The 140,413-nt window shown below is 49.5% G+C and overlaps 3 protein-coding genes across 6 annotated transcripts; 2 read left to right on the top strand and 1 right to left on the bottom strand.

Annotated features, from left to right (window-relative positions):
* The first annotated feature begins 46,016 nt into the window (after positions 1-46,016).
* Positions 46,017-50,221, top strand: Ptma (prothymosin alpha). Its single transcript, XM_042679042.1, has 5 exons — positions 46,017-46,405; positions 48,601-48,672; positions 48,853-48,946; positions 49,249-49,322; positions 49,504-50,221. The coding sequence occupies exons 1-5, from the start codon at positions 46,361-46,363 to the stop codon at positions 49,549-49,551; spliced, it is 333 nt and encodes a 110-aa protein (XP_042534976.1). The 5' UTR covers positions 46,017-46,360; the 3' UTR covers positions 49,552-50,221.
* A 12,722-nt stretch (positions 50,222-62,943) lies between these two features.
* Positions 62,944-111,569, bottom strand: Pde6d (phosphodiesterase 6D). 2 transcript variants are annotated; one of them, XM_042679046.1, is made up of 5 exons: positions 111,333-111,569; positions 67,171-67,259; positions 66,489-66,614; positions 65,550-65,655; positions 62,944-63,521 (listed from the first exon to the last, which is right to left on the bottom strand). In XM_042679046.1, exons 1-5 carry the CDS (start codon positions 111,380-111,382, stop codon positions 63,440-63,442), a joined length of 453 nt encoding a protein of 150 aa, XP_042534980.1. In that variant the 5' UTR covers positions 111,383-111,569; the 3' UTR covers positions 62,944-63,439. The 2 variants fall into 2 exon arrangements, with proteins under 2 accessions (XP_042534980.1, XP_042534981.1); XM_042679047.1 differs by lacking the exon at positions 111,333-111,569 and adding an exon at positions 69,847-69,851.
* Positions 111,570-111,982: 413 nt separating this feature from the next.
* On the top strand, positions 111,983-138,064 carry Cops7b (COP9 signalosome subunit 7B). 3 transcript variants are annotated; one of them, XM_042679306.1, is made up of 7 exons: positions 111,983-112,144; positions 122,537-122,714; positions 126,480-126,555; positions 128,819-128,907; positions 131,082-131,284; positions 134,023-134,128; positions 136,812-138,064. In XM_042679306.1, exons 2-7 carry the CDS (start codon positions 122,553-122,555, stop codon positions 136,968-136,970), a joined length of 795 nt encoding a protein of 264 aa, XP_042535240.1. In that variant the 5' UTR covers positions 111,983-112,144; positions 122,537-122,552; the 3' UTR covers positions 136,971-138,064. The 3 variants fall into 3 exon arrangements, with proteins under 3 accessions (XP_042535240.1, XP_042535242.1, XP_042535241.1); XM_042679308.1 differs by lacking the exon at positions 111,983-112,144 and adding an exon at positions 118,773-118,888; XM_042679307.1 differs by lacking the exon at positions 111,983-112,144 and adding an exon at positions 118,775-118,884 and having other exon boundaries at positions 122,534-122,714.
* Positions 138,065-140,413: the final 2,349 nt, after the last annotated feature.

Raw genomic sequence — 140,413 nt, 5'->3', positions numbered from 1 at the left:
CGGTAGAGCACTAGCCTTGAGCAGAGCAGCTCAGGGCAGTGCCCAGGCCCTGAGTTTAAGCCCCAGGACTGGCAAAAAAAGAGTTTAAAAATGTTTAATATGCGCAGCCGGAATGGGCAGCGTCCCCGGCGTCTGGCCCTCCCTGGGCCAATTCCCTGGCTGTATGTTTCTAGAAGTGAGTGTCTGCTGGGCTTTAGGCATGCCCTGGCTCAGGGGTGCCCAGATCACACATTCCTGGCTAGGCTCAGGCGTGCCTGGCTCAGGCGTGCCCAGATCACACGTGCCCGACTCAGGAGTGCCCAAATTACCCGTGCCCGGCTAGGCTCAGGCGTGCCCAGCTCAGGGGTGCCCAGATCACATGTGCCCGGCTCAGGCGTGCTCAGCTCAAGCGTGCCGGGCTAGGCTCAGGGTGACTGGCTCAAGCGTGCCGGGCTAGGCTCAGGGTGCCTGGCTCAAGTGTGCCGGGCTAGGCTCAGCGTGCCCGGCTCAAGCGTGCCGGGCTAGGCTCAGGCCGTGCCCGGCTCAGGCGTGCCCAGCTCAAGCGTGCCGGGCTAGGCTCAGGCCGTGCCCGGCTTAGGCGTGCCCAGCTCAAGCGTGCCGGGCTAGGCTCAGCGTGCCCGGCTCAAGCGTGCCTGGCTCAAGCGTGCCGGGCTAGGCTCAGGCGTGCCCGGCTCAGGCGTGCTCCTGCTCCCGCAGCTCCGCAGCTGCTCGGCGGGAAATTCCAGGACGGCTGGCCACGCGGAGCGGCGATTTCCCGGGAGGAAGTGGGGCGGGGCCGCGCTGGGCTCCTCGCCAGCCCAGGCTAAATTTAGCCCCGGCTGCAGGCCGCCCCCCCCCCCCCCCCCCCCCCCCCCCCCGCCTGGGCCTCCGCCCCACTGCGGGCTGGGCCGGGCGCACTCCTCGCTCTCAAGGAGAGAGGAGGGGTGGGGAGGGCAGGGGAGGGGGCAGGGGAGGACTCAGCGACCAGCCTCGTCCTCCGGGGAATGGAAGGGGGAAGACCCCTGTGTCCGAAGCAGAGTCCCCGCGCCCTGCTAGCTTCACGGGCGGAAAGGATCTGCCCCGCGGTTGTCTCCGGAGCCGCGGGGCTCGCAGCCCTGAGCCATCCCGACGCGGCTCACCCGGCTCACCTGGCTCCGACCAGCGGCCGCTGCTCTCCCGCTCCCGGCGGCGCGGCCACCCGCAGCGGTGCGAAGGCCTGGCCGGCCGTGCGCAGCTTCGCTCCCGCTGTGCCCTGGCGCCCGAGCCCCTAGGGCTGCACGGGGGTGATCTCATGTCTCCCAGGGCAGTGATGTGAAGGTCTTTCTTATTTTTTTGGTCAGTCGTAGGGCTGGAACTCTGGGCCTGGGCGCTGTCCCTCAGCTCAAGGCTAGAACTCTACCACTTGAGCCACAGTACCACTTCCGGTTTTCTGAGTGGCTTATTGGAGATAAGAGTCTCACAGCCTTTCCTGCCCAGGCTGGCTTTGAACCGTGATCCTCAGATCTCAGCCTCCTGAGTAGCTAGGATGACAGGGTGAGCCACCGGCACCCAACTTAATGTAAAGGTTTTGACCCCTAAGTAGAAAACCCAAGCCCGGCACTGGTGGCTCACGCCTGTCATCCTAGCTACTCAGGAGGCAGAGATCTGAAGATCTGAGGATCACAGTTCAAAGCCAGCCCGGGCAGGAAAGTCTGTGAGACTCTTATCTCCAATAAACCACTAGAAAACTGGAAGTGGTGCTGTGGCTCAAGCAGTGGAGTACTCGCCTTGAGCTGAAGAGCACAGGGACAGCGCCCAGGCCCAGAGTTCAGGCCCCATGACTGACAAAAAAAAAAAAAGTGAAACCCAGAGAAGTGGAGAGTATCCTGGCATTAGCCTCCTGCCCTGGGATGTGTTTGTCTTGATGGCTCCAAGTGAGGTCCTGATCTAGCCATCAGAGGGGACACTGGAGCCAGCCCCTGTGGCTCTAGCTACTCAGGAGACTGAGATCTTAGAATCAAAGCCAACCTGGGCAGGCTGATATAAGTCCATGCGACCCTTGTTCCCAATTAGCCACCAAAGAGCTGGAAGAGAGGGGGAGGGACAGTGGCTCATGCCTGTTAATCCTAGCTACTCAAGAGGCTGAGGTCTGAGGATCATGGTTCAAAGCCAGCCCGGGCAGCAAAGTCCCCTTGAGGCTCTTATCTCCAATAAACCATTCAAAAACCAGAAGCAGAGCTGTGGCTCTTAAGTGCCAGAGCGCTAGCCTTGAGCCAAGAGAGCTCAGGGACAGCACCCAGGCCTTGGGTTCAAGCCCCAGTACTGGCACCAAAAAAAAAGACAAAATGGTGTATGTTAAAGGCCCGGCAGATATGAACACTGTTAGGAGACAGCCAGCACTCTTCCAGCCCAGAGCTTATTTAAGAGCATGGTGCTGGGGTTGCTTAGTGCTCAGTGTAGAGGAGACCCACCGGTCTTCACTCCCCTGATCCAGCTCTGGAGAGTTCCAATCTCCTGCTGCCCCTTTAGCATCTTCCTGAGGTGTCCCTGGCCAGGGCCTGACCACTGCTGACTGCCGAGGGACCCTGGGGCTGGACTGGCTGGCTGCAGGAGATCTCATACTATTATGAAAATGCCATTTTTAAACATAATGAGCCCAAGATTGATGAGGAAGATCAGGCTAATCTGTGAAAATGGCTGAATCAGGGGCTGGGAAGGTGGCTCAGTGGTAGAGCGCTTGCCTTGCATGCATGAGGCTCTGGGTTCGATTCCTCAGCACCACATAAGCAAAAAGGAAAAAGCTGGAAGTGGCACTGTGGCTCAAGTGGTAGAGCACTAGCCTTGAGCTGAAGAGCTGAGGGACAGCGCCCAGGCCCAGAGTTCAGGCCCCATGATCGAACCCGAAAATGGCTGAATCATGATGGCACCCCAATGCAGGATGTCAAATAAAGCCCTGGACTCAAATATCAACCTCCATCTGCCCAAAATGTGTTTATTTTCTAGGGTAAAATGGCCCAACTTTACAAAGCCTCTCCACTCGAGAGACTGGAGCTCCAAACATAGCAGCCCACAGACCAAGAACTCTCAAGAGGGCAGGGATTATGGGTGAGCATCATACCCTCTGCTGAAAAACTCCCTTTGAAATACAAAATTACCCATGGAGTGATTCCCAGATGTTTAATTCCAATTCCTTTATTTTGTTGGGAGTAAAAAGACTTCTACAGGACCACTTTCGGTTTTCTGGTGGTTTATTGGAGATAAGAGTCTCACAGACTTTCCTACCCAGGCTGACTGAATCACAATCCTCAGATCTCAGCCTCCTGAGTAGGCAGGATTCCAGGCATAAGCCACCGTGCCCAGCTAAGCCAAGTAATTCTTTAGAAATGCTTTAGTCGGATTTGGTAGGCCTGATAACTGCCTCCGATTTCAGTAATGATTGGCATGTACAATATTCTGAATGTCTTTAATGATACATGGAATGAGAAAACACCAGTATCAGGCTGGGAATGTGGCTCAGTGGTAGAGTGCTTGTCAAGCATGCATGAAGCCCTAGGGTTCCATTCCTCAGTAGTACCACACGAACAGAAAAGGCCATAAGTAGTACTGTGGCTCAAGTGGTAGAATGTTAGCCTTGCACAAAAGAAGCTCAGGGACACAGTGCCTAGGCCCTGAGTTCAAGCCCCAGGACTGGCAAAAAGAAAAAGAAAACACCAGTATCACTGTGTACCAGTGGCTCATGCCTTTAATCCTAGCCATACAAGCGGCTGACATCTGAGGATCATGGTTCAAGACAGCCTAGGCAGGAAAGTCCATGAGACTCTTATCTCCAATTAATTACAGAAAAGGCTGGAAGTGGTGCTGTGGCTCAAGTGGTACAATGTGAGTGTGAACTTTGAGCAAAAGGAGCCCAGGGTCAGTGCCCAGGCCCAGAGTTCAAGTCCCAGGATGGGCAAAAAGAAAAACACACCTGTGCCTTCTGTTGGTGACAGTGTCCTCGGCATTGCTTGTGCTACTGAGGAGTGAGGCCATGTGCACAAGGGAGAAAGTAAGGAAATGCTAGACATTAGCCAAAGATTATGCAAACCACCAAAAAGCTGGAAGTGACACTGTGGCTCAAGTGGTAGAGCACTAGCCTTGAGCAAAAAAAAAGCTCAGGGACAGTGCCCAGTCCCTGAGTTCAAGCCCTAGGACCAGCACCAAAGAAAGAAAGAAAGAAAAAAAAAGGTTTCAGATATGTCTGCCCAGGCTGGCTTCAAACCAGATTCCTCAAATCTCAGCCTCCTGAGTAGCTAGTATTACACGCAGAACTAACTTATGACTATCTTTTTTTTTTGGGGGGGGGGGGGGGTTTCGGTCATGGGGCCTGAACTCTGGGCCTGGGCACTGTTCCTCAGCTCTTCAGCTCAAGGCTAGCGCTCTACCACTTGAGCCACAGTTCCACTTCTGGCTTTTTTCTTTTTTCTTACGTGGTGCTGAGGAATCGAACCCAGGGTCTCATGCGTGCAAGGCAAGCGCTCTACCACTGAGCCACCTTCCCAGCCCATGACTATCTTTAAAACTGCTGAATGAGAGACTTAATGAAGACTTAATCATAAGAGTACACCTAAGCCTGGCTAAATGTTTACTTTTCCTTTCTATTGTTTTTGTACTGGTTCTGGACAGCGTAGGCTCTGTCCCTAAATTTTATGGCTCAAGGCTGGCACTCTACCACTTGAGCCACAACTTTACTTCTGGCTTTTTGATGGTTAATTAGAGATGAGACTCACTGATTCTTCTGGTGTTAAAAAACATGCTTGTAAGGAATTGGAGGTTCAGTGCAGGAAATAGAATATCCCTATGTGAAAACTGAAATCACATTGTGGCTCCATTTCCCACGTTTTCTACTTCTAAAAATGAAAAGAACATTTGGGTTTCCTTATGTTAAAGAAGAAACGATGAATAAAGACCTACTTGGGAAGAAGAAAAATCAAATTAATATTGCAACAAACTAATCAAATAGGCTGTAAGTGGACTAGGAAGTGGTTTCTGTTTGCTTCATTTTTGTCCCAGGCTTGATTCTAAGCCTTTCTCTCTCACTTGACTTTTTCCCTCACAGTCTTACTTCCTGCTTTTTGCTAGTTAAATAGAGATAAGGATCTCACAGACTTTTCTGCCTGGGCTGGCATCAAACTGGGATCCTTAGAGCTCAGCCTCCTGAGTAGCTAGAATTATAGGCAGGAGCCACTGGCAACAGACTGTTTTTGTTCCTTTAGTACTGGGCATTGAGCCCAGGGTCTTGCACATGCTAGGCAGGCACTTCTACGGTTAAGCCATATCCCCGGGTCCTTGGAAGTGTTTTGATAACTGAGTCATAGTGAATCATAGTGGTATTAATAGAAAGACCCAGCAGGATGAAAGAATCTCACTGAGTAACAGAAGCACCTACCCACCACTCCCACACTGTAGCAGTAAGCCAGGTCTTGGGATCCTCTCGTGATACTGGGATTTTTGTGTGTTTTGATACTGGCAGCTTGAACTCAGAGCCTCGTGTTCTCACTTATTTTTCTTTTTGCTCAAGGCTGGTACTCTACCCGTGGAGCCACACCTGTTCTTCCAGTTTTTTGCTGGTTAACTGGAGATAAGATTCTGGGATGGGGCTGCAAAGATGGCTCAGTGGTAGAGCGCTTGCCTTGCATGCATGAGGCCCTGGGTTCGATTCCTCAGCACCACATAAGAAAAAAGAAAAAAGCCAGAAGTGGAACTGTGGCTCAAGTGGTAGAGCGCTAGCCTTGAGCTGAAGAGCTGAGGGACAGTGCCCAGGCCCAGAGTTCAGGCCCTATGACTGGACGGGGGAAAAAAAAAAAAACTCTGGGATTGGCCTGCTTAGGCTGGCTTTGAACTGCAGTCCTTAGATCTCAGCTTCTTGAACAGATAGGATTACAGGCAGAAGCCTCCAGTGCCTGGTCTGATTCTTTTTTGGGGGGTGGGGAGGTGGGGGGAGAGTTATAGGACTTGAACTCAGGGTCTAGGCTATATCCCATAGTTTTTTCTACTCAGGGCTCGCTAGTGCCACAGCTTTACTTCTGGTTTTCTGGTAGCTAATTGTAGGTAAGAAGCTCATGGACTTTCCTGCCTTCTCTAGCTTCAAACTGTGATCCTCAGATCTTAGCTTTCTGAGTAGCTAGGATTGTAACAGGGTACTGGTGGTCTCTATCTGTACTACTCCTACTCAGAAGCCTAATCTGAGGATTATGGTTTGAAGTCAGCCTCGTCAAGAAAATCCATGAAACTCTTTTTTTTTGTTGGTCGTGGGGTTTGAACTCTGGGCCTGGGCACTGTCCCTGCGCTCTTCAGCTCAAGGTGAGCGCTCTACCGCTTGAGTCACAGCTCCACTTCTGGTTTTCTAGTGGTTTATTGGAGATAAGAGTCTCACAGACTTTCCTGCCCGGGCTGGCTTTGAACCATGATCCTCAGATCTCAGCCTCCTCAGTAGCTAGGATTACAGGTGTGAGCCACCACCGGCGCCCGGTATCCATGAGACTCTTGTGTCCAATTAACTACAAAAAAGCCAAAAGTGGAACTCTAGCTTAAATGACAAAGCACCTAGCCTTAAGAAAGAAAGAAAAAATCCTCAGGGACAGAACCAAATGGGGGAGGGAGAGAGGGAGAGGGAAAGAGAAAGGGGGAGAGAAAGAGAAAGCATATCATGGGTATCATTAGCTAACTGTGTGAAAGCTTGAGGAGTTGGAGACTGTGTTGCGAGCGGGATGCTACACCTGGATGAAGAACTGTAACCAGGAGGCTGTTCTGCTACAAACTCCTGACTCCTCATTGGGGCCTGCAAATGTCCAAAAGGAAATCGCTGAACGGGGATGGATGGTATTTCTGACTCCATTCTACACATCAAAATGTGCCCTTTGTTTCGAGTCATTCTCTTCTACAATCACCTTGATTCCAGGAATAACAGGCAGGTATGACAGATAAATATATGGTGACAAAAGTGAAACCTGTCCTCAGACAGCAAAGACATACTTGTCAGGACAAGGTCCACCTCCGATCCCCCAGCCAAATCCCAAGATAATCAGCTAGGCCACCATTTGAACAAGACTGATTAACAGTATCCCTTTTTCTCTCTTCCCTGTGTAATCTAGGAGTTCCTGTCAGCACCCCCAAAGGCAGCGCTCAGGGGACTAGCCCCCTTTATCTTCTCAGTATAGTTGTGTTCATTAAACTTCCTCACAAGTCCAGAGCTGGTGGCTCATGTCTTTAATCCTAGTTACACAGAAGGCTGAAATCTGAGGTTTCAGTTTGAAGCCAGCATGGACAGGAAAGTCTGTGAGATTCTATTTCTAATTAACTAGCAAAATGCTAGCAAAGAGCTAGCTCTGAGCAAAAAAGCCAAGAGAACTCAAAACTCTGAGCTCAAGCCCCAGTGCTGAAAAAGAGGGAAAGGACTATTTCTCATCTATCTGTCTGTTTTCTTACCTACTTATCTGTCTGTCCTAGTAGCAGGGCTTGAGCTATGGGCCTCATGCTGAACTAAGGGCCTTAAGTTCTCATTGATTTTTCTCCTCTGTAGCTGGTGCTCAACCACTTGAGCTACACTTCTAGTCAGGCTTTTCTGCTGGTTAATAGATGAGTCTCTTGGATTTGCCTGCCTGGGCTGGCTTCAAATCTCAATCCTCAGATCCCAGCCTTCTGAGTTGCTAGGGTTACAGGTGTGAACCACCATTTGATTTTGTGGTAAAGGGATTAACCTGATTTGTTGGTGCCACTCTGTAGTCTAGGATTCTGAAAACAGGATCTGAATAGTTGTTGAACTTGGGCAAGACCCCTTTTTTCTTTTTCTTTCTTTTTTGCTGCTGGTATTGAGGCTTTGAACTTAAGGCCTGGGTGCTATTTCTGAGCTTTTTTTTTTGGTCAATTGTGGGGCTTGAACTCTGGGCCTAGGTGCTGTCCCTGTGCTCTTCAGCTCAAGGTGAGTGCTCTACCTCTTGAGCCACAGCACTTCTGGTTTTCTAGTGGTTTATTAAAGAGTCTCATGGACTTTCCTGCCTGGGCTGGCTTTGAACTATGATTCTCAGATCTCAGCCTCCTGAGTAATTAGGATTATAGGCGTGAGCCACTCATGCCCGGATGAGCTTTTTTGTTCAAGACTGGCAGTCTATCACTTGAGCTACTTTGTGCTTTTTGGTGGTTAATTGGAGATAAAAGAGTCTCACAGACTTTTCCTGCTTGGTTGGCATTGAACCACCATCCTCAGAACTCAGCCTCTTAAATAGCTAGGATTTTAGGCATGAGCCACCAGTTCTGTCTCAAGACTCGTATATTTGAATTTAAGCTGCTTTAGGTGGAAGTGAGGAATCATCCCTGCCTTACTCTTGTCCCCATTCTAACCAGTCCTGATTGCCACAAATGAGTCTGGTAAACTCATTATGACCTGAGAATGTAATACAGGCTCCTGGAACTGGAGAGGGGGAGCAGGAGAGAAGAGAATGAGACTTGCCTTCCAATCTAGAACTAGTTCACTTGCTCTATGAATCTTACTGGATCAGTACATGCTAACTTTTTGTTCTTGTTATTACCAGTCCTAGGGCTTTAACTCTGGGTCTGGGCGCCATCCCTGGGCTCTTTTTCCTCAAGGCTAACACTCTACCACTCCGAGCCACAGCACCACTTCAACTTTTTCTGTGATTAATTGGAGATGAGTATCACAGACTTTCCTGTTCGGGCTGACTTCGAACCCTGATCCTCAGATCTCAGCCTCTTTCGTAGCTAGGATTACGGGCATGAACCACTGGTGAACGGCTCATGTTAATGTTTTAGAGCAGGGACACCTGGACATCTTCATCTGGTACAGGCTCCTAATTGCCCCAGACAGCAGAAACCGGCAGTTCCCTGAATCCTTCAGGGAAGCTTTTTCCTTACATCCACTACAGCTCATCTGTGAATCAAATTATGCCATAATTGACATATGAAACACTGACCAAACATCCTAACGAACCGAAATACTCACATGCCAAGAGCCAAGAGAGTTAAGTAGTTGGTGGAGGTACATTTAATACTTTTCCTTTTTATGTCTACTTGTTATTATCTGAGACAAGGTTTTGGCTGCCTAGCCCAGACTAGCCGTCAACTGCAAATCCTATAGCCTCAGCCTAAGTGGCTGGATTACAAGGAATACAAAAATGAGCCACCAGTCCAGATTACTTTTTTGGGGGTGTGTGGGTGGGGGCAGTACTGAGGTTTGAAATCTGAGACTCAAGGCTAGGCTTGCTTTTTTTCCTTCAGGATAGATTTTTGCTGATTATTTTGGAATCTCAGACTTTTTTGCCCTGAGTGGTTTCAAATGTATAACCTCCAAGTCTCAGCCTCCTGAGTAATTAAGGTAAACAGTACAAGCTGGGCCACCAGGGCCTGGCTTACTTACTCCCATGTACTTTTAAGTACTTCACATTTCTGGTTTATTTCTCCATCTGTTTCCAGTTATAAGCAGCACTTAAACTGGGCCTGGTTTCTTTTAAACTGCTATCTCACTTCAACGTTTTGTACTAGCAACATGTACACTTCCCCAATCCCGCACCACCTTTGTGGGGCTTGAACTCGGCCTGGGCGCTGTCCCTCAGCTCTTCAGCTTAAGGCTAGCACTCTACCACTTGAGCCACAGTGCCACTTCCGGTTTCTGGTGGTTTATTGGAGATAAGAGTCTCAGGGACTTTCCTGCCTGGGCTGACTTTGAACCGTGATCCTCAGATCTCAGCCTCTTGAGTAGCTAGGATTACAGGTGTGAGCACCGGCACCCAGCTACATGTACTGTCTTTTTTATCCTTAAAGCTTTTATGTGTGTGTTTGTCCTGGGGCTTGAACTCAGGGCCCGTGGGCTGTCCCTGAGCCTTTTTTTCTTGGCTGTGGGGCCTCAACTCTGGGCCTAGATGCTGTCCCTCAGCTCTTCAGCTCAAGGCTAACGCTCTACCACTTGAGCCACAGCGCCACTTCCAGCTTTTTTCTGTGCTGAGGAATGGAACCCAGGGCCTCATACATTCAAGGCAAGAACTCTACCACTTGAGCCACAGCACCACTTCTGCCTTTTTCTGAGTAGTTTATTGGAAGGCCTTTCCTCCCCTGGCTGGCTTCGAACTGTGATCCTCAGATCTCAGCCTCCTGAGCCACCTCCGCCTGGCTAAAGCATTTTCTATATGCTTTAGTGATCATTGCATTCAATGGAGGCCTTAATGTAGAACAAACGAAAACAAAAAACACCATTATTGTGGTCTGCCCCCCCCCCCAGCTGCATTTCCCTATTTGAAATAACAACTTGCGAAGCACTGCGTCCGCCTGGGAGGGCAAGGTCTGTCTTTTTCCATGGAAACATCTCCCAAGCCGGACGCTGGTGGCTGGGCCCCGGCTTCCCGCCGCGATCTGGGTCTGAGGCCGGCCGGGGCTGGGGAGTCCGCGAGCCGCTCGTCCCCGACCGGCCAGCAAAAAGCCGGAAGTGGAGCTGTGGCTCAAGGGGCAAAAAGGGCCCAGGACCTGCATCCAAACAGTAACAGCAGCCGGAAAAACCAGACCAGGAGGAAACAAAATGCCAACAAGCTCGCCTCCCCGGCAAGGGAACGCGCCCAGGCCCGCCATTAGGGAGCGCAAGGGAAGATGGAGGCGCCGCGCCCGCCCCATCCGGCCCGGCTCACCAGGCGGTTTCGGCCGTTAAGCGGAAGGAGGGGAGAAGGGAGGGCGCGTCACGCAGGACCCCGCCCCGCGGTTCCGGCGAGCCCGGCTCCGGCGCCGATAATCCGCTCCAGGCTGCTCCAGACCACGAGCCGCTCCGCAGGCTTCGGCCGCACTCCGTGCTTTCTCTCCAGCCCTTTGTGTCCTGGCGCGCGTAGGAGGAACGCGGGAACGCGCGCTGCGTCATGCGCCTGCGCAAAGAGGCGGGCGCGCCCCGCCCCACGCCGGGTATGGGCGTGGCTCCTGGCCGCCCCGCCCCTTTTACCCCCGCCCCTGCCCGCCATTTCGCGCTCGGGCGCCTGGCTGGGGCCGGCGCGCGCGGCCTCCACGTGATGGACGCCCGGAAGCCGGCACAACAAAGGCCGGAGAGCCGGGGCCGCGCGAGGCTGTGGGTCTTTTCCGCAGAGGGAAGATGGCGGCCGGGGGGACCGCAACTGTGTCCGAACACCTGGGGAAATGATCAGCCCCGGTGCGCCCGGCCTCGTGTGTGCGGGGCCTGGGGCGCCCCTTTCCCGCGTGCACGGCCCCGGGCGTGCACCCGGCGGGCGGGTCCCGCGGGCTGGCCCGGCCCGGCGGTTCACACCGGCTGCGAGCGCCGCGCGAGCCTGCGGCCTGCACGCACGTGTGCACTCGTGCGCGCGGCGCCGAGCACGGCCCCGCCCCGAACAGTCCTTCACCTTTCCCGGGTTCTGATCACGACGTTTGGGCTTTTAGTGTGGACACAGGACTTTCGCAGTGGGATGTGGCCGGTGAAACAGACCGAGCGCTGAGCGGCGGTTACAGGCGTCCGCGTGCAGCTCGGCCAGGTCTAGGTCAGGACGAGTGTCCTGGAGGAGGCCCACAGAAGCTGCCGGGAGGGATGGGGTCGAGGCCCGAAAGGCCGGAGGACTTTGTTCTCCGAGGCATTTAATTGCATTTCAGGCCGAGCGGGTCAAGGGGGAGGGGAGGGTGTGTGGGAAAGCAGAGCCCGCTTTGGGGCCCTAGAGGCACCAGACTTAAGAGAACAATTGAAACTGGCCTCTCCTGGGAGGAGTGAACTGGAGAAGCAGCTCTTGGGATTTGAGGTGAGATCTGCTTCCTGTTTTCTCTGCGCACTGGCCAGTTCCACAGAGTTTATTTTAGGGGCCACTTGACGGCCAGCTCCGGAGCTGAGGTGCAGTGACTGATGCGAAGTCCACTCTCGAGCGTCTGGACATTGTCTTACGCTAGCCAATCCCAGGTCCTCCCCCCCCCCCCCCCGCCCCCTTTTCTCATTTTCTTGAAACAAAGTCTGGCTGTGTAGCCCTGGCTAGCCTGGAACTGAGTATTAGGCCCGCCTCAGCCTCCTGAGTGCTAGGATTACAGGCATTTGACACCTTGCTTGGCTGGCTTTAGGTAGGTTTTAAGGCAAAAAAAAAAAGCCCCATTCCATCAGCTCAACATCCTTTGGGCTGGCTACCCAGGACAGGGGACACTGGGCTGGGTGTTGGTGGCTCCATGTAACCCCAGCCTAGATCCATGGATCATGATTCGAAGCCAACCTGGGCAAGAAAGTCCATGAGACCCTTACTGCCAATTAACCAGCAAAAAGCCAGTGGTGGAAGTGTGGCACAAGTGGTAGATTGCCAATCTTGAGCAAAACTCCCAAGAGGGAGCACAAGGCGCAGAGTTCCAGCCCCAGAACCAGCACCAACACAAAAAACAACTGGGTGCCGGTGGCTCATGCTTGTAGCTCACACGTATAATCCTAGCTACTCAGGAGGCTGAGCTGAGATCGGAGGATCACAGTTCAAAGCTAGCTGTGGCATGAAAGTCCCAGAAACTCTTTATCTCCAATAAACCACCAGAAAACTGGAAGTAGCACTGTGGTTCAAGTGGTAGAGCGCTAGCTGAAGAGCTCAGGGACAGCACCCAGGCTAGAATTCAAGCCCTACCACTGACCACAAAACAAAACCCTGTGTAAGGACATAGGGCATGAGGCACCTTTGAACCCAGGAGTTTGAGGCCAGTGGGGGCAACAAAGCAAAAGCTTGCTTTCCTCCCCTCCAAGCAAATCGATCTCCTCCCAGGTACCTCTCCCTTCTCATTGAGACCCCTTCGCTCTACAATGTCTCCAGTATGTCATGGAGTCCCAGTTTGCACTCATCTCATTTTGGGGAACTGCCCACTTCATGACAGCCTCCGGTGCAGGTCACCACATTTCCATCCAGAATGAAAGCTCATTTTCTGTTGCCCAAGGTTTTGTTTTCACATGGGGTGTGGCTACGTGGCCCACGATGGTCTGAGAGGCCTGGGCTCAAGGATCTGCCCGCCTCAGCACAACCAGAAAGGTGATTGTTCCGACTTTTGGCATCCTGAATTAAATGGGGAGGGGTGGAGCCCGGGTAGGCAGCGTGCCCTCTTCTTGTAAGAGGAGTGACCTTGTGGGGCACAGCCTTTCTCCCTCTACAGGAGGCTCCCTGGCACACTCCAGAGCCCATGCTGTATGGATGTGGAGACTGACCATACTCCCTGGGCTGAAGCAGGGCCGGTCCTTAGAATGGGGCGTGGGCATGGAGGGGTCAGTCCAGCTGTCCATCAGGGTAAGAGACTACTGAGCCCCCACCCCACCTGGGAGGCAGGATGAGGCGGGCAGCTTCCTGCCAGCTGGCTGTGGTCCCTTGTGTCACTCAAGCATGGCATCAGACAGGTTTTGCTATCCCTTTAATCCACCAGCAGGGCAAAGGCTAGAGCCCCAGGAAGCGCAGCCTAAATCAAGTTCAACCTGAAAGTAGGTTGAGGTGGTCTCACTTCCTTTTCTGCTGGGCAAGCAGGCTTCACATTGTTCCAAAAGGCTCTGGAAGCTGGGTGATGTCATCCTCTCTTGGGGCCCTTCTTGCAGCTCCCTTGCCTGTCCTTCCAGCAGGGGCCAGAGCTGCCCCCCCTCCCCCCCCCAGCTGCCCTTCCTTACAGCTGCCTGGGCATAAGGTTGGCACCTGAGAACCCTCTAGAAGGAAGGGAATTTTTCTGGTTTCCAAGAGTAAAGTAGAGGGACCTAGAATGTGCCACTGTGGCGGCTTCTGATCTTTAATGGAGCCACACTGAAGGGAAGAGGGGGGGAGCCTCCAGCCATGACACTGTGTGCTGAAGAATAAATGCCACCTTGTGCCTGCAGATGCCGACTTCCTGCAAGGTCGGTGCCTGTGTAAATAATTTAATGGAAGACTCCGGAAGGAAGGGAGCCTGAGGGAGCCTGAGCTCACCCAGCAGAAGGCCGGTTATGAACCGCATCCCCTTAGCACTGCCTGGGAATCAGGATGCCCTGATAGCAATCCCAAGAAATAAGTAGGCCATTGCTCTGCCTCCTGGGGAGGAACTGCGCATGTCTGGCCAGGCTAGGTAGTGGAGCAAGCCAGCCCTCCGGGGCGACCTGCTACTCCTGGGTGCAGGAGCTACGAGATCACTATGCTCAGAGGCAGATCCAAGGCAGGCTCTTGGGTCCAGCAGCTCCCTATCCAGGCCTGGAAGGTCTCAAGTGGTTCTTCCCCTGCCAGGTTATTACTAGAAGGCCCCTACACCATACCCCACTGTCTAGGGCTAGGCTTGATCTTTCCCAGCTGGAGCCTCAGGGCCTTCTTTCAGGGTCCAGCGGCCCAGCCAGCCCTGCCTGTCTGGGAAGAGGCTGGGGCAGGGAAAGAGCAGAGAGGGAGGGAGGGATCAGAGCCACGGCCCAAAGGCTGCGCACTGGAGACACAAACATTTCCTTATGTGGTGCCTCTGAGGGCTGGGAGCAGCACCCAGAGGCTGCTGGGGACTGCTGGACCTGCCTGGGGGACTGTGGTGACCCTGGCTGCAGAAGCAGCCCTCCCCGCCCCAACTAGCCTCTCCCCCTCATCTTGTGCACAGGAAAAGAACCTTACTCTGCCTGCTCCTGTCCTTGGGGGGCCCTCCCAGACCCCCTCCTCCCCAGGAGGAAATGGTCACTGCTTAGCCCCAACTTCTCCCATGTTTGTGGGAATGTCACTAAGGTCAGGGGTTCAGGCAGAGACCCCAGGCCAGTAAGAAGGGGGCCAGGAGTGGGTCACCAGGCCCCCTTGTCCCACAAGGCATCGTGTGATACCCTCCTTTCTGAAAGCCTAGGGAGCTGTATTTGGCCCTGCTTGGGGGGAGGGGGGAGGGTGACTTGAGAGAGACAGCCCTGGATGGGAGGTGGAGGAGCTGCATGGCCGGAAATGGCAGTTGTTCCGGTTCTCAGGCCTGCTGCAGGCACTGAAGTCAGGGGCAAGCAGAGCTGTTGCCCAGGACAACACACACACACACACACAGAGGTACTCTGCACTCGTTGGGGATAAAGGAAAAAGGACAGTGACCTCGTGGGCCCCAAGCAAGCCTCTTGCTCAGGTCCTCTGTGGCCCCGCTCTGTGACGTTTCTCTGGCTTTTCTTCTCCTCTGAACTCAGGGTTCTGGGCCAGTGTCTCCAGTCTCAGGATTACAGCCATCCTTGAAACACGGATGACTCCCTCACAGCCCAGGTTATGAGGGGGGGGGTGTTTATTTAGAGGTATCTAGGTTTCAACTCAGCCTTCAGATTGCTCTGCTTGCTTGCTTGACAGGTGCTAGACCATGTGAGTCATACCTCCAGCCCTGCTTTTTTTTTTTTGCCAGTCTTGGGGTTTAAACTCAGAGCCTGGGCACTGTCCCTGAGCTGCTTTTGCTCAAGGCTAGCACTCTACCACTTAAGCCACAGTGCCAGTTCTAGCCTTTTCTGTGTATGTGGTACTGAGGAATTGAACCCAGGGCTTCATACTTCAAGGCAAGCACTCTTAATACAAAGCCACATTCCCAGCCCTACTTTTTGCTAATTTTTTTTTTTTTTTTGTCAGCTGTGGGGCTTGAACTCTAGACCTGGGCACTGTCCCTGAGCTCTTCAGCTCAAAGTGGAATGCTCTACCACTTGAGCCACGGCACCACTTCCAGTTTTCTGGTGGTCAGTTGGAGATAAGAGTCTCACAGACTTTCCTGTCCCAACTGTCTTTGAACTATGATCCTCAGATCTCAGCCTCCTGAGTAACTAGGATTACAGGCGTGAGCTACCAGCACCTGGCTGAGATTTTTTTTTCCTGTTTTTGTTTTTTTGTTTTTTTTTTTTGGTCAGTGGTAGGGCTTGATCTTAGGGTGGGGCTTGAACTCAGGGCCTGGGTACTGTTATCTGACCTTTTACTGAAGGCTAGTACTTTACCATTTGAGCCACAGCTCCACTTCTGGTTTTCTGGTGGTTAATTGGAGATAAGAGTCTCATGGAACCTGGCGCTGGTGAAGGTGGAGGGGTGGGTACTGTTCATGGCTAAGACCTTGGTTGTGGTCAAAGAAGTCACTAGAGTGCGTTTTTGCTAGATTTCCTCAGTGAACAAGATGCCTTGGGCTCACCCCAGGCCCTAATCCAAGACCTATAATTGAATAATGATTAAGTACCTGGACCTGGTTTCTGGAGCTTTTAGGGCCCTAGGGCTGGTGGAACCTGTGGCTCAATGTTGCCATCCTACCTGGCTGCACAGGTGCAGGGTAGCTAACCCAGGGCTGTGCATTTCTGCTTGTCTGCTTGTTGATTGGTTCCTGATGGTTCTCCTGATGGGAGAGGGGAAGCAACATACATACACACACACACACACACACACACACACACACACACACACACACGGTGGCTGCAGACCTGGGTCACCTGCCTCCCTCCATGCCTTCTGTAGCTTGGGACTAAGCCAAGGCTCACACTTACTACCTTTCCTCACAGGTTGGAGTTCAGATCTGAAGATGCTCTGAGTGGACTCCGAGTCTCCCTGGGCGCAGACCCCACCCGAACTCACAGGACAGAGGCAGGTGGAGGGTGAGGTCCCCAAAATCCTTCCAGGAAGGCCTAGAGGTCTCTGCACAGAGTGGAGGCTCTGAAGGAGGCTCCTGCCACTCCACACAACTTCTTCCTTGAAGAGCAGGAAGCCAGGGACCCTGTGGACACAGGCATGGGCCTGGAGGATGGTGGGAGGCTTGGGCGGGAGCTGGGGGAGGTGGGGGGCGGCCAGGCCAGAACCAACCATTTCTCTCTTCTAAATCCCACTGCAGTAGCATCATGACAGACATCTTCAAGGACAGTGCAGAACCCCAAGGGGATCTGATTTTGCCTGGCTCAGTGCAGAGCGCCAGCCTCGCATGTGTGAGCCACTCTTTTATTTTTGGTTTTATTATTTATTTATTTACTTCTTGTTGGTCATGGGCTTGAATTCTGGGCCTGGGCGCTCTGGGTCCCTCAGCTCTTCAGCTGAAGGTGAGTGATTTACCACTTGAGCCACAGCACTAGTTCTGGTTTTCTGAGTGGTTTATTGGAGGTAATAGTCTCACTGACTTTTCTGCCCGGGCTCACTTTGAACCACAATCCTCAGATCTCAGCCTTCTGAGTAGCTAGGATTACAGGCGTGAGCCTCCAGCACTCGGCTCACCCTAATTTTTGTGCTGGTCCTGAGGCTGGAACTCAGGGCCTAGGTACTGCCCCTGAGCTTCCCCCCCCCCAAGTCTAGTTCTCTACCATTTGAGCCAAAGTTCTACTTCTACATTTTTGATTTTTTGTTTGTTTGTCTTTGTTTTTCCAAATTGTTGGTAAGAGTTTTATGAACTTTCCTGCCCAGGCTGGCTTCTAACTGTAATCCTCAGATCTCAGCCTCCTAGGCTGCTAGGATTACAGGCACAAGTTACCAGTGCCCAGCTGAGGCCCTCCTTTTGATTCCCAATATTAAAAAACAAAAGAGTTGGGGGCTGGTGGCACACACCTGTAATCCTAGCAACTCAAGAGGCTGAGATCTGAGGTTACAGTTAGAAGCCAGCCTGGGCAGGTAAGTCTGTTCCAATTAACCACCAAAAAAGAAGCCAGAAATGGAGGTGTGGCTTCAGGGGTAGGGCAATAAAGCTAAGGGACAGCACCGAGGCTCTTAGTTCAAGTCCTAGTACCAGCCACATACACAAAGATCAAGGCTAGCTGGGCACCCGTGGCTCATGCCTGTAATCCTAGCTACTCAGGAAGCTGAGATATGAGGATCCAGGTTCAAAGCCAGCCTGGGCAAGGAATTCTGAGACTCTTCGTTCCAAATTCATCACAGAAAAATCCAGAAGTGGAGCTGTGGCTCAAGTGGTAGAGTGAGTACTGGCCTTGAGCAAAAGAAGGTCAGTGCCTACATCCTGAGTTCAAGCCCCAGGACCAGCACACACACACAAGCACACAAAAGCCAGGGTTGAGGCTCGGATCCTGACCCCCTTGCTGGCTGGGTGATTTCAGGCAGCTCACTGGGCTGATGGCCTTTCTTCCTGGTCCCAGCTTTGTCCTACATGAGTGGTTTTATGGGGCCTGAGAGAGCAGGCCATCTGAGCTCAGAAGGGAGGAGGTCAGATCAAGCCTGGGTGTGAAATGCAAATGGAGCTAAAACAGCAGTGTGTGTTCCTTCTCTCTGACAAGGCCTCACCACACCCAGGTGCCACACTGAGTGCCCAGGGACTGGCACCAGGGTGTCCTCAGATGACAAAGCAGTAAGACTGGTGAGGGACCTAGCTAGAAGCCAGCTCTCCTCATCTGAGCCCGGACCATGGTCCCGGGAACTCCATGTAACCCCACTCTGCTTCCCTGCACTCACGTGGGTCCCCTGTCATCTGCCAGCCGCTGTCCCCAGCCCAGACAGGAATGCTTGCAGGCTGAGGCTGGACGGGTTCTGTGGGTCAGGTGCTGGCAGGGCCACACCTGTGAGGAGCTGGCTGGCACTCCGTCTAACAGGGCCAAGGTGGATGGGGGAAGGCATTGTGGGCCATGAAGAACCCCTGCGTGGAAGGGAGCTATGCCGCAAAGGACGCTGGGCATGGTGGCAGGAGGAGGGGGAAGGGCGGCTGTTCCCCAGGGCTGCTGGGTGGGCAGCAGCTGCACCTCTGGGGCCCTGGGGAGACCCAGATGTGTCTCGTTCAGCTCACTGCTTCCTAAAGTAGGAGCATGCGGGAGCCAGGGGCGGCCTTGAGGAGGAGCCAGGGGCCTCCAGGGGTTTGCTGTAGGGCAGGCAGGCAGGGGGAGCGGCCATCTGTTCCCCAGGCTGCAGGCAGCGGGCATGGGGGGAGGGGCGGCGCCAAGGGGGGCCTCACAGGACCAGTAAGCAGGGCCACCCTTGGCCTGCACCCCCCTACAAATGGACTTTCACCTCCCACAGGGTGGTCCTGGGTGAGTGGATGCAGAAGAGATGGTTTCTGAGCCCTTCCTCCTCCTCTTCCACAGAGATCACCTCAGAGGAACAGTGTAAATCTGGAGGGCCTGCCAGGAAAGGTCCACTCCTGGTGGCAGATGGGGGAGGGAACTTCCACCCTAAGTTCCTGCCTGCCTGGTGAGGGAACCCCAAACACCAGCATTGGGCACACTCCAAAGTTTCTAAAGATACCGGTTGTGGAGCTTAAACTCAGGGTCTGGGGTATTTTTACTCAAGGCTAGCACTTTACCACTCTCAACCACAGTTCCACTTCCAGTTTTCTGGTGGTTAAGTCTTATAGACTTTCCTGCCTACTCTGGCTTTGAACTGTGATCCTCAGATCTCAGCCTCCTGAGTAGCTAGGATGACAGGCACGAGCCACCAGCTCCTGGCTATTTATTTTAAAGATAGCTGTTAATTTATTTGACCGGTTCTCACTACGTAACCCAAGCTAGTCTCAAAATCCTGCTTTCTGCCTCCCCTTCCTAAGGTTCAAAGCTTAGCTGAGTGCTGTTGGCTCACGTCTGTAATCCTAGCTACTCAGGAGGTTGAGATCTGAGGATCATGGTTCAGCCCAGGCAGGAAAGTCCATGAGAGTCTTTTGTGTGTGTGTGTGTCAGTCTTGGGGCTTGAACTCTGGGCTTAGGCACTGTCCCTCAGCTCTTCAGCTCAAGGCTAGCCCTCTACCACTGAGCCACAATGCCACTTCTGGTTTTCTGGTGGTTTTACTGGAGATAAGTTTCACAGACTTTCCTGCCCAGCCTGGCTTTGAACCATGATCCTCAGATCTCAGCCTCCTGGTAGATAGAATTACAGGCGTGAGCCACCTTCCCAGCCCATCCATGGGACTCTTATCTCCAATGAACCACCAGAAAACTAGAAGTGGCACTGTGGCTCAAGTGGTAGAGCCAAAGCTTGACCACCAAGGTGGTCCCTTCTCCCCTGGGCAGTCCACCTCCTCCTGCTCTGCACCTGCAGATGGCCAGGCTGGAGTGCTGCTGAGCTTGGCTCCGCCCTCGTCCATCTCTCAGGGGCCCTTCCCTCTGCCTTGCTCGCTGGGCAAGTCTCTGATGCTAACACAAGGTGCTCAGCCCCGCTGCCTGGCGCCTTTCTTCTAGCCACCATCACCATGTCTCCCTTCCCACGCGGCACCCCACAGCCTGACAGCTCTGCTCACGTGTGTGTCGGCTGTGCCCACCGTCCTCCAGTCCGCCTCGTCTCTGCCAATGATGGCCTGTTCCCAGCACCTCCTCACTGCAGGCCCCTCTGTCCACCTGTCTTTAATGTTTGTTTGATTTTGTTCAGGTACTAGAGCTTGAACTCAGGGCCTTGCACTGTTAGGTGGCTTTTTTGCTCAAGGCTGGCACTCTAGCACTTTAGCCAGGCCTCCACTTCCAGCCTTTTGCTGGTTAATTGGAGATAAAAATCTCATGGACGTTCCTGCTTTGAACCAACATCATTACCGTTGTGAGCCACTGGTGCCCAGCTCCACCTGTCTTTACACACACACACACACACACACACACACACACACAGACACACACACAAGTCTCGTGTCCTCATAACATCGGCATGTCTGATGCACAGACACAGGGCAAGTGCTACACACACAAGCCTACAGGAGCTCTGCCTGGTGAGCCCGAAGCTCTATCGACAGTAAAGGTCCAGAGAACAGGGAACTAAGGCTGCAGCTCGCCAGGTTCTGGGCTGATTTGCGAATAATCCCCTCAATGGCAAAGTTGCACATGCACTCACGCCCCAGCAGGTGACTCTTTCCCAGTATGCAAACAATTTGCATGCCTTGAGTGGCTTGTGACTAAACGCCTTGTTATCTCTATGACACTTGTGCTCCCAAGGGGGTCAATGGCCCCTCCAGCCTAGTCCACCCCAGAGCCCTGGGACCTAAGCACTGAGGGGCTGGTACCAGACTCAGCCTAGCTTCACACCCATCTTCCCACCCACAACTCCACGGACAGAAGGGGGACAGAGAGCTCCCCCAGGTGGCCAAATGTGCCAAGGCCAGAAGCTGAGGTGTTCCGCAAGAACGTGCTTCAAACATCTGGCCCCTTTGTACCTCGGTTTGGCCAGGCCAGGTGTTCTGATTTGGCATCTGGAAAATCAGGTCACCTGTATGTGCCTTTGTACCTGCATGATCCAGGAGAGCTGTGCAGTGCAGGAGGTTAGAGCCATCTGAGCAGGCTAGGGAAATTGCTCATTGTCAGGTTGAATGTTGTAGGGCCTAGAATTAAAGGGCTCATGGGCCACAGGGACAGGATGCACTGGGCAGGGCCAAGCTAGAAGTCAGAAGCACTCCATCAACGGCCTTTGTTGACCAAGAGTGATCTGTGTGCAGTTACGGTATTCCAGGCTTCCCATCCACCAGCCCATTAACTTCTCACAACAAGGGCAGGAGCTCCCCTCTCCCCACTTAGCACAAGAGGCCACAGCCTCCTGCTTTACTGAGAGCTGAGAGGACTTAAATTGTTTACCTAACATTACACCGCTAGGGGAAATTGAGCTTGAACTCAGATATGCCTGACTCCCACTTCCTTGCTCTAGCGCCAGCTGTCCAGGCCCAAGAAGACAACCCGGTAGAAGGAGACACAGGTAGACTCGTGGGATTCATGATTCTGATGTCTTACCCCAGGAGCATGCGCAGAAAGTGCTCAGTAAGAGCGAGGCCAATGATGGCAGGCCAGTCAGACCAGCACAGTGCACACGCCCCCCAAGGGAAAGGGAGAAACCAGACTTCCTACCAGGTATACCTAGGCAGCCAGGTGGCCTGCCATCTGCCATCAGCAGATGTGCAGGGGGACTTTAGGGCTTGGGTATGGCTATGCAGCCCTCTAGATTTCAGCCACCTAGAACCACTGGATACCATAGGATTTAGGAAGTTCCAATAACTGCCTGCCACCGACAATGGGTTCACTGGCAGCCTGAGCCCCAGTACTGTCAGACCTAGGCTTTCAGATTCCTCTTAGTTGTCACATCCAAGCAGGAGACAAATACATGAATGTGGGCCCAATTGTACCCAGCCTCACCCACACAAACATCTTCCCAAGGCAGAACTTGCTACACCATCTGTTCTGTACACACACAGAGAGGTGATCACACACAGAAGAAAGATGGAGCTGGATGAGGAGCTGAAAACTCCTGTGACACCTGAGCCCTAGGACCCAGACCTGCTGAGTTACATACAGACTAAGTCCTTGGCCTCCCACCTTCCCAGGCCCTGGAAGCCTTCTCCTGCTCTCTGATCTTGACAACTGGCCAAGGCCTGATATGCCCACAGTGGCCACCAGGGGGCATATGAACACTGGCTATTCCCTTCAGCTCAGCCTCCTTTGAAAAACCTTATTCATTCATTTCTAAATATGTATCAGGCACCCACTTTGTGCCAGGTGCTAGGATACAGAGAAGAAAGGTTGGGGAGGTAAGGAGAGGTGTTTAGGGCAGAGAAAAGGCATGTGACTACAGTTTGGTGGGGTTAGCAGTTACAGTTGGGAAGATGCTGGCAGAAGGGGCACTTGGAGCATTGATCAGTTTTATTTGTTGTTGTTTTTACTGTCATCCTATTTCACAGATAGGGGAACTGAGGCACAGTTAATAAGGAATAGGAGTCAATTATAAGCAGACTGGTCCCAGAATTTAGGCTTACCCAGTGCTGGTGGATCTGACTTGGGGCTCCTGGGGGCTGTAAGGCGGGCAGTCTCAAGAATTTGAGCAAAGAAGGAGCAAGATCTAGTTTTGCTGGCTTTGGGGTGGGCCGCTGGCTGGCTGAGGAGCAGTCAATGGAAGCCCTCTCCCCAGTCTAATAGGGATCAGCTTAGCCATAGAGGGGTGAAGACAGTTGAGCAACATTGAGGCAAACTAGAGGTTCTTGGGGATCAGTTTTCTGCCAGAGATTGGGGAGGGGAGAGGCAGAAGGCAGAGAATGGGAAATCAGGTTGAGGAGAGGAAGAAGCATTGGAGTTAAGAATTTAAGTCCCAGATCTGCCTCTGGCCTCTACCTGAAAAAGGGGGTTTGTACCTACAGGGCCAAAGACAGAGTGCTCTGACCCAGTCCTACAGAGTATGGGACCTAAACTCCTCCTCCACTCTGTTTAGGGCTGTGGGCTCAGGGATCCTCTGGGCTATACACTGTACTAGGTTTTTTTTTTTTTTTTTTTGTCAGTCGTGAGGCCTGAACTCTGGGCCTGGACGCTGTCCCTCAGCTCTTTAGCTCAAGGCTAGCGCTCTACCACTTTGAGCCACAGCTCCACTTCTGGCTTTTTCTGCTTATGTGGCGCTGAGGAATTGAACCCAGGGCCTCATGCATGCAAGGCAAGCGCTCTACCACTGAGCCACCTTTCCAGCTCCAGCCCTCACCCATGGGGCAGGACCAAGGGACCCGCCATCCTCAGTGGCTGTGTCTCTCAGCCTCTGGGCATGGATAACATCCTCTCCCCCCCCCACACACACATAGGTAGAGCTTTACTCTTAAAATCCTACACTGACTGCGTGTTAGAACTCACACCTATTCCTAGCGACTCAGGAGGCTGAGATCTGAGGATCCTGGGTTCAAAGACAGCAGGGGCAGAAAGGTCCAGGAGACAAAAAGGCAAAGTGGAGGTGTGGCTCAAGTGGTAGAGCACTAGCTTGAGCAAAAAATAAAAAGCCAAGTGAAAGCGAGCAACCCCGAGTTCCAGCCCCAGTAAGCGGCAAACAAAAGAAAACAAGAGCCTACTTCATCCAGCGGGGACAGGCCCCGGCACCCCATTATCTGACTCCACCGCACTGGCCCGCAGGCAGGTAAGGGGCCCCGGCCTCACTACGCAGCTACCAACCGTGACTTCCAGCCCTCTCCTCCTAAGATTTTTGACTTCAAACCGCGGGCTCTTCCTCCCTGTCCCCCCTTCCCCCATCCTTTGGTGGGGGGGGAGACATGTGCCTGCGGCGGATTGGAACCTCGGAGCAGAGCTGGGGGAGGGACTGCGCCGGGGGCCTCGAGGCTGGCTCCGTCCCACCGGGAGGCACCGGGACGGGAGCGGAGCCAGCGGTGGGGCCCAGGGTCCAGAGGGTGGGGGCGAGGGGGACGTGCCCGGGCGGAGAAGTGGGGACAAAGGGAGACAGCACACCTGGCAGCGCCCGGCCCGCGCCCGCCAGCCCCGATTCAAAGCGGAGCGGAGGCTGTGATTGGCGGCCCGGCCCGAGCCCCGCCCCCGCGCCCTCACCTCCCAGGCGGGCGCCGCGGAGCGGGGATGCCCCGGCCCCTGGGCTCGGGGGTGGCGGCGGCCCGGCCACTGAGCCCCTGGGAACTTCACCCCCGGGCCCTGCCGGGTCCCCGGCACACAGCCCCGTGACTGTCCGAGCTGCCCGGCGCCGGCCCCCCAGCCATCCCTCCCCGGGGCCGACCCCCCCCAGCCTGGGGTGCCCCCCACCTCGTCCTCTCGGCTCGTCCTGAACCCTCAGACCCCACGCCAGGCGCAGCCCCCGCTTCCCCCCCCCCCCGGCAGCCTCCCGGGCTCCAGCCTTCCTCCACGTGGGCACCCGGGCCCTCCACTGCCCGTCGGGGCGGCCGAAGCCTCGGCACCGGCTCCGCGTACCCCACGCGCACCGGGGCGGGCGAGGCTGGGGGTGAGCTCGGCGAACGAGTTGCGGGGGTTCCCAAAGGGGGAGGGGGCGAGCGCAGAGGGCCCCGGCGCACACACGTCGGGCGCCGGGACTGGGGGCTCGGGTTTCAGCCGCGAGGGGGCGTGGCGGGCGCCAGGTTGAGGTCCTGGCCAATCACCGTCCGGCCCGGCACTCGGCCGCCAATCACCGCGCGGCCGGGTCGCCCCCGCCCGCCGCGTCCTTTGTTCCCGCTGGCCCGGAGGCCGCGGGAGGTCTCAGCCCAGCGGCTTCCGGCCCGCGTGGACCGGGACGTGGGCGCGTGTGCGCGCGGGGGCCGCCCGGGGGTCTCCGGGGACCCCCTCCGGGCACGGCCGGCTGGCCTTGGCGCACTCCTGTGCCAGCTCCTGCTCCCTAGGGTCCCAGGCGGGTCGTGCCGGAGCCCGAAAGTACTTTGAAGAGGCCCAGCTGTGACCCTGTGCGGGGGTGTGGGGGACACCACCGGTGCATATCCGGGCTGCGGTCCTGCTGGGGCTCCCCTTCCCCTTCCTGGGTCCTGTTCTCACCCTCTGACCTCCCTCCCTGCCTTTGGTTACTTCCCTGGCTGCTTCCCGCCTACCCAGCCTGAGCTGCCCTGGATGGCCCCGTGCCCAGCACTGAGCTGCTGAGTGACTCAGTGAACCCGGACCATGCTGTGGAGCTCATCACCTGTTTACGCAGGGGGCAGCGACCAGCTCTCATCTCTGAGAGCCCCTCCCAGGGGGTCACAGAACACCTTCAGGTCCAGGTCTGGTGCCACCTGAGACTGAGTAGAAGCTCCATCTCTGAATGGAGCCTCAGTTTCTCATCGGTGAGATGGGTACAACACCCTAAGTGTGCACAATTTATCCCAGTACCGATGAAAAGAGCCGCGCACCACTGGCTCACCTCTATAACCCTAGCTACTCGGGAGGCTGAGGTCTGAGGATCGAGGCTTGAAACTAGCCTTGCAAATAGGAGACACTTAACTCTAGTTAACCAACAGAAAGCCAGAAGTGGAGATACTACCCACCACCCTTGAACAAAAGAAGCAAGAATGCAAGACCCCCCCTCCCCCCCCCCCCCAGCTGGTGGCTCACACCTGTAATCCTGGCTCCTCAGGAAACAACTGAAGGTCATGGTTTGAAGCCAGCTTGAGCAGGAAAGGCTGTGAGACTTTTTTTGTCGGTCGTGGGGCTTGAACTCTGGGCCTGGGGGCTGTCCCTCAGCTCTTCAGCTCAAGGCGAGCGCTCTATCACTTGAGCTACAGCGCCACTTCCGGTTTTCTGGTGGTTTATTGGAGATAGGAGTCTCACGTCTCTCCTGCCCGGGCTGGCTTTGAACTGCCATCCTCAGATCTCAGCCTCCTGAGTAGCTAGGATTACAGGCGGGCGCTGGCGCCCGGCTGGCTGTGAGACTCTTTACCTCCAATGAACTACTCAAAAAAAAAGCTGGAAGTAGTGCTGTGGCTCAAGTGGTACAGTACTAGTCTTGAACACAAAGAGGCTCAGGGACAGCACCTAGGCCCTGAGTTCAAGCCCCAGGACTGGCAAAAAAATAAAAATAAAACAAGAATGTAAGGCCTTGAGTTCAAGCCTCAGTAGTAGTTCAAATATAAATAAACAGCTTCCTGTCCGTTGGCCTTAAATGTGCAATCCTTGCACCTGGGCATTACCCACAAGACTTTGCCATCTGGACCAGCTCTCTTGCCTGTCCCACCCTGTGCAAAAGAATTATTCCAGTTGAAGTCTTTGATGAAGAATAAGAGGCTCCAGGGTGACCCCTAACAACAGTACCTGGCACTTGGAGCTGTCAGAAGAGCAGATGGGCTCTAGGAACAGTCTGCGAACAGACCCTGCCAGTGGGCGCTTGGGTAAGGCCCGGAGGGATGCTCGCCTGCTTTGTGACTTTGGTTTGGTTGTTCACCCTCTCTGATTCATCATCCCAGATGATGAATATCACCAGCTGGAAGAGAATGTAAGGCCACGAATGGGCAGGAGCTGCTGGGCCCCAAGCGTCTACAGCACCTGGGGAGGAGGAGGGGCAGGGCAGAGGGAGAGGTGGAGGAGACATTGAGAGACATGGGGGGGGGGGAGGGAGGCTGACAAAAGAGACCAGCTGCTGTTTGCACACAAACCCCAAGTTAATAATGAGTGGAGGGCAGAGCAGGGGCTGGGGAATGGCCTGGCAGGGCCTCTGCCAGCTGAACAGGCTGCTCAGAGCTGTGCTTCACTTTCCGGTGCCACCCCCTCCCATTGCCCAGTGCATAAATCAGCCCCAGGATGGCAGTAGGAGGGCTAGAGGGCCCATTATCACCCAACCCCCCCCCCCCAGCTTCTTTTTGTTGTGGGTCATGGGGCTGAACTCTGGGCCTGGGCACTGTCCCTCAGCTCTTCAGCTCAAGGCTAGCTCTCTACCACTTGAGCCACAGTGCCACTTCCAGTTTTCTGGTAGTTAACTGGAGATAAGAGAGTCTCATGGACTTTCCTGCCTAGGCTGGCTTTGAACTGTGATCCTCAGATCTCAGCCTCCTGAATTGCTAGGACTATAGCCACTCGCGCCCGGCTTCACCAGCCTTCTTAGACAGAGTGCAGATTCATCCCTGAACTCCCACCTAGACTAGGGGTCCCTAGAGGGGCTCTGAGGATGAGGGAGGCCCCAGAGAAAAGGCCTGGGAGGTCTTGGGCCCAGCGTCTATCCCCAGGGGCAGAGGGGAGGAGCAGGGCTGAGGAAGGCCAGGCGCTCCTGCCAAGGGCTTATACCCCCAGTAACCCCAGGAGAAACTCCAGGGGGCATTGGACAGGACACAAAAGAACCAAGGAAGACCAGGGGATGGTGGGGGTGCAAGGAATGGGAACCCACCATCATTCAGGAAGGGCTGCCATGCTGAAGCCCTGGCACCCTGCTTGGTTCCTTAGCCCCCAGTTGCACCTCTCCCCCACCCTTACTCCCAGACCCAGTGTACAGACATTCCTGCCACGTGGCTCGAAGGCCCAGCCGACAGGCTGTGCAAATACACGAGCCCAGGCTCCCACGGGCTGTGCATGTGCAGGAGTGTGCACACTCGCTAGCCTGGCACAGCCCCTGGGAGCTGGGAGCGGCGCCAGGAGGGGCTGGCAGCTCCCCTCGCCCTCCCCTCCCCCACCTGTTTCCCTGGATGCTGGGGGGAGGGGTAACCCCGGGGCTGGGCTCCCAGGGCAGTGGGCAGCACCGAGGCAATCTGTGCAACTCTGCGGCCTTGGCTTCTGTCCCTGTCCCTGTGTCCTAGGGGGGAAATCCTGCTGAGTGGCCCAGAACCCCACAGGCAGAGGCCGGGGGACCAGCAGGACAGACCCCTCCCAAGGCTGCTATAAGATAGGGTGCAGCAGGGCTCTGACAAAGGCTTCAAGGAGGTAATGGGGTCACATAGGCCAGCCCTGACCTTTACCCTTCCTGGGTCTCAGCTCTGCCATCTGCGTCTCTAGTTTGTTGGCAGGGTTGGGTAGCCAAATGCGGGAGGACACTGTCCTCGAGGGGACACTTCCCCTCCTAGGAATGGGGAGCAGGGGTGTGGACATGAGAACAGTCTCCCCACCACAGCCCTACAGCCAGGGCTGGGGATGGGCTTAGATGGGAAATGGTCTTCAGCCTGGGAGGACAGGGACATTGGCAGGCAGAGGCAGACCACCTGAAAGACCCTCAGAGTCCCTTGAAACACCTGAGGATCCCCGGGGGGGTGGTGGTGGAGGGAAGCAGGGGGGGCAGGAGCTGGCATCCTTGCAGGTGAGAAGAATCGAGTCCTACCTCCCTGGTATTAGGATACATGTGCACCAACATTCATTTTCTTTAGCCCCCCCCCCCAAGTGTGTACTTAAGGACACTTTTGGGGGGTTGATTTTGCAAGAAGGGGGGTGGTCCTTAGGGGGAGGGGGGCACAGGGCCTCAAGGATGGAAAATAACCACTAAGGTCCTGAGGCTGGTGCAGAGGAGGTCAGCCCGGTGCCAGCCGGCGAGGGGACCAGGCTGGCTGAGGCTCAAGGCCTTCCCCAGCCTACCCGCCCAGGCCACAGAAGAGGCATTGATGGCACAAGGGGTGCCTAGAGACTGGGGCAGCTGGCGTGGCACGGGCACTGGCGGGCCTGCGCATGGGGAGTCAGGATGACTCGTGGCCTTCCAGAGCATCACGGGACAGACTTCAGGAGCCACGGATGCTCATCTGTGCCCAGCACCAATGCCCTGGGTATCCTGGCCCTCGGGTGCTTTTGTGCACCAGGCAGGGTGCTGAGTTGGTGCCCGCACGCCTCTGAAAGGGAACCATGATCTCCTTCTCAGTTGCTGACAGGAGGCAGAAGGCGCAGGTCACCCTGACCCCACACAATGGAAATCTCCATCCTGCCTAGCCTTCTTTAGTGATGCTTCTGGCACCAGGCAGAATTGGGACACCTGGGCCCAGCCCCCTTCTGTGAGCCTGCTGCCTACCGCTGCTTGGTCCCCAGGGGGCCCAGGACTCCTGCCTCCATCTCCAGTGCTGTGCTCTCCCTGCCCCAAGCCGCGCGAGTCATCCCTCATTGCTTCATCCAGCTTTGCTTGCTGGTGCAAGGCTTTGCCTGGCCTTCAGGTCTCAGCTCAGGCTCACCTCCACCAGGAAGCCTTTGGGGCTTGTCCAAGGCTGCCTTAGCACCTCCCCCACCCCCACCCCAGGCTCCCCTTGCATTTTGCAGCATTCACAGTGGAGTCTCTAAGGATTATTGCCAGGTGAAAGTGGTTTATACCTGTCATCCTAGCTACCCAGGAGGCTGAGATCTGAGGATCGAGGTTCGAAACCATCTGGGGCAGGAAAGTCTATGAGCCTCTTACCTCCAATTAACCAGGAAAAAAAAGCTAGAAATGGAGCTGGGACTCAAGTGATAAGGGGTTGGGCCCAGGCTCAGAGTTCAGGTCCCAGAACCCACAGGCCAATGAAACACAACCAAACCATGTGGGTTATCATGCTAGACTGGGACTGTGCACATTGGAGCCCGTCAGGAGATGGAAGGCAGCTCAGCAGTTCCCTCCCTGACTCTCTAAGGCACTGGCTAAACATCAGCGTGCCCATGGCCGGCTCTCCCCTCTCTGTCACCTCCTGTGTCCATGTGCATTGTCCCCCGTAGGCTCCGTACAGAGCTCCTGCACCCTCCTCAACAAGCAGTGGACACTCACCATCCCCCGCCCGAGCCCAGGTGGACAGATGGCTGCATGGACACCCACACTCACATGCGCAAGACATGTGCCTGCTCTAAGCGCAATGCACACACACACACACACACACACACACACACACCCCAATGCACCCTGGTCCATGCATGCATGATCATATATAGCAGCAGATGTGCACAAGCAGATACACACACAGATACATGCACAGACACACACATACTACATTAGACACAGACTTCACTAGACACACACACAAGTCCACTCACATGCAGGCACACGCTGCAAGTGCAGACACAAGTATCCACTGGTGAACTGTCCACCTCCCTGCAGAAGGAGAAATGACTGGGCCAGCCTCACCGCGGCCCCCTAGGAGCCCCCGGGCCAGCAGAGGGCACCCGAGGGCCCTTCCCGCCAGACCCAGCCAAGGGGTGGGGAGGGAGAACACGTGGTTGCCACCTGCCCTCCAAAATCAGTTCCCTTTTGTTCCCCAGGTCCTGGGAGGAGGCTACTGTGCTAGGGACTTCCTGGCCAGGGAGTTCTGCAGTCCTCCTATATCACTCGTCTGGGGCCAGGAGATGGCCTAGGGAAGCCATGGGGCTGTGAGTGGACTTAGGCTTCAGGCAGGTGCCCAAGGCGGAAGACTTATTCTCAGCAGGGCCACACAGCCCTTCAATCCCCACCTTTCACAAGCCCAAAGCCGTGGGCACCCTGGGCTCACCCTTCCCTGCTCTTCCTGTCCTGCTAATAACTTGTGCATGTGCAGTCCCCTTCTACCCCAGGGAAAAGCTAAGATAAACCCCTCAGGACTTTCTGCCTGGCCACTGCCCAGATATTTTGGCCCTGCCAAGCTGAGAGTCTTAAGTTCCTGAAGGCCAGGAAACCATACACCCCCCTTCCCTTGCCTGCAAACCTATAGAGGCTCACCACTTGGAAGAACCTTTGATAGACATTAAATTGTGTTCTCTACCCCCCTCTCTCTCATGCTGGTACTGGGGTTTGAATTCAAGGCTTCACACTCTCATTTGGCTTTTTGCTGACAATTGAGTTCTGCCATTTGAACCATGACTTCCCTTGCAGCTTTTTGCTAATTAAGTGCAGATAAGAAACCTGAGGCCGCAGCTGGGAAGGTGGCTCAGTGGTAGAGCGCTTGCCTTGCATGCATGAGGCCCTGGGTTTGATTCCTCAGCACCACATAAGCAAAAAAGAAAAAAAGCCGGAAGTAGTGCTGGGCTCAAGTGGTAGAGCACTAGCCTTGAACTGAAGAGCTGAGGGACAGAGCCCAGGCCCAGAGTTCAGGCCTCACGACTGGACCCAAAAACAAACAAACAAAGAAACCTGAGGCCAGTTGCTAGTGGCTCTTGCCTGCATTCCTAGCTGCCCTGGCTGGCTTTGAACCATGATCCTCAGATCTCAGCCTCCTGAGTAGCTAGGATTACAGGTGTGAGCCACTGGCACCTGGCTCCTGAGCTTCTTTTGCTCAAGGCTAGCACTCTACCACTTGAACCATAGCACCACTTCTGGCTTTTTCTCTGATACTAAGGAATCAAACCCAGGGCTTCAGGTATGTAAAGCAAGCACTCTTCCACTAAGCCATATTTCCCGCCCTCCAGGACACTCTTATCTCCAATTCACCACCAGAAAGCCAGAAGTGGCGCTGTGGCTCAAAGTGATAGAGGATTAGCCTTGAGCAAAAAGCTCAGGGACAGAGCCCAGACCCTGAGTTTAAGTCCTATGTCCAAGTAAAGAAAAAAGAAAAGGCTAGGAAGGTGGCTCAGTGGTAGAGTGCTTGCCTCCCATGCATGAGGCACTGGGTTCAATTCCTCAGCACCACATAAGCAGAAAAAGCCAAAAGTGGTGCTGTGATCAAGTGGTAGAGCACTAGCCTTGAGCTGAAGAGCTGTGGGACAGAGTTCAGCCCCCACAACCACCACCACCAACAGCAACAAAAAAGATGGAAAGAAAAAACAAAAACAAAATAAACAAAAACCTTGAGGATTCGTCTGCCCAGGCTGGCTTCAAGCTCTGATTCTCAGCTCTTAGTCTCCTGAGTAGCTGGGATTATAGACATGAGCTACTGGTGCCCAGCTGAGCCTCAGTTTTCTCATCTGTGAAGTGGGCATCACTGACAGCGCCTGCCTTTTGGGAGAGCAACCAGGGCAGCGCATGTGGAATCCCCAGGAGATGGAAATTGGCTCCATCTCCTGAGTGATTCCTGGGCCAGCCCCTCAGTCCAAAGCTCAGGCTCTGGGGCCTGGTTTAGATCTAGTAGACAGGCAGTACTTGTTCACTAAACCCTGGCATGTGAATGGGGTGGGGGAGGAGGCAGCTCAGGGAATGCCACACCTGTGACATCAGAGCCAGCCTGGCCAGACACTGGCCTTGTTTTCCAACTGATTTGTTTCTATTCCTGGTAAAGCCAAGTTCTGGAGTGCTCAGCTAGGCCACACACCCTAGCTGCTCAAGGCCTGCCCTTCCTCATCTGCCAGGAGAAGATGGGTACCCCTAAGCTCCCTTCCCAGCTGTCCCCCCAGTGACAAGGCCCTTAGCACCAGTGAGGGTGTCTGCGTTCTTCTGTCTAGCTTGATCAGATCAGGGTGGGGCCAGGCCGATGGCAGGGGGCTGCCCACTCCTGCTCCGGCTCCTGGCTCAGTGGTCTGCAGCGTGTGGGGCTCATTGGCTGCTGGCTGTTCCTCATTAGCTGCCCGGCCTCACTCCGAGTGAATTAGCTGGCCCTCAGGGAGTGAGCACTGAGGCCTGCAGGCTCCTGGCACTGCCAGTGATTCATTTGCCCCAACCTCACCCCTGCCAGAGACAGAGGCAGCCCCACCCCCCAGCCCACAGGCTTGCCTGGCAGCTGGTTGGCCAGAGGCTGGCTCAGGGAAGGGCTCTGGCGATCTATCCACCTGCCTAAGCATCCTATTAATCAAGTTGCCCACTTCCGCCTGGCAGTCCTTGCGTGCGCCAACCTTACCACCCTCATCTCTGCCTGGCTGTGTCTGTTGTGCCTATAGTCCCTTGGTACCTGCAGCCATTCAAGGGAGGCCGCACATGGGGTACCCATGGCTCACGTGTTTCTTCCTAGCCAATGAGGAAGTTGAGATCTGAGGAGCACAATGGTTTAGGAGCAGCCAGAGCAGGAAAGTCTCCGAGACTCTTATCTCCAGTTAACCACCAAAATAGTCAGAAGTAGCCGGACACTGGTGGCGCACACCTGTAATCCTAGCTACTCAGGAGGCTGAGATCTGAGAATTGTGGTTCAAAGCCAACCCAGGAAGGAAAGTCTGTGAGACTTATCTCCAATAAACTACTGAGAAAAAGCTGGAAGTGGTGCTGTGGCTCAAATGGTAGAGCACTAGCCTTGAACACAGGCTCAGAGACAGCGCCCAGACCCTGAGTTCAAGCCCCAGGACTGGCAAAAAAACCTCAAACAACCCCTCCTCCCAAACAAGCAATCCCCCTCTACTCCATGGCTCAAGTGGTAGAGCTCCCGCCTTGAGTGGAAAAGCTCAGAAACAGTTTCCAGGCACAGAGTTCAAACCCCAGAAACACACACACACACACAAATAGAAGCCCCTTCCTCTTCCTTCACTCTGTCTTCCTGTCAGTTAAACCCCAGCCCCTGGGATCCACTAACCATTCTCAATGAGAAACGAGGAGGCTGGGACAAGGCAGCCTCTGACTGGGGCCTGTCAGCCTCCAGCCTCCAGCCTCCAGCTTGGATGAGGGAGGCAGTCCCTTGGTTTCTGCACAGAAAGCTCTTAGGAACCTGCCGCCACACCCTGCTCTGCTCCTCATTTTCATTTGCTGGGCAGGAGGCAGGTGCTCCGTAGACAATGAATGGGTGCTCACACATCCCCACAACGAGTCCTGGTGACTCACAGCTCAGATCTCAGACTTGAAAGCTGGTTCCCGCTGGAACTGCAGAGTGGAAAACGCCCACATTTTGAGGCTGGAAGACTTGAATTCCAAACCTGGGCCTTTGCCTAGGCGCTGCTGTCTCTAAGCCTCATGGTCCTGGTCCTATGGTCTTGGTGCAGATGCGTCTCCCCAGGCTGGCTCTGAGAACTCAGGGTGTGGATTTTGTGCAGGGCACCCAGCCATGTCTGGCGGAGGGGGAGAGGGGCCTCCTCACACATATGCATGCGATTTCCAGTGCATTGTTCTGTAATCCTTGATGTGTTGTTCTGTAATTGGTCTCAAATGGTCTCATCCTAATAAACAGAATGTGCAGAGCAGTTGAGTCTGCAAAGGCTTCTTTCCTGCTCTATCCTCACCTCGGTGAAAAGAAAACAAACCTGCACCACTGGCTCAAGCCTAGCTACTCAGGAGGCTGAGAGCTGAGGACCGTAGTTCAAAACCAGCCCAGGCAGGAAAATTTGTGACTCTTATTCTTAATGAACCACCAAAAAGCCAGAAGTGGAGCTGTGGCTCAAGTGGTAGAGATACCCCCAGCAGGAACCCCAGGCTCCCAGGTGACTTTCACGTGGGACATATGGTTCCCCAGGGAGAGAGATAAAGATGTGAATCTGCCAAGGGCCGGTGGTAGCTCAGATTTGTAATTCTAACGACTCAGGAGGCTGTGATCTGAGGGTGGCCATTTGAAGCCAGCCCAGATAGGAAAGTCCATGAGACTCTTATCTCCAATGAACCACCAAAAAGCCTGGAGTAGAGGGGCTGGGAAGGTGGCTCAGTGGTAGAGTGCTTGCCTTGCTTGCCTGAGGCCCTGGGTTCGATTCCTCAGCACCACATAAGCAAAAAGAAAAAAGCCGGAAGTGGCACTGTGGCTCAAGTGGTAGAGCGCTAGCCTTGAGCTGAAGAGCTGAGGGACAGCGCCTAGGCCCAGAGTTCAGGCCCCACGACTGGACCCCCCCCCCCCAAAAAAAAAAGCCTGGAGTAGAGCTGTGGCTCACATGGTCATGAGCCATCCTTGAGCAAAAACAAAACAAAGCAAAAACCAATGCCCAGGCCAGGTGCTGGTAGCTCATACCTGTAATCCTAGTTACTCAGGAGGCTGAGATCTGAGGATCGTGGTTCAAAGCCAGCCTGGGCAGGAAAGTCCATGAGACTCTTATCACCAATTAACCACCAGAAATCCAGAGAAGTGGTGCTGTGGCTCAAATGGTAGAGTGCTTGCCTTGAGCTGAAGAGCTCAGGGGTAGCAGGCAGGCCCAGAGTTTAAGCCCCATGACCAACAAAACAAAACAAAAACAGTGCCCAAGCCCTGAGTGCCCCAGGACACACACACACACACACACACACAATGTGAGTCCACAGAGAAAAGAGGGGCTAGCATCCTTGCTCTCCCACAAACCCATGCTCCAATATTAGAAAGTCTGTTTGGGGTGTGGGAGCTCAGAGCTCAGAGCTTAGGAGGCCTGGCCTGAGAGCTGGAGATAACTGAGAACCCATGGCAGGGGATCAAATCAGAGGCAAAGGCTTCAGGGCAGAACTGGTGGCTTCAGAGTTCATAGCACCAACTACATGGCCACTGTTTCTTAAAAAGCCACACTCATGAGCTCTGAATGCCACGCAGGGGCCTTACCACCAAGTCATAAATTGTGGGCTGCTTTGTCCTGAAGAGGTGACAGGTTTCCTGGAAAAGCTCCAAAGCTCCCCATTCAGTTCTGAGAGCAGTTCTGGCTTTCTCTCACCCTGCCCCAACTCAGTCCTGGGCCTACCTTGCCAACCTGGCTTTAGGGGCTCAGTGGAATGAGCAGGCCTCAGAGGGCCTCTGAGCTTTAAAGGGAGGGGTCCCCTTTTCTGCATGCCATTGGAGATTTGAGAGTCCCCTAGGCTCTTGGCCTTCCCTGGAGAGCTGCTTCTGGAAGCTAGGTGTTGCTTGGCTAGGTGGGAAATCTTCCCAGCTTACCTTGAATGTTGCTAAGGCTCTAGCCAGGGCCTGGCCATGGGACTTCCGGTCAGTTGTCCCAGGAAAGGGTCCAGAAGACTGTTGGTACCCCAGGGCCCCAAACTGCTGTGGCTTGTTTTTTTTTTTTGGTCTGGTCGTGGGGCCTGAACTCTGGGTCTGGGCGCTGTCCCTCAGCTCTTCAGCTCAAAGCTAGCACTCTACCACTTGAGCCACAGCGCCACTTCCGGCTTTTTTTTTTCTGCTTATGTGGTGCTGAGGAAGCGAACCCAGGGCCTCAAGCGTGCAAGGAAAGCGCTCTACCACTGAGCCACTTTCCCAGCCCGTGGCTTGTTCTGGAAGGTATGGGGCCACTCTTCCGTGAGCGGAGCAGCAAGTTGGATCTCCAGGGACATTCCTGTCTGCCCTTCAAGGAAAGAGCCACATCTAAATTATTTGCTATCAATGCCATGGCCAGCAGGAGATGGCACTCATCCTTAAATAAGGCAGTGTCTGAGCACGTGCCCCCAAGTGCAGGGGATTGACCAGCCAGGCACTGGTGGCTCCCGCCTGTAATCCTAGCTACTTAGAAAGCTGAGATCTAAGGATCATGGTTCAAATTCAGCCCAGGAAGGAAAGTCTGTGAGACTCTTATGTCCAATTAACCACCAAAATGTTGGAAGTGGAGATGTGGCTCAAATGGTAGAGTGTTAGCCTGGAACAAAAAAGCTTAGGGACAGTACCAAGGCTCTGAGTTCAAGCCCCAGGATTGCCACCAAAAAAAAGAAAAGAAAAACTAAAGAATGATAATGGAAGTTAGAGGCAAGGCTCAGTGTAGAATGTTTAGCTAGTATGCACCAAGCCCTGGGTCCAAGGCCTAGCACAAATATAAAGAAAATGCAAGAAGAGAAATTGAGAGGTAGGATAGGAAGGGGTGGAATCACCAAGTTGTTCCAGGGCAGGGGATGCTGGGAAGGGCTCTGAGAATGAGCCAACCACTTACGAAGCTGGGCCAAGGTCAGGAACTGACGTCATTCCCCCAGTACCCTCTGGTAGTGTTAGTTTCCTTTATAGGAAACTTCAATAACATGGCCTGTGAGAAAGTGCTTCAGGTATAAAGAGCTCCGGTTTAATAGCCACTTAAATTAATCTAGGCCTCAGTTCTAAAGTTTATAGAAATGCATAGAAGACAATAGGGAAGAGAAACTACTGAAGAAGTAAGGTGGCAGGAGAAGACAGCATAGGACATGGGAGGAGAGGTTGACCCCAGTCAACCCTGGGGTATCCTTGGGGCCTGAAGTTGCAACCCAAAGCTGAGTTCTTAGCAGCTAAGATAATTGTGTGCAAGTAAATACCCAACCCAAAGGATGGATAGAGAAAACAGGAGAGGCAGGGATGGGGAAGCCCTCCATTAGAGGTCAGCCCAGACTCATAGTTGAGACCCTATCTCCTGTTGGGCATGGTAATGTGTGCCTGGCTTCCCAACTGTATGAGGCTTCTGGTCCAGCCCTGACTTTGCAAAATCTTGAGACTTTTTTTTTTTTGTTTTGCCAGTTGTTGGGCTTGAACTGGGTGCTGACCCTGAGCTTTTTGCTCAAGGCTAGCGCTGGACCACTTTGAGCCATAGCTACTTCTGGCCTTCTGGTGGTTAACTGGAGCTAAGAGTCACACAGGCTTTCCTGCCCGAGCTGGCTTTGAATCACAATCCTCAGATCTCAGCCTTCTGAGTATCTAGGATTACAGGTATGGGCCACCGGCGTCCAGCTTGAGATTCTATTAAAAAAAAAAAAAAAGGGTCTCAAAGCATGGCTCCAGTGGGAAATCTCTGGCCTGGGGAGCACAGATTCTGGTTTGATTACGAGAGAGAGACGGGCATCAGTGGCTCATGGCTGTCAGCCTAGCTACTCAGGAGGCTGAGATCTGAGGGTCAAGGGTCAAAGCCAGCCCAGGCAGGAAAATCCATAAGACTCTTTTTTTTTTTTTTTTGTCGGTCGTGGGGCTTGAACTCTGGGCCTGGGCGCTGTCCCTCAGCTCTTCAGCTCAAGGCTAGTGCTCTACCACTTGAGCCACAGCACCACTTCCGGCTTTTTAGTTTTTGCTTATGTGGTGCTAAGGAATCAAACCCAGGGCCTCAGGCATGCAAGGCAAGCACTCTACCACTGAGCCACCTTCCCAGCCCCAATCCATAAGACTCTTATCTCCAATTAACCACCAGAAGACCAGAGGTGGCACTGTGGCTTAAAGTGGTAGAGCGCTTGCCTTGAACTGAAGAGCTCAGGGACAGCTCCCAGGCCCAGGGTTCAAGCCCCACAACCGACCAAAACAAAGCAAAACAAAAAAGCAAGCTATTCAGAAGAAATCCAAATTTTCCTAGTAGCAATAAACAATTATTAAGAGACTTGCTGAGCTGGGTGCCAGTAGCTCACACCTGTAATCCTAGCTACTCAGGCGACCGAGATCTAAGGATCAGGGTTCAAAGCCAGCCCAGGCAGGAAAGTCTGTGAGCCTCTTATCTCCAATTAACCACCAGAAAACCAGCAGTGGTTCTATGTCTCAAGTGGTGGATCACTAGCCTTGAGCTTCAGAGCTGAGGGGCAGTACCCAGGCCCAGAGTTCAAGCTCCAGGACTACCACTGCCACCAACAACAACAACAAAGAGAGAGAAAAAAAGAGAGGGCTGGGAAGGTGGCTCAGTGGTAGAGTGCTTGCCTCCCATGCATGAGGTCTTGGGTTCGATTCCTCAGCACCACATAAGCAGAAAAAGGTGGAAGTGGTGCTGTGACTCAAGTGGTAAAGCGTTAGCTTTGAGCTGAAGAGCTGAGGAACAGCGCCCAGGCCCAGAGTTCAGGCCCCACAACCCACCAAAAAAAAAAAAAGAGAGAGAGAGAGATTTGTTGAACCTTCTTTATTTTAAGCTCAGGAGGCTGATACTAGTCCATTTTTGGTGAGAAAATGTGGGCTCATATGAGATTCTTCTTTTTGGGGGGAGGGCAGTAGTGGAGGTTTTTTGTTTTTGTGCCAGTCCTGGGGCTTGAACTCAGGCCTGGGCACTGTTCCTGAGCTTTTTTTTTTTTTTTTGCTCAAGGATAGTGCTCTACCACTTGAGCCATAGCTCCACTTCCAGCTTTTTAGTGGTTAATTGGAGATAAGAGCGTTATGAACTTTCCTGCCCAGGCTGGCTTCAAACTGAGATCCACAGATCTCACCTCCTGAGTAGCTAAGATAGGATTACAGGTGAGAGCCACTGGTGCCCAGCTTGAGGTTTCTGTGTGTGTGTGTGTGTGTGTGTGTGTGTGTGTCCCTCCTCTGCCCGGCAGGATATGTGTGTGGGGTGTGTGTGTGTGTGTGTCTGTCTGTCTGTCTGTCTGCTGGTACTAGGACTTGAACTCAAGGTCTAGTCTAGGTGCTGTCCTTTTTTGCTCAAAGCTGGTGCTCCACTACTTGAGCCATGCTCCCAGCCTTATGGAGATGAGAGATGAGAGGTTTTTTTTTTTTCTTCTTCTTCTCTCCTCCTCCTCCTCCTTCCTCTTCTTCTTCTTCGGTGCTATTCCCTGGGCTTGAACTCAGGATGCTGTCTCTGTCCCTATGGTGGTTAACTGGAATTACATAAGAGTCTTGGGGACTTTCCCCACCCAGGCTGACCTTGAATCATGATCCTCAGATCTCAGCCCCCTGGTAAGCAAGGATTACGTGCCTGGCAGGAGGTAAGATTCTTGTTCTCAGCTCTTAGTCTCCAAGGCAGGTGAAGACCAGGTCTGAGGAGCACCTGGAGCTGGGCTCCCTCCCACCCTGCTGGTGCTGAGCTCCAGAGAACTTGTCCTGTGGTTCTCCTTAAAGGGACAGTGCACAATATCCTTCTGGGCCCACAACAGAGACAGAGGCCGGAAAATATTAGCCTGGAGCATGGCACAAGCTTTCTATTGTCTTCCGATGCCCTGGGAAACACCAAGGGAAGACCCTGCCTGCATTAATTTTTGTAGGCTTTCTGGGGACACACAGTTGCAAAATGCCCTTCCCTCAGATCACCAGGTCCTACCAGAAAAATCTGACTCAGCTAAAGAGCACTCATGTGAGAACTCCCCCCGCCCCCCCCCCGCCCCCCCCCCCCCCCCGCATTTGTTGGGGGTAAGGAGCCCTGTGTAAATAAAACTCCTTAGCACGGAATGGAGGAACCCTGAGATTCCATCTATTATGGGGGCTGGAGGGACACAGTTCTGAAGCTCATGGTGGTGACTCTTTCCCCTAGCCCCAGAGGGCTGGGCCTCAATCTGCATGCAACATGGGTCTGTGGAGCCAGGCTGCCTAGGTTCAAGTCCCGGTCTGTCACTTACTGCTTGTGGGAGTTTGAACAACGCATATGCTTAAGCTTCCCTCTCTGCTCTCTGTAAGGTGTGTGTGTGTGTGTGTGTGTGTGTGTGTGTGTGTGTGTGTGTGTGTGTGTGTGTGTGTGACAGGCATCCTAGAATTGAAAGTCAGAGTTGATGGAGTTGGGTGCTGGTGGCTCATACCTGTCATTCTAGCTACTCAGGAGGCTGAGATCTTAGGATCGCAGTTTGAAGCCAGCCCAGGTAGGAAAATTCCTGTAAGACTCTTATCTCCAATTAACTACTTAAAAACCAGAAATGGAGTTGTGGCTCCAAGTGGTAGAGTACTAGCCTGAAGCAAAAAAAACTCATTGACAGTTCAAGCCCCATGACCGAAAGAAGAATGAAGAAAGAAGAAGAAGAAGAGGAGGAGGAAGAGGAGAATTGTCTCAGACTTTCCTGCCCAGGCTGGCTTTGAGCTATGGTCCTCAGATCTTAGCCTCCTGAGTAGCTAGAATTACAGGTATCAGCCATTGTTGAACAGCTTGTAGCTCTACATTTTAGCTGTGCAGAAAAACAAACTGGAAATGTGTTTGCTTAGATTCTGCACCTCCTTCAACTTATTTGTTTTTTGTTTATTTGGGTACCAGTCCTGGGCTTGAATTCAGATCCTGCACTCTGTTCCTGAGCTCTTTATTAACTCAAGGTTAAAGCTCTGTACTTGACCAGAGCTCCACTTCCAGCTTTTTGGGTGGTTCATTGGAGATCAGAGTCTCAGGAACTTTTCTGCCTGGCCTGGCTTGGAACCATGATCCTCAGATTTCAACCTCTTGAGTAATATTACAGGCTGGTACTCAGCAATCCCTGAGTTTTCACAACTGGGTTCTGCTAGTCACACAAAAAAAGGCGTGTATATGTGTGTGCGCATGTGTGCGCGTGTGCATGTTATTCATAGTTGGCTTTGCCTTTCTTGGCGAGGTTTTAGTTTTGAGAGAGGGTATATTTTGCTTTGAGATTTTCCTGTTGAAAGTTCAAAAGAACATCTTAATTTGCCCCTCTGAGATCCTATGGAAGAATCTGGAAGAAGAGACTCTGTGTATGTGTGTGTGTGTGTGTCCTGGGGCTTCAACTCAGGACCTGAGCTTTTTTTGCTCTACCACTTGAGTCACAGCTCCATTTCTGGCCTCTTAAATTTTTTTTTTTTTTTTTTGGTCGGTTGTGGGGCTTGAACTCTGGGTTTGGGTGCCACAGCGCCACTTCCGGTTTTTTAGAGGTTTATTGGAGATAAGAATCTCACGTGGACAGCTTGGATGGCTTTGAACTGTGATCTTCAGATCTCAGCCTCCTGAGTAGCTAGGATTACAGGTGTGAGCAACCGGTGCTTGGCAAAAAGAAAAAAAAAAATTTTTAACAGTTAATTGGAGATAAGAGTCTCACAGACTTTTCTGCCCAGGCTGGCTCGATCCTCAGCTCTTAGCCTCCGGAGTAGCAGGGATTACAGCATGAGCCACTGGTGCCCTGCTAACTAGGAGACTTCTTCAGAGGAGCCAGAGAATTCTCCTCCAAGCTTCCAGAAAAGCTTGTATTGAGAAACAGGCAAATCATGCAGAGACAGTGATAGCTCTCCAATAAGGCCGGGCCCTTATGCCATCCCTGGGGCCCTGGCGGTGTCTTTCTGTGACTTCCCTAAGCTTCTCCTTGGGGCTACTGGTCCTTCTTGCAGGAAGGAGCAGGTGAGGGAATCCTCAGGTAAATACCTGTTCAAGTGTCTACCTACTTCTCAGGTGCAGCTCCCTTTTGGCCTTTGCAGGGTGTGTGTGTATGTGTGTGTGTGTGTGTGTAGGCTCGCTCACGTGCTCCCCCAAGCCAGCTCCTTCCCTGTCTCCATCATGCTGGGCCCACCCACTTGCCAACATAACCAGAGCTTAGGCAAAACACCCACGGAGCTCAGCTATGCAAATAGGTGCGCACACATGGAAGGATACAGAGAAGCCAGGAAAAGAGCCAGGCACGAATAGGATTCCTGGAACCGCATCACAGCTTGGCATGATCGCACTCTTCTACCCAGCGAGGGTGACCACGTCCATGGGGCCCTCTCCTCCCCCAGCCTCCTTGCCTCGGCTCACACCCAGGCTCTTACCAGCCTTGGCAACATTTTGGGGGGCAGGTCTCAAAATGTGAAGCGCATTCCCCACCCTCTCCCTGCCAGGCGGGGCCTCCTGAGGCAGCTAGACCTGTGTGGGTACCAGGGGCTGGGGCTCTGGCACGGGCTCCTGGGGGAGGCTAGGCAGGCCCGGGCGTGCTGTGAGCAGGAGCAGCCCTGTGTGTGTGTGTGAGTGTGTGTGTGTGTGTGTGTGAGTGTGTGTTGGGAGGGAGGAGGAATGGTAGCTCTTGCACAATCTTGGCTTGCTAGCAAGGCGGGAGGATTGAAAGGCGCCTGGCAGCTCCCCAGGCCCTGACGCCCCAGCAAGGAAACCACAACCTGAAACTCTTAGGGCTCTGAAGGGCGGGAAGGCGGGAGTTTTTGAGGCCTGCTCTTCTGTGGCTGCCTCCCAAACTCCATCATTCCTCTGAGGCCAGCGGGACTGCCTAGCACGCTGGGTATCCGATCACAGGCCAGCATCCACATGGACCACTGAAGACAGGGAAAATCTGCTGAAGATGATCCTTTGTCCAGAATCCTGCAAACACCCTCAACCCAAACTGCTGAAAAAGGGGGTCTGAGAACATGTGTTCCAGGGTGCCGGATGGTACTTTCAGCTCTTTCCAAATAGAAAGTCATTCATTTCCCACCTTATCCCTGGCACAATGGGAAAAAAATCAGGCCATCTCCAGCTTTAGAGGGAAGTAGCTCTTCTGATTTTATACAACTAGCATGTGGCACAGATGGAGTTTGAATGCAGGGAGCTTTAACCCCAAATATGTATTTTGTTTTATGTTTTGGACATCAAATAGAAGCATGAGATAACCCATTAGGAATACATTGGAAATGGCGTATGAGCAGCTTAGGCTGCAACTGTAGTGCCAATAAACAGGACCAGGTGGATGAAAAGAAATGCGAGCCAGGCTGGACAGGGAGAGGACTGTGGGCTTTTGGGAGTGTAGCAACTCCGAGGTGCCCCGTAGGAAAATACCCTAAGGGCCAACTTGCCCGCAGGCCATTTGGGGCTCCTGATGCTGAGAAGATCTAATGTAAATTTAGCACAGATGGGGAGCAGGAAATTCAGCCTTCCAGGATCCACTAGCTTGTCCTGGGGACTTGAAGGACAAAGCCAAGGAAGCTCCAGATTTCCTGCCTCTAGGGCAGCTAAGGGCATTCACGAGTGTATAGGGCATAGAAAGAACCACCCAGTCAGCAACAACCAAAGACCCAGAGTTAGTTACCTGTCACTGGGACAAGGGGCTCTCAGTCTGGAGATATGGTCTGTCAGATACCACATTTCCATAGAGACAACTTTTGCTCCAGGGCTCCTCTTAACAATTCAAGTTTCTGCATCTTAGGAGTTTAACTCAGCTAAACTCTGATCTGGATTCCCTTGGTAAGTCCAAACCCCTTGCTCTGTAACCTTGTTGGTTTATTATTTATGTATTGCCAGTCCTGGAGCTTGAATTCAGGGCATGGGCATTGTCCCTGAGCTTCTTTTTTGCTTAAGGCTGAGCACTCCACCATTTGAGCCACAGCACTACTTCTGGCTTTTTCTGTGTATGTGGTATTGAGGAATGGAACCATGGCTTCATGCATGTGAAGCAAGCACTCTACCACTAAGCCACCTTCCCAGCCCGACTTTTTTGATTTCTTAAAAGGGCGTGGATGTGATATAATATTGATTTTTCTTCAATCATGACCTAAATACATTAGCTTTATGAAGTTCAACTCCATAATTCTTCTGCCCACCTTCTAAGAATGGAGATGTTGTAAGGCTCACTACCCGGTCCACAATAGGCACTGAGTACTTGGTGAACGTTAAGTGGTGGTTCTGGAAGGAATGGACTTGAGCCTTTTGCACCCACTTCTAGTTATCTCCTTGGGAAGATCAGCCAGGCAAAGCAGTTCTTCGAGGGAAATTCACATCCATCCAGCTCCTCCCTATCCTTTCCTCCAGTCCCAGGCTAGAACCCAGATCGGTGGACACAGAGGTGACTTCCAGAGGCCACCCCCAGCCTGGGAAGAAGCCTGGACCGCGTAGCTCCAGCACTCAGGCCAGGGACTTTGCGGACAAATAACCAACCTGCGGGAGGAAGGATCACTGAGCTTAATGGCCGCGCCCCAGGTAGCCGGCCTCTCTCGGCAGTAATCCCCTTCTCGGAGAAAGGCACAAAGGAGGGGCGCAGCCCCTCCTCCCGGCCGGCAGCCCCAGGGCCGAGGCTCCACCGCGACTGGCCAGGGGGGCGGGGAGAGGACAAAGAGTTGGGACACGTGGTCCCCCACTTTTGTGAGCTCCTGGGGCGCAGGGCGCCTGCGGGGGGGAGACCGCCACCTCCGGCCTCTGGGGCGCAGCGAGACCTCGCGGGCGCGGCCCCCAGGACCCGCGAGACGGCGGCGGGCGCCCGGGCGCGGGAGGGGGCGCCCCGGCCCAGGCGCGGGTCTCTTCAGGAGAATGGAGGCCACGTGCTTCTCCACACAGGCAGTGGCTCTGGAAAGCCCGACCCGCGTGTGTGCAGGGGATGCGGGGGACCAGCGCGTGCGGGGCTCCATGTCGGTGGCGCCCCACCCGCTCCCGCCGAGCAAGCAGGGAGCAAACACACCAAAAGGGGGTCTCGATCCCAAGATCCGTGGGCCAAGTTCGCCCAGGATCCCAGGGAACCGAGGAGTCCGAGTTTCTCGCCTCGCCTTCAAACTGCCGGACTTGGCATCCTTCCGCCCTCCTCAATTCCCAGCTCCGGGTTTTCCCCATTCCCAGACCCGAGGCCCCTGGAGACAGACAGCGGGAGCGGCCAATGGGAAGACGCAAAGCGTCAACTTTGTGTTCGCCCGCCACTCTTAGCCAATGCGCGCGCGTATCTCCGAAGTCCCGCCTTCCGTGTCGGGCGCCCCCTTCTGGCCACATAGGAATGGGCACAATCTGCCGCCATCTTGTGTGTGGCGAAGGTATTTTTCTAGAATCCCTTCCCACCTCCTTTAGTCTTTCATCCCAGAAAGCAATTTTCTTAGTTCAACAGCCAACTACCCTGGTGATAAGGAAGCTTGGCCTACGGTTTTCGGACCGCTGGCGTGGGTCGGGCCGCCACGTCACGCCAGGCTTGCTGAGCCGACGCCATCTTGAGTGTGGCGTCTTCGCGGTTCTCTCCTCCGGGCTCCGCGTGGTTCCTTAAATGGCTCCCCATATTTGAAGAAGCCTCCCAAGAATTACTCTTGTTGGCCTAGGGGACGAGTATTTCCCTCGATTAGGCGCGGTGCTCATCGGGGCCCAAGGAGGATGGGAGAGGGGAACGCTCGAGGGCGGGCGTCCAGGCCCGGGGCGGCTGGCCTGAGGCCGTCGCGACGGCCGGGCCGCGGCGGCTCCGGGTGCAGTGACCGAAGCCCGGGGGCGCGGACGCCGCTAGCGGTGCGAGCCCCGCGGGCTGCTCCGCGGCAGGGCAGGATCCCGCGCCCGGCATCGAGTCCCCGCGGCGCACGCGTTTCCGAGTGCGGGCGCGGCGTGGCGCCCGCTCGTCGGTGACTCGGGCGGAGGCCGCCGGGACAGGTGGAGGGTAGCGGGTCACCTCCCGGCGGACCCGGGCGTCTGGAAGAGGACGCGGGAGGACGGGGCGGCCCAAGTGCGGGGGACCCTAGCAACCTTGTCACTCGTCGTGGGGTTTTATGTTCACTCGTGCCGGGAAAACTTGTTTCGGGAGGGGCCAGTGCGGGCCGGGCATTAGCGCGGGCACTACGCAGGACACCGCCCGGGGCGAGCGCCGCCCCGCACCCGCCTTCCCCTCCCCCTCCCTCGCGGGCAGCCGTCGTGCGCCCGCCGCCCCCACTTCCCCCCTCCCTCTCCCCCCTCCCTCCTCCCCCCTCCCCCCGGCAGCGGCGGGGAGGGGCTGGACGCGCGGGCTGGGCGGGCGGCTTTGCCGCGCTTTGGCTTTCTGCGTCAGCAGCCCCAGCAAAACAGCGGCGGGGGCGCGCGTTAGAGCGCGCGCGCGCGCCGCCTCTAACTCGGCCCCAGCCGCGCGGAGACCCCGCAAACTCAGACCCTGAATGACACTGAGACTAGCGACTGCGCACCGCGCGCCGCGCCGAGGCACTGCCGCTTTAAGCTCGCTTGCCCATTGTTCGGAATTGAGCCAATGAGCGAACGCCCGCTCCCTGCGCCCAGCCAATAGCGTTCGGGCAAGGGAGTCCAAGCTCCGCCCACTAATCTATATTAAAGGTTCTGGCGCCGCGTGAGTCCCCCACTGGCTGCTCTGAAAAGCCATCTTTGCATTGTTCCTGGGTCCAGCTCGCCGCAGCCTCCTCCGCCGCGCGCCTCCTCCGCCACCGCGGACTCCGGTAGCTCTCACGCCCGAGTCCCCGAACTCCAGCTTTCTTTTTTTCTCCTCGCTGCTGCGGATCACCGGCGTGCCCCACCATGTCAGACGCGGCTGTGGATACCAGCTCCGAGATCACTACCAAGGTGAGGCTGGACGCCGCCCGCCCCCTCGGGGTCCGCGCGCCGCCGCCGCCGCCGCCGCCGCCGCCCGGGCGGTGTGTGGCGCCGCGCCCCCGGGCTGCGCGGAGCGGGCTGAGGCGGCGGCCCGCGGAGACTCCCCGCCGCTCCCGCAGCGCGGGGACCCGCGGAGCCCACTCTTTGTGTGCGGGGGAGGGGGCGTGTGGAGCGCCGCGGGACGACGTCCCGGCGCGGGCCGGGGGGACCGCGGCGGCGTCGGGGCTTGCGGGGGACGCTCGCTCGCGGCCCGCGAAACTTGTTTGTGCAGGGCCTGGGGCGCCGGGAGTGGCGGGCGCCGAGGCCGGGGGTCGTCGGCCCGCCCGCGGCACGGAAATAACTTTGGACGCGGGGCGCGTCTGGAGTCGGAAGTGCCGGGCGCGTGTGCGGGCCGGCCGCGGGCGCGGGGCCGGCCGCGCTGCTCTTTGTTCGGCGGCGAGGTTTCGCGCCCTGCCGCGGGCGGGCGGGCGGGCGGGCGGCGGGGTCGCGGTGACCGAGGGGGGTCTCCGCCCGGAGGGGGGTCCTCCGCCCGGGGCCCGCTCGGCAGCGCCCCGCGGGGCCGGCCGCGCTCGGCGGCGAGCTCACGCGCTCGAGGGGGAGGAAGCGGAAAGCGAGGCGGCAGCGGGCGGCCGCCGTGCGGGGCCTGTGCGGGCGGGCGGCCGCCGGGCCCCGCGGAGCGGCGACCTGAGCTGCGCGGGCCGCCGCCGCCGGCGGCTCGGGAGGCGTCTCCGCCCCCGGAGGGAGCGCGGCGCCCCGGGCACGCGGCCCCCGCGCCCGCTCGCCCCTCGTGCCCCAGCGGGCCCGCGCGAGTCACCTTGGCGTCTCCTTAACCATGGCCCCTGGCGTCGCCGGCCCCGCGCTCCCTGGGGCGGCCGCCCCGGCGGGCGGACCTCGAGGCCGGGTCTCTGGGGGCGCCCGCCACCGCCGGCGGGCCCGGCCGGGCCGGAAGCCGAGGCGGGACCTCCCCGGCCGACCTCCGCGCCGCCGCGCCTCCAAGCTGAGCTCCCTCGAGGCGAGGCGCCGGGCCCCCGGGCGCGCCCCCGACGGCTCCGGGCGGCCTCCCGCGGGGCTTTGCCCGCCAAGTGCGGGGCCGACACGGGCCGGCGCGTCCCGCTCCCCGGCCGGCGGCAGGGGGCGTCCGGCCGCCCGGAATTGGCGCGTTAGCGGCGGGGCTCGACCGAACGAGCGCTGCCCGCGGTCGCCAGTCTCCAGGGCTCCGGGCTTGCTCCGAGGCCCCGGGCCACGTGCTCCGTGCGCGGTGCGTGCGGAGGCCCGCGCGCGTAGTCGGCCGGGCGGGGGTTGCGCGCCTGCGCGCCGCGGCTCCCCGCCCCCACCCGCTCCCCGGGGCTCCGGCCGCCAGGGGGCGGGAGCGAGCCCGCCGGCAGGTGCCCTGGGCCGCCCCCGCCGGCCGCGGCCCGACGGCTCCGCGCCCGCGCCGCGTCGCTGGAGCAGAGGCAGGCCTGGGGAGGTGGAAAAACTGAGCACGGCGGCGCGGCCCTCGGAAAGCCGCGAGTCGCCTCCCCCGTGGGCGGCACCACGGGAACCCAGCCGCGGTGCGGGGAGACTTGGCACGAGCGTGGGGGTGGAGGCCCGCAGGCGCTCGCCTCCAGCAACCGTCCGCGCTTCCTGGGGCCCGCTGGTTGGCGGGGCGGCTCGGGGGCCTATGGAGACCCCGCTTTCCCTGGTTGGAGAGCTTTGCGCCGGCCCGCAGTGCGGCTCGAGTTCGCGGGCCAGGCCCCCACCCCGCGGCGGCGGCGGCGGGAGCCCCTCCCTCCGCTCCTCATTTATTTATGGCACATACCTGCTGCCATCCACCCCCCGAGGGGCGGAGCTCCCGGAGCTGGAAACAGTCCGTGCTGGGCGGGAGTGAAGGAGGGCTTCCCGCCTGGTCCACCCGGCCCGACGGGTTTCGGGTAGTGCCACAAGGCTTAAGTAGAGAGATGGGACGTGGTGGGCTGCTGCCTTCGGTGTTTGTGTGAGGGCCGGCAGTTTACAGGAAGTCGGCTCACAGGCGCTGATGTCTCCTATGAAGCTCCCTCCCCCACAAGTGCCTCCTCCACCCCACACCCCTCAAATGAAAGGGAAACTTCAGATATGGAGCTCTCAGCCCTCTTATCTGCTCCCGTCCTCTCAAGCCTGATTGATTTTTTTCTCTGCTTTTGAAGGACTTGAAGGAGAAGAAGGAAGTTGTGGAGGAGGCAGAGAATGGAAGAGACGCCCCTGCCAACGGGAATGCTGTGAGTTTCCACCCGGCTTGGACGACTTAGGCAGCAACCTTTGGGCTCTTCCCACGATGGGGAAGGAGGCCCGGTCATCCCCGGTTTCAGTCATGCTTTCCCCGGAGAAGCTTCAGATTTCCCGGGTGGCTGGATATTCTGCCATCGGCCCGTTTGAATAATAATTGCATTCTGTTGTAGAATGAGGAAAATGGGGAGCAGGAGGCTGATAATGAGGTAGATGAAGAAGAAGAAGAAGGTGGGGAGGAAGAGGAGGAGGAGGAAGAAGGTGATGGTGAGTAGCAGTCACATTTTCGTGTTAAGTTTTTGGCCTTTCTGAAAAGGGACACCATAATTGGGACTCAGACCAGTGGCACTGGGCTGACAGCAGGATGTGAGGGCATGGTGTGTGGCTGTAGCCACGCCTCTCCATTACAAAGCCAGCCCTTGCGCATTAAAAGCCACCGGGCACTGATTGTTTTTTTAGCCCCAGGGTACGACTAACTACAGCTCCGGTGACAGATACATGATCTGTTCACTGCAACACACTTAGGGATCCCAGTGGTTTACTTAATTATCTGATCCTTGATTTTCCAGGTGAGGAGGAGGATGGAGATGAAGATGAGGAGGCAGAGGCAGGCACAGGCAAACGGGCAGCTGAGGATGATGAGGTAAAGCAGAAAGGGAAAGAGGAGGGCAGGGTGGGCGGGCCCATCTATGTCCCAGTCCCTGGAGGGCGGTGGGGCCTCTGGGCCCCGGGTAGAGGTGTGGTAGAGGGGGAGGGCTGCGGTGGAGCCCCTGTGCCCTGTGCGGTGGAGAGGCAGCAGGCTTGTGACACTGTTCTCTGCTCAGGATGATGATGTCGATACCAAGAAGCAGAAGACTGACGAGGATGACTAGACAGCAAAAAAGGAAAAGTTAACTAAAAAAAAGGCCGCCGTGACCTATTCACCCTCCACTTCCCGTCTCAGAATCTAAACGTGGTCACCTTCGAGTAGAGAGGCCCGCCGCCCTCTGCGGGCAGCGCCACCAAGCTCTCCACCACCCCACCAAAACCACAACGAGAATTTGCAACAGGGGAGGAAAATACCAAAACTTCCAAGGCCCTGCTTTTTTTCTTAAAAGTACTTTAAAAAGGAAAATTTGTTTGTATTTTTTATTTACATTTTATATTTTTGTACATATTGTTAGGGGTCAGCCATTTTTAATGATCTCGGATGACCAAACCAGCCTTCAGAGCATTCTGTCCTTCTGCCTACTTGTGGTGTGACCATGTTCATTATAATCTCAAAGGAGAAAAAAAACCTTGTAAAAAAAGCAAAAACAACAACAAAAAAACAATCTTATTCCGAGCATTCCAGTAACTTTTTTTGTGTATGTACTTAGCTGTACTATAAAGTAGTTGGTTTGTATGAGATGGTTAAAAAGGCCAAAGATAAAAAGGTTTCTTTTTTTTCCTTTTTTTGTCTATGAAGTTGCTGTTTATTTTTTTTGGCCTGTTTGATGTATGTGTGAAACAATGTTGTCCAACAATAAACCGGAATTTTATTTTGCTGAGTTGTTCTAACAATGCTGTCTCAAGCCTGGTTTTTGTGTTCCCATTTCTTCAAGGTTTCTGGGGAGACCCTCGCTTGGCTCTGGTGGGTAAATTGGGTCTAAACTGCAGTTGGCTCTTGGGGTGCATGTGTGGGCCCTACAGCTGGATAGCCTGACAGTAGGCCACAAAGCCACAGGAGAGACTATGGGGCAACTGATGGGAGTTCTCAGGCGTGTTCTTCATGAACTCCTCCCTCCATGGTTGTACTAAACGCTGCTCAGAATTGGAGCTATTGTCACTGGGTGCTACAAATGAGTTATACCTTGAAAGGAGTCTTACTCACTTAAGATGAGTAAACCTGGTTGGTTTGGCCACTTGGCTCCCCCTAGTGGTGGTGCATAGGACTTGCCCCAGTCATCTGCAATAAACCTTAAAAAAATGGTTGAGCACACTGGAGGATCTGGAATACCTGGCCTTCGTTCAGCAGGTTGGGCCAAGAGCAGATGAGAGAGAGCCTGCGTTGGTCTTGATGGTTGTATCCTTGGGGGGAAGAGAGGTCCAGATATTTTTTGGTGTGGGTCCTGGGGCTTTGAACTAGTCTTTTTCTTTGGGGGGGGGGAACAATTGGCCCAGGTTTTTTTTTTTTTTTTTAAAGAAGCTAGTACTCTAAAACCGGGTGCCAGTGGCTCACACCTGTAATCCTACTCAAGAGGCCGACATGAGGATTGAGGTTCAAAGCCAGCCCGGGCAGGAAAGTGAAACATCCAACAAACAGCCAGAAAATGAAGTGGCACTGTAGCTCAGTGCTAGAGCACTTGCCTTGAGCTGAAGAGCTCAGGGATAGTGCTCAGGCCCAGAGTTCAAGCCCCATGACCGACCAGAAAAAAAGTACTTTGGACTTTTTTTTCTGTTCATGGAGCCCCTGGGCACCATCCCCCAGCTCTTAAGCTCAAGGCAAGCACTCTACCACTTGAGCCACAGTGCCCACTTTTGGCCTTTTCGGTTTAGTTCCACATAAACAAAAGGCCAGAAGTGGGCTCTGGTGGCTGAAGTGGTAGAATGCTAGCCCTGAGCAAAAAAAGCTCAGGGATAGTGCCCAGTTCAATCCCTGTGACTGGTGGAAACAAAAAAAATCTCAACTTTCCTGCCTGGACTGGATTCAAACCAAAACCTCAAGAGTAGCTAGGATTAACAGGGGTGAGCTACCAGTTCCTGAAAAAGATGGGATTGGATGCCCTGGGCAGGGTCCCTGGACAGTGCCCAGCAGACACAGGCAGTTCATGGATGGGTTGGGGTGGGGAGGATGGGATCCGAGTCCTTGCAGGAAGACTACTGTCCTGCCCTCAAGGCTGGCCTTCGATTTGGGCACAGTTCCTGGTGGGAAGAGAGACTGGGTGGTTTATTCACCCATCTTGCCCTTCCACCTCCAGTGTTGATTTAAGACTAAGGTATCTGTCCACTAGCACTTGTTGGGAAGGACAGGTGTCAACTGCATGACCTACAGCTCCTTAGCCATCCATCCTGGACACTCACTGCCACAGTTGAGATAGGGAAAGGTGGCGTTCAAGCTGGGGAGGACTGGATACCCCTGTGGAAGGCCATGGAAGGTCACAGAAAGCCGTGGAAAGCTGTAAGCTGGAAAACTCCCTGGGGAAGTCCTCAAGCGCTACCGGAAGAGTCTGGGGGTAATTGAAGGGGTGATGCTTGGGAGAAATGGGTGCTTTGGCCAGGTTTGAGGGCATACACCTGTAATTCCAGCAATAAGAGGGGCTCTGTCCAAGGTTGTCAGGCAAAAGCATCCAAACCCCATCTGAAAAATTAAAAGGACGGACATGTCTCATGGAAGAGTGTCTAGCAAGATGGAGGCCCGGTTTTCAAACTTCCAAGTGAAAGACACGGATGCATCAAAGCCAGGGCACGATCCCCGCCCAGCACACACTGCTCTATGCCCAGCCCTTTTCCACACCTCTCCATTTTAGGCTTCACGGGAGATGGGAGTTCTGGGAGGACTTTGCCCTTTGCCGTATTCACTAGGCCACTCAGCTGCCAGGCCACTAGTTCCACATGGAGCTGTCTGGATCAGAGACCGGGTCTGGTAGGAGGGAACCCCTTTGATTAGCACAACCCCCAGCCCTTGTAGCCCCGGCCTCCATCCAGCCTCCTGGAAAGAAAAGGAATTGCCCAGGACAGCTCAGTTCTGAGATGTTTCTGAGCCCCAAGCCTAGGAAGGCAATTCTCTGAAGTGTATGCATGAAGCCTAGACCAAGTCTAACCCTCTGGCTACAGTCCTGCTGGGAGACTACATCCCAGAAATGAAGGGAGGGGTTCAGTCTAGGTCCAGACATAGGCATGGATGACTTGTTAAAGTGGGGCAAGTAAGTGAGCCTTTCTAGGACCTCAACTTCCTCTGCTAAATAGGGATTAAAGGATGAGGCCTGAGCTGGGGCCCAGGGCTAGCTTGCCTTGGTCTCTTGAACCTGCACTGAGCTCCTGGTGTCCTGTTCTCTCCTAGCTGCCAACCCTCATTCCACTTATCATTGGTAGGCCTTGCTGCCTTCCATGGAAACTTTCCCCTAGTCCTGGGCACATGATTAGCCACCACTGCCTAGGGACCCGTCCAGAGAGACCAGTGTCACCTTGATCCTACTTTGCAAGTCCCTTCCAATAGCTAGGCCATGCCTTCCCAGAGAGCTAGTTGGAAGATTTGCGAGGGATGGGCGCCCTCTGGTGGGCACAGAGGAACTGTAGTAGATTCCCCAGATTATCTTCAGGAACAGAGCCTTTCAAAGTCTAGGGGAAGCAGCCTCAGCCATCCTCCATGAGATCCTCCTCCTTCTCTGTTTGCTGCAACTACAGTTAGACTTGAGAATCATCTCCATTGCCTTCCCTCTGGACAGCTGATACCCCAGGCCAGGGATCTGATTCTTTTGATGTAGAAGTTGGGCAAGGAGTTAGGAAATCTGATGGCCGGGAAATGGCTTGGGTGTTGATAGGGAATGGCATCTTAGACCGCTGCTGTTTGTGATACACAGCAGAGTCTTGCTGACCTGCAGCCTCCACAGCCCATGAAAAATGACAGCCTTGAACTGACCCTGCAAGGCCGTGAACTCCCCAGCCTGACATGTGGAGCTGAAGTTTATGATGCATAACCTAGTTTTCCAGGATCCTCCTCCACCCCAACCCCATGTCCACACACCCCAACAAAAGTTTGAGGCGTTAGGATCCCTGATGCAGTGCTCCCTGAGTCTGCCCACTGTCCTGTCTGCAGCACCCGTTTGCTCTGCTTTGCACCAATAAACCAGCCTCTGCTTAAGCCTCCTTGTGCATCATCTTCAAGTTCCTTCTCTGAAGAGACCACAAACTTGCTGCTCCCTGGTGACCTGAATCTAGTGACACTTTTCCCAGGGGGAGATCCGGGGACTCCCCAACGGTGGAGCTGGAGTCGGGTTGGTTTCTCCAGAATCACAGTTTTCTTTAGCTTCTGGATCCTAGGCTCCCTTGGTGCCCAGAATTGCAGCCACATATCTCATTGCTCAGGTCAGTGAAAGTGGTCTGCGCGCACGTCTTCCCCCCACCCCTCCCACCTCCCCCATGTCAGACCCAGCTCTGGGTCATCCCTGGAGAAAGCAGCACACGGTGGATGGTTTACTGGCTGCTGCACCAAGTCTAGACCTGGGATGCTAAGCTACTGGAGGCTGGGAGGCTGAGCCTCCCCCCTTCTCCCCAGCTTCATTTCCTAGCTCTGAGAGGCTGCTACCACCGTCCCAGGCCTGAGGGCAGGATCTGGGACAACCTCTCCTGCCCTCCTATCAGGTCTTGCTTTGTGCTCCGATCATAATCTTCCTATTTGTCCACAGGCATATACCACCATGCCCAGCCATTATTTGAGATGGAGTCTTTCAAGTTTTTATGCCCAAGCTGGCCTCGAACCACAGTCCTCTGTTTTCTTTCAGGTCCCTACTGCCCAGCCTGCTTCTGCCAGGCTTTTGCAGGCTGATGTCTGCGGCTTGGATGTGGGCCAGCCCTGTCTCACTCAGGCCTGTGGAAACTGCTTTGTGAAGACAGAAAGCCCTGGTCTAGCTCTATTGGGGGCCATCTGCCCCTGAGCTGCACACCCAACAACCCAAGTCCTGTTATCGGTGAGCTCCAGTTTTTAGCACGATTGCTAGTCTTTTCCATGCCCCCAGCTAGAGTAGAGAAGGGTAAGGCCAGCTGGGGAAAGGCGCAGGGTGGTTCCCTTAGGCCAGCCTCTCTGAAGAGAGCCTGTGCTCCAAGGCCTGGGCCGGAACTCAGGGAGGTGATAGACGCTCAACTTAGGAAACAGCTGAAACATTTAAAGGCCAGCTGGCCCACAGCGCGTGCGCAGACTGGGTGACCGTCATGTGCGTTAGCTACAGAAAAGACCTGACAGCTGGTGGCTGGGGTGGATTCCATGAAGTCCTGAGCATAGCCAAGGGACCCAGCTTGCTCGGCGGGTGCATGCCCCATGGCTCTCCATCAAAGCTGTTCCCATAGCAACAAGAAGTGCCAGGTGGTCACTTGAAACAGGCTCATTTCCTATGCACCAGTATGGGGACCCAGCTGCGAGGCGCTTGGCGGGGAGAAGATCTTATGAGAAGAAGCTGCTGCTGAGTTTAGGATTCCAGAAGGTACGAGGGGACATCTGTTGTTTTTACTGCCAGCATCTCCCGCTGGTGATCATCACCCAGAGTAACGTCCACTTTTCCTGCTGCAGAAGGGCCCAGGCAACCTGGCAGTAGAATCATGACTTGGGGGCCTGGCCACACACTGCTTGAGGCCCTTGGCCACACTGATTGGTTCAGAATTGACACGTGTCATCCAAGCCACCCAATCAGAATGAGTCCTAGGATTAAAAAAGAAATGTGCTGCTACTGGGGCTTGAAAGACTGGGGCTGTGCCTTGGCTTCTCACTCCAGGCTGGTGCCCTAACACTCAAGCCACAGCTTCATTTCCACTGTTTGGGTGGATAGTTGGAGATAAGAATCTCATGGTCTTTTCTGCTTGGGCTGGCTTTGAACTATGATTCTCAGAGCTCAGCCTCCCGAGTAAGTAGGCTTTTTAAAAAAAAATTGATTTATTGGAAAAGGAAAGAACTTTGTGTTTAAACAGAGGCTGAAACTGCAGCCCAACAGAGGTGCAAGGCTGTGCCTCGAGTAGAGGAGCCTCGAGTTCCGATCACACTACCTGAGCCTTTGAACCCACTGGCTGGACCTGAACGAACTTTCTTCTTCTTTCTCTTTCTTTCTTTCTTTTCTTCCTTCCTTTTCTTCCTTCCTTTCTTTCTCTCTCTTTCCTTCTTTCTTCCCTCCCTCCCTCCCTCCCTCCCTCCCTCCCTCCTTCCTTCCTGCCAGTCCTGGGCTTGAACTCAGCTGTATGCTGTCCTTGAGCTTTGTTTTTTTTTTTTTTTTTTTTTTTTTTTTAGGTCCGGTTATCAGGCCTGAACTCTGGGTCTGGGTGCTGTCCCTCAGCTCTTCAGCTCAAGGCTAGCGCTCTACCACTTGAGCTACAGTGCCACTTCCGGCTTTTTTCTTATGTGGTGCTGAGGAATCGAACCCAGGGCCTCAGGCATGCAAGGCAAGCGCTCTACCACTGAGCCACCTTCCCAGCCCCTTGAGCTTTGTATTCAAGAATAGCACTCTACCACTTGAGCCACAGCTCCATCTCAGGCTTTTTGAGGATGACTAATTGGAGTCTCAAGCAGGCTTCAAACTGTGACCATCAGGTTCCAGCCTCCAGAATAGCTGGAACTACAGGTATGAGCAACCAGCACCTGGCTCCTTTTCTAGGTCTTTATTTGTCAGTCATGGGGCTTGAACTCAGGGCCTGGGCGCTGTCCTTGAGCTTCATCTCTCAAGGTGAGCACTCTACCACTTGAGCCACAGTGCCACTTCCAATTTTCTGGTGGTTTATTGGCAATAAGAGTCTCATGGAGGGGCTGGGAAGGTGGCTCAGTGGTAGAGCACTTGCCTTGCATGCCTGAAGTCTTGGGATCGATTCCTCAGTACCACATAAGCAAAAAGAAAAAAAGCTGGAAGTGGCGCTGTGGCTCAAGTGGTAGAGCGCTAGCCTTGAGCTGAAGAGCTAAGGGACAGTGCCCAGGCCCAGAGTTCAGGCCCCACGACTGGAGCCTCCCCCCACCCAAAAAAAAAAAAGAGTCTCATGGACTTTCCTGCCTGGGCTGGCTTTGAACTGTGATCTTCAGATCTCAGCCTCCTGAATAGCTAGGATGACAGGCATGAGTCACCAGCTCCCAGCCCATTTGTAAGCTTTTTTAATGCTCAAGTCAGTGCACTTCCTTCTGGTTTAGGCTGGTTTGGACTGGATTTTCTGCTGTGGCAATTGAGAGTTAGCATCCGTGGAGGATGGAGAGCTGATCTTCAGGGCACACCAGTTGTCCAAAAGCAGAGGGAGCCTGGAGGAGGGCGAGCCCGCCGTGTGGGCCCCCTCTTCGGGAGTGGTTACAGACCCAGGGAACGGAGTGGGCTGAGCGAACTCAGAGGAAGCTGGAGCGTGCACCTGCCTGTGCCAGCCCGGCACCCCCCCCCCCCGGGGGCCTCCCCACCGCTGCCTCCTGCCGTCCCCCCTGGGGACGCCTGGTGCCCGTGCCCAGGGTGAGGGATAGGAAAGGGGCGTTTCCCACCCGGGACTCCTGGGGCCTCCAGGCCTCTCTGCAAATGTATCTGACCTGGACGTTTTTCTCCCCAGAGCAGATGAGCACAGTGAAGACGTGCAGGCTGGAAAGGCCGAGGGTGCGATCGAGGAGCGGCCGGGCTCCCCGGGAAGCCCGGCTGCACGAGGCGGGTCCTCCGCGTTTCCTCGGGGCGGCTTCCAGGCCTGGGCCCGGCGGCCTCCTCCGGGCTGCGGGCCGTGTGCAGCCCTGCTCGGCACAGAGCGGACCGGAGCCCTTGGCCAGAGACAGAACTGGCATTGGCAGATGGGTGCGGGGAGCAGCAAAGAGTAGAAACGGGCCTAGAACTTTCTGTGAAAGCACTGACACTGTTTGCTCACAGGCCCGGTGCCTGTGGCTCACACCTTTAATCCTCGCTCCTCAGGATCCAGGTTCAAAGCCAGCTCTGGCAGGAAAGTTTATGAGACTCTTTTTTGTCAGTCGTGGGCCTGAACTCTGGGCCTGGGTGCTGTCCCTCAGCTCTTCAGCTCAAGGCTAGCGCTCTACCACCTGAGCCACAGAGCCACTTCTGGTTTTCTGGTGGTTCATGGGAGATAAAAGAGTCTCATGAACTTTCCTGCCCAAGCTGGCTTTAAACCTCGATCCTCAGATCTCAGCCTCCTGAGTAGCTAGGATTACAAGCGTGAGCCACCAGGGCCTGGCTTATGAGATTCGGTGCATCCAGCAGGACGTCAGAGCTGGGGTGTGGCTCATGCGCTGGTCATGAGAGGCCCTCAGGTAGTGGTTTGTAAATGCCCCTCCCCCTATTTTGGTGCCAGTACTGGGGCTGGAATTCCAGGGTCCTCTTCGCTTTTTCTACCACTTGAGGAACAATTCTCTGTCTAGCTTTTTGCTGGTTAACTGGAGTCTCTTGGATTTTTCTGTCCTGCCTGGCTTCAAACCTCTATCCTTGGATCTCAGCTTCCTGAGTAGCTAGGATTACTGGCGTGAGCCACTGGTGTGGCTGGATTTTGTAAACTTTCACAGTGAGTCTATGAAATTAGAGGGGGCTGAGGGAGGGAGAGAGAAGGAAGAAGAGGAGGAAGAAGAAGGGGAGGAAGAAGAAAGTGGAAGCCGGTGTTGGTGGCTAATGCCTGTAATCCTAGCTACTCAGGAGGCTGAGATTTGAGGATTGCAGTTCAAAGCCAGCCCAGGCAGCAAAGTATGTGAGACTCTTATCTCCAATAAACCACCAGAAAACCAGAAGTGGTGCTATGGTGCTGTGGCTCAAGTGGTAGAGCTCTAGCCTTGAGCTGAAGAGTTCAGAGACAGTGCCCAGGCCCAGAGTTCAAGCCCCACTATCAGAAAAGAAGAAGAAGAAGAAAAGGAGGAGGAGGAGGAAGAGAAGGGGGGGGAGGAGGGGGGAGGAGGAGGGGGGAGAAGGAAGAGGGAGAGGGAAGGCAAGCAAAGAAAGAAAAGGCAAGGCCACAATGCACAACGCGCACATGCAGGTCTCCTTCAGTTGCAAACTAGCTTATGAAGAAAGGGAATTTACTTTGGCTGGAATGTTCTGACATGTCTGTCACTGCTTCGGGTGCAGCAGGATCCGGGTGCTCCGGCTTGTCAGGAACTGCTCTCCATCATCAGCTCTGCATTTCTTGTTTTGCTCTCTGGCAGCTTCAGCTACTGCTGACCCCGTGACTATTTCCACAGCGTGTTCACAGCCTTTGTGGCACAGGGACACAGTCAAGTTCAGTTCTGGCTGCTTGTGGGGCCGGGAGGACCCTGTGGGTCTGGGGCCCTGGGGGAGCGAAGGGAAGGAAGTCTGCGGAATGACCACGGTGTGAGGAGAGAATGAGGGAGGAGGGGCTGCAGGTGGCACAGGGGTGTCTGAGCTTGAGCTTCTGTAACAAAGCATCTTAAAGTGGGTGGTTCATAAGGAACAGACATTCATAGTATTTTTTTTTTTTTATCCATTGGGGTTTGAACTCTGGGCCTGGGCGCTGTCCCTCAGCTCTTCAGCTTAAGGCTAGCGCTCTACCACTTGAGCCACAGCGCCACTTCTGGTTTTCTGGTGGTTTATTGTAGATAAAAGTCTCACGGGGCTGGGAAGGTGGCTCAGTGGTAGAGTGCTTGCTTCCCATGCATGAGGCCCTGGGTTTGATTCCTCAGCACCACAAAAGCAGAAAAAGCCGGAAGTGGCACTGTGGCTCAAGTGGTAGAGCGCTAGTCTTGAGCTGAAGAGCTGAGGGACAGCACTAAGGCTCAATTCAGGCTCCACAACTGACAAAAAACAACAGCAACAACAAAACAACAACAAAAACAAAGAGTCTCATGGACTTTCTTGCTCAGGCTGGCTTTGAACCATGACCCTCAGATCTCAGCCTCCTTAGTAGCTAGAATTACAGGCGTGAGCCACCAATGCCCAGACCCCTCTTGATAGTGCAGGAGTCAGGGATACAGCCATGATGGTGGCTAGTACCTTCTGTGTGTGTGTGTGTGTGTGTGTGTGTGTGTGTGTGTGTGTGTGTAGTGTGTGTGTGTATGTGATCAATGTGTTGTCAAACTATGGAATTGTCTTAAGTCCCAACCTTTCCCCATCTAAAGTAATCTTAGTGTCTCAGTAACTTTTTCATGGTATACCTAGACTCAGAGATACAGGGTAAGCCGGTTGCTGGTAGCTCATGCCTGTAATCCTAGCTATTGAGGAGGCTGAGACCTGAGGATAGTGGTTCAAAGCCAGCATGGGCAGGAAAATCCATGAGACTCTTATCTCCAATTAGCTACCAGAAAAACCGGAAGTTGTGCTCTGGCTTAAGTGGTGGAGCGCTAGCCTTGAGCTGAAGAGCTAAGGGATAGTGCCCAGGCTCAGAGTTCAAGCCTCACAACTTACGGGAGAAAAAAAAACAAAACACACACACACACACACACACACACACACACACACACAAACACACACACACACAGGGTAATTGGGTCCAAACAACTTATAAGATTGTGTCTGTGCATGCACACACGTGTGCACACACTATTCTAGTGTTTGAACTCAGGGCTCTGTTCCTTAGCTTTTTTTTTCTGTTGTTGGTCCTGAGTCTTGAACTCAGAGTCCTGAGCTTTTTGCTCAAAGTTAGCGCTTTATCATTTTGAGCCACAGCTTCACTTAGTGTTTTTGAATGTTTAATTGGAGATAAGAGTCTCATGGGGACTTTTCTGCCTGGGCTGGCTTTGAACCATGATCCTCAGATCTCAGTCTCCCAAGTAGCTAGATGAGCCACCAGCACCGGGCTCTTCAATTTTTTTTGCCCTAGGTTAATGCTCTATTACTTGAGCTACAGCTCTACTGGCTTTTTGGTGGTTTACTAGAGATAAGAGTTTTTTGGAGGGGCTGGGAAGGTGGCTCAGTGGTAGAGTGCTTGCCTTGCATGCCTGAGGCCCTGGGTTCAATTCCTCAGTACCACATAAGCAAAAAGAAAAAAGCCAGAAGTGGTGTTGTGGTTCAAGTGGTAGAGTGCTAGCCTTGAGCTGAAGAGCTGAGGGACAGCGCCCAGGCCCAGAGTTCAGACCCCACGACTGGACCCCCCCCACAAAAAAAAAAAAAAGAGTTTTTTGGATTTGTCTGTCTAGGCTGGCTTTGAACCACGATCGTCAGACCTTAGCCTCCGGAGTAGCCAGGATTACAGGAGCAAGTCATCAGTATCCAGCTGTAATTCTTTTTTTCTTAAGGCAGGTAGGCAAGGTTGGCTGCGTGGAGACATGAAGCATTTTTTAGGAATTTCTTTCAGTACTGCAAAGTGTCCAGTCCCCAAAGAGGGTTCCCTCGGGGAACTGGGGGAGATACAGCTCAGGAAAAGGAGGAGATTGTTCCTCTCTAAGAAGTAAGATGAGGAAGGGGTAACAATACTCAACAAGAAATGTACTCATTGCTTGACTCAAGTAACTGTAACCCCTCTGTATAGCATCTTTACAATAAAATAAAATTTAAAAAAAGAAGGTAATATTTCAAGAGAGCAAGAGTAAACTGATTTTCACCCTTTTTTTTTTTTTTTTTTAATTCAAGCTAAGGGACTGGGAAGGTGGCTCAGTGGTAGAGTGCTTGCCTTGCATGCATGAGGCCAGGGTTTGATTCCTCAGCACTACATATACAGAAAAAACTGGAAGTTGTGCTATTGCTTAAGTGGTAGAGCACTAGCCTTGAGCTGAAATACTGAGAGACAGTGCCCAGACCCAGAGTTCAAGCCCACAACCGACAAATAAATAAATAAATAAAAATAAAAATAAATCAAGCTGGGTGCTGGTGGTTCACACCTGTAATCCTAGCTTCTCTGGAGGCTGAGATCTGTGGATTGAAGTTCAAAGCCAGCCTGGGCAGGGAAGTCTGTGAGATTCTTTTTTTGTCAGTTGTGGGGCCTGCGCTCTTCAGCTCAAGGTGAGCGCTCTAACACTGGAGCTACAGCACCACTTCCGCTTTTCTAGTGGTTTATTGGAGATAAGAGTCTCACGGACTTTCCTGCCCAGGCTAGCTTGGAACCATGATCCTCGGATCTCAGCCTCCTGAGTAGCTAGGATTACAGACAGGAACCACCCGTGCCCAGCTATCTGTGAGTCTTATCTCCAATAAACCACCAGAAAAATGGAAGTGGTGCTGTGGTTCAAGTGGTAGAGCGCTAGTCTTGAGCTGAAGAGTGCAGAGTTTAAGCCCTGTGACCAATAACAACAACAACAAATTTCAAATTTTGACCATTCATTCATTCATTCATTCGGTGCTATTCCTCTCTCTGAATTTTTGTACACAAGGCTAGCACTCTAATATTTGAGCCACAGCTCCACTTCTGGCTCTTTGGTGGTTAACTGAAGATAAGTATCTCACTGATTTTCCTGTCCAGGATGGCTTCGAACCTTTATCTCAGATCTCAGTCTCCTGAGTAGCACAGATGTTAGCCACCAGGGCCTGGCTAATTTTTTATACTTAAAAAGTAGTTTCGTTCTCAGTTGAGAGGATTTCCATCCTGGCTAGACTCAAACTGTGATCTTTCCAACCTCAGCCTCTCCAGGTTCGAGGATTACCAGTGCTCTGAACTGCTCTTGCGTGGCTTTAAAACGCTTTTGGAAGCCAGCACTGGTGGCTCACACCTGTGTTCCTAGCTAACCAGGAGGCTGAGATTTGAGTGTCAGGATTCAAAGCTAGGTAGGACAGGAAGAGTCTCACAGGGACTTTTCTTCCCTGGGCTGGTTTTGCACTGGATCCTCAGATCTCAGCCTCCTGAGTAGCTAGGATGACAGGCTTGTGTGTCCAGCAGGACCTTATGCTTTCTAAGCAAGCTAAGCAAATGCTCTACCACTTGAACCACGCCCTACTCCTTTTACTTTCATTTCTTAAATTTCAGATAGGATCTCCCACTTTGCCAGAACTGGTATTGGTCTGAAATCCTTCTACTTCTACCACTTGAGTGGAATTACAGGCATGAGTCATGACACTGGTTCTCAGAGGACTTGTAATTGTTGGCATTGAATGAAGGACCATGAAAGCTACAGCAGCCCAGAGGTTAGGGTCCTAAGCATTTGATATTCTCTGATATTTGAAATCCACTTGATGCTCTCTGACAGGCCTGAGAGTGCTACAGATGGATTCGTGTCACCCACCCTGGCTTCCTCTGACCACGGCCTAAAAGCTGTCTAGCCTGCCCCGGCCTGGTGCTTCCCCATCGTTCTTTCTCATAAAGTACATTTCTGGGAAGCAGCAACCAAGCCACTCAGGAAGAAGAGATATTGGTCCTTCTCTGGAGTAAAATGGAGTTGAAGTCTTACTATGTGACAAATGTGTTTTTTTTGTTTTTTTTTGCTGGTTGTGGGGCTTGAACTCAAGGCTGAAGCTCTGTCCCTAAACTTTTTTGCTCAAGCCTAGTGCTCTACCACTTTGAGCTACAGAGTTACTTTTGGTTTTCTAGTGGTTAAATGGAGAAAAGAGTTTCATGGACTTTCCTGACCCAGCTTAGAATCGTGATCCTCAGATCTCAGCCTCCTGAGTAGCTAGGATTACAGGTGTGAGCCACTGGTACCTGGCCAACAATACTTCTTCCCTCACAGACAGGTTCATTCCAGAAAAAAAGGAGAGAAATGGAAGCAGTGCCATGCTAAAGACTGTAGCAATATTTTAATTACATTATGTAATAATAATATCATAGTCTATTTTACAAGGTAAATGTATGAGAATGTATGAAATAGAAATGGTAGGAAAAGTAACTAAACATGGGTCAGGAACGGGAAGTTTTCCAAAACCAGGGGCCAAAGGAAGCCTGCAGGGCCCAGGGAGGCGGCGGCAAGGGGCGTGTGCAGTGTGGGCTCGTGGTATGCGTTTGCTCCCACGTTTGCACCAGGAAGGAGTAGAGGCGCGTCCCCTGCCCTGGTCTGGGGTTGGGAGTTTTGTCTGGTCAACGGAAGATGGCAGTTTAGGAGAAAAGAAGCCATCTGGTTACCTATACAGAGCTGGTCCCCGGCGGCCATAGGCAGGTCTGCGGCGACAGAATTGGGTGAAGTGTCAAAAATCAAATGTGTGGAGGAAAAAAGTAAACAGTTTTTCCTCCCCCCCAAACCCCAAATTCCTGAAGTGCACAGACGTTCTTCTCTCAGACGTAGAAAAGCCTCACTTTGGATGTGCTTACAAGAAGATCGTCATCAAAAAACTTTGTCTCTATGATGACGTTCCCCCTGCGGGAAAGAAGACAGGAGGGTGAGCCCTGGAAACCGGAAGGGGCGGGCCCTGCTCCGCAGGTGCTTCCTGTCCTGGTCCTTGGCCAGGCTGAGGCTCCAGCTAGAGCCGTAGCTGGGGCCACTGAAATTCTGGTCCAGAGTTGGGCATATAATCTCAGCACTGGAAGCTGAGGCAGGAAGATCACAAGTTCAAGGCCAGCCTGAGCTACACAGGGACATCTTTTGTCTATATGGGTGAGGTGTTTACATAGCACTTCACTTACAGGATGAGTGTGTCCCCATCGAGCCGAGAAACCAGACTATCTTCTGAGTACACTACCGCCCTTGGTAGAGCGCCCTGTATGAGTGGTAGAGAACCAGATCCCACGGATTTCTGGCTGGCCTACACATGGACTCGCGCAGAGCTTAGGCTGCTAGTCAAGGTAGGCACCTTTCAAAGAACAGCTGAGTCTGGCCTACCTTGATTTGGGGCAAAAACACTGTTGTTGTTTTTGGCTTGGCTGGCTTGTTTAGCTGGTGCTCCACCACTTGAACCATACTTCCAGCCCCACTTTTCCCTGGCTATTTTGGAGATAAGAGTCTAGCAAATTTCTCCCAAGGTTGGCTTGAGCCTCTAGCTCCCAGATCTCATTCCAATAGGTGTGAGCTACAGGTGTGAGCTACAAGTGCAGCTTAAAACAGTTTCTGAGAACTTGTAACCAAAATTACATTCTGAGTCACAAAAAGGACCGTGGCAGACTGTTAAGGTGATCCAGATAATACAGAAATACTAGGGGTCAGCAGCCAGGAGAAGCAGTGTATACTTTCTGCCAGTTCCCTTCCACGTGGTCTCATTTTATCTTTACTTCTTGAGGGATTTGTTCATTCTTACTGGAGAGATGAAACACTAAAGGTTCAGAAAGGTAAGGTATTATATCACTCAAGATGGCAGGTAAGGTACACTGGGAATTTAAATTTTTTTGGGGGTCTGGTCGTGGGACCTGAACTCTGGGCCTGGGCACTGTCCCTCAGCTTTTCAGCTCAAGGCTAGCGCTCTACCACTTGAACCACAACTCCACTTCCGGCTTTTTTCTTTTTGCTTATGTGGTGCTGAGGAATCGAACCCAGGGCCTCATGCATGCAAGGCAAGCACTCTACCACTGAGCCACCTTCCCAGCCCCTGCACTGGGAATTTAAAACATGATCTAATCTAAACTTTTATTTATTTGGTGCTGGGCCTGGGGCTTAAAACTCAGGGCCTGGATACTGTTCCTGAGCTTTTGGCTCAAGGCTGGCACTCTACTAGTTGAGCTACAGCTCCACTTCCAGCTTTTAAGTAATTAATTGGAGATAACCGTCATTTATTTCTTTGCCAGTGTGGCTTGAACTTTAGGCCTGGGCGCTGTCCCTCAGCTCTTCAGCTCAAGGCTAGCTCTCTACCACTTGAGCCGTAGTGCCACTTCCAGTTTTCTGGTGGCTTATTGGCGATAAGAGTCTCACAGATTTTTCTGCCCGGGTTGGCTTTGAATTGCAATCCTCAGACCTCAGTCTTCTGAATAGCTAGGGTCACAGGTGTGAGCCACCAGCGCCCAGCTATTTTTATTTTTATTTATTTATTCATTTATTATTTTTTTGGTTGGTCATGGGGCTTGAACGCTGGGCCTGCGTGCTGTCCCTCAGCTCTTCAGCTCAAGGCTAGCAAGCTACCACTTGAGCCAAAGCACCACTTCCGGTTTTCTGGTGGTTTATTGGAGATAAGAGTCTTAAGAACTTGCCTGCCCAGGCTGGCTTTGAACAGTGATTCTCAGGTATCAGCCTCTTGTGTAGCTAGAATTACAGGTACCCAGCCTAATCAGAACTTTGATTCTGCTCTGTCATGTTGCCTTCTTCACAGGACAGAAATCAGTAGCCTGTCACCTGTGACACCCTTGTGTATTCCTGTCCTATTTCTCCCTTATTCCTGGCCCCTGGATGAGACCCAGAGTCCCATCTGTCTGGCATGACTGCTTTGAGACACACCCCACAGTTTCCAGGGGCCTCACTCACGTTAGGACGCTGGCTGGCATCATCTGAGACTCGGGTGCGGCCTCTATCAGGGACTGCCAGGTGTTCGTGGAGTTAGGGATCACAAAGCCAAACTCGAAGAACCATTCTGAAGAAAGAAGGAAGAGCCAGTGAGCTGGCACCCCATACATGCCTAAGTCCTAAAGGACTATTTGTCCCCCACTTTAGGGCAAGGAAGCTGTCAGGCATCTACCAGGCCAGAGGCAAAAGAAAGTACATGAAGCCTCCTCCAGCAGCTCCAGCTCACACCGGAGCCTAGTTTTTTGTTTTTGTTTGCTGGTCCTGGAGCTTAAACTTGGGGAGTGGGCACTACTAGCCCTGAACTTTTGTGCTCAAGGCAAGTGCTCTACCACTTGAATCACAGCTCCACTTCTGGCTTTTTGTGGCTCATTAGAGATGAGTCTCATGGATTTTCCTGCCTAGGCTGGCTTCAAACCTGGATCCTCAGATCTCGGCCTCCTGAGTATCTAGGAGCCACCAGTGCCCAGCTAGAGCCTTACTTTTTAGGGAGTCTAGCAGGTGAGGTCTAAGCAGCAGCATAGTATATGGGGTACAGTCTCAGGAGTGTCATGGATGTGAACTTAAGCAGAGGTGGGCCTTTGCACTTGGAACCTTAGGTCTAAGGTGCCTACGAGATCTCTTTTCTGACATGCCAGAGCTCGGGAAGGGGGCTGAGGACGTTCCTCAGGCCTGACTGCGGCTGCTTCCTCTGCATCCTCCTCCACAGCATCAGGGTGCCACCAGGGCCCCCAGGGTCCCAGTCCTCCAAGGCCCTTGTCCTGGCTGGCCCTGTTGTAGTTTGTTTTCACTGGGGGTCCCCACGTTGCAGAGTGTAGGAATCCTATTGCAAACTGCCTGGCTGCCCGGCCGCTCGTCCGCCCCCCTCAGCCCTGCCACAGGGTGCGGCAGGCAATGGAGCACCTTCTAGGCATTGCCCTTTGAAGTAAACTTTTTGTTCCAGGCGGAACTTTTCCATTTGCTCGGCTGAAGAAAAGTTCAATTCTCGAGACACTGCCTTGCACTTGAGGATTTTCTTGGGTACACGGGCTGGAAGAGAAAAGATAGGTTGGAGCCATGCTAAGTGAAATTCACGTGACTGCACTGTTTGGGTTTCTGAGTCTCTTGTGGCTGATTTTGAGCGGGCTGCACACGTTACGTTTCAGATAAGGCCAGGGTAACCCCGTTACCCAAGGGAAGGCAGAAGGCCTGGGGGAGGGGAGGGGGGTCCGCTGTGTCTGGCCTGTGGCCAAAGGGACACCACAAAAGCACCTAGCTGCCCCAGCCAGGCACACGACTGCCCGTTCGGTGGCACCTTTTCTTTTACTTAGGGAAATGAAAATGAACATTTTCTTTGGTGGCAAAAAGAAGTTGAGATCTAAACTTGTATATTTGGGTATGTTCTAATGTTAAATTTTTAGCACAAAATGGATTTTGGGAAGTGGGAGAAAGAAATGTTTAAAAGAAAGAAAAGGAAACAAGAAAAAGTGCCAGCAACAGGTGTGTGTGTGTGTGTGCTATGCCTTCAGGGTCCACTGGCCTGTTAAATGGGCATTTACTTAGCTCCCTGATGTGAAGAGGTCACGGTGTATGCTCACAGGAGTACCTTCATGCTCCACCCCAGGGACAGACAAATCTTCTGTTCCTTGCCAGAGTATCTTCCCCGTCTCTGCATCCCGAAGGTTCATCCAATTTCTGATCAAATAGGATCAAGGAAAAATAAGGTTCTGATAGTGACTGTATATGAGGCGGCTTCACAACTGTCTATTTCCTTCCTGCCAGGCCGGCCCAGCGTCTACGTGTCATGATAGCAGATAGGGACATGCAGGAGAATCAAAAAGATAGCTAAAGGAAGAAGCAGAGACCCATAGGAGACGTTCCTAGAGCATAATTTAAAGATTGGCCAGGAACCGCTGGCTCACGCCGGTCATCCTAGCTACTCAGGAGGCTGAGATCTTAGGATTGTGGTTCAAAGCCAGCCCAGGCAGGGAAGTCTGTGAGACTCTAATCTCCAATTAACTACTAGAAAACCCAAAATGGGGGGCTGGAAAGGTGGCTCAGTGGTAGAGCGCTTGCCTTGCATGCATGAGGCCCTGGGTTCAATTCCTTAGCACCACATAAGCAAAAAGGAAAAAGCCCTAAGTGGCGCTGTGGCTCAAGTGGTAGAGCGCTAGCCTTGAGCTGAAGAGCTGAGGGACAGCGCCCAGGCCCAGAGTTCAGGCCCCACGACCGGATCTCCTCCCTCCAAAAAATCAAAGGGCTGGGAAGGTGGCTCAGTGGTAGAGCGCTTGCCTTGCATGCCTGAGGCCCTGGGTTCGATTCCTCAGCACCACATAAGCAAAAAGAAAAAAGCCGGAAGTAGCACTGTGGCTCAATTGGTAGAGCGCTAGCCTTGAGCTGAAGAGCTGAGGGACAGTGCCCAGGCCCAGAGTTCAGACCCCACGACCAGACCCCAAAAAAAACAAACCCCAAAATGGTGCGGTGGCCCAAAGTGGTAGAGTGCTAGTTTTGAGCTGAAGAGCTCAGAGTTTCAAGCCCCATTGCAAAAAAAGAAAAAGAGTTGCAGTTTCAGCTCCCGAGTCTGGTGTGTCCCTGGCTGGTCAGCTATACATTTCCCCAATAAAGTCATCTTTTTACAAAAAAAAAAAAAAAAAAGAAATAAATAAAGAAAGAGAAAATGAAAGACTGCACTTACCTAGAAACTGACAGAAAGGGAAACAGTATAAATAAATAAATAAATAAATAAATTTGCCAACGGAATCTGGCCAGTCAACATAAAGGAACATGTATCAGGCATTCCAAGGAAATGACTTCTGTAGAACTCAGAACAATGAAGGCCATAGTCCATTAGCTTCACCCATGGCACAGGACTCTCAAATAGCTACAGGCTAGCTTAGGAAGTCTAGGAGTCTCCATTTCCACCCATAAAAACTGGGCCTGTCATCTCAGCAACAGGAAGCCTAAAATAGGTGGATTGTGGCTCTGGTACACACCCAGGTGGGAGGTACAATGCTATTTCAACTAACCAGTACAAAGAGTCATGGCTCAAGTAGTAGAGGGGCAGGTTAGCAAGGGTGAGGCCCTGAGTTCAAACCCCTGTACTGTTGAGAGAGAGAAAGAGAGAGAGAGAGACAGCCAGGCGCCAGTGGCTCATGCCTGTACTCCTAGCTACTCAGGAGGCTGAGATCTGAGGATCTCGGTTCAAAGCCAGCCTGGGCAGGAATATCTGAGACTCTTTTTTTTTTTTTTTTTGCTGGTCATGGGGTCTGAACTCTGGGCACTGTCCCTCAGCTCTTCAGCTCAAGGCTAGTGCTCTACCACTTGAGCCACAGCACCACTTCCAGCGTTTTCTGCTTATGTGGTGCAGAGGAATCGAACCCAGGGCCTCATGCATGCAAGGCAAGCACACTACCACTGAGCCACCTTCCAAGCCCCATCTATGAGACTCTTTTTTTTTTTTGTTTTTTGAGTCCGGTCATGGAGCCTGAACTCTGGGCCTGGGCGCTGTCCCTCAGCTCTTCAGCTCAAGGCTAGCGCTCTACCACTTGAGCCACAGCGCCACTGCCGGCTTTTTTCTTTTCTCTGCTTATGTGGTGTTGAGGAATCGAACCCAGGGCCTCATGCATGCAAGGCAAGAGCTCTACCACTGAGCCACCTTCCCAGCCCCATCTATGAGACTCTTATCTCCAATAAACCACCAGAAAACTGGAAGTGGCGCTGTGGCTCAAGCAGTAGGGTGCTTGCCTTGAGCTGAAGAGCACAGGGACAGTGCCTAGGCCGAGTTCAGGCCCCATGACCGACCCAAAAAAAAAAAAAAAGGAGAGACAGACAGACAGAGAGATAGAGAGACACAGAGCCCTCAACACGGTGGCTCATGCTTATAATAGCAGCATCTTTGGAGGTGGGAATCCAGAGGATCATGGTTCCAGGTTAGCCTGGGCAAACACTCAGAAGACCCCATTTCAATCAATGAAAGCTGGGTATCATGCTAGCTACTCACGAAGAATAAGTAGTGTTGGATTATGATCCAGACTGGCCCTGGGCATAAGGACAAGACCTACTAAAAGAATACCTAAGGGTCTGGAAAGGTGGCTTACTGGTAGAGTGCCTGCCTAGCATGCATGAAGTCCTGGGTTCAATTCCTCAATACCACATACATGGAAAAAGCCAGAAGTGGGACTATGGCTCAAGTGGTAGAGAGTTCAAGCCCCAGGACTGGCAAAAGAAAATAACAAGAACAAAAAAAAAACCCTAAGGAAATGAAGATGGAGATGAAGATCACAGTTTGAAGCCAGCCTGGGCAGAAAAGTCTGTGAGACTCTTTCTAATAAACGACTCATAAAAAGCCAGAAGTAGTACTGGGGCTCAAGTGGTACAGAACTAGCCTTGAGTTTAGGGATAGCACCCAGGCCCAGAGCTCAAGCCCCAGGACTGGCAACAAAACCAAACAAAACCTAAGGCAGGAGGGCTAGAGGCATGACTCAAATGGTAGATTACCTACCTAGCAAATCTAGGCCTTGAGCTCAAAATCAGTGGCATCAGGCAATACACATGCTCTTATTTTTACTTTATTTATTTATTTAATCAGCCATGGGCCTGAACTCTGGGCCTGGCACTGCCCCTCAGCTCTTTAGCTCAAGGCTACCACTTGAGCCACAGTGCCACTTCTGGCTTTTTCTGCTTATGTGGTACTGAGGAATCTAACTCAGGGCCTCATGCTTTCAAAGCAAGCACTCTACCACTAAGCCCTACACGTTTTTTTTGTTTGTTTGTTTTTGGGTCCGGTCATGGGGCCTGAACTCTGGGCCTGGGCGCTGTCCCTCAGCTCTTCAGCTCAAGGCTAGTGCTCTACCACTTGAACCACAATGCCACTTCCAGCTTTTTTCTTATGTGGTGCTGAGGAATCGAACCCAGGGCCTCAGGCATGCAAGGCAAGCGCTCTACCACTGAGCCACCTTCCCAGCCCCCTACACATGGTTTTAAAAGATATTTTTAGCCTGGTGCTGGTGGCTCATGCCTGTAATCCTAGCTACTTAGGAGGATGAGATTTGAGGGTCGCAGTTCAAAGCCAGCCTTGGCAGGAAAGTCCATGAAACTCTAATCTCTAATAAACTACCAGAAAACCAGAAGTGGTGCTGTGGCTCAAGTGGTAGAGTGCTTGCCTTTAGCTGAAGAGCTCAGGGACAGTGCCCAGGCCCAGAGTTTAAGCTCCATGACATTAAAAAAAAAAAAAAAAGTTTATATTCTCCCAGTAAACTGGTGCCAATATCCGTGAGAATGACAGGCCAAGCAAGGAAGCTGACGGCATGCGATCGGGACGGGAGGGATGGCATACACAAGTGGGGTTCTCCAGTGAGCGTGAGGAATGCGTAAAACACACCATGTTTGCATGGAAAGGAGAGCTATGCAGTTAGGGAGATCCAGAGGTCAGAGTGAATAGTGGAGAAGTCCTAAACAAGCAAACAAACAAAAACAACACAGGACTGCTACTGACAAGGGCGAGTGCCAGGTAGCTCCAGGAGGAGGAAGTAGTCAGAGAGCGCCACAGCTTTCACTGCTGATGTGGCTGCGGGATCTCGGCTTCCCGTACAGGTACTCCAGGAAGACAGGGAAGAGCAGGGTGTTCAGGCCTGAGAAAGTCCTGTCATTTCCACAGCGGGGACTCAATACATAATGCCCAGCCTGAAGCACTGAACGCAGCCTCCCTGTGGTTCCAAACCAGCCCAGGGAAAAAAGTTCATGAGACTCAACAGAAGAGAAGCCGGGAATGGTGGCACACACCTATCATTTCAGCTCCAGCGGGAAGTGTTTAACAGGTGGATCCAGGACTCTTCTCAAAATAACTACCGCAGAAACCATGGAGGCACGGCTCAGAGGGAGAGTGTCTACCTAGCAAGCATGAGGTCTTGAGGAGGCAACAATGCTTGATGAGAAATGTACTCGTTGTCTTGCCCAGGTAATTGTAATGCCTGTGTACCGTATTCTTACAATAAAAAACAAACAGAAGAATGAGATCTTGCATTCAAACTCCTGTATTATCCAAAAAAAGAACATTTTAAAGTTTCCTATGTGACAATCTGTGGACAATAAAGATCCCTAATTTTATTATAAGGGAGAGAAGCCAAAAACATATGATTGATCTCTGTAATGTAAGTATCCTTTTCTTCATAAATATTCAGGTTAAGGACTTAACTGATTATCTTTGGGAGATCTATCTCTCTATCATCTATCTATCTATCTATCTATCTATCTATCTATCTATCTATCTATCTATCTATCTATCTATCTATCTGCCTACCTTTCTTTGTGCTGGGCCTGAGGCTTGACCTCAGGGCCTGGGTGATGTCCCTGAGCTTTTGTGCTCAAGGCCAGTGCTCTACCACTTGAGCCACAACTCCATTTCTGGCTTTTGGCTGGTTAATCAGAGATCAGAGCTTTATAAACTTTTCTGCCTGGGCTAGCTTTGAGCCATGATCCTCAGACCTCAGCCTACTGAGTAGCTATGAATAACAAGTGTCTTCCTCCTGTGCCTGGCTTGAGAACAATTTTATAAATCATACAAATGCAAACCCATGATAGCCTTAATAAGTAAAAAACAAAAAAGCAGTAACTCTGTTGGTAACTTTTTTTTTTTAGTGGTTCATTAGGGATAAGAGTTACAGACTTTGCTGAACTGGATCCTCAGATCTCAGCCTCCTGAGTAACTAAGATTACAGCCGTGAGCCACTGGTGCAGGGCAGGTTAGTAACTTTAGTGTTTGGGGGATGTAGCTCTGTGATTGTGTGTCTAGTGAGAGTCACAAAACCCTGGCTTTAGTCTCAGCACCACCACCAAAAATCCAAAAACACCTCTCCCCTCACAAAACACCCTCAAATCCAGAAAAATAACCCCCCAATACTTAAAAACAAATTTTCGATGGGTGTGATGGTCCACACTTGTACAGCTTAGCTACTCCAAAAGGTAGAGGCTGGAGCACTGCCATCCCGGCTACCCAGTAAGACTGCCTCAACAAAAACCCAGACCAAACCAAACCAGAAACAACGAGAATAGCTGGTAACATTTGGTCAAAAAACTGTTAGGAGTGAAAGGTGAACAGTGATGACTGACCAGCATCGCTCAAAGAATTTTTGCTTTAATAGCTCTTTGCTAACTAGATTTTCAGGGAAAAAGTTTTAAGACTCACAGGTCAAATCACTTCCAATCTTGAGGAGGATTAGGTGGACAAGCTTTAAAGACTGGGGACTGGAGTACTATTTATAACACCAACCTCTGGGTCAGCCAGGTCTTTTCTCATTTAGACTCTGTTGATCTGTGCCCAAGGTAAGTCCACAGAAAACACTCTTTTACCACTAGAAGCTTCCTATTCAGAGGAGAGCAGTCCCTGGAATTGAGACTCTCTTATATGTAACCAGGCAGAAGTCAGAAGCATTCTCACATGTAAAAGTAAAAAGAGTATGTTTAATTTAGCTTCTGACCCAAAGCAATAGTTCATAAAGCATTAAGATGGTAAAAGGAACAAAACAAACAAACAAACAACAAAAAAGAATTTAGAATATCTTAGCTGGGTGCCAGTGGCTCAAGCCTGTAATCCTAGCTACTCAGGAGGCTGAGATCCGAGGATTGCGGTTCAAAGTCAGCCCTGGCAAGGCAAGTCCATGAGACTCTTAGCTCCAATTAACCACCAGAAAACTGGAAATAGCGCTGCAGCTCAAGTGGTAGAGCGCTTGCCTTGAGCTGAAGAGCTGAGGGACAGTGCCCAAGCCCAGAGTTCAAGCCCCACGACTGACCAAAAAGAAGAAGAAAGAAGAAGAAATCAGCAGAAGAAGAAGAAAGGAGGAGGAGGAGGAGGAGTGAAAAAGAAGAGAAGAATATTTTGCAACAACTACCTAGGAGCATTTGGCATTTGGAATGACTATACTGGCTGGTCAATATCAGTTTCCAGGTAACAGATCTACTCTACGTATCACGGTGTCATGTTAGAACACCACTGACTGAAGAAGGAAAAGGGAGAAGTAGAGAGGAGAATGAGAATGGGGAAGGCAAAGGGGTGAAGAGCGAAGAGAAACACATAGAGGAGAAGATACATGGGCAGGAGTAAAAGGAGAAAAAGGTGTATACACACGTAATTTAACTTGCCTAGATTTTAGTTTGTGAATGTCAACAATAGAAGACACTGAGACCTTCCAGTGGTACCAGCACCACATAAAATGCCTACAAAAGAGGTTTCCAAGGGGCCTGGGAAGGTAGCTTGGTGGTAGAGCGCTTGTCATGCATGCATGAGGCCCTGGGTTCAATTTCTCAGCACCACATAAGCAAAAAGAAAAAAGCCAGGGGCTGGGAAGGTGGCTCAGTGGTAGAGCGCTTGCCTTGTATGCCTGAGGCCCTGGGTTCGATTCCTCAGCACCACATAAGAAAAAAGCCGGGAGTGGCGCTGTGGCTCAAGTGGTAGAGTGCTAGCCTTGAGCTGAAGCAGCTCAAGGGGCCTTGAGGGGCAGCGCCCAGGCCCAGAGTTCAGGCCCCATGACCAGACCCCCCCCCCCCCGCCAAAAAAAAGAGTTTTCCAAGTAGTTTAAGTTACAATAAGAATGTGGGATATTATATCATAGTTATTCAGGACTGCAAGGCAAAAAAACGATGGGAATAACTTCTTGCCAATTATGTTCAAATTATCTAATAGCACGCATTGTTTTATTCTCTCTAGTCTTCAATAAGGGAAATATAACTGAAAGTTTGGTTGTATTAACATTTGACGGATTTTAGGCACTCAAAACTTTGTCATTCCTAGAATATTTATCATCTTTTATTTTGCTCATATAGTAATCTCCATCCCTTTCATATTTACTTATTAAAGACTACAGAGAAATTAGGAATTTACCTTGCTGTCATTTGTGCTGGTACTGGAGCTTGAACTTATGACCCTGTATGGCTGGTACTTTACCATCTGAGCCATAGCCCTAATCTAGTTAATTGGTGATAGAATCTCAGACATTTCTGCCTGGGTTGCCTTTGAATCTTGATCCTCTGATCTCAGCCTCCTCAGTAGCTAAGATTACAGGTGTGAGCTACACATGCCTGGCTTTTTTTTGGGTTGTGAGATGAAGTATTATTACTTAGCCCAGGACGGCCTTGAATTCAATATCCTCTTGCCTCAGCCTAAGTGTTATGATTATAGGCATGAATCACAATGCCTGTTCTGATGTCAAATTCTACTTTTATTTCTCTTTCTATTCATATATATATGTGTGTGTATATATATTCATATATATGTATATATATATGTATGTATGTATAATGCTGGTACTAGGGCTTGATCAAGATCCATTGTACACTACGTAAAAAATGAACCACATCACTTGAGGGTAGGAATGGTTTGGGGAAAGATGGGGGGAGAATAAAGGGAGGGGGAAAGGGTGACATTGATCAAGATGCATTGTACTTATAATTTGACTTCTGGAATTGAAACTCCTCTGTATAATTACCTAATAAAATAAGTAAATATTTAAAAAATAGTATGGCTTTTAAGCTAAAAATAGTTTTCTTTTTCATTTCTTTTTCGTTGAGAGTTTTCACTGTACTTGTACTATTTGAAAATGTTAAAATCTGTTTAATCACTACTTATTTAAAAAAATAGGCAGGGGCTGGGAAGGTGGCTCAGTGGTAGAGCGCTTGCCTTGCATGCATGAGGCCCTGGGTTCGATTCCTCAGTACCACATAAGCAGAAAAAGCTGGAAGTGGCACTGTGGCTCAAGTGGTAGAGCGCTAGTCTTGATCTGCAGAGCACAAGGACAGCACCCAGGCCCAGAGTTCAGTCCCCATGACCGGCAAAAAAAAAAGGCCTAATTCTTCCTATCCTAGATTACATAGATTTCTTCCTTCCATTGGAAACATTTCTTTCTTTTTTTTTTTTTGTCGGTCATGAGGCCTGAACTCTGGGTCTGGGCGCTGTCCCTCAGCTCTTCAGCTCAAGGCTAGCGCTCTACCACTGGAGCCACAGTGCCACTTCTGGCTTTTTCTGTTTATGTGGTGTTGAGGAATCGAACCCAGGGCCTCATGCTTGCAAGGCATGTACTCTACCGCTGAGCTACCTTCCCAGCCCATGTCTGTATCTCTTAACTAATGAGCATTTAAAACTCAGCTTCCTCTTGTAAACTGCTCTTCCTCAATAGCATTTCTTGTCTTCTGTCTCATTTGGAACAGTAGTTGCCAGTTCCCTTATTTGGTTATAGGTTTCTTTTTTTTTAATTTTTTTTTTTTTTTTTTTGGGTCCGGTTGTGGGGCCTGAACTCTGGGCCTGGGCGCTGTCCCTCAGCTCTTCAGCTCAAGGCTAGCTCCCTACCACTTGTGAGCCACAGTGCCACTTCGGCTTTTTCTGCTTATGTGGTACTGAGGAATTGAACCCAGGGCCTCAAGCATGCAAGGCAAGCATTCTACCACTGAGCCAACTTCCCAGCCCCAGATAGAGTTCTGACAGAGGTAATGCTATTTGTTTGGCTATATTGATTTAGAACTTTCTAGTATACCAAAGTATTCAGGAAAAAAAAATCACATGTTTCTTCTGGGTTGTACATAGAGAAACTGCCTAGAAATTAGTAGGGATATTTTATATAAAGATAGCCAATATTATTATTATTATTATTATTATTATTATTTTGTTTTGTTTTGTTTTTGGGTCCGGTCGTGGGGCCTGAACTCTGGGCCTGGGCGCTGTCCCTCAGCTCTTCAGCTCAAGGCTAGCGCTCTACCACTTGAGCCACAGCGCCACTTCTGGCTTTTTTTTCTTTTTGCTTATGTGGTGCTGAGGAATCGAACCCAGGGCCTCATGCGTGCAAGGCAAGCGCTCTACCACTGAGCCACCTTCCCAGCCCCTATTATTATTATTTTATAGAACACTCTCCTTTTTTTTTTTTCCCTGTCCTGAGGCTTGAACTCAGGACCTGAGCACAGTCCCTGAGTTTCTTTGCTCAAGGCTAGGACTCTACCACTTGAGCCACAGCTCCACTTCAGTCTTTTGTTTTGGTAGTATATTGGAGTCAAGAATCTCAAGGACTTTCCTGCCTGGGCTAGCATCAAACTGTGATCCTCAGATCTCAGCCTCCTGAGTAGCTAGGATGACAGGCGTGAGCCACTGGCTCCCAACTTTTTTTTTCTTTTTTTCTTTTTTACAGGTAAAGAAGCCAAAATGCCTATCAAGGGTTCTTAGAATATTCATCTTCAATATTGCCTGAGGCAAGTGCCAAGGCAAACTATCTGTAATGAAAGCAACTCCCAGGGCACGGAGAAAACCAGAAACACTGGGATGAATTAGGAACAGCTGGCACGACTGGCCAGTGTCAGTTTGCTCCTGTCACCATTATTATTTGGTCTCAGTCAGAGCCACAAGGGAGGCTGCAGGGTTTGCTTTTGATTGGTAACAACAGCAGGGGCCTCGGATTCCCTCTCCTGCCTTACTCCATTCTGCTCCTCCCCTGGAAACAAAACATGCAGAACAACACAGTAATCTGAGAGCCAATAGCCCAGAAACTTGCGGTTTGCTACTTGGGGGAGCAAGGAACTATCTGTAAGAGGAAAAAATCAGAGGAAATTCTGTAGAGATGGCTTTGGCAGGGAAGCCTGCTAGGCTCCTTTTCTTTGCTGTTTCCCTCCTTCTCTCCCTTTCTTTCTAATATTTTTTATTTAGCGATCATATTGAAGCTAAGATTATAGGCATGAGCCACCTGCCCCTGGCTTCATCACACATCTTTTACATATGCTAAATTCCAAGTCAGTGCAGAAAAATGGTCATTTCATGCTATATTCTACAATATACTTCATTTGGCCTCAAGAATTAAACATAAAGAAAATATAGGTGAATATTTATGTGACCAAGGATGAGAAGGACCACTCCAAACAGAAATGCAAAAGAATTCATCAAGTATATATAAGTCCACAGAAAAAGTTCAGGAACTGAGTGGTGTTAGCAGAAATGAGGGGAAGGGCAAAGGCTGGGGACAGAGGCTGGAAGAGGCACCTTTAAAAATCATTTCTTTAGAAGAAGAATGCATTTGTGTATATCCATACAATTTAAGTTCAAAGTTACTTCTAGAAATAGAAAAATCCTTTATAATTCGAAATCATGATAATGTCAAAAAAACTTAGAAGAGAAGCACTTCAGAGGCAAGGGTTCCGTCTGTAAAGGTTTTTTTTGTTGTTGTTGGTGGTGGTCATGGGGTTGAACTCTGGGCCTGGGCACTGTCCCTCAGCTCTTGACTAGCACTCTACCACTTGAGCCACAGCACAACTTCTGGCTTTTTGGTGGTTTACTGGAGATGAGTCTCACAGACTTTTCCTCCCCGGCTGGCTTTGAACCTGATCTGAGAGCCAGTGGCTTACACCTAGCTACTCAGGAAGCTGAGCTCTGAGGATCACGGTTCAAAGCCAGCCCGGGCAGGAAAGTCCATGAAACTTATCTCCAATAAACCACCAGAAAACTGGAAGTGGCGCTGTGGCTCAAGTGGTAGAGCGCTAGCCTTGAGCTGAAGAGCTGAGGGACAGCACCCAGGCCCAGAGTTCAAGCCCCACGACTGACAAATAGGGCCTGGACACTCTGTTCCCTAGCTTTTTTGCTCAAGGCTGGTGCTCTACCACTTGAGGCACAGCTCTACTTTCAACTTTTTGCTGATAGAGAGAGGAGTCTCAAGTCTCATGTGCTTTCCTGCCTGGGCTAGCTTTGATCTTCAGATCTCATCCTCCTGAACAGCTTAGATTACAGACTTCTTTTTTTTTTTGGTTGGTCATGGGGCCTGAACTCTGGGCCTGGGCGCTGTCCTCAGCTCTTCAGCTCAAGGCTAGCACTCTACCACTTGAGCCTCAGCCCCACTTCCAGCTTTTTCGGCTTATGTGGTGCTGAGGAATTGAACCCACAGCCTCATGCATGCAAGGCAAGCACTTTACCACTGAGCCACCTTCCCAGCCCTAGATTACAGACTTGAGTTACTAGCTGGAAAGGCCTTTCTGTTGGGTGGGAGAAGCAGGGGTATTGGGTGGAGTATAAAGCAAAAGAGAGGATACAGAAGGAAAGACTTGGTCTCTGTATCTATAGTTCTGAGGTCCAGGAAGTTTATGAGAAGAATCATGGAGACATTTATAGACTATTCTCAAGGTTTCCAGTCTGGTGAAGGAAACAAAATTATTTTGGTGACAAAACTGACTGAGGGCTTCCTCTCTTTGAGTGTGGGGTCTCTTTGGTGATTTCATGACCTCACCTGACCTTCCTTTCCAGATGAACCAGGTCCTAAAGTTTCTTCCTCTGAAATTCATTGCTACAGCATCTCTGGGCTTTGGCAAGAACTTCCACTTAACTGCTTTGTCATTTTTTTCCCTCTGCATTTCAATCTGGTGCAGTCGTACTAATCTTTTGTTTTTGTTGTATTGTGGGGCTGGAACTCAGGGCCTGGACTCTATCCCTAATATCTTTTTTGCTCAAGCCCAGTGCTCTACTACTGAGAGCCATAGCATCACTTCCAGTTTTCTGGTGTTTAATTGGAGATAAGAGTCTCAAGGGGACTTTTCTGCCCAAGCTGGGTTTGAACTAGGATCCTCAGATCTCAGCTTCCTGAATAGCTAGGATTACAGATATGAGCCTCTGGTGCCTAGCATTAATCTTTCTTAACTTATCACTCAGTTCATGCTATCTTCCTGCTCAAAACCTTTCAGTGCCTCTCTCCCCTAGTCTAGACCTCCTAGGTCAACAGTGCTACGGCAGACTGGCAGGCTGACCCCACCTCACCCGCAGTGTGCAGGCCCCAGATCAGGACTCGCTAGTCACTTCTACTCTGTGGAGGTTTCCCATCCTTTTCTGCTCTCCTTCTTCATTCCGGTTCCAGCATCCTTCTGTGTTCCTCCCATAAGTACACAGCACAACAGAGCTAAAGCATGGCCTTGAGTTTAATCACGACTCTGCTATTTTAACAGTTTTCTGACTTTGAGCTTAATTTTTCTTTTCGTCAGTTATGGGGCTTGAACACAGAGTCTAAGTGCTTTTCCTGAAATACTTTGCTCAAGGTTAGCAGAGCTTAATTTCTCTATTTCTTTTTTTTTTGTGCTTGAACTCAGGGCCTGGGTACTGTCTCTGAACATTTTTGCTCAAGGTTAGTGCTCTACCACTTGAGCCACACTTCTACTTCTGGCTTTTTTTTTTTTTGGTGTGCAGGTGGTTAATTAAAGATAAGAGTCTCCTGGACTTTCCTGCCTGGGCTGGCTTTGAACCTTAATCCTCAGATCTCACTTTTCTGAGTAGTTGAGATTATAGGTGTTAGCCGGGTGCAGGTGGCTCATGCCTGTCATCCTAGCTACTCAGGAAGCTGAGATCTGAGGGATTGTGGTTCAAAGCCAGCATGGGCAGGAAAGTCCTTGAGACTCTTTTTTTTTTTTTTTTTTTTGGGGGGGGGGGTCTGGTCGTGGGGCCTGAACTCTGGGCCTGGGTGCTGTCCCTCAACTCTTAAGCTCAAGGGTAGCGCTCTACCACTTGAGCCATAGCACCACTTCCAACATTTTCTTTTTGCTTATGTGGTGCTGAGGAATCGAACCCAGGGCCTCAGGCATGCAAGGCAAGCGTTTTACCACTGAGCCACCTTCCCAGCCTCTCCTTGAGACTCTTATCTCCAATAAACCACCAGAAAACCGAAAGGCCACTGTGGCTCAAGTGGTAGAGCACTGGCCTTTAGCTGAAGAGCTGAGGGACAGCACCCAGCCCAGAATTCAAGCCCTACAAGACCGACCAAAAAAAAAAAAGAGCCGGGCGCTGATGGCTCATGCCTGTCATCCTAGCTACTCAGAAGGCTGAGATCTGAGGATCGCAGTTCAAAGCAGCCTAAGCAGGAAAGTCCATGAGACTCTTATCTCTAATAAACCACCCAGAAAACTGGAAGTGGCACTGTGGCTCAAGTGGTACAGCACTTGCCTTGAGATGAAGAGCTGAGGGACAGCATCCAGGGCCAGAGTTCAAGCCCCATGACTGACAAAAAAAAAAAAAGACTGGGCACTGATGGCTCACACCTGTCAACCTAGCTACTCAGGAGGCTGAGATCTGAGGATTGCGGTTCAAAACCAGCCCGGGCAGAAAAGTCCTCTCGACTCTTATCTCCAATAAACCACTAGAAAATCAGAAGTGGTGCTGTTGCTCAAGTGGTAGAGCGCTAGCCTTGAGCTGAAGAGCACAGGGACAGCGCCAGCCCAGAGTTCAAGCTCCACAACCACCACCATCACCACCACCAACAAAAAAAGATTACAGGTGTGAGCCACCTGGCTGAGTTTAATGTTTTAAAGCTTAGTTTTCCCCAATGAACTACCTGTAAATAGCAAATGCTTATAGATACATTTTGTAAAGACTGAATGAGATTCATTGCATGTAAAACTAAGGGAGCTCAGTGGTAGCGAGCGCGCCTGACACACATAAGGTCTGGGCAGGCATCCCCAACACCACAATGAAACAAAACAAAACAATTAGACTCCCTCACACGCAGTAAACATTCACTAGCTTACCATGAATATTACTATCCAAAGGCATTCTTTTGCTGTGGATATAGTCTTTTTTTTTTTCTAGCACTGTTACTTTTCTCTTACATTTAATGTTTCAAGTCTGGGTCTTGTTTCCTCATACTTTATATGCTTCCTCTCATTAATAGGCAGTGTGCCCAGCCCTGGATTAGGTGCTTTACAAACACAAACACCTCCTGGGTTACATCTTATTATCTCTATTGTTTCACTTATGGATGAAGAAACTGAAGTTTAGAGATAGTAAAATCTTACCTGAAAAGAAAAACCTAGAAAACAACAGGATAAAGATGCAGCTGATACTAAGAATTGACTTAATTGTTAAGATTTCAAATTTCCTAGGGTATCTGTGACTTATCTCAGGTGATGCTAATGAGGCACTTCTTTCTTCCTTTAATTTGCCCAGGGAGAGCTGAGCAGCGGCTCAGGCTTCAGCTTCACTCCCTAGCCAGCCAGCCAGCCAGGACCAGCTTCCCTTGGAGGGCTGTTAGCCTTGACTTTCACAAAGCAAGCATCCCGGAGGCCCTGGGTTCTGCTCTTTCCAGAGTAAGAAATTAATGCCACTTGCTAGCAAGGATAAAACCCAAGTTTCTCAGCAAACCCATCCTTTATTCTCCTTTAGCTTTCTGAGGCAAAAGAGATTGGTTCTTAACAGAAAGAGCCAAGTCTCCTGAGGACAGAAGAGGCCAACTTTCCCCAAAGGGAACATTTAAAAGAGTATGAATCTTAAGTCAGAAAGATAGCACTAAAGGACATGGGAAGGGCAATTTTCAGTCCCATTTCTTTTTTAGTCTGAACTAGTAAATAAGAATGTGACTATACGCTCCTAGCAGAAATTTTTTTTGATTAGAGGAATAAAAAATAACTTGTTCACTGTTACTGTAATTATGTTTACAAATTAATTTCCAGTGGAATCAACATTTGGCCTCTTTAAGAGTCTATAATTTCTATAATCCTAGCTACTCAAGAGGCTGAGATCTGAGGATCATGGTTCAAAGCCAGCCTGGGCAGGAAAGTCCTGAGACTCTAATCTCCAATAAACCACTCAGAAAACGGGAAGTGGCTCAAGTGGTAGAGCACTAGCCTTGAGCTGAAGAGTTCAAGGACAGTGCCCAGGCTAAGAGGTCAAGCCCCACCGCCAACAAAAAAAAATTTTTTTACAGGCTTTAGTAATCAAGATTGCATGGTACTGGTATGAGGACAGTCATATGTAGATCAATTAAATGGAACTGAAAAACCTTAAGTAACTTTAATGTTAACAGTCAATTGACCCCCCCCTCCCCTGCTGGTACTGGAGCTTGAACTCAGGGCTTTGAGATTTCTTTCCTCAAGGCTACAGCTCTACAATTTTAACCTTGTCTCTACTTCCTGTCTTTTGCTTACTAGTTGGAGATAAGAGTCTCTCAGACTGGTCTACTTCAGCTGGGCTCCAAGAGGGATCTTTAGAGCTCAGCCCCTGGAGTAGTTAGGATTACAGGGATGAGCTACAGGCACCAGGTGAGTTTTATTTTTATTTTTTTGCCAGTCCTGGGGCTTGTACTCAGGGTCTGGGCACTGTCCCTGAGCTGCTGCTGCTGTTGCTTCTTCTTCTTTTTTTTTTCTTTTTCTTTTTTTGTTGGTCGTGGGTCTTGAACTCTGGGTTTGGGTGCTGTCCCTGCGCTCTTTAGCTCAAGGCAAGTGCTCTATCGCTTGAGCCAGAGCCACTTCCAGTTTTCTAGTGTTTTTTTTGGAGATAAGAGTCTCATGGAGTTCTTGCCTGGGTCTTGCCCGGGCTGGCTTTGAACTGTGATCCTCAGCCTCCTTTGTAGCTAGAGTTGCAGGCGTGAGCCACCGGTGCCCAGCCCTTGAGCTTCTTTTGCTCAAGGCTAGAGCTCTACACTTGAGCCGTAGCTCCACCTCCAGCTTTTTCTGTGTATGTGGTACTGAGGAACTGAACCCAGGGCTTCATGCATGCTAGGCAAGCACTCTACCACTAAGCCACATTCCCAGCCCCGCCCCCTTTTTTTTATACTGGAGTTTGAACTCAAGGCTTAATGCTGGAAGGGCAGGTGCTCTAGTGCTTGAGCCATGCCTCCAGCACAACAATTAACTTTTGACAGGGTACTAAAATAATTCAAAGGATGAAAGGGCAGTTTTTTCAACAAATAGTGTTAGCACAGTGGGATTTCCATATGAAGTAAATAAAGTTGGCCCCCCACTCTCATCCTACATAGATATCAATTAAGGTGGTTAGAAATATGAAAAAAATCTGGGCTGGGAATTTGGCTTAGTGGTAGAGTGCTTGCCCTGCATGCATGAAGCCCTGGGTTCCATTCCTCAGTACTACATACACAGAAAAAGCCAGAGGTGGTGCTGTGGCTCAAGTGGTAGAGTGAGTGCTAGCTTTGAGCAAAAGCAGCTCAGGGACAGTGCCCAGGCCCCAAGTTCAAGGCCTAGAACTGGGGATGGGGGGTGGCCAAGTATAAAAATCTTAGAGAAACCTAAGGAAATATGTCTTTGTGACATTGGTTGGGCAAACCCTACTTAGGTATGACAAAAGCAACCAACTGCACAACAACAGAAAGGACCAATGCAGTGGCTAAAACCTATAATCCTAGCTACTTGGGAAGCAGAGATTGATTAAGGGCTCAAGGTTCAAAGCTAGCCTAGGTTGGGGGAAAACTGGTGAGACCACCCCACTTTTAACCAATGTCTTCCCATTTGAACCACAGCTCCACTTTTGGCTTTCTGGTGATTAATTGAGGGTAAGAGCCTCATGGACTTTCCTGCCTGGGCTGGCTTTGAATTGAGATCCTAGGATGTCAGCCTCCTTCGTAGCTAGTAACACGTGAGCTACTGAAAGTGAAGAGATTACTAAGATAAATTCTATACTGACAGCCACATAGTCCATGTGTATGTGTGTGTGTGTGTGTGTGTAATGATGATTATTATGATTTTTTGGTCAGTCATGGAGCCTGTCCCTCAGCTCTCCAGCTCAAAGCTAGCACTTTACTACTTGAGCCACAGCACCACTTCCAGGCTTTTCTGCTTATGTGGTGCTGAGGAATAGAACCCAGGGCCTCATGCATGCAAGGCAAGCGCTCTACCACTAAGCTGTCTTCCCAGCCTCTATTTATGTATTTATTTATTGTAGGCCAGGTTGGTCTCCAACTCACAATCCTTCCTTAGCTTCCTGAGTTTTGGGATTATAGGAATGCACCACCAAACTAGGCACTGACAATTTCTGGCCAATATTTAGAAAGTCAAAATACTGTTTTAGGTAGTAATGTCACTAAACACCTGCAAGTCAAACATACACCATCTCCCTTATCTAATATTATGGATAAAATTAAATATTAATTTTTTATCTAACAGTCAAGGCACTGTGATAACAGCATACATCCTTCTAAAGTATGATATCATTCACAACATAAATTTTGTCTAGTCTAATCCTCCAATTTTTACATAATTTTAGATGAAGAGTTTTATAATTTTTTTCTCCATTTGTGAATGCTAGACTCAGTGCTAAGATATGCTATGACTAACAAGACATGTACTCAGCAATGGTCCCTTGGAGTCTCCACAGGTAGTCAAAACCACCAGGTAAAAAAATAATTACATTGCAATGTGAGAAGCACTATCTGTAGTGGAGGCTGGTACACACCGCCATCTCTGCCTGTGATCAGGACTTGTGAGATAAGTATCATGTGTAAAACATCCACTCACTAACGTGTATCACCTTTCAGTGTGGCACAATTCCCAGGTGTCTACTCTTTCCTAGATTTGCATACCCAGACAAGACAGCCAAGGCTGATAAGCTAGACCTCAGGTTAAGGCAATCTTACTACTCAAAGGAGCTCACAGCCTGTGATAATTTTAAAAGAGCTTCTAAAGTCATTTTTGTCCTCATGTGCCTGTAATTTTTCTCCAGAAGAAATGCTATGAGTGCCTGGAAGGCTAAGGCAGGAGGATTGAGAGTTCTTTCTTCTTTTTTTCTGCCAGTCCTATGGCTTGAACTCAGGGCCGGGCACTGTCCCTGAGCTTCTTTTGCTTAAGGCTAGCACTCTACCACTCAAGCCACAGTGCCAGTTCTAGCCTTTTCTGTGTATGTGGTATTGAGGAATTGAACCCAGGGCTTCATGCATGCTAGGCAAGCACTCTACCAATAAGCCACATTCCCAGCCCTAGGATTGAGAGCTCTGAGCTAGCCTGGGCTACACAGCAAAATCTTAGAAACTTCAGCTCTGTGAGAACTTCAGCTCTGTCAACCACAATGTTAAGCCAGTTTTTCTGAAATGAAAAACTATTCAGTTCTCACCCTGTTTTTTTTTTTTTTTGCTGCTGTGGGGACTGCCTTGCACATACTAGGCAAGTGTTCTCCTACCGAACCACAGAACAGCTCCCTAGGCAGATTACTGCTTCTGAGGTTTCAGGACAGGATTTAGTCACAAAGGTCTGGGGAGGGATATCCTTGGCTTGATTTTTGTTGGTGGTGCTGGGGACTGACCTTAGGCTTCATGTGTGGCAAGCAAGCAATTTACTAGCCTACTAGTGACCCTGAACCATTATTTAATTTTTGTGCTGGTCCTGGGGCTTGAACTCAAGGCCTGGGCACTGTCCCTGAGTTTTTGTACTCAAGGTTAGTGCTCTACAACTAGAGCCTCAGCTCCACTTCCAGCTTTTTTGGTAGTTAACTAGAACTAAGATCTCATGGACTTTCTTGCCTGGATGGTTTTGAACCACAATCCTCAGTTCTCAGCCTCTTGGGTAGCTTCATCTAAGGCTTTACTAAAGCATTCCATGACTATTACAGAAAATTTGGAAGAGAGTACAAAACCAAGAAATTGCTATAATCCTCTAACCCAGATATTAGCATTTATTATTTTGATGTATTTTCAACCCTTAAAATGTGCACTTTAAATGCATATATACTTTAAACGTGTATATTTAAATGTACATATACTTTTCCTCTCAAATGTAAAAAAAAAGTATGTTATTTGTATTACATCAATTTATCTCTACAAAGCTGGGACCCGGTGGCTCACACTTGTAATCCTAGCTATTCAGGAGGCTGAGATCTGAAGATCACGGTTCAAAGCCATCCAGGCAAGGCCTCAAGTGGTATTGCACTTGCCTTGTGCTGAAGAGTGCAGAGACAGTGGCCAGGCAAAATTCAAGCCCAGGACTGGGGGAAAAAAAACAACAAAAAACCCAAACCCTAAGAAAAAAAAGTAAGATTCATGTATGGCAGTGCTTCTCAACCTTGGCAACATGTTACAATCCAATACCTCCACTTGACCCTTGCCTCCTTTCCCTGTCAGGTGATTATGATGCAAATCTCAGCTTTGCATAAGTGGCTCACGCCGTAATCCTAGCTACTTAGGAGGCTGAGATCTGAGGACCATGGTTTAAAGCCAGCCAGAGCAGGAAAATCTGTAAGACTTTTTTTTTTTTTTTTTTGCGGTCGTGGAGCTTGAACTCTGGGCTTGGGCACCGTCCCTGTGCTCTTCAGCTCAAGGTGAGCGCTCTACCACTTGAGGCACAGCACCACTTCCAGTTTTCTAGTGGTTTATTGGAGATAAGAGTCTCAAGGACTTTCCTGCTCGGGCTGGCTTTGAACCATGGTCCTCAGATCTCAGCCTCCTGAGTAGCTAGGATTACAGGTGTGAGCTACCAGTGCCCGGCTCTGTAAGACTTTTATCTCCAATTAACCACCAAAAGGCTGTAAGTAGAGCTGTGGCTCAGGTGGTAGAATGCTAGCCTTGAGCACAAAAAGTCAAGGACAGTGCTCAGGTCCTGAGTTCAAGCCCCAGGACTGGCATATGTGCATACACGTGCACATACATACACAGGATCAGAATCTCTGGAGGTAGAGCCAGGCATTGAAATTTCTGGAGTAATGTACAGCAAGGCGGCCTCTGGCCCTCCTCCACTTAGTACTGGGGATTGAACTCAGGTCTCCTGCATGCTAGGTAACTGCTCTATCGCTCACCTAATACCTCCAGTTCTGTTTCCCTCTACCTTGAGACAAAGCCTTATTAAATTGCCCAAGCTGGCCTTGGACTTGTGATCTTCCTATCTTACCTTTCCAAGTAGCTGGGATTAGAGATACTCGTCATCATGCCCAGTGGGAGCTAGCTTTTTAAACTTACATGTGCTTTCAAATCACCTGGGATCTTCTTAAACTAGTGGTTTGGGAAGGAGAGAGAACCTGCTATTCTGTATTTGTAATCAGCTCCCAATGCTTACTGGCCCAAAGACCAAATTTTGAGCCAATTTAGGGTTTTGGGAAAATTCTCTTATCAAAGAACAAAGAGTAAGGCTGTGACTTAAAAGCTGTTTCTAGGGGCTGGGAAGTTGGCTCAGTGGTAGAGTGCTTCCCTTGCATGCATGAGGCCCTGGGTTCGATTCCTTAGCACCCCATAAGCAGAAAAAGCCGGAAGTGGTGCTGTGGCTCAAGTGGTAGAGTGCTAGCCTTAAGCTGAAGAGCTGAGGGACAGCGCTCAGGCCCAGAGTTCAGGCCCCATGACCGGCAAAAAAAAAAAAAAAAAAAAAGCTGTTTCTAGCTGAGTGCCAGTGGCTCATGCCTGTAATCCTACCTACTCAGGAGGCTGAGATCTGAGGATCATGTTTCAAAGCCATACTGGACAGAAACGTCCATGAGACTTATCTTCAATTAATCTTCAAACTGTGGGCTGTGGTTCAAGGGGTAGAGTGATGGCCTTGAATGAAAAAGTTAAGGAACAGCAACTAGGCAATGAGTTCAAGCCCCAGTACTGGCTCATATGTGTGCATAAGTGTGCGCACACACCTGCGCGCATGCAAACACACACATACACAAAATATGTTTCAAGTGGTGACAATGATCAAGATGCACTGGACGGGGCTGGGAAGGTGGCTCAGTGGTAGAGCGCATGCCTTGCATGCCAGAGGCCCTGGGTTCAATTCCTCAGCACCACATAAGCAAAAAGAAAAAAGCCGGAAGTGGCGCTGTGGCTCAAGTGGTAGAGCGCTAGCCTTGAGCTGAAGAGCTGAGGGACAGCGCCCAGGCCCAGAGTTCAGGCCCCATGACCGGACCCTCCCCCCCCCAATAAAAGATGCACTGGACTCATGAATTGACATGTTGAATGGAAACCCCTTGGTATAATTATTAAATATAGTAAAAATAAAAATGTTAAAACAGTATTTACAATACACTTTGCTTGAAGAAAAAAAATACATGTTTCTAGGAAATGAGACAACAGGGATAAGAAAAACTTGGAATGACAAATTTTCCAGGGGATAGAAGCAATTATGAGAGTTTATGAATTTGTGTGCACTAAGGGGGGCAAGCAGGCATGGGGGAGAAGAGAGGCGAACAGTGAGAGAAAAAGAGCAAATGTTGGCTATGGTGCTGGGAAGGTAGACACAGTAGCAAGGGGGCCGGCAGGAATTTATGTCTGTGCCAAAAACATGTCTGGGAAGCAGTTCAGACAATAAACTGAAGCTACTGTAGATTAACAGCCACCTTTCGCCAATGCCCTCCTGAGCACAGAAGAAGAGACCCCAGGAGAGCCACAGCCTCCCCAGGCGGCGCTTTGGGAACCAACAACAAACCAAATCACTTGTCCAAATGCTTCTTTGTGTGCAGAGAGAACACTCAGAAACTCAAATATGGGGTCCCTTGGCAGTTTTCTGGCTACACTCTTCTGTGAATCTCTTTCTTTTTCTTTTCTCTCTCTCTTTTAGTGCAAGTCTTGTGGCCTAAACTCAGGGCCTGAGCACTGACCAAAAAAAAAAAAAAAAAGAGAAACTATATGAAGCAGTTAGTATTCTTTAGACAGTCCTGACAGGGCAGGGCTTTTTTTTTTTTTTGGTCATGGGGCTTGAAATCTGGGCCTGGGTTCTGTCCCTCAGCATTTCAGCTCAAGGCTAGCACTCTTCTACTTGAGGCACAGTGCCACTTTTGGTTTTCTGGTGGTTTCCTGCCTGGGCTTTGAACCACAGCCCTCAGATCTCAGCCTCCTGAGTAGCTAGGATTACAGGTGTGAGCCACCGGCGCCTGGCTAGGGCAGGCCATTTCTAAGTAGATGTCTGCTTCAGTGAACAGGGGACACTGAGGACTTTACCAAGAAATGGACAGAATTCTATTGTAAGCTGATTCACATCTCTTTAGTATTAAGAATTCTTGGCAAGCATGGATGCAAACTTCCAAATCAGCATCTATTTATTGGATAACAGATGGCCAACAAGTATTGAGTGCCACATATGGTCCTAGGTGTTTTATTGATCTCTAAATAAAGTTCTCACAATCCTATGGCGCAGGCATGGTAACTATAGTCCTTTTTATAATGAGGATGCTCAGTTGGGGGAACGCTGAACACATTGCTCAAAGATTGTAACGCCAGTAAGTTGGTGTCTGACTGCCTGATTCAAGGGCTATACTTTTCACATTATACATTTTGCTACAGAGAAAGAACACCGGCTCTCCTGCATGAGGTTTGTCCTTGCAGAGACTACGCTCTGCCATGCAGAGTGCTGTCCCCCTGCCACCTGACCACTGTTTTCATCTGAGCTGCGCTGTAGTCCTTGTCAGTACAGAGAAGTGTGCGGGTAGAGTCATGACTCCTGTCTTATGTGCTGGACCACACTAAGCATTGGAGAGCGTGTCAGAAACCTTCACTAGAATTCTCCCTCAGGCTCAGCCACCAGAAAGCAGGAACTACTGAAGAGCAGAGCTCTAGGAAGCAACCAGGGGAGCTACTTATGTAGGGTTGGGCAGGCTATGGGGAAAGGGCGCTGGAGCTCAGAACAAAGCCAAATCACCAGTCTCCAGACCCCACTAACGACAGAACAGCTAAGTCAGTCAGCTGAATTGCAGGCAAAAGCATTCGAATTCTGCATTAAGTTTGAATTCCTAACTTGGCAGAGTACATGTAAATTATATATGTAAAAAAAAAATGTATATATATATATATATATATATATATATATACGGCTCAAGGTAAGTTGATTTCTCGGGCAAAAGGGCTGAGTAAGGACATAATGACCCATGCTAATGTTGCCAAGCAGACCAGAGCTCCAGTGCCAGTGGGTGAGGGGGTGGGCGTAAAGACAAAGCCTTTTCTCACACTTCAGGGTGCGTCAAGGACTGCAGTAAGGAAGGGGAGCCCATTCTGTTTGGAGGCATCCTGAGTATTTTCACCATCGGAATGCCTTTCTTTGCTGTTTTCCTGGGTTTTGGTTGTGGCATGTTTCCTCCTTATGTTCTTTTTTTTTTTTTTTTTTTTTTTTTGGGTCCGGTCATGGGGCCTGAACTCTGGGCCTGGGCGCTGTCCCTCAGCTCTTCAGCTCAAGGCTAGCACTCTACCACTTGAGCCACAGCACCACTTCCGGCTTTTTTTCTTATGTGGTGCTGAGGAATCGAACCCAGGGCCTTGAGCATGCAAGGCAAGCGCTCTACCACTGAGCCACCTTCCCAGCCTCCTTATGTTCTTTTAAATCTACCTTTATGACCTCTCTTCTTCCCAATTCCCCCTGCTCACTTTCTGCGGTGATTTCCCTCTCTTCCACCTTTATTAATTTCATGGAGTCCTTCCTTCTATGCTGCTCCTGCCCTAGTACTAGTTATACAGGGCAGAATGTCTTTCTTTTTGGCAGTACCAGAGTTTGGACTCAGAGCTGTGTGCTTGCTAGGCTGGTACTCTTATCACTTGACCCCAACCCCCAACCCTTTTTGCTTTAGTTATTTTTGAGATAAGGGCTCACTTGTGCCTGGGACTGGCCTCAAACACGGATACTCATGCCTATGTCCTTTTGAGTAGTCATTAACCACCCCACTTGGCTTGTTTGTTAAAATGAGGTCTTCTTAATTTTTGCCCAAAGTGGTCTTGAATCTCTATCTCTACCTCCTAAGTAACTGGGATTGTAGTTGTGAACAAGGACATCTGGCCCTTTTAAGAGTTATTTTATTTTTTGGTGTATTGGGGTTTGAATTCAGTCTCCCTCTCCTTGGTCATTTGACCCACATCTCTAGCCTCCTTTTAAGACCTTGTAGAGAACAAATTCAAATTCAGACATTAAAAAAACCTACTTCTCAGCTGAGTGCTGGTGGCTTATGCCTGTAATCCTACCTACTCAGGAGACTGAGATCTGAGGAAAGTCTGGCAGGAAAGTCTGTGAGACTCTTATCTATAGTTAAGTCCCAGAAAACCAGCAGTGGAGTTGTGGTTTAGAGTGCTTAGCCTTGAGTGAAAGAACTCAGGGACAGCACCCAGGCTCTAAGGTCAAGCTCCATGACTGACCAAACCAAAACCCCCAAACCAAAACCAAGCCTACTTCACCATTTCCTTAGCTGTGTTTCCATTCGAAGAAGACAAGGTGAGAAAACATACATGGATCCTGGAGAACCTAGCTTCAGCACTCTTTAAGTTTACCATGTAATGGTGGATTGGGGGGATAGCCTGTAAAATAATACTCTGGCCCTGGCAACTGTGTTTGGAAACGGTACAATCACAATCCAAACTGGCCTGGCAAATGGTGGAGAGGCGAGTAATTTAGTAAAGAGAAAGGGATCACCATTTGAAACATAACACAGTCTTCTCGCTAACATGCCAAACAGTGGAATGATCCTTCCTTTCCTAGCAGGCCCATTACTCTACTCACATGTACAGTTAGCAACGCACCCGAGTCAGGTCACAAACAAGCGGCAAGACATCCAAAGGGATTCTTAGAGGCTCTGGCTTTCTATTTGCTTCCCGCACCTCCTAATTGAAGATGACATAACACAAGTTCCTTTCTGGGGGCAAGTGTCCCTAAAAAGACTACTGTCCTTCATGTTACAGGGAAGCCCAGAGATATTTTTGTAAGTCCTATCAAAACCTGCACCAGGGCTGAGGGTATGGCTGGATGGTGGAATCCTTACCTAGAACACTGGAAAACAAAACACAAACCTGCATTGATTGAACTGCACCTAGGCATCTGCAGCTTTTTTTTTTTTTTTTTTCCCCAGCTTCACTTTTGGCTTTTGAGTAGTTTATTAGAGGTAAGAGTTTCACAGGGACTTTTCTGTCTAGGCTGGCTTCAAACCCCCTACTCAGATCTCAGCCTCCTGAGTGGCTACAATTACAGGAGGTGTGAGCCACTGGTGTCCAGCTTTTTTTGTTTTTTTGTTTTGTTCCAGCAAAGGCAAACAAAACAAACAAAACAAAACTCAGGACCTTGGCACAGTTGCTTGGCTTTTTCACTCAAGGCTACTAGCACTCTACCACTTGAGCCACACCATTATTTCTGAACTTTACTTAGTTTTAAAAAATGCTAAATCACCCAGGCTAATGCCTGTAATCCTAGCTATTCAGGAGGCTGAGATATAAGGATCATGGTCAAAGCCAGCCTGGGCAGGAAAGTCTGTGAGACTCTTATCTTCACTTAACCACCAGAAAGCGAGAGTGGCGCTGTGGCTAGCCTTGAGCTGAAGAGCTGAGGGACAGAGCCCAGGCCCAGAGTTTAAGCCCCATGACTCACACACACACACACACACACACACACACACACACACACACACACACACACACACACACACACACACACACACACACACACACACACACACACACACACACACACACACACACACACACACACACACACACACACCTACATCAGGCCCTAAGTTCAAGCTCTAGGACTGGCTAAATAAATAAATAAAAATGCTACAGTATTGAGAGGAAAATCAACTTTCTTAGATTATAACAAATAAAAGCAAAACAAAGGATGATTTTTTTTCACACAAGACTTAAATCTCATCTAGAGAGGCCCTTTTGTTACCACTCCAGCAGTTAATTATTTCCCAGAATTATGAAGAGGCTTTTAGATGCAGTAAAAAAGAAGTCTTTTTTTTTTTCTGGCATCATGAAATATAAAAATTATAAATTTACAAAAGCAATCCTGAACTTAAAAGCATAAATAAGTGGTTGAGATAATAACAAGCATAATGCATTTGAAGAGCTATAGTTTTTAAAGTAAGCTGGCATATATTACTTCATTCAAATTTTATAACATCTCTTAAGTCTGATGGAGCAAGCATTATCCTTGTTTGACCTGCACAAAAATGGATATCGGGGAAAGTAACTCTATTCTTTGTGTACCAGTCCTGAGTCTTGAACTCAGGGCCTGGGCTACATCCCTTCAGCTCTTTGTGCTTAAGGCTAGTGCTCTACCACTTGAGCCACAGTGCCACTTCTGGCTTTTTCTGAGTAGTTTATTGGAGATAATAGTCTCACCAGCTTTTCTGCCCAGGCTGGCCTTGAACTGTGATCCTTAGATCTTAGCCTCCCAATTAGCTAGGATTACAGGTGTGACCTACCAATGCCTGGCCTGGAAAGTAACTTCCATTATTTAATATCTTTTTTTCACGTTGGGATGGAATCCAGGACCTTTCACATGCTAGCTAGGTAGATGCTCTACTTTTGAGCTACCCTCTCTTCCCTGCTCTCAGTCCTATTAAAATCTCTCTACCAGTTCAAGCCACCTCCTTAGATTCTGCTTTCCTAGATTATTTATCTTCTTTTCTTTTTCTTTTCTCATCTGTTTTCTGCCAGTAGTAGGGTTTGAACTCAGGGCCTCATGCTTGTTCAGCTTTGGTTCTACTACTTGAGCCATACCTTCAGCCTGGCCTTTTGCTGTTGTTTTTTTTTTTTGGTGGGGGAAGGAATCCTATGGACTTTAACTTCCTTTTCTCAGCTAAACTTCTCATCCTACAGTCCCTCTTTTCTAGAGTTGCCAAGTTATTGTTTTTTTTGGTCAGTCGTGGGGCTTGAACTCTGGGCCTGGGCATTGTTTCTCAGCTCTTTAGCTCAAGGCAAGAGCTTTACCACTTAAGCCACAGTGCTACTTCCGGCTTTTTCTGTTGATGGTGCTGAGGAATCGAACCCAGGGCCTCATGCATGCAAGGCAAGCACTCTACCACTGAGCTACCTTCCCAGTCTAGATAGCACAGTTTTAGACCCCTTTAGATCTCCCATAACTGGGAACTTAACATTTAAACCAAAGGAAACTTAACTACTTTGTTAGTTGCTTCCTGGTTTCAACTTCTGAGTCTGACCCTTTTTTTTTTTTTGTCGGTCGTGGGGCTTGAACTCTGGGCCTGGGGGCTGTCCCTCAGCTCTTCAGCTCAAGGCGAGCGCTCTACCACTTGAGCTACAGTGCCACTTCCGGTTTTCTGGTGGTTTATTGGAGATAGGAGTCTCACGGTCTCTCCTGCCCGGGCTGGCTTTGAACCGCGATCCTCAGATCTCAGCCTCCTGAGTAGCTAGGATTACAGGCGTGAGCCACCAGCGCCCGGCCCTTTTTATATTTAGTAAAAATAATATAATTTCCTCGGGTCACATTTCTCCCCAAAATGACTTTGGTCCTTTTTAATCTTAAAAGGGAGAGCAGGGGGAGAAGGAACTCCCATGTACCTCCCTGTATGACTGGGGAGGGGCAGTCTGGGCAGGATCGCCAGGTACTATATCTAAGCTGCTCTGAATTTCAAAAAGAGATCAGAGCTCAAAAAATTTCTCTTGGGCTGGGAAGCTGGCTCAGTGGTAGAGTGCTTGGCTAGCATGCATGAAGCCCTGGGTTCAATTCCTCAGTACCACATAAACAGAAAAAGCTAGAAGTAGCCCTGTGGTTCCAGGGGTAGAGTGCTACTATGAGCACAGAGAGGCTCAGAGACAGGAAGAAACAAAAACCAAACCAAAATAAAACAAAAAACCAGAAAATTTCTCTTTTGGGGAACAAAAGAGTTTCTCTTTTTTTGTAGCTCCCTCATGGCTGACAAGGGACTACAGCGCACACCTGTCAGGGATCCATTCTTTTGTCCTGTTTGGTCCTAGGAGACAAGGAGGGCTGCCAGATGTTTGAACTATTGTTCTGTGTGATAGTCCTGTGTGATCAATGTCATTTAGGACTCCAGGCGCTGGGGGCACAGCTAAGATCCCTGGAGGAGTTTTCCCTGGAGAAGTGTGATCGGGCCTTGATGAAGTAAGTTGACATGGAGTTGCAGCAGACATGGCCTGATGGACTTTTCTGCGGGGGCTGGCTTTGAATTTCTATCCTCCCAGATCTCAGCCTCTGGTCTGATAATAGGTGTGAGCTGCCAGAGGCCCACTTTCATCAGATTTCTTTCTTTCTTTTATTTTGTCAGTCATGGGACCTGAGCTCTGGGCCTGAGTGCCATCCCTCAGCTCTTCAGCTCAAGGCAAGTGCTCTACCACCTGAGCCACAGCGTTACTTCTGGCTTTTTCTGCTTATGTGGTGCTGAGGTATGGAACCCAGGGCCTCATGCATGCAAGGCAAGCACTCTACCACTGAGCCACCTTCCCAGCCCTCAGCAGATTTCTTGGAAAAAAAAATCTATTTTTACTGATTTCTCCTCATCTATTATCTATTTTTTAATCTTGGCAGATTGAAGCTGTTTCCTTAAAAATCTATTATTCTTATGATACCACAAACGACCTATAAGATATGTGATGCTTCACAGATTCTCAAATACACACTGAATGCAAGAACGCTCCAGCATGCTGAGCATCATTCTTCCTCACTCTTGGTTCCAAGTCACTCCTGAAACACTCTCTCCCCTCACTTTTCATGCCATCACTTTCCCGTCTCCCTGTTACTCCCCAGTATCTGAAAGATTAAACTAGTCAACACCTACTCATCTTTCAAGGTTCTATTCAAATGACAATTCTGAAGCTCCTGACGCCCCCAGCAGCAGTCATTCTTCTCTGCATCTCTACTGTACTAAATGCTATGCACTTATCACACTGTGTTCTGATTGTTCTTTTTCTTTTCCTTTTTTTTGGCTAGTCCTGAGGCTTGAACTCAGGACCTGGGCCCTGTCCCTGAGCCTCTTTGTGCTCAAAGCTAGTGCTCTACCATTTGAGCCCCAGCCCCACCTCTGGCTTTTTCTGGGTAGTTTACTGGAGATAAGGGTCTCATGGACTTTTCTGCCCAGGCTGGCTTTGAACCGTGATTCTCAGATCTCAGCCTCCTGAGAAGCTAGGATTACAGGACAGCACTTGGGTATTCTCTTTTTCTTTATCCCTTACAGAAGAAGAAACACTTTTTGGACATGGAAAGTGGTTTGTAGTTTCACCTTTCTTGGGTTTATCAGTATATAATCTGCTATTTACCAAGCCTGTTAACAAATCTCTGAATGAACTGCCAGTAAGTGGCACCACTAAGACCAAAACCTGCTCTCCCTCTTCACTAACTCCACACAGCAGATGGTTCAAGAGCAATCAAACGTACATCTCTCTCATGACAATGCTTAGCTTCTCAGATTTAGTCCTTTTTCTTTAATTTTTCACTTGGCAGTGACCTCGTCAAGAAAGTTTACAAATAGGACTGTCACCCAGGTAGCAGTGCCACACAGGGCAGTTACAGCTATCCCCAAAGCTGTCCAGAAAACTACAGAAAAAGATATAGCCTGGGGCTGGGGAGGTGGCTTAGTGGTAGAGTGCTTGCCTAGCTTGCATGAAGCCCTGGGTTTGATTCCTCAGTACCACATAAACAGAAAAAGCCAGAAGTGGTGCTGTGGCTCAAATGGTAGAGCACTAGCCTTGAGCACAGAGCCTCAAGGACTGGTGCCCAGGCCCTGGGTTGTCCAGTTCCAAGACTGACCAAAAGAAAGAAAGAGGGAAAGAAAGAAAGAAAGAAGAAAGATATAGACCGTTTCTTATCTCAACCCATAAATACTTAAAGGAAACGTTAAAACTAACCCTAAATGCATATAAAACTCTAACCCTGGAGTTTACTCCAAAACTTACAATACATTCACCTGTGTTCTCCCCCCCACCTCTCTCTCTCTCTCTCTATATATATATATATATACACATACAAATATACATACATATATATATATATATATATATATATATATATATATATATATATATATATTGTGTGTGTGTGTGTGTGACAATCCTGGGGATTGAACTTAGAGCTTGGTGCTGCAGGCCAGCTGGGTGCTGGCCTATAATCTTTAGGGCCTTAGCTTTTTCACTCAAGGCTAGCACTCAGCCACTTAAGCCACATCTCCACTTCTGACTTTTTGCTAGAGTAATTGGAGGTAAGAGTCTCATGGACTTTCTGGCCAGGCTGGCTTTGAACCTTTATTTGATTATAGGCATCAGTCACAAGAACCTGCTACTCCTGATACTTTCAATAGAAACAACTTGAGCTATTCAAAAGAGTAGCCTTATCTATGGTGAACAAGGCCAGGAAAGCTTGTTTATCTGTGCTGAGGTCCAAAGAGGAGATATTCTCTCTCCTTTTTCTATTTAATGAGATCTCAACTGTTCATCAAGAGACTACAGTCCTCCTGGGATAAATTCTGCGAGTAACTTTACTGCACAAGGTTTATCACCACAATCTTATCAGACTGAGCAAATTCAGACAGAGCAACAATCTACAACGTTTCATCCAGACCAAAGTTACAAATCAGATTTGTATCATCTCTTGTTTACAGATGGCTGTGATCAAGAAGGGAGAAAAAAATGAAAACAAGAATAGATCCATTTGCTACTTAATTGCTAAAAATTCCTTCTTATCTTAGGCGGGATGCTGCCCTCTGTCTCTGAGGGAAAACTAAGAAGAATACAGAGGATATAATTACAGTGGCAGAGAATAATTTTCAAATAAAAAATGGATTTGACTGTGGTTCCAACACCAAGGTGTTCTGAAAACTCACAATTAATAATGTAGCAGCAACAACAAAATTTCTCCAGGAAGGCTGGGCACTGGTGGCTCACGCCTGTAAATCCTAGCTACTCAGGAGATCACAGAAACCAGCAGGCAGGAAAGTCTGTGAGACTTCTCTCCAATAAAATACCCAAAAAGCTGGAAATGGATCTGTGGCTCAAGTGGTAGCACCTTGAGTACCAAGGCCCTAAGTTCAAGCCCCAGGACCTACAAGTACATAGGCACACAGAAAACAACAAAAAGAAAACTTTGTAGGAACACAAAAAGTTTTTAAGGTTCTGTGTTCAGCTCAGTGACAACCTCTTTAAGCCTCAATTCCCTTATCTGTAAAGTGAAAACTGGAATATACAGGGTTGTTGTGATAATAAAATGATATATCAACATGTTCTGAACAAGTGAAAAATGATGAGGGAACAATAGATATTATGAGACCACTTCCTTTCTTCTTGGCGTTATATTTATAGCATTATTTATACTAATGCTGTTCATATTTAATTCTCTAGACTTACATTGCTTTAATTTGGAAGGTCTAACAAAAGAAAAGAGCTGAATGAAAAACAAAAAGGAAACTAGATCGTGGGCTTTAATTATATCATATCCTCCCCCCTTAAAGGTTTTCGCCACTTTTGGTATGGAACATATCTTAAGAAAAACACTTGCTGGAAAAACTCATTACCAACTAAAAAATGTTGTCACCAAATTAAAGAACTGCAGAATTGGAAAAGGACAATATCCACAACTGATCATATACTTTCCCTCTCAACAGTCTTAGGACAGGCATCTATCTAGAAAAATAGCTTTTCAAATAACTTTAATTTTTATAAACTGTGCTAAACTATGTCCCCTAAAATTTCTACTTGAGCCTGTAGTTCATCTATAACATAACACATATTTTATTAGAATATTTTTAAAAACGTATGAAAACACTCATAATCCCTTACAGGTGTGTGTATGAAAACACTCATAATCCCTTACAGGGGGTGTGTGTGTGTGTGTGTGTGTGTGTGTGTGTGTGTGTGTGTGTGTGTGTGTGTGTGTGTGTGTGTGTGTGTGTGTGTGTGTGTGTGTGTGTGTGTGTGTGTGTGTGTGTGTGTGTGTGTGTGTGTGTGTGTGTGTGATCCCTTACAGGTGTGTGTGTGTGGGGGGGGTCCCTGAGCTTTAATGCTCAAGTCTAGTGGTCTACTACTTGACCCACAGCTCAACTTCCTTTTTCTTTTTTGGTGGTTAATTGAAGATAAGATTCTCAAGAGACTTTCCTGCCTGGACTGGCTTTGAACCATAATCTTCAGATCTTAGCCTCCACAGCAGACAGGATTATAAGAAGGAACTACCAGTGCCTAGCTCCTTACCAATTCTTTCTCCCTCCTTCCCCTGTCTCCCTAATACCAGGGCTTGAACTTAGGGCTTCATATTTGCTTGCTTGGCTGGCACTCCACTTCTTGAGCCTTGCCTTCCTGCCTTTTTGTTGGTTATTTTGGAGACAGAGTCTCACGGACTTTGCTACCTGGCCTATCCTAACTAAGATTACAAGTGTAAGTCACTGGGACTCAGCTGGCTTCTTCTCCTTTTTTTTGAGACAGAATCTAATTACAGCCCAGGTTGGCCAAAAATTTATGAACCTTTGCCCCAGACTCCAGATGGCAAAGTCTATAGGTATAAAGCACTATACCCAGTTCCTACAACTCTCTTTATCTTTAAGCTAAACAAACTTAGTTCCCCATTTTTTTTTTTTTGGTCGGTTACGGGACTTGAACTCACGGCCTGGGTGCTGTCTCTGAGCTTTTTATTTCAAGGCTAGTGCTCTACTACTTTGAGCTACAGCACTACCTCCAGTTGGAGATAAGAGTCTCATGGACTTTCCTGCCCAGACTGACTTTTGATCCATGGTCTTCAGATCTCAACCTCCTGAGTTGCTAGAATTACAGACATGAGCCACTGGCACCTGACTAGTTCCCCAAATTATTAAGTGTATCAAGCACCCTTTTCTGGGCCAGCTCCATTCTGCACTGCTCCCCTTTGCTAATAAGCTAATGAGCTCTGTGTGCTCCTTCAGTGACACTGTCCTTGGCTTCCATAAACAGTATGCTTCTCAATCCAGTCCCCAGAGCTCTTTATGGACACTTAGCTGCAAAAGTGTATAGTTGGTTTTACTCCCCACTTAAAAATGAATAATAGGGTGGCTCACGCCTGTATGCCTAGCAACTCAGGAGACTAGGATCTGAGGATTGTGGTTTGAAGCCAGCCTGGACAGGAAGTCTGTAAGACTTATCTCCAATTAACCACCAGAAAACCAGAGTGGTACTGTGGCTCAAAGTGGAGAGCTCTAGCCTTGAGCAAAAGAGCTTAGGGACACAGCCTCTAGGCCATGAGTTCAAACCACATGAATGACCAAAAAAAAGAACAACAGGTCAAAAGCAAACTAGAATGCTGCCCTTGAAATCTGGATAATCTGAGCTTTAAGCATGGGGACAATGGTGGGAACAGTCAGGCTATGACTTCTAAAGTTCCTTCTATGATGAGAAAGCTCAGGAAAAGGGACATGTTCCTGCATTCAGAAGTCAAGTCCAAAGCTGGCTGCTGGTAGCCCACACCTGTAATCCTAGCTATTCAGGAGGCTGAGATCTGAGGATTATAGTTCAAAGCCAGACTGGGCAGGAAAGTCCATGAGACTCTTATCTCCAATAAACCACCAGAAAACTGGAAGTGGTACTGTGGCTCAAGTAGCAGAGTGCTAGCCTTGAGCTGAAGAGCTGAGTGACAGCACCCAGGCCCAGAGTTCAAGCCCCACTACCGACCAAAAAAAAAAAAGTCCACATGAGGATCTGTGGACAAAGACTGCTAACGAGTAAGGCTGCGGGGCAATGACAGCTCAAGCCTAATGAGAACCTAGAGCTGCTGAGGCTCTGCACCCCCACTCTTCATCAAATGTGGTGAGAGCTGGTCTTTTCTCTAGCAGTAACTATCATGCCTCACTATAAACCAATACACAATCCTGGGAAGAACAGGTCTAAGGAAGACAAATGTCTAATTATACTTCAAATTCTTTCCAAATATGTGGAAGTAAGAATGCTTGTTTAAGAATCCTAAGTAGGGGGGCTGGGAAGGTGGCTCAGTGGTAGAGCGCTTGCCTTGCATGCCTGAGACCCTGGGTTCGATTCCTCAGCACCACATAAGCAAAAAGAAAAAAGCCGGAGTGGCACTGTGGCTCAAGTGGTAAAGCGCTAGCCTTGAGCTGAAGAGCTGAGGGGCAGCGCCCAGGCCCAGAGCTCAGGCCCCACAACCGGACCAAAAAAAAAAAAAAAAAGAATCCTAAGTAGGGCTGGGAAGGTGGCTCAGTGGTAGAGTGCTTGCCTTGCATGCATGAGGCCCTGGGTTTGATTCCTCAGCACCACACAGGCAGAAAAAGCCAGAAGTGGCGCTGTGGCTCAAGTGGTAGAGCATTAGCCTTGATCTGAAGAGCTGAGGGACAGTGCTCATGCCCAGAGTTCAGGCCCCATGACTGACCAAAAAAAAAAAATTAAGTTATGAAATTAATTCAATCCATTCAGGATAATGGTAACAACTTCTGAGTTCATACCTGAAAAAAACAAGGAACCAATTGCAATCTCTGATTGAATTGTTCATAGGCTATGTGGGTTGCATGTTTTTATTTTCCAAGAGCTTGACAATAACTGTTTGTATGAAATTATAAATCTTTAATTCATTACTAATACTTGGCCAAAGCAATTGTACATTGACACAGGCAATATTGGTAGGCAAGTGCTCAACATTGAACTCTATCTCTAAGCCCAAGATAACTATGAGACTAGAAACAAAGCGAAAGATCAAAGGGCTAGCAGGGTGCTAGAGGATCATGCCTGTAATTCTAGCTACTCAGGCAATATTGGTAGGCAAGTGCTCAACATTGAATTCTATCTCTAAGCCCAAGATAACTATGAGACTAGAAACAAAGCGAAAGATCAAAGGGCTAGCAGGGTGCTGGAGGATCATGCCTGTAATTCTAGCTACTCAGGAGGCTGAGATCTGAGGATCACGGTTCAAAGCCAGCCAGGGCAGGAATGTCCGTGAGACTCTTATCTCCAATAAACCACCAGAAAACTGGCAGTGGCACAATGGCTCAATTGGTAGAGCACTCTCCTTGAGCTGAAGAGTGAGGAAAACCCCCCTGGCCCAGAGTTCAAACCCCAGTACCAAAAAAAAAAAAAAGATCAAAGTGCTATGAAGAAGTGGATATAGGGATTTCAAGGCAAAACTAAAACTAAAAGAAAGGAAAAGCCAGAAAGCAAGCAAGAAGTGTGAACTCCCATTTCTTTCATGGGCAGCTGGAAATGTTTCTCTTTCTTTTCCATTTCTCCCACTTTAATCCTGTAATATTAAAATAGTTTTTTTGCCTAAATTGTCACTTTTGAGATTGTATTTTCCTTTTTTTGGTCAGTCATGGGGCTTGAACTCAGGGTCGGGTGCTGGCCTGAGCTTTTTCACTCAAGTCTGACCTTCTACCACTGGAGAGCCACAGCACCACTTCTGGTTTTCTGATAGTTAATGGGAGATACGAGTCTCTTGGACTTACTGCCTGAGCTGGCTTCCAACTGTGATCCTCAGATCTTAGCCTCCTGAGTAGCTAGGACTACAGGACTGAAGTACCAGCACATGGCTTTTTTTTTGTTTTTGTTTTTTTGTTTTGTCATGGGTCTTGAACTCTGGGCCTGGGTGCTGTCCCTCAGTTTTTCAGCTCAAGGTGAGCACTCTACCATTTGAGCCACAGTGCCACTTCTGGCTTTCTGTTGGTTAATTGGAGATCAGTCTCATGGACGTTCCTGCCTGGGCTGGCTTTAACCTCAATCTTCAGATTTCAGCCTCCTGCGTAGCTAGGGTTACAGGCATAAACCACTGACCCCTGGTGAGAGTCTCCTCTTTTTGTTTTTGTTTTTTTTTTTTTTTTGGGGGGGGGGGTCCGGTCGTGGGGCCTGAACTCTGGGCCTGGGCGCTGTCCCTCAGCTCTTCAGCTCAAGGTTAGCACTCTACCACTTGAGCCACAGTGCCACTTCCAGCTTTTTCCTTTTTGCTTATGTGGTGCTGAGGAATTGAACCCAGGGCCTCATGCATGCAAGGCAAGTGCTCTACCACTGAGCCACCTTCCCAGCCCGGAGTCTCCTCTTTTTGAAAAAAGAAAAAAGAAAGAAAAAAAGAAATCAGAGTCCAGTCGGTTCTCTTTTTTTTTTTAAGCTATCCTGAAATAAATTGGCATGAGATTCATTCCTAGATAATGCTTATTAAATGAATTATTTCTCCAAAATCAAACAAAATGTTATAGTTTCTCCACAAGAAAATATAACAATAGCATGAAGGCACTGTTTATATCCCAGAGAAATAGTCAGATTGATGCTATCATTATTATTCCCAATTATTAATGGAATGAATTATAATAGCAGTTAGTATTTATTACCTACAATGGGCCAACAAGCACCATGCAAAATTCTCTCAAAGTCCTCTGACGATATAAGATATGGATACAGAAGCACGAAGACTGTGAGTGCTCGGCCTAACATCACAAAGGTGACAGCAGAAATCAAAACCTAAGCTGGGCACCAGTGGCTCATGCCTGTAATCCTAGCTGCTCAAGAGACTGAGATCTGAGGATCGTGGTTCAAAGTCAGCCCGGGCAGGAAACTTCATGAGACTCTTATCTCCAATACACCACCAGAAAACAGGAAGTGGTTCTGTGGCTCAAGTGGTAGAGCACTGGCCTTAAGCTGAAGATTGCAGGGACAGTGCCCAGGCCCAGAGTTCACCCCCCACGATGGACAAAAAAAAAAAAGAAAAAGAAATCGAAACCTATAGTCCCTGCTTAATACTTCGTCCTATGCTCTCCTGCAACTACATGTGACATTTTGATAGGTACTAACACTCTCCAGAGGACACACACATGTGCACACAGAGTAAATGAGTGTTTCTTTCCTTTCAAAGTTGCCAACACTGAATATAATCAAATGCATTGTTTTTTTTGGCCAATCCTTGGGCTTGAACTCAGGGCCTGGGCACTGTCCTTGAGCTTCTTTTGCTCAAGGTTAGCACACTACCAGTTGGGTCACGGCTCCACTTGTGGCTTTTTCTGTTTATGTGGTACTGAGGAATTGAACCCAGGCTTCATGCATACTAAGCGAGTGCTCTACTACTGAGCCACATCCCCAGCCCCTCTAACATACATTTTTGTCAATTAATTTGGAAAAAGGGATAGGATTGTTTTACAAATGTCAAACATCTCTTCATTTATTTATTGTTCTTTTGGGAATGTTCATATCTTTTCCCCATTTTGAATTAAATGTATGATATTAATTTGTGGATAGGCATGTATACTTGAGATATTAAGATATTTTTTAATATGTCACATTACTACAATATTACTACACTAATATTGTTATATCAGTACCTGGAGTAGAAATAATAAATAGGTGGAGACAAATAACTACTGCTTGCTTGCCTCGCATGCATGAGGCCCTAGGTTCAATTCCTCAGCACCACATAAGCAGAAAAAAGCCGGAAATGGCGCTGTGGCTCAAGTGGTAGAGCGCTAGCCTTGAGCTGAAGAGCTGAGGGACAGTGCCCAGGCCCAGAGTTCAGACCCCACGACTGGACCCAAAAAAAAAACACAAAAAAAACCCAAAACTACTACTTAAAAAAAAATAACTAAGTCACTACTTTTTTTTTCTTCTTTTGGGTGCTGATTTGGGGGCTTAAACTTAGGGCCTGGGCACTGTCCTTTTGCTTTTTTGTTTAAGGTACTCTACCCCTTGAGCCATATCTCCACTTTTATATTTTTGCTGGTTAATTTGTGGTAAAAAAATCTCATAGGGGGGCTGGGAAGGTGGCTCAATGGTAGAGCACTTGCCTTGCATGCCTGAGGCCCTGGGTTTCGATTCCTCAGCACCACATAAGCAAAAAGAAAAAAGCCGGAAGTGGCGCTGTGGCTCAAGTGGTAGAGCACTAGCCTTGAGCTGAAGAGCTGAGGGACAACGCCCAGGCCCAGAGTTCAGGCCCCAAGACCGGACCCCCCCCCAAAAAAAAAAATCTCATACGGCTGGGCAGGTGGCTCAGTGGTAGAGCACTTGCCTTGCATGCCTGAGGCCCTGGGTTCGATTCCTCAGCACCACATAAGCAAAAAGAAAAAAGCTGGAAGTGGTGCTGTGGCTCAAGTGGTAGAGTGCTAGCCTTGAGCTGAAGAGCTGAGGGACGGTTGCCTGGGCTGGCTTCTAAAAGGGATTTTTTTTGTCAGTTGTGGGGCTTGAACTCTGGGACTGGGCACTGTCCCTCACCTCTTCAGCTCAAGGCCAGCGCTCTACCACTTGAGCCACAGTGCCACTTCCAGTTTTCTGAGTGATTTACTGGAGATAAGAATCTCACCGATTTTTCCTTCCCGGGCTGGCTTTGAACCGTGATCCTCAGATCTCAGCCTCCTTAGTAGCTAGGATTACAGGTGTGAGCCACTGATGCCTGGCTTTTTATGCATTGGCTTTTTTGAAGGTCAGGTCTCATTTTACGCTCAGGCTGGCCTGGGATCCTCTGACTTGCGCTTCCCCATATCACTAGGGATGACTGTGCCCAGACATTATACTGCCCTGGTTGCGTGCTGTGCACAGCAGCCATTGGTTGAGATGGATCTCTTGACCTTTTTATGTCCAGGTTGGCCTTACCACTATTCCCTGACCTCTGCTTCCCATGTAGATGGTGTTACAGGCTTGAGCCACAGTATGCAGCCTCTAATTCACTCATGCAGCCTCTAAGTCCCTTTTTTTTTTATTTTTGGTACTGGAGTTTGAAGTCAGGACCTTATTCTTGCTGAGCTGGCACTTTACCACTTGAGCTACATTTCCAGCTTCTAATTCCATTTTTATTCTTTTTTTTTTTTTTGTGTCCAGTCGAGGAGCCTGAACTCTGGGCCTGGGCGCTGTTCATCAGCTCTTCAGCTCAAGGCTAGCACTCTACCACTTGAGCCACAGCACCACTTCCGGCTTTTTTTCTTTTTGCTTATGTGGTGCTGAGGAATCAAACCCAGGGCCTCATGCATGCAAGGCAAGCGCTGTACCACTGAGCCACCTTCCCAGCCCTCCATTTTTATTCTTTATTTTTGGTGGTACTGGAGACTGAACTCAGTCAGGGCCTTGCACTTGTTAGGCTGCTACTCCACTATCTGAGCCACATCTCCAGCCTCTAATTCCATTTTTTAAAAAGCAGATACAGTAAATATTAAGACACATTAGAAAGTTACACTAAAATATTAAGAGCATTCTAGGTGGCTTGAGTTTGTAATAGGAAAATTAAACATTATTTAAAAATCGATTGCTCTTGAAGATATCCCTTCTAAATGGACCTGAAGATGAGACCATGACTAATATATTTGCATATCCTTCAAGTGCAGAGAGCCCGTGAATAATAGTCACTCACCAGACTTTTGTTGAATGAATGTAATGGGGAATTCACAATCTCCAATCAGTTGCTTAAGTGATCAAACACGAAACATTTGCAGAATAGTATTTGCTTGTCAAGTAACATTTTGTTCATAACATTCATTCTCAATTAGGAAATGTTATGCTTTAAACAAACTCAGACAAAAATGTAAGAGTCTTATTTTTTTTTTGTTGCTGTTGTTGGTTGTTGGGCCTGAACTCGGCCTGGACTGTCCCTCAACTCTTCAGCTCAAGGCTAGCTGAGCATGAGCCACAGCGCCACTTCTGGCTTTTTCTGCTTATGTGGTGCTGAGGAATCGAACCTAGGGCCTCATACATGCAAGGCAAGCACTCTACCACTGAGCTACCTTTCCAGCCCAAAATGCAAGATTCTTAATGTGTATAAAATTGAAAAGTGGAGAGGTAATATTTGATGATACAAGAAAGCAATCTTATATTTTTGTAGCAGCTTAGGACAAATATAGAAGCAAATACTGAATTTTTTTTTTTTTTGGTTGTTGTTGTTGGTTGTGGGGCTTGAACTCTGGGCCTGGTCACTGTCCTTCAGCTCTCCAGCTCAAGGTGAGAGCTCTACCACTTGAGCCAAGTGCCACTTCTGGTTCTCTCGTGGTTAATTGGAGATAAGAGTCTCATGGACCTTCCTGCCCAGGCTGGCTTTGAACCATGTTCCTCAAATTTCAGCCTCCTGAGTAGCTAGGATTACAGGCATGAGCTACCAGTGCCTGGTGCAAATACTGAATTCTCTCACAGCATATTTGATTGCACAATTATTCATCCCTACTGAATACTGGGCATACATCGGTGAGTTCTGTGGGATCTTAAATATGACTTTAACACACATTCTCTGTTCAATCCTATTGTAAACTATCTTAAATCACACTATAAAATTATTATTATTATTATTTTGGGTCCAGTCGTGGGGACTGAACTCTGGGCCTGGGTGCTGTCCCTCAGCTCTTCAGCTCAAGGCTAGCACTCTACCATTTGCGCCACAGTGCCACTTCTGGCTTTTTTCTTTTTGCTTATGTGGTGCTAAGGAATCGAACCCAGGGTCTCATGCATGCAAGGCAAGCACTCTACCACTGAGCCATCTTCCCAGCCCCACACTATAAAATTATAATAAGTAAATCAATCCTGCAAAGGCATGGGAAAGACAGACAGATCAATGAAAAAGAAATATTCCAAAAATAAACCTATTTCTTATGGAAATTTGGCATATGAAAAAGACAGCATTTCAAAGTAGAAAGGCTAGATTAGTAAACAGCACTAGGACAACTTCCTATCTAAAGAGCAGATGTAGTTCAATTTCTACTACATGCCATATGTGCAAATACATTCTATGTGTATTAAAGAACTAAACACTGGAAAGAGAAGAAAACATGAGATATTTCATTAATCTTGGGATAAGGGAGGTTATCTGAAACAAGATGCAAAAGCAGAAGTCAGATGGAAAAAATTCAACTCAACATCAACCCAAAAAGAGAGAAACAGTATAATGAGAGAAAGTACTTGCAAATTATCTAACAGGCCAAGGACTGATATGAAAAATATAGAGAACACCCATGAAGCAAGATAAAACATAAGACTCAATAGTAAAATGGGCAAGAACCAAATTAACCATAAATTCATAGAACATGAAATGGTCAAACATGAGATATGCAACTTCTCTAATAACATTAATCCAACATATAAGGCTTATAATGCACCAACTTTTCTAAATGCTTTAAGCTAACATTTAATCATTTAATTTAATCATTTAATCTAGCAATAGCTCCATGAGCTATCATAGTTACTATTATTACCCCCATTTCAAAGTGAGGAAATTGAGTTAAAGGTTTAAATAAAGTTTTCAGGGCCATTTTACCAGGACAGGCCTAGAATTCTGACAAGCAGTGAAATTCCTTAGTCCAGTATGGCTCTTAACCACTATGCTATTGTTACCTCTTCTGGGATCTAGAGAAGCAGAAAAATATAAATTCAAACAAGAAATTATTTGTCTTCCAAATTTGCAAATATAGAAATGACTAACAAGAGTCAATATGGAAAACTGAGGATTGTCAACCTTGTTACTTTTTGTTTAGTAACAAATGACAGAAATGATTCTTATTCTCTATTCTTTCTAAAAAACACTTCAGAAAAACCACCTAGGTGGCTCACGCCTGTATTCCTAGCTACTTGTCAGGCTGAGGTCTGAGGTTGAAAGCTAGCTCAGGTAGAAAAGTGTGTGATTCTTTAATTAACCACCAAAAAGCTCGAAGTGGGGCTGTGGATCAAGTGGTAGCATGCTATCGTTGAACAACATAGCTCAGGATCAGCCACCAGGACCTAAGTTCAAGCCCTCATACTAGCACAAAAAAGTTATTTACCCAAATAAGGGTGTACAATAATCAGGTAATTCTTGCTACTAAATTCTTTTTTTCCATAAAAGGAGGAAACTCTGAAGTTCCTGATTTTTCTGCTGTGTGTGTGTGTGTGTGTGTGTGTGTGTGGCATGTGAGTGTGCGTGCATGGATGTGCCAGTATTGGGGCTTGAACGTAGGGCTTTGACTCTGTTCCTTAGCTTTTTTCACTCAAAGAAGTCCTCTACCCTTGAGCTATAGCCCTACTTCTGGCATTTCAGTGGTTAATTGGTAATAAAGAGTCTCACAGACTTTCCTGTTGGCTTCCCCCTGAATAGCTAGGATTACAGGCATGAGCCATCGGCACCCAGCTCCTTTTCTCTCTTAATCCTCAGATGCCAGAGGGCAGCAGAGGAAGAGCACTCTATTGCTCCCACACTTCTATGTGGCTGCTTTACTTGTGCTTCAGGATTTAATTAGCTCAGGTCAAAACTTTCTCTGAGAGCCTGTTTCCTGATGTACTATCATCACTGAAGTGTCCAATTCACTTGCCTTTTAGTGGGCTGACACAGTTCTGTTGTCTAGTCTTTTCTATTTGTTCCTTAGACTCTTTCCCAACAGGTTTAAGAGTCAAGATTAAAGTAAGAAGTTCAAGGCTTTTCAACTTTAAAGCCACTTGTTCAAGACCTTTATCTTCAGCAATATGACCATCACAGCCATACAAAAGCATTGCTTCTGGAATCTCTCCATTTTCGATAGCTTCCAGTTTTACTATCCACATCATACATGGGATGTAACAATATATTCAAGGGAAAAACAGATAATCACCCTATTTACAGGCTCCATTATGAAGAATTAAAGTACATTAAAGTATAAAAGTTTATTTCTAAACGTCACTACAAAAAAGTGCTGAACATGTATCACAAATGGTAGTATGCAATGATGATGCAGCTTTCAGTTTTTAAAAAAAGCAGAGCAGGTCGGGGGTTAGGGGTCTGCTTCAAGAGGTTGAGCTTAGTAAGCAGGGACCCTGAATTCAAAGGGCAGTACATCCTGCTACCTCCTAAAAAAAGGTCAGTTAATTAATAATTTCATGTGTACACCTAAAACTTTGTTCCTTCCCTCCCTCTCTGTCCATCTTCTCCATCCCTCTTTCCCTCCTTTACTTCCTCCCTTCCCATCTCCCTCCACCCCACCCCCCCTTTTTTTTTTTGCTGGGGCTGGGACCTAAGGTGTCACAAATTCAAGCACTCTACTACTTCATGTTCCCATGCCAATACATCCAACCAGCTCATTTTTGTACCTTTCCCTGCGCCCCCTTTCCCCAGGTATTCTAACATTTACTACCAACTTGACTTGTGACTATAGGTCAAAACAAAATTTGCAGGGGTGAAATGGACATTGTGACAACATAATAGGCTTCTCAGAAAATGCTGCTTAATAAACCTCCAGGTGGGCAGCCTGAGAGAGGAACTTAAAAACATTCCATATTATAGAGAAGGGACATAGGAAAAGATTAAGGTCAGCAGAACACAGATGAAATTGAAATACCAAAGATCAAAAACTTCCAATGCATCTTATGGCAACGGACTAACAACATCAAATCCCTCATCTTTCTTACCACATCGATGAGAGGTGACCAAAGCGATACAGCACGGGGCCAGGGCAATAATATCCTACTACATCCTACATGTTCTCAATGCAATCAAATAATTTCTGGACAGCTCCATCCTGGCTAGGCATTCACCACATCAATGCCGGCAAGCAAAGATACTTTTGCTAAGGAGTTTCGGTGTAAAGGCCAAATATCTCAAGGCCATTTCATATCCAAACTCAAAGTTTAGCTTGGCTTTTGTGTGCCTGTCCTGGGGCTTGAATTCAGGGCTTGGTGCTCAGCTTTTTGCTCAAGGCTGGCGCTCTACCGTATGAACCACAGCTCCACTTGTGGCTTTTGGCTGGTAAATTGGAGATAAAGAGTCTTAGGAACTTTCCTTCCCATTTGGCTTAGTGTGAAGTGTGATCCTCAGATCTCTGCCCCTTGAGCAGCTGGGATTACAGGCGAGTCACCCGTGCTCTGTTGTGGACCTCAGTTGTGGGAAAGAAAACTGAGGAGCCCAGGGCTCCGAAAGGCCGACAGAGGCCTAAGATGAGGTCCCCCGCCCCGCCCTTCCTCTGCCACTCCAGCCCGGGGAGAAGCCACAAGTGAGGGCGAGAAGTTGTGGAGCTGGGTGGGGGACCCCAGAGAGTTTAACACAGCCCCTGGACTTATCGTTCACTGGGCCACTCGCTCCGGGTCACTTTCCCTGCTCCCCCCAAGTGGGCTTCCCGCCAAAGAGGCTTCCCAGGCTTGGAGGTCAGCCCGCCGCGCCCCCTCGGCCCTGGCCGGCCGGCCGCCGCTCCTCCCCAGCCTCGGCGGCCCGGGCAGAGCTCCGAACTCGACAGGCCTCCGGGACACGCGTTTCCCACGCTGACACCCCTGGCAGGACCCGGGGCTCCTCAGCCTCCACCCCCGGGGGCTCTGCCAACGTCCCCCTTCCTCCCGCAAGGGCGCCCCGTGCCCGCCTCGCGTCCCGGGTCCCGCCGGCGGCCCGGGCGCCGGTCCTGGCCGGCCGCGCTCGCCGTCCGTCCCCGGCGCCCCCCGGGGGGCCTCCCTGCCCCGGGCCGGGCTCCTCGGGGGCGGCCGCTGCCCAGTCCTCCCGCCCCGCCCCGCCCCGCTCCCGGGCGGATACAGTTTGAAGCCTCTCAGGATCTCCCTGGCCCGCTCGTCCTTGGCTGACATGATGGGCGGCCGCCGCCCGCGGCTCTCCCACGGTGGCCGGTGGAGCCTCGCAGATGGCGTCCAGGAGCGAGGGCAGAGCTGCAGCCGGGCCTGGAGACCTAGGACGAGAAGAGGCGGCGGCCAGACCCGGACCGGCCCTCTCTCCCTCCCCTCAGCTCCGCTCCTGATCCCTTCTCCTTCCCTCTAGCCACGGAGCGCCCTCCCCAATGGCCAATGGCAAGCCAGCCTCGATGATTGACATCTTCACTAGCCAATAAGAATGTCCAGCGGCTTCGCAGGGGGACGGAGAGCGTCAATGGGAAAGGCCCTCTTCGAGAGGTCCCACAGGGCAAAAATTTCTTTCGTTGTTGCCTAGAGTTTGCCCCAGCGGAGGGACAGCTTACGAACAGAAGAGGCTCAGGGGGCTTACTCCCGTGGCTGAGCACACGAGCGGTCTGAAACGATGGCAGGTTGCACTGTGAAAAGTAGCTAGGACTACACTTCCCAGCATTCTAGGGCGCGGCAGGGACCTCAGATCCCCGCCAACCACCAGAAGCCGGGGACTACAAATCCCAGAATTCCCCACGTCCCGTCCATCTAACTTAGGCTCCAGTGTGCCGCGCAGTGTGCGCAAATTCAACCCGCCAGTCGGGTTGGTGGCTTTTGGATCCCTGAGGCTTGAAGGCGGGCGGGAGGACCCTTTTCCCCCCTCAAGAGGAGATGACAGCCCACCGTTTATTAACTTCTGCTTACGCGGAACCCAGAAGTCTTCTGCAAATCATGGTAAGGCTGCAAATAACAAACAAAAACCACTCATTAAACCATGAAAGACTGTGGGACCGAACGACTTCCTCAAATCCTGCTCGTCGGTGGGTCTCGGCGCCTTTTGCGTGTGTTGCTGGGGGTTTTGGTGTTACCCCTGCTTTGGACTGAGAGAGCTATCGACCTTTATAGTCAGAATGTCAGTACAGGAAGGGACTTTATAAACAGTTTGCCAACCCAGTTCCTTTTGTTTTTACATTTGAGGAAATTGAGGCCCAGAGAGGAGAAGAGATTGGCTATAGTGGGGAACAGAGTTCGAATTCGGCCTTAAGTTTTCTGATGTGCAGTGTGGCTCTTTGCACACCCAGGGGATGTTATTTTTAGTAGCATGACAATGTGATTGTTATTCTCCTTGAAGAAGAGTTTTCCCATCCAAGACTGAAACTCCCAGAGCAGGTTTCCTGAAAGAGAAAAAGTGTGATATTTATTTATCCTTAGTGTAGGTAGGACTTAGTGTTTTGACTTTTTTCTTTATCTTTCAAGGTGACTCTTAGTATGATTTCAGGAAGTAGGTAAAATTAGAATGGAAGTCTCCTAGGAGACTTCCTTTGACCTTTCCTAGGACTCCTTTCCTGTTCCTGTCCCCCCCTTTTTACCCATCTGGGCACCCACCCAGTTTTTTTCCATGTAACTCAACAAACATGCTTTCAGGTTCTATTATTTGTCAAGCACTGAGTCGGTGAAGGTGAAAGATATGATCAAATAAGGAGACTCAAGGTGGAGTGTGACAAAATGACATGAAAGAAATGACATCAGACTGCCACAGAGGTCTGATGGAGAGATTCATAACAGCTGATAAAACTTTATGGATAAGCTGGGCGCCAGTGGCTCATGCTTGTAATCCTAGGTACTCAGGAGGCTGAGCTCTGATGATCGGGGTTCAAAGCCAGTCTAGGCAGAAAAGTGCTCGTGAGAGTCTTATCTCTAATTAACTACTCAAAAACCAGAAGTGGAGCTATGGCTAAAAGTGGTAGAATGCTAGCCTTGAGCAAAAGAGGCTAGAACCTGGACAGTGTCCAGGCCCTAAATTCAAGCCTCTCAACCAAAAAACAAAACAAAACCCCAAAAAACCCTTTATGGACAAAGTGTCATTTGAACTTGAAAGATGGGTAGGATAATTTTTTCTATATTATGAATTTTTTTAATCTTTAAATGTTTTGTTTACATGCCTTCTATTTGTCTGAGATAGAATCTTGCAATGTTAGCCCTAGAGCTTGCTCTGTAGAGACCAGGCCGGTCTTGAACTCAAAGTCTTATCCCCTTGAGTGCTGGAATTCAGATGTATGCCACTATACAAGACTCCCTTAAATGTTTGTGTTCATGAGTATACCTGTGGTATACATATATATCCCTGTTGTCCCCACACAAATCAACATAAAGAACATTTCCAGCATTCACTTGTGCCCCTTCATAATCAGAACTGTGCTCTTATTTCTAGAGATAAGCAGCCATTTTTCTGACTTATTACTGACTAGATCAGTTTTGAATTTCATTTAAGTGTAATCATACAGTGTGTACAGTATATGTCTGGCTTATTCGTCAACAGTTTTGTGACATTTTTCTGCCAGTTGCTGAGTAGTAATCTACTGTATGTATATGACATTGAGTTATTGGTGACAGCTAGACTTTTTTTTTTTTTTTTTGTCGGTCATGGGGCTTGAACTCTGGGCCTGGGCGCTGTCCCTCAGCTCTTCAACTCAAGGCGAGCGCTCTACCACTTGAGCTACAGCGCCACTTCCGGTTTCCTGGTGGTTTTTATTGGAGATAGGAGTCTCACGGTCTCTCCTGCCCGGGCTGGCTTTGAACCGTGATCCTCAGATTTCAGCCTCCTGAGTAGCTAGGATTACAGGCGTGAGCCAACAGCACCTGGCTTAGACTTTTTTCTTTTTTAAACTGTTTCTAACAGTAGGTTAATTTTTTTTTTTTTTTTTTTGGGTGGTGATAGTACTGGGGTTAACTTGGTCTTATACTTGCTAAATAGGTGCTCTACTGTTGAGCCATGCCTCAGTCTTGTTTTTTTGCTGGTTATCTTAAAGATAGGCTCTTGCTTCCTACTAGGACACATGACTTGGAACTGCAGTGCTCTGGGTCTCAGCCCAGCATATAGATTAGGATGACAAGTATGAACCTTGTATTGGTTTAGGAGTTGAGAAGATGTCTCACCAACTTTTCTTCCCAGGCTTGCTTTAAACTTCAATCTTCCCACTTTCAACCTCCAAGTTGGAGGATTGCAGGGGTGAGCCATCAGCACCTGGCCACAGCTGCATACTTACATGAGCATGCATATCTTCCTTTGGGTAGGTCTGTACACAGAGTTTAGGAGAGAAGTAGCTGTCTTGGAGGCCATGAATACGATCAGAAATTGTAGATATTGCCAGCTTTCCAAGGCAATAGTATAGTTTATGCATTTACCAGAAACGTGAGAGAGTTCTAGTTGTCTTGTATCCTTGTGAAAACTGCTGTTATTCAGTCTTTTTAATTTTAGTTATCTGGTTAAGTGGCAGATTTTATGAAGTTATTTATATTTTTGGGATGATGAGAATTTTTCTTATGCTTATTGCCTATTTGAATATCCTCTTTTGTGAAGTGCCTGTTCAAGTTTTGCCCATTTTTTTCTTGATTGTGTTTTTTAAAAGTATAGTTTTATTGTTATAAGGTGTTGTACTGAGGGGTTACCATTTCATAAGTCAGGTAATGAGGACATTTCTTTTTGGGCAGTGTTATCCTTTCCCTCGCTTTTCCCCAGTGTCCCCCATTTTTAAACAATTGGGTGATTGCCTTCTTACTGATTTGTCACTCTTTCCATAGTCTGGATATGGAGTTCCTTTGTGTGGTCTGTGCTCTGTGCTTTTCAAATTTCTTTCCTAAGGCTGAGGCTTGTCTTTTCAATCACTTACTGATGGCCTTTTGAAACAGAAATTCTTATTTTTTTTGTGTGATTCTTTACTTTTTTCTTTTTTTAAATTGTTATTACAAGGTGATGTACAGAGGGGTTACAGTTACACAAGTCAGGTAATGAGTACTGTTTGTTTTTTTTTTGTTGTTGTTGTAGTTGTTGTTGGTTGTGGTGCTTTAACTCAGGATCTAGGCAGGGTCCCTGAGATTTTTTTTGTTCGAGGCTAGTGCTCTACCAATTTGATCCGCAGGGCCACTAGTTTTCTGGTGGTTATTTGGAGATAAGAGTCTCATGTTCTTTTCTGTGGGCTGGCTTTGAACCATGATCCTCAGATCTCAGCCTCCTAAGTAGCTAAGATCCATCAGTGCCAGGCTTTATTTTTATTTTTGCTTTGTTTTTATAAAGATGATGTATAGAGGGGTTGCAGTTACCTAAGTCAGATAAGAGTACATTTCTTTCTGGACAGTGTCATCCCTTCCCTTGCTACCAGTTTTTCCCTCTTGTTTCCACCCACAAGTTGTGTAATTAGAGATTTTTAATTTTAATGTTGTATGTTAGTGTTTTCTCATGGAACTTATTTTGCATTGAATTTAGGGGATGTGTGTGTGTGTGTGTGTGTGTGTGTGTGTGTGTGTGTGTGTGTGTGTGTGTGTACACATATGGCATTCTTGGTGCTTGAACTCAGGGTCTGGTCACTGTCCCTGAACTTTTTTGCTCAAGGTTAGCACTCTACCACTTGAGCCACACTCTACTTCTGGCTTTAATTGATTAATTTGTGCTGAGAATCTCACAGGCATTTCTGCCTGGGTTGGCTTCAAATGGTAATCCTCAGATCTCAGCCTCTTGAGTAGGTAGGATTCTAGGCGTGAGCCACCTGTATCTGGCCTGAATTTAGAAAATTTTTGTCTGTAGGGCTAATAGTTTTTTTTTTAAACAAATGATGAGAGAAGAACATTTCAAAAAAGAAGAGAAGCAAGCCTGAGCACAGGTCTGATCCAAGTTGGCTGGGCATAGAAAGGCCTGGAGTTTGGGCTATGAAGGTGGTAGGGGAGACCAGGTTGGAAGGGCTAGTGGGAGACACACTGAGAAGGGCTTTTACTGCAGCCCTGTGGAGTCTGGACTCCCCTTGACCATGCAGAGGCATTGCTAGATTTTTTTTTTTTCCCTGTGGGTCTTGAACTCTGGCCCTGGGCACTCTTCAGCTCAAGGCTAGGGCTCTACCACTTGAGCCACAGCGCCACTTCTGGTTTTCTGGTGGTTAATTGGAGATAAGCATCTCATGGACTTTCTTGCCTGGGCTGGCTTTGAACCGAAATCCTCAGATCTCAACCTCCTGAGTAGCTAGGATTATGGGCCTGAGCCCCCGGTGCCCTGCTATTGCTAGAAATTTTATTAACCCAGATTGTATCCAGTTGTCTTCCTCCCACCCTGCTTCCACTGCCCTATGCATTTAGCACCATCTTCAGTCAGCCTGAGTCCCTCGGGCCAGAATCCTGGGTATCTTTCCCTCTCCCTGCATTCACTACAGCACCAGGCCCTTCTTTTTTTTTGGTTGGATGTGGGATCTGAACTCTGGGCCTGGCCACTGTCTCTCAGCACTTCAGCTCAAGGCTAGTGCCTATCACTTGAGCCACAGTGCCATTTCTGGCTTTTTCTGCTTATGTGGTGCTGAGGAATGGAACCCAGGGCCTCATGCATGCAAGGCAAGCACTCTTCCACCGAGCCATCTTCCCAGCCCCAGGCCCTTCTTTTTCATGTCCAGTTTTGTTCAAATCTCCTGTGTTTTATCTGGAATAAACCAATCATCTCAGGAGTTTCCCTGCTTCCAGTCCTGTCTACAACTATCTCAGTCCTGTATCGCCCGTGTGGTGATCATTCTCAGAGGGCAGTTCTTCACTCTCCTTTCCACCTTAAAAACCCTAACAGTTCCTTGTTACACTTAAGAGAAAATAAAAACTCCTTCACTTGGCATATGCTCTATGTTATCTGTTGCTTGATCCATGCCCCCAGTCTTTTTTGCTTCCATTATTTTTTTGGATAGGATCTGGAATTTTTGTCCTCAAGTCAGCATGAGTCCATGATACTCCCCTAATCTCTCATAGCTGGGATGACCCACTTCATTGGTTGAGATGGGGGTCTCACTAACCTTTTGCTTGAACAAGCTGGAATTTTGATTCTCCCAACCTCTGATAGCTAATAACTCAGATTACAAGTGTAAACCACAATGTCTGGCTTACTCTATTCTCTTCTACAATTTGAAAGTGATGTCATATCTTTCTCACCACACTTAATACACTGGAGCTGCTTCTTCTTTTTTTAAAATATATTTATTAGCTTTTTTTTTTGGTCCATCATGGGGCCTGAACTCTGGGCCTGGGCGCTGTCCCTCAGCTCTTCAGCTCAAGGCTAGCACTTTACCACTTGAGTCACAGCATCACTTTTGGCTTTTCCTGCTTATGTGGTGATGAGGAATCAAACCCAGGGCCTCATACATGCAATATAAGCACTCTACCACTGAGCCACCTTCCCAGCCCCCCACTGGAGCTTCTTGAGGGGGAAAAAAAAAACTTTGTTTTATCAAGAATCGTGTTTTATCCAACACTAGCTAGAACATTACAGATGCTAAAAGTATTTTTTTAAGAAATGATTTGATTGATGTGAAGCTCCTAAGCATCCGAGTGTTTGATTTCACATTCCACTGCTCAGTAGGTAAATAGGGCTCTTTTCCTTGTCTTCAAGACTTAAATGTTTGCGGCTATAAAGAAATCAGTTTATCCAATTATGTGGCATTTCTTAATCATCTTTCCAGGGCAGTTAGCTGGCATCCAGTGCAATTCTATGAACCATTGTTGGCGCAACTCATGCCTATAATCCCAACTACTAAGAAGCTGGGATCTGAGAATCCAGGCTTGAGGACAATCTGGAGAGACAAATAGGGAGACTCTCATCTCCAATTAACTAGCAAAAAGTCACAGCTGTAGGCACATTTCAGGTGGGCTTGTAATCCTAGGTACTCAAGAGGCTGAGATATGAGGATTGTGGTTCAAAACCAGCCCAGGCAGAAATGTTTGTGAGACTCTTTTCTCCACTGAAAGAGCTGGAAGTGGAGCTGTGGCTCAAGTGGAGGAGTGCACTAGCTTTGAACAAGAGGCACTCAGGGACAGTGCCCAGGCCCAGAGTTCAAGCCCCAGGACTGGTACAAAAAAAAAAAAAAAAGAAGAAGAAGAAAAAAGAACATGCTCCTTGGTTTCAGCAGAACAACAGACACTGATCGAGATGCATTGTACTGATTATCTGACTTGTTGTATTTATACCCCTATGTACAATGCTGCTTGTTTCTAGGCCTCACGTTTCTCTGTACCGGGAGGAGCCGTACTTTCATTCGGCAGCTCCAAGGATAAAGCTCCAAGAATGGGTTTAGGGCCCTGGATGGTTACGACAGCCTCGGTTAGGCCCCCGGGATCGCCTGGGCCCCATCCTTCTGGGTCCCCTCCTCACTCGCTTCTCCACCCAGCCCGCCGACGGCAGCTGGGCCCGACCCCCTGCTGTCTCGCGGTGTCGCTCTCTCTTGCTCTCGCTCGCTCGCTCGCGCTCTCTCTCCTCACCCCCCCCCCCCCGGGAACCTTGTGCGCGCGGAACTCGAGTGCAGCGCGTGCGGGTTCCGGGGGAGCCACCCCGGCGACGGGGCGGCGGAGGTAGAAAAGCGCCGGACGCCGGGCTGATCATGGACGCTTGACAACCTGCGGGCAGGCTCCGGGAGGCCGCGCCGGCGACCACGACGAGAGGACCAGAGAGACTCGCGGGGACAGGTAGAGGGCGTGGGGAGGGCGGGCCGTGGGGCGAGGTGTGGGTCTCGGCAGCCTCTCGGGCTTCACGGACACCACAGAAACCCCGGTGGCCCCGCCCCGCCCCCGCCCGGGATGGCGCCCCGGGCTCCGCTCCGCCCTGCCGGACCCCCACCCCTGTCCGCTGCCCTCGGCCTCCACACCCCATCCCCACCTCTGTCCGCCACGCTCGGCATCCGACCCCGACCCCCACCTCTGTCCGACGCCCCTCGGCCTCTGACCCCAACCCCCCCCCCCCCGCCCACCTCTTTCCGCCCCCCTTGGCCTCCTTTCCCAGACCCTCTCCTCTGTCCGCCGCCCTCGGCCTTCCGACCCTGACCTCCACCAATGTCTGCCGCCCTCAGCCTCCTTACCCCGACCCCCACCTCTCTGCCACCGTGGGTCTCCGATCCTGACACCCCCATCAGCTGGCGACCCTCGGCCTCCGAGCTGCCCCCAAAGCCTGCCTTTTTGTCCTCCTCCTATCCACCCAAGTAGCGCCCTCTCCTGTGGGGAATTTATCTCCATCCCCTGGCCTCGGGACCCCACCCCCACCCCCACTCCAGGAGAAAGTGACTGCCGCGATCTTACAGGCTTCCGCACAAGCTTTGCTCTTGCCTGAGATCTTTTGGAGGCACCGAAATTTCTCCCCATTTCTTGCCTCCTCTTCACCCCTAACACTCCTCTTTTTGTCTCTTAGCTGAGATCCTCCTTTGTGTCTTCAGACAAATATCCATTTGAGCCAGTTATTCCTTCCTTCTTTCCTGTCCACCATCCCCACCTCCCTGGCCTCCTCCTCCCTTCCCCCTCTACCTGTCATTCTCTCACCTTTGCTTTCTCTTCGCTCCCCAGAACACTTTATTTTCTAGTACTTCACTTTTTCTGTCTCTGACAGGACTTTATGAGGTGATCTATGTGAGGTCACATACTTGTTTTTCTAATAATGTGAGAGTTGCTGCTCTACAGCTAGTTTCTCTTGTCCAAAGCTATTCTCCTTTGTGTCATTCAGTTATACAAACCTCTTTCCCTTTTTTCTATTCCAAAGAATGTATCATTTATAGAAGACCATATTTTATTATATATATATATGTATATATATATATATATATATACATATATATATATATATTTATTCACTCTTGTTGGTCATGAGGCTTGAACTCAGGGCCTGGGCACTGCTTAAGTTTTTCACTTAAGGCTAACACTCTACCACTTTGAGCCACAGCTCCACTTCTGATTTTCTGTTGGTAAATTGGACATAAGAATCTCATGGACTTTCCTGATGAGACTGGCTTTGAACTGTGATCCTCAAATCTCAGCCTTATGAGTAGCTAGGATTACAAGTGTGAGCCACTGGCACCTGGCTTTTTTTTTTGTGTGTGTGTGTGTGTGTGTGTGTGTGTGACTTCTATAGAAGAGGTGTGCACTCAGCATGCATTAGGTTGTGTATTTGAAGGGCCCTCTGGAACTAAATTGTCTTGGAGATGGCAATACAATATCTAAATTGTTTTTCAAATTCTGTTATTGTTGAGATTTAGTACAAGGTCTGAAGTCATTTGGTAAAATGTCACAGGTCAGTGATGGAGGGATTTTCCCCATAGACTTACTCATGTATTTTTTTAAGTTTAAGTGTGTTATTCCTTATTACTCACAATGACTTTTTTTCATTTTCCTATGCTTAAATGTTTCTCTCTCTCTCTCTCTCTCTTTCCCCTTGTGTTGCTAGGGGTGGAACCCAGGGCTTTGGGATTGCTAAGCATTACTGTACCTCTGAACTACATATACCTCCAGTTCTTATTTTATTTTATTGTTCTTCATCTTTTTTTTTTAACCTCCAGTTCTTTTTTCTTTTTTCTTTTTTATTCTTTTTTTTTTTTTGGGTCCGGTCATGGGGCCTGAACTCTGGGCCTGGGCGCTCTCCCTCAGCTCTTCAGCTCAAGGCTAGCGCTCTACCACTTGAGCCACAGCGCCACTTCCAGCTTTTTTCTTTTTGCTTATATGGTGCTGAGGAATCGAACCCAGGGCCTCTGGCATGCAAGGCATGCACTCTACCACTGAGCCACCTTCCCAGCCCCCTTTTATTCTTTTTTATATGTTTTTTATTGTAAAAATACTGTACACTTACATGAGTAAGGTAATAAGTACATTTCCTATCGAGCATTGTTACCTCCTCCTTTGTTTTCCCCCTACCATCCCTTCCCTCTCCACTTCCGCAACTCTTCCCTCCCCACCCTTACCTCCAGTTCTTAATGAGATTTAATTTTTTTTTTTTCATTGTAAAGGTAATACAGAGGGGTTACAGTTATATAAGTTAGGTAATAAGTACTTTTTTTTTTTTGGTCAGTCGTGGGGCTTGAACTCTGGGCTTGGGCATTGTCCCTGCGCTCTTCAGCTCCAGGTGAGTGCTCTACCACTTGAGCCACAGTGCCACTTCCGGTTTTCTAGTGGTTTTAGTGGAGATAAGAGTCTCATGGACTTACAGGCGTGAGCCACCGGCGCCTGGCTGAGTACATTTCTTTTTTTGGTCCGGTTGGGGGCCTGAACTCTGGGCCTGGGCGTTGTCCCTCAGCTCTTCAGCTCAAGGCTAGCGCTCTACCACTTGAGCTACAGCGCCACTTCCGGCTTTTTTCTTTTTGCTTATGTGGTGCTGAGGAATCGAAACCCAGGGCCTCAGGCATGCAAGGCAAGCGCTCTACCACTGAGCCACCTTCTCAGCCCAAAGGTTACTTTCTTTTTTTTTTTTTGCCGGTTGTGGGGCCTGAACTCTGGGCCTGGGCACTGTCCCTCAGCTCTTCAGCTCAAGGCTAACGCTCTACCACTTGAGCCACAGCGCCACTTGTGGCTTTTTCTGCTTATGTGGTGCTGAGGAATCAAACCCAGGGCCTCATGCATGCAAGGCAAGTACTCTACCACTGAGTCACCTTCCCAGCCCCCTGAATACATTTCTTTTTGTATAGTTTCATCCCTTCCCTCATTTACTTTTCTCCCAGTTTTTCCCTCCTGACCTCCCCGCCCCCATGTTTTGTTTTTAATGAAGTATGATTATTGTCTTTTTAAAATCTATGTCTGGCTTTAGACAATAAATAAGCTGTAACATTGCCCTAAGAAACCCCTATGTTTCTTTAGGTCTTCATAAGCTTTAAGAACTTAGAAGGTAGAGCCTGGCACCGGTGGCTACACCTGTAATCCTAGCTACTCAGGAGGCTGAGATCTGAGGATCATGGTTCAAAGTCAGCCTGGGCATGAAAGTTCATGAGACTTTTATTTCTAATAAACTACTCAGAAAACCAGAAGTGGAGCTGTAGCTTAAAGTGATAGAATGCTAGCCTGAATAAAAAGAGCTCAGGGACAGCACTTAGGCCCCCAAGTTCAAGCCCAGAGGTGGGGGTGGGAGGGAAGAACTTAGAAGGTAAAACCTTTGGAAGGACAGATGTCTTTTACAAAGTGTATTTCAAACTTAAGAAGTAAGGAGAAAGTCCTATTAGCGCCAGGTTGAACTTTACCCATCTCAAGAAATAGTCATTGCTTCTTGACTTGTAGCTGTTTTTTATTTGTGAACACTGTAAAATCCAAGTGTTTTGGTATCTGGAAAGAAGAAGGAAGAATGTCTGACACACTTTCCCTTTTGGACAGATCTCAAGGCCAGAGAATGGCAGGTGAACAGAAACCTTCAAGTAACCTCCTGGAGCAGTTTATTTTATTAGCCAAAGGTACCAGTGGCTCAGCCCTTACTGCTCTTATAAGTCAGGTGTTGGAGGCTCCTGGAGTATATGTCTTTGGAGAACTGCTGGAACTAGCCAATGTGCAGGAGGTAAGAGTGGCTTTCAAACTTTCTCTTGTCTTTTTTTTTTTTTTTTAATTTGTATAGGTTAATTACAAAGTAACCTTCTAAAACATGTCTTCTTCAGTTAGTTGCAGAAAGAAGTTTCCATATAACCTGTCAGTGTATGTACACAATGTATATCTTGATCAGCATCACTCCTTTCATCATTCTCTTGTCATCTTTTCTGTACTTCTCCAGGTTCTCATAGAGTTGCATTGCTGAGTTACAAGGATCTTGTTAGGTACCCTGTTGAGGAATGGGAATTACTTGTCGGGGTACTGTGTTGGGCTCCTTTTATTCAGTATTTTTTCCTGAACTTGGGTCAAATTGAATTGGATTGTTAGCTATCTGAATGATAGTAAAAGTGTCACAGTGCTCTTGAAAAATTAGAAACATAGTGCCAGTTCTGAAGTTTGAACTCAGGCCTGAATACTGTCTCTGAGCTCCTGTGTTCAAGGCTAGTGCTCTACCACTTGAGCCACAGCTTACTTCTGGTTTTTTGGGTAATTAATTGGAGTATAAATAGGCTTTTCTGCCCAGGCTCACTTCAAATTGCAGTCCTGAGTCCTGAGCCTCTTGAGTAGCTAGAATTACTGGTGTGAGGCACCAGCACCCAGCTTGTTTCAAGCATTTTGAAGGACAAAATCTCCAAAGCAATATAGAGAGGGAAGATTGGTTTGGAACACACAGAGCAGACATTACTGCTATTAAGCATAACATGGGCCTGAGTAGGAAAATACTGATGGTTTCTGTGGAAGGACAGTGCTGAAATAAATGAAGTAAATGTGCTAAAAGGCATGTACTTGAGAGAGTGCTCCAGTTTGCTTACTTTGACTGTTGTATCCAGTTTTTGTCATTGCACCTCAAAAATGAGAAGATCTGTTGAATGACCATATGGCACAAAGAGACATAAAGTATCTTACTCTTTTAATCTCTACATGTCACCAGAGACACTTAAAATTTTCTGCATTTCTTTAAGAACAAACATCTTTTCTACTTTGAAAGAGTGCTCGGAGCTCCAGATTTGTTGGTTGGGGAGGTCAATTTCCTCTTTGCCATCAGCAGCCATCATTACGCAGGATGGCATGCTGCACAGCTCTCAGTGTGGTACTGCTGTGCTGGATGCTGCCAAGAGTGGTCTCTGAGTTCTTGGTGGTGCAGGGCTGCACATAGGAGGTGGCTGGCTTTTGTTGGGTGGGTCATCACTTTCATGGTGACCATGCCACCTTTTCCATCAGCTGCTGGCTCTGCTCCCACAGTCAGTTGTAACTTGAGCTGTGGGCCTTCATGTGAATGGGCTCAGTGGCGCTATATGTCTTCTTGTTACTCTTTTTTTTTTTTTTTTTTGGTGCTATTACTGGGGCATGACCTCAAAGCCTGGATGCTGCCCCTTAGCTTTTTTGCTCAAGGCTAGTGCTCTAGTACGTAAGCCTTGGAGGTAAGAATCGCATGTACTTTCCTTCCTGGACTGGCTTTGAACCTCAATTTTCAGATCTTAGCCTCCTGATAGCTATGATTATAGGAAGGAGTTACTGGTGCCCAGCTTGCTTATTCCTCTTAATCAGGAGACTAGAGTAGTACCCCATTACCAGTCCACACATGGCTTTTCTTACTCTGATGGCCAGAGGTGGAAAAAGAGAGCACTTCTATTTTTTAATTACAAATTGGTTTTTCATGTCAGTCTTGCTGGCTAAAGTATTAAGTTTCTTTGGAACTAAGAACATAGTAGGCTTTCAGTAAAAATTTAAATGAATTGTTGAGAAAGATTGGAGAGAACTGGGTTTATTTTTGCAGAAGAGATAACCAAAAGATAACATGGCTCTTTAGACTCATGAAAAGCCCTAATAAATATGCCAGATAGGTGGTTTTTTTTTTTTTTTTTTTGTAACTATGAAAGATTAGCTAAGAAGAAATGGATGGACTTAAAAATGGTGCTACATTATTGATTGAGGATAGTAGGGAGAAGTTTTGGAGTATGTACTCTTGAGAAAAGAGTCTGTTCCAGCTCATTTTGTAATTATCTGAAAAGTACCAGCTCTCTTGCAGTTCTGAGTCAGGGACTACTGGAGGTTTATGTAACCTGAGTAAGTAGACTTCTTCCTGGGGTGCTTAGTAAATCACCTTTATCTCCCCACAGTGTATATTTTTTCATGTGTGAGTTGATTATAAGCTTGTTACCTTTCAGTGGTCTGAAATTACAGATGTAGTTCTGGAACGTGTGTGTGTGTGGCGGGGGGGAGCATGGTGGTCCTGGGGCTTGAACTCAGGGCCTGAGTGCTGTCCCTGAACTTTTGTGCTCAAGGCTAGCATTCTACGAGTTGAGCCACAGCTCCACTTCTGCTTTTTGGTGGTTAATTGGAGATAAGAAGAATCTCATGGACTTTCCTGCCCACGCTGGCTCAAATTTTAGCTATTTTTTTAAAAACAAGCTAAAATTGTGTAGATTTGCCATTGGTATCTTCCCCTTGTTAATTCTGTTTTGGCTTTCTGTTTTGGTAAGTTGGAAGAAAGAGGACCAGCTTGTTTGCAGTTTAAGAAGCAGGCAGTGTAGGTAGGTATAGGTAGGTAGGAGGGCATTTCCAGATCAAACAGTGGTGCTTTTGGGTTTTCTTCTACAGATGGCTCTTTGCCATCAGCATTAGTAAAAAGTAAGTAGTTTTTTGTTGTTGTTTTTTTTTTTTTGCGCCAGTCCTGGGGCTTGAACTCAGGGCCTTGGCACTGTCCCTGAGCTTCTCTCTGCTCAAGGCTAGCACTCTACTGCTTGAGCCACAGTGCAACTTCTGGCTTTTTTGGTACTTAATTGGAGGTAAGAATCTCATGAACTTTCCTACCTGGAGTGGCTTGGGACCATGATCCTCAGATCTCAGCCTCCTAAGTAGCTAGGAGTAAAGATAGATATGAGCCACTGGTCCTGGAAAGTTTTATACTCTTACTTCTTAACCCAGCCTGACTTTTCCATCATACACATACATCTCTCCCAAGGTTCATAGTCCACAGTAGTCCTGAAATGTGGAACTAAGTTTAACTCAGTTTGTGTTAATATCACACCTTGTACACAGGACTGCTCCAATCTTTTTTCTTTTTTTCTTTCTTGTGCAGGTCCTGGAGCTTCAACTCAGGGCTTGAGTGCTATCTCTAAGCTTTTGTTCTCAAGGCCAGGACTCTACTACTTGAGCTACAGCTCCATTTCTTGCTTTTTGGAAGTTGATTGGAGATAAGAGTCTCATGAATTTTCTTGCCTGGGCTGGCTTTGAACTGCAGTCTTCAGCTCTCAGCCTCATCGAGTAGTTGGATTATGGGCCTGAGTCACTGGTGTCCAGCCAGTCTTGATTTGGATACAAAGGGAATCCTGAGAAAACCTGCACTGCTTCCAGTGCTGAGTGCTGTGCATGCACACTGGAGAGAGAGAGACAGAGAGACACAGAAAGACACAGAGAGACACAGAGACAGAGACAGACAGATTGAGAGAGAACATGAGAAAGAAGAGAATTAGAGAAAGAAGAGAGAGATGTTATTTGAGCATATTGTATTTAGTGTAAAACATTTTCATCTTCCCAAGGAAGAATGACTCATTTTGAGACTGTAACAATCTTGTTCACCAAGACACTAATGGTCTGGAAGAGACCTCACAGGCCACTGAAATGTACAGAGTAAACAGTCAGGGGGTCTTCAGCATGTGCTCACCAGTCCTGTGTAACACTGTAGTGATGGGTAGATGTCTGCTCTTGGGTGAACTTTGCTTTTTCTCCTCAGCTTGCGGAAGGGGCTAATGCTGCTTATTTGCAGTTGCTGAACCTGTTTGCCTATGGAACATACCCTGATTACATGGGTGAGTTGGTTAAGGGCCTTCAAAATGCTTGTCTTTACATTGTTGCTTGATTCTGAGGTTCATCAGTGTTGAAGATATAGTGTGTGTATGCACACGCAAGCATGTATGCATGTATGTGTGCTGGTTCTGGATCTTGAGCTTGGGTACTATCCCTAAGCTTTTATGCTCAAGGCTAACACTCTACCATTTGAGCCACAACTCCACTTCCAGTTTTTTGGTGGTTAATTGTCCTACAGACTTTCCTGTTTGGGCTGACTTCCAAATTCGATCTTCAGATCTCAGACTCCTGAGTGGTTAGGATTACAGGTGTGAGCCATTGGCATCTGGCAAGGGGAAGACTTTTGACCTGGTTGTTTCTCATCCTACTGTGCTTCTGTAGGTGACCTCCCAAAAGAAATTGCCCCTTTCCCCTTTTATCTCCTCTGGGTTAAAATGGGGACTTGTATGTCCACCCACAGATAGAGCCCTGTTTATTTCTCAGATGAGCTACTGAGAACTGGTATTTATAAAGCACTCAGCAATGACATGAACTGTTAGCGTACCCACTAGTAAAATATTTCATTGTTATCAAAATAGTTTCTTTTGCTGGGTACCAGTAGCTCCCTCCTGTAATCCAGCTGGTTCAGGAGGCTGAGAGCCCAAGTATCTAGGTTAGAAGCTAGCCCAGGCAGAAAATTCCACAAGACTGTCTCCAGAATAATCAGCAAAAACCCAGGCTGGAGTCACGGCTCAAGAGGTAGAATGTCAGCTGAGCAAGCAAGCTAAGCAAGCATGAAGACTTGAATTCAAACCTCAGTACTGCTAAAAACTAAATATTCCCCTTCCTCCCTACCTCTTTCTCTTCCTATTCCCTCCTTCCTTCTTCTTCCTTTCCCTCCTCTATCTTTCCTTCCTTTGTTTTTTGGGTTTTGGATCTCACTTTGCAGCCAGCCTGTCCTTGAACTCACAGTCCTCCTTCCTTAGCCTCCCAGCTGCTGGGATTATAGAGATATACCACCAAGTCTCCTTATACTCATTTTTAACATTCTGTTATGTACCAGTCTACCATTGAGCCATGTCCCTAGACTTATTGTGGTTTATGTGAGCCTTGTGTAATGATATCAAGGCTTGAAGTCAGATCTTAGTACTCTTGCTGGGCTATTTCACTCATGACTGGAGCTCCTGCACTTGAACCATACCTCTAGTTCAGCTTTTTTTTTTTTTTTGTCGGTCATGGGGCCTGAACTCAGCCTGGGTGCTGTCCCTCAGCTCTTCATCTCAAGGCTAGCACTTTCCCACTTGAGACACAGTACCACTTCTGGCTTTTTCTGCTTATGTGGTGCTGAGGAATCAAACCCAGGGCCTCAAGCATGAAAGACAAGCACTCTACCACTGAGCCACCTTCCAGCCCTCTGTCCAGCTTTTTGACTGGTTACAGATAGAATCTTAGTCACTTTTTTTTTTTGCCAAGGCTGGCTTCCCACCTTGATCCTCAGATCTCAGCTTCCTGAGTAGCTAGGATTATAAATGTGAACCACTGGAACCTTGCACTTTTTTGTGAGTGTCAGTTCAGTCCTGGGGCTTGGTTCAGCTTTTTGGAATCCAGAGACTGTACACAGCTGCTGCTGTGATCATTACTGTGATTGCTGCTTTGGCTCATCCCTCAGGCTCATCTCAAGCTCTACCTCTCCCATGAAGCTTTGCTTTTTATCTCCTGTACGTCTGCTGCCTTCCGCTCCTCCCCTTCTCATGCGTCTTTCCCTCTTTTTTGTCTTTTCCTTTCATTTCCTTTCTCTTCTAATAGTCTCTGTCTCTGATGGGCCTGCCTGTCCACAGCATTTGTAGGCTGTGGACAAGTCCTGGGCCATTGAGTTGTGTGGCTGAGGTCTCTGGAAGTTATGTGCTGCAGTTCTCCATGAGCCCTTGTTCTTGATTCCCCTTTAGAAAGTGCATGCATGTACAAGCCATGCTTAAGGCACATGGCTTTGCAAAGGATTTGGAGTACTGTATTAGCATGATTGTTGGAGCATTTTGTTTCCTCACGCCTGGCTTTCAGGAGGAGCCTAAACTCCTTGTGTGTAGAGACTGAACGTTTTCTTTGGGAGAAGCATGTGATCTTCCAGATAAGGCAGGAGGTGCTCACGGAGCGTTTGCCTGATGAAAAGTGCAGATTCCTGACAGTGATTTCCTTGTAGATGTGGCGGGGAGTGGGTGAGCTCACTCCATAAAAGGAATCCTAACTTTATTTTGTGTCTTGATTTTTGTGGTGGGTGGGACTGAACAGCCAACAAGGAAAGCCTGCCAGAACTGAACCCAGCTCAGCAGAACAAACTGAAGCACCTCACCATCGTGAGCTTGGCATCGAGAATGAAGGTATGGTGCCCAGCCCTTTCCTGTCTTTCTCCCAACCCTGAGTTGGGTATCTCATTGGCATCAGTGAGGGAACTGCCCTCTATACATGGTAGTCATCTCCTAAATGCATGGAATTTACTTGGCAAAGGAAAAAGAGAAATGGTGTACAGACTTATTCCCATTCCACCCAGGAAAAGAAGCATGTCCCCTAGTGATTGCACCAGCAGGTATCTGCTCTGGCCTGGTGTGGGGCTCCTGCAGGGAAAGCATTTGCTGCTGTTTAAAGACTTACTTTGGACTGGGAAGGTGGCTCAGTAGTAGAGTACTTACCTTGCATACATGAGGCCCTGGGTTTGATTCCTCAGCACCACATAAGCAGAAAAAGCTGGAAGTGGCATTGTGGCTCAAGTGGTAGAGCGCTAGCCTTGAGCTGAAGAGCTGAGGGACAGTGCCCAGGCCTAGAGTTCAGGCCCCACAACTGAACAAAAATAAAGAAAATTAAAAAAAAAAAAGACTTCAAACAGCAAACAGCTTATAGCAAGTTACCAGTGTCTCCAGTGCTCAGTGCACAGTGTGCTGTGCCCAGGCTAGTGGTGGGTATTTAGTTAGTTAGATGGTGTGTGTGTGTGTGTGTGTGTGTGTGTGTGTGTGTGTGTGTGTGTGTGTGTGTGTGTGTGTGTGTGTGTGTGTGTGTGTGTGTGTGTGTGTGTGTGTGTGTGTGTGTGTGTGTGTGTGTGTGTGTGTGTATCCATATCCATCCATGTGTCTGAGTCCTGAGGCTTGAACTTGGGGCCTGGACACTATCCTTGAGCTTTTTTGCTCAATGAGGAAAAAGCACTCTACTACTGGAACCACAGCTCCACTTCTGTTTTTTTTTGGTGGTTAATAGGAAATAAGGATCTTACGGGCTTTCCTGCCAGGACTAGCTTCAAACCTTGTTCAGATCTCAGCCTCCTGAGTAGCTGGGATTGCAGGCATGAGCCTTCAGTGTCCAGTTGCTTATTTAGATCTGTCATTTCTGAAGTAGTAGTGATATGAAGTGGATTTGCAGGAAATGGCTTATTTGTTTGTGGCACTGGGGTTTGAATTTAGGGTCTTGCACTTGCTAGGCAGGTGCTCTGCCACTTTACAACACCCCAGCCCAGTTTTGCCTTTTTTTTTTTTTTTTTGTTGGTCGTGGGGCTTGAACTCTGAGCCTGGGTGCAGTCCCTCAGCTCTTCAGCTCAAGGCTAGCACTCTACTACTTGAGCCACAGCGCCACTTCCAGTTTCCTAGTCATTTATTGGAGATAAGAGTCTCATGGTTTTTACTGCCCGGGCTGGCTTTGAACCATGATCCTCAGATCTTAGCCTCCTGAGTAGCTAGGATTACAGGCGTGAGCCACCAGCGCCTGGCTGCCTTAATTATTTTTTAGATAAGCGCTCATGTTTTTGCTCAAGGCTGACCTCAGAGACAGTCTCTCCTCTATGCCTCCAAATAGCTTGGCTCACAGATGTTCATCATCATGCCTAGCTTAGTTTTTGAGATGGGGTCCTGCTTTTTGCCTGGTTGACCTTGAACTGTACTCCTTCTGATCTCTGCTTCCCAAACAGGATTACAGGTGTGAGCCATTGTACCCAGCCTACGTATTTAGATACTTTATCGTCTTGAGTCATGTAGAACATTGATGCAGCCCAGTAGACAACTGTTGGTGGGGATTTGGCTTTGGTTCCAAGAGTCTGAGGAAGCAGGAGCAAGCTTCACGATGCTCGTGGGCTGACCATCTCCACTGGCCATGTGTAGGAAGATGTGCTGGTGGTTTAGTTCTTTTCTGTCATTCTTCTGGAAAGCAGCCAGTTCTCTTCATTGTCCCGGATCTGTTGAAGGCTTAGGATATTCTGGTACTTTCTGCAGACTCTGTGCTTCCAGAAGGCAGCAGAGTGCTTCTTTTTCCTCTGGAAGGAGGGTTTAGGATCTGTAAGAGCATGCTCCAGGTATGGAAGTGAGAGCTGGGTAGAGTCCAGGATGTAGAGAGTCAGGAAGAGGCTTTGGTCTCACAGTTCATTCACCCGTCTCATGGTCACTGTGTGTTAATTATTACCACTGGCCTGCATTGCCCGAGCCCAGAGCAGTTGTTGGCTCTGTGTAATAACCTGAATTTTCATTACTGCTTACCAGGTGGTTTCCGTAACGATGTCACATGACCCTCTCCACAGTGTATCCCCTACTCTGTGCTGCTGAAGGACCTGGAGATGAGGAATCTCCGGGAACTTGAGGACCTCATCATCGAAGCTGTCTACACGGACATCATCCAAGGCAAATTGGACCAGCGAAAGCAGCTGCTTGAAGTGGATTTCTGCATCGGCCGGGACATCCGGAAGCAGGACATCAGGAACATCGTGAAGACACTGAGGGAATGGTGAGGCAGGCTGGGGTGCCTGGCACATCCTTTTTTTTTTTTTTTGTCAGTCATGGGGCTTGAGCTCTGGGCCTGGGGGCTGTCCCTCAGCTCTTCAGCTCAAGGCGAGTGCTCTACCACTTGAGCCACAGTGCCATTTCCAGTTTTTTGGTGGTTTATTGGAGATTAAAGTCTCATGGACTTTCTTGCCCATGCTGGCTTTGAACTGTGATCCTCAGGTTCAGCCTCTTCAGTAGCTAGGATTACAGGCGTGAGCCATCAGTGCCTGGCTGGCATGTCCTTCTTGCCTCTGCATACACAAGCAGGATTTCCAGAAGTCTGCCGAGGGATTGATGTAGGTCTTGGGGCCTTGGGACAATGAACAGGAAAGTGGGACTGTGTTTGTATTACAGCTGCCTGCCAGCAGGAATCACTTCGGGGCTCCTTGGGCCAGAGTTGTAGATTAGTTCTTAAGTTCAGTTGGGGGCTTTTTTACTCGTGGGCGATGACCTACGCAGCATCCTTGCCGTGTGTAACCTGTCCCGCTCTTCCCGGCTGAGCTCAGATGTCAGTGTTGAAGGGCTAAGAGAATCTATGTTCAGAGTCAGTAACATTGGTCTGGAATTTGTGAACTACTGGGAGGGATATTATACATAAGACATTTTTTCTTTTTTTCTGCTTTGGAACATGACTTTCCATTTGAAAGTCTATATCACATGTTAACTATATCACATAGAATATATGATAACTATATATTGATATGTTTACATCCTGCTAATAATTGAGGACCATGTCTGAAATGCTAGCTATGTGGAGGGAGAGATAAGAGCATGACAGTTCAAGGCCAACCTGGGCTGACCCTGTCTCAAAACCAGGCTGGTTTTAGTGGCATAAGCTTATGGTCCCAGCTAATTAGGAATCAGAGGAAGGATTGTGGTCTGAGGCCAGATTGGGCAAAGTAAGCAAGACCTTTTTGAAAAACAGTCTGGCTCAAGTGGTAGTGAGTTTGCAGCATGAGTCCCTAAATTCAGTCCTTGGTACTATAAAAGCAACAAAAAACTTAGCTATACTCTCATTAATGTTAGTGGAATGTGATTGCCTGGGAGTGCAGTTTCATATTCTTTAAAGACTTATAGTTATTTAGCTAAGTTGGGACATACACAGCCAGATGATGTTAGAGAAGCTGTGAGGGCGAGCTGGGGTGGAGGGGAACTGGAGGAGGGAGGGAGTGTCGCAGGCAGGCACATGCGGCACATGCGCGCGCACACGCACGCACGCACGCACACACACACACGCACGCACGCACACCCACCTCACCAAGCAGAGCGGCACGCTTCGTGCACAGGCACAGGGAAAGTGTTTTCTTTACAACTAACTGAATCTCTGGCTTGTCCCCAAGTAGAGGACACTTGGGTATGTACAGATTTTTGTCTGAAGTGTGACCCCCGTACACGGTTGACCACGCCCAGTTTTCTCTGTTCAGTCCCCAATGGCTGGCCAGGAGGAATTATCCAAACTACTGTCTAAGGGTGCTTACCAGGGTAGATTTGTATAACTTCTATTGAGTTATTGGCGCATTGGGTTGGAACAGAATTACTGTGTTGAGCAATACCAAAAAAACCACCAAAGTATGTACAGTATTGAATCCAATATTGCATCTTTTTTATTGGCTTTATTGGGGTTTGAATTCAGAGCCTCAGCCAGGTGCTGGTGGCTCACGCCTGTAATCCTAGTTACTCAGGAGGCTGAGTTCTAAGGACCAAGGTTCAAAGCCATCCTGAGCAGAAAAGTCCATGAGATTCTCATCTCCAATTAACTACCAGGAAACTGGGAGTGGGGCTGTGGCTCAAAGTAGTAGAGCTCTAGCCTTGAGCAAAAGAGCTCAGACAGTGCCAAGGACCTGAGTTCAAGCCCCATCACCAGCACCACCACCAACAAAAAGAATGAATTCAGGGCCTTACACTTGCTAAGTTGGCACTCTTAAACTTGAGCCATACCTCCAGCCTTGGTTTTTGCTAGTTAATTTGGAGATGGAGTCTAGTAATCTTTGTTTCCTCAGGCTGGCCTCAAATCATGATCCTTTAGTTTTCAGCCTTCTAAGTAGTCAAGGATTACAGACATGAGTCTCTGGTGCCCAGCTTACAGTATTCCGTCTGTCTGTCCATCCATCCATCTATTTATGACTGTACTGGGGGCTTGAATTCAGGGCCTGGATGTTGTCTTTTAACTTACTTTGAGCTGTGTCTTCTCTTTGAGCTCTTTAGTGGTTAGTTAGGAGTCTCATAGACTTTCTTGCCCAGGCTAATTACAAACTGCTCTGCTCAGATCTCAGCCTCTAGAGTATGTAGGATTGTAGGTGTGAGCTACCAGTGCCCTGCAAACTTTTTTTTTTTAATTTCAAAATAAAAACGGGAAAATCAGAAAGAGTAGGAGTGTGTGCAATTAAAAGAAACTTCAACTTTTGAGGAAAAGGGCAAGTCCCCAAATAGGAGGCTTTTTAGCCTCCTGTTGAGGAAAGGGAGGGACTATTCAGTGCCATCTGTAGGTCTCTTCCTTCTTCAATCTCAAGAAACTACCCGCAAAGCACCATTTTTATGTTTTGTATTACATATTTAGATCAGTTGATCTTTTGGAAGGGGGAGCAGTCAGAGGTGTTAAAGTAAATCCCATAAGGTGCTGGGAAGCCTTTGGGAGGGGGTGTCCTGAGGCCAAAGACTCGCCGAGTATCCCGGCTGCTCAGGGCTGCTTTCCCGTTGCAGGTGTGATGGCTGTGAAGCGGTTCTGCTGGGCATCGAGCAGCAGGTTCTCAGAGCCAACCAGTACAAAGAGCACCACCACCGGACTCAGCAGCAGGTGGAGGCAGAGGTGAGGAGAAAGAGAGCCTTTGCTTCCATCTTGGGGGTACCTGGTTCTTCCTTTGCACGGGTTTTGTGCCTGTGTTCATTTATCTTCAAAACAAATGGATGTGTATTAAAAACTTTTTTTTTTTTGTCGGTCATGGGCTTCAACTCTGGGCCTGGACGCTGTCCCTCAGCTCTTCAGCTTAAGGCTAGCTCTCTACCACTTGAGCCACAGCACCACTTGTGGCTTTTTCTGCTTATGTGGTACTGAGGAATTGAACCTAGGGCCTCATGCATGCGAGGCAAGCGCTCTACCACTGAGCCACCTTCCCAGCCCTGTATTAGAAACTTTTTAAGCACACAATCAGAAAGGGAAAAATTCAGTGAGTGAAGTAAGATGAAGGTAGGCTGTGAGTGTGGTTGGTGAGGACACTTTTGGCTTCTTGGACATAGGCTGCAGCCTTTATATCCTGGTCATCTGCATTGGTAACACACAGATCCTTTAGGAAAAATCCCTGGTCTTGGTTAGCACTGGAAGTCCTTCTCTGGCAGCTGGGGTTTTGGGGGCTTGAAGTGTTAATGATATTGAATGCTGGCAGAGCCTGTTGCTGTCACTAGATGGCACTAAGGATTTATATTTGAGGGAACGAAATCAGAGGCCAAGTCCATGGCCCCCTCCACAAGTCAAAATAATGTGTGGATTTAATAGTCTTCTAGGGAACTTGGACTAGACTGGTATAGGACGAGAAAGCAGAGCTTATAGCCTTGATGTTTCCCATTGGGTCTGTGTGGTACCAAGTGTGGATGCTAGAGACATACAGAAGGTGCTCACTGTGTGCTTATTACATTAGAAAAGAAAACAGATTTACAAAAACCAAATTTAGCTGGGCGCTGGTGGCTCACACCTGTAATCCTAGCTACTCAGGAGGCTGAGATCTGAGGATCGCGGTTCAAAGCCAGCCGGGGCAGGAGAGACTGTGAGACTCCTATCTCCAATAAACCACCAGAAAACTGGAAGTGGCGCTATAGCTCAAGTGGTAGAGCGCTCGCCTAGAGCTGAAGAGCTGAGGGACAGCGCCCAGGCCCAGAGTTCAAGCCCCACGACCGACAAAAAACAAAAACAAAAAAAACAAAAAAACCCCCCAAATTTAATCCCGTTATATCGTTAGTGCAAGTAAAAACTAGTACACTTTTCAGAATGTATTACATATAGGTTGAACATCCCTAATGGATTTAAAAACTCAATCCTAAAGCCCTTCAGAATTGGAAACCGCACGCGCGCGCGCACGTGTGTGTGTGTGTGTGTGTGTGTGTGTGTGTGTGTGCGTGTGCGTGTGTGCGTGTGCGTGTGTACGTGTGCATGTATGGGTGCGCACATGTACATTCCAGTACTGGGTCTTGAACTCAGGGCCTGGGCACTGTTCCTGAACTTTTTTTAACTCAAGGTTGGCAGTCTACCACTTGAGCCACAGCTCCACTTCTGGCTTTTTGGTAGATAATTGGAGGTCAGAGTCTTACAGACTTTCCTGCCTGCACTGGCTTCAAACTGCAATCCTCAGCTCTCAGCCTCCTTGAATAGGATTTTGCCAGGTACTGAGGAAATCTGAAACTTTTTGAGCCTCAGTAAAAGCTATGCAAATCTTATCTTACAAAATCTGCAAAGCTCTGAACTCTAATAGCCTGTAGTCTGCCCTTAGAGCAGTGCTGAGCAGTGTGGAGTGCACAGCCGTTCTAGAGCACTCCCTTGTAGCAGCCACATCTTCCTCGGGCACTACCCAGGATGAAGGGAGCTCAGGGCTGTGCATTCAGCCACCAAAAACCAGACTGGGAACTAATTTGAAAACTATTGCATACATGTGATGCAGTAGTACCAGATGGCATGGAGAATCTGTGTCAGAATGGAAAAGTGTTCAGAAGTTGCTTAGATATTTTTTGAGTCCCTACTTGGTTGACTGAAAGAAAATAATCCCCCTTCTACTCTCCTCCCCACCAGTCATGGGGCTTGAACTCGGCCTGGGCGCTGTCCCTCAGCTCTTCAGCTCAAGGCTAGTGCTCTTGAGCCACAGCACCACTGCCAGTATTCTGGTGGTTTATTGGAGATAAGAACTTCATGGCTTTTCCTGCCTGGGCTGGCTTCAAACTGTGATCCTGATCTCAGCCTCCTGAGTAGCTAGGATTATAGGCGTGAGCCACTGGTCCCGGCTTTTTGTCATTTGATTTTTGGCAGGTCTCACCGTCTGGCCTAGGCTGACCTTCAACTCGCTGTCCTTCTGCCTCAGCCTTCTCTGTGCCGGCATCTCCGCTGTGTTTTACCACGTGTGGCCATTTGCAAGTGTCTTCTTACATTTTCTTCATTTGCCCGTTGTCAGAATGCTATTTTCTAGTTGTTTGTTCAGAGAGAATGGTGGGGTTGTGTGGTGTGTGCTCTGGTGAGGATATTCGTGCCTCTGCACGTGGCGGTCACAGAGCCCAGAATGCTCGGATCATCCCTTCTTTGTGGGGGTTGCAGCCGCTGCTGTCTGCCCCTGCATTCTACCTGTCACCCGGACCACTTCTGCCTGTTTTGACCAAGAAAGCACTGTTCCACTGTTTGCGCGACTCATCTCGGTCTTCCTGCGGCAGCCCTGCGCGGTCCTCCCCTATCCTGCTGGGGAGCGGCCTCCTTACTGTGAGTGTTGGCGCTGACCCCCTCCCGCTTCCCCCTCCAGGTCACCAACATCAAGAAGACACTGAAAGCCACCGCCTCATCGTCAGCTCAGGAGATGGAGCAGCAGCTGGCCGAGCGGGAGTGCCCCCCCCACGCCGAGCAGAGGCAGCCCACCAAGAAGATGTCCAAAGTGAAAGGTCTGGTCTCCGGCCGCCACTAGGGCTGGCTGGGGCAGGTGGGGAGGGGACACCAAGAGCCTCTGTCCTCCCCTCTCTACCTGCAGTGAGTGCCAGACCCGCCCACCCCCCTCACCAGCACCTCCCCACCAACCATGCACCCTCCCCTCCTCCCCCCCTTCCTCTCCACATGCTCCCTTCAGACTCAGGGGCTCCACGGATGCCATCCTCCGTCCTCACGGGTCGGCCCTGCCCGCCTTCCCTGCAGGAGGTTCTTGTCTCTGTGTTCTTTTGCTCAGCACATAAGCCGGAGGCAGCTTTGCCCGGCCTGGGGATGGCTGCAGAGGAGGCCCCACCTCGTTCCTTTCCAGCCCCCATTCCACTGTCCCCACCATGGTGCAGGCATCTCTAGCCAGGAAGCCACGTGCGCTGTTCCGTCTCCTGCCTTAGCCCTGTGGGCAGCTCTCAGTCAGGCTGTGGAGGGACGCGATGCTGGGCTATGTTTACTAAACCTGCGGGTTTTCAGCCTCTCTGAGCCTGGCTCAATCTGTCGTCAGTGGGCAGTGCTGGCTGACTCACCTCTGGTATCTGAGCACTGACGGAGGGAGCTGGGGGTCCCCCAGATGGCAGAAGTTGTTTCCCCCAGCCCGATGTCCTCTGCTGGCCACTCTTCCTGGCCTCTGACTGCTCAGCCTTGCGGGGCTGCCGCCAGCATCCGCTCTCGCGAGATCTTCCATGCCTCGTGGCGGGGCCTCGGTCTGGCGAAGGACTCTGCTGCTCTGCCCCCCCCTCCCCGCCTCACCGGCGACCCACAGCCCCGTGATGACACCGTACTCCTGGCCAGAAGAAGGACTTGACTAGACTTTCAGAATTCGAACAGTTTCAGGTTATATTTTAACTTTTTTTTTGTACAGGTTGATTCTAATACATTTCAACATGCTTTTTCCTCCTCTGTGTCAATATTTGTTAGAGACTGATGGCCAGGGATTCACTCCTGGTCGGAGGGTGGCATGCGTGTATGTGTGTGTGTGTCTCGTTTTGTTTTTACGAGGGGAGGTGGGCATCCTGGATTGATTGAAAGCTCACTGAGGAAAAAGCACATTCTAGAACAGAACAATAAACGTGTAGATTTGCTGTACATGACTGCAGAGCGGACTTGCGCAGATGGTGGATCTGGGGGCAGGGCCTGGGCTGGCTCGGTGGATGCTGTTCAGTTCCATGGTTTAAAGATGTGGTGTCTCCTTCTTCTAAAATGGGTGCCTGGCACTGGTGGAGCTCAGTGCTCAGTGTCCTTCAGTGTGCTCCCGCCAGCCCTGGGGCCACACCGCACTACGCCCGGCTGGGGAGTTGGCTTCATCCCAGCGTGTAGCCCGCATTCACGTGCTCTGGCACGGACCGTTGCTGAAGCCTAGAGCCTCACCGGAAGTTTAGTACCATGGTCCCGGAGAAGTCCTGGGCATGATGCCAGTGCCCACACTCATTCAACCACAACCACCAAGGCATTTTGAGAATGGATTTTTTGTTTGTTTTCCCTCTTATCCTGGGCTTGAATTCAGAGCTTTCACACTCACTGAGTTTTGTTTGTTTGTTTGTTTTTCTCAAGGCTAGTGCTCTACCATTTTAGCCACAGCTCTATTTCTGGCTTTTGGTGATGAATTGTAGATAAGAGTCTCAGGGATTTTCCTTCCTGCACTGGCTTTGAACCATGATCTTTGGATCTCAGCCTTTTAAGTAGCTAGCATCACAGGCATGAGCCACTGGTACCCAGAGAGAATTGATGTTTTTTGGTGGGATATATTTTGGAGAAGTTTTGGGAAAGGTGCACAGACACACACACACACACACACACACACACACACACACACATTTGGTACTCAGTGCCAGGTGCTTTCTTGCTTTTTTCACCCAAGGCTGGTGCTCACAGACAAACACACACACACACAGACACACACACAGACACACACAGACACACACACAGACACACACACACACACACACACACACACACATTTGGTACTCAGTGCCGGGTGCCTTCTTGCTTTTTTCACCCAAGGCTGGTGCTCAACCATTTGAGCCACACCTCTATTTCCATATATTTTTCAAAAACCCTAACAGAAGTTGGACATCTCCCAGCCTCTTACATGTTTCCAGCTATTTCTAGATCCTAAATAGGCAGTCTCGGACAGCCGAGATGCCGTGCTTGGCTGTCTGATTTGTACCCTCCCCAGGATCTTCTCCACAGCCCTGTTGTCTCCTGGAGATGACAGCATTGGGAATATACGTGGTGAAGTACTTGACACACTTCTCCATCTTAGTACAGACTTCCTCGCTTCATGTACGAGGGAGTCAGAATCCAGAGATTTGGAGTCCTTGACGGTAAGGGATGAAACAAGGTCTCCTAGATTCTGCCCCTCTTCCCCTCCCGCCCCACTCTGGGGCCCTCCCCTGCCTTCCGAATTCACCCAGCCATTTGACAAGGAAGCAGAAGATTCACAGCTAGAGGCTCCAGCAATGGGACATGGCCAGTTGGGACTGGCAGAGGCCTGGCCCTGAGCTCTGAAGTTCTCACCTCAGACACTAGCAGATGACAGATGTGTACAGGTACAAATGTCAGAAGATGTGTCTTGTTGAGCATAGTGGCACATGTCTAGCTTGCCTAGCATGCATGAAGCCCTGGGTTCAATTCCTCAGTACCACATGATCAGAAAAAGCTGGAAGTAGTGTGATTCAAGTGGTAGAGTGCTAGCCTTGAGTACAGAGAGGCTCAGGGACAGTGCCCAGGCCCTGAGCTCAAGCTCCAGGATTGGCAAAAAAACAAAGAACACCCCCCTAAAATAAAAATCAGAAGAGCTATCTTCTGGTGCATCTGGGGGGAGGAAACACGGGGGTGTGCCTATGCGTCGTCCTTGTGTTCCTGAAGCCTACTTGCTCTACTCTGTTGTGGTGAGACTATGGGTCTTCTTGGGTAACATTAGGAAATGGTCAAAGCCATTCCAGATGGTTCTATCCCAAACCCGAGATGATCACCACCAATAGTAAAGGCTCTTTTCCTAAAGTTGGTGAGCCGGAACATGGGGTGATGAACAAATGACATGAAGAGGTCAGGCTGCACGTGAGGTGATAGAACTGGCCCATGAGGTTGTCTAAAATGAAAAGGAATGTTCTTGGCACAGCAGATGACCTTAAGGACTTTCCTTATTTGTTATGAGCCAGGCAACTATGAACTGTCAGTAAGATGCTATAGGAACAACTCGCAAATCTGCACTCATTAGCAGTCATCAGTATGCATCATTGATGCATACATCCAAATTCCCTTTCTGTGAAACTTTGATTCTACTTATTGTATGGAGGATTAAACCCAGGGCCTTTTGCATGTTTTTTTTTTTTAAGGAATGTTCTAGCTTGTGTATTTCTAGCTTGTGTATTTATAGTTGTCAGACTTTTTTTCCTTTTCTCTTTGGTACTGAGCCTGAGTCACAATTGTTAG

The sequence above is a fragment of the Dipodomys spectabilis genome, unplaced genomic scaffold (assembly GCF_019054845.1).
Source record: "Dipodomys spectabilis isolate Male_0828 unplaced genomic scaffold, ASM1905484v1 ptg000051l, whole genome shotgun sequence".
Taxonomy (NCBI): Eukaryota; Metazoa; Chordata; class Mammalia; order Rodentia; family Heteromyidae; genus Dipodomys; species Dipodomys spectabilis.
The sequence above is the reverse complement of the archived record's forward strand: the minus strand, read 5'-3'. Positions and strand labels throughout refer to the sequence as shown.

Excerpts from the sequence above, each read along its gene's own strand:
- Ptma (XM_042679042.1), top strand. The coding sequence starts at position 46,361 with ATGTCAGACGCGGCTGTGGATACCAGCTCCGAGATCACTACCAAG. Across the intron at positions 48,673-48,852 it reads CCCCTGCCAACGGGAATGCT|AATGAGGAAAATGGGGAGCA; the intron begins GTGAGTTTCCAC and ends ATTCTGTTGTAG. Across the intron at positions 48,947-49,248 it reads GGAGGAGGAAGAAGGTGATG|GTGAGGAGGAGGATGGAGAT; the intron begins GTGAGTAGCAGT and ends TTGATTTTCCAG.
- Cops7b (XM_042679306.1), top strand. The coding sequence starts at position 122,553 with ATGGCAGGTGAACAGAAACCTTCAAGTAACCTCCTGGAGCAGTTTATT. Across the intron at positions 131,285-134,022 it reads GTGAAGACACTGAGGGAATG|GTGTGATGGCTGTGAAGCGG; the intron begins GTGAGGCAGGCT and ends TTCCCGTTGCAG. Across the intron at positions 134,129-136,811 it reads AGCAGCAGGTGGAGGCAGAG|GTCACCAACATCAAGAAGAC; the intron begins GTGAGGAGAAAG and ends TTCCCCCTCCAG.
- Pde6d (XM_042679046.1), bottom strand. The coding sequence starts at position 111,382 with ATGTCAGCCAAGGACGAGCGGGCCAGGGAGATCCTGAGAGGCTTCAAA. Across the intron at positions 66,615-67,170 it reads CCCTGGGGTGGAGCATGAAG|CCCGTGTACCCAAGAAAATC; the intron begins GTACTCCTGTGA and ends TTTCTCTTCCAG. Across the intron at positions 63,522-65,549 it reads ATGCCAGCCAGCGTCCTAAC|GGGGAACGTCATCATAGAGA; the intron begins GTGAGTGAGGCC and ends TCTTTCCCGCAG.